The sequence below is a fragment of the Brachypodium distachyon genome, chromosome 5, assembly GCF_000005505.3.
Source record: "Brachypodium distachyon strain Bd21 chromosome 5, Brachypodium_distachyon_v3.0, whole genome shotgun sequence".
NCBI lineage: Eukaryota > Viridiplantae > Streptophyta > Magnoliopsida > Poales > Poaceae > Brachypodium > Brachypodium distachyon.
The window spans coordinates 6,073,174-6,196,966 of NC_016135.3; the positions used below are offsets into that span (position 1 = coordinate 6,073,174).

At 46.2% G+C, this 123,793-nt stretch overlaps 6 protein-coding genes and 1 non-coding gene across 11 annotated transcripts; 6 read left to right on the forward strand and 1 right to left on the reverse strand.

Annotated features, from left to right (window-relative positions):
• The first annotated feature begins 37,233 nt into the window (after nucleotides 1-37,233).
• LOC100843518 lies at nucleotides 37,234-39,588 on the forward strand. Of its 2 annotated transcripts, none has more exons than XM_024456423.1 (2): nucleotides 37,234-38,650; nucleotides 39,157-39,588. In XM_024456423.1, the coding sequence occupies exon 1, from the start codon at nucleotides 37,415-37,417 to the stop codon at nucleotides 38,639-38,641; it is 1,227 nt and encodes a 408-aa protein (XP_024312191.1). In that variant the 5' UTR covers nucleotides 37,234-37,414; the 3' UTR covers nucleotides 38,642-38,650; nucleotides 39,157-39,588. The 2 variants fall into 2 exon arrangements, with proteins under 2 accessions (XP_024312191.1, XP_003579347.2); XM_003579299.4 differs by having other exon boundaries at nucleotides 37,239-38,645.
• A 280-nt stretch (nucleotides 39,589-39,868) lies between these two features.
• On the reverse strand, nucleotides 39,869-41,877 carry LOC112269529. Its single transcript, XM_024456424.1, has 2 exons — nucleotides 41,635-41,877; nucleotides 39,869-41,539 (listed from the first exon to the last, which is right to left on the reverse strand). The coding sequence occupies exon 2, from the start codon at nucleotides 41,511-41,513 to the stop codon at nucleotides 40,668-40,670; it is 846 nt and encodes a 281-aa protein (XP_024312192.1). The 5' UTR covers nucleotides 41,514-41,539; nucleotides 41,635-41,877; the 3' UTR covers nucleotides 39,869-40,667.
• Nucleotides 41,878-53,653: 11,776 nt separating this feature from the next.
• On the forward strand, nucleotides 53,654-56,072 carry LOC100821663 (4-coumarate--CoA ligase-like 9). The gene is made up of 2 exons (XM_003579309.4): nucleotides 53,654-55,601; nucleotides 55,679-56,072. The coding sequence occupies exons 1-2, from the start codon at nucleotides 53,932-53,934 to the stop codon at nucleotides 55,905-55,907; spliced, it is 1,899 nt and encodes a 632-aa protein (XP_003579357.2). The 5' UTR covers nucleotides 53,654-53,931; the 3' UTR covers nucleotides 55,908-56,072.
• A 2,432-nt stretch (nucleotides 56,073-58,504) lies between these two features.
• MIR5185B (microRNA MIR5185b) lies at nucleotides 58,505-58,657 on the forward strand. Its single transcript, NR_126934.1, has one exon. It is a non-coding gene; the product is annotated as a microRNA MIR5185b (primary transcript).
• A 7,089-nt stretch (nucleotides 58,658-65,746) lies between these two features.
• On the forward strand, nucleotides 65,747-70,435 carry LOC100823831. Of its 2 annotated transcripts, none has more exons than XM_003579316.4 (3): nucleotides 65,747-67,258; nucleotides 67,712-67,983; nucleotides 70,208-70,435. In XM_003579316.4, exons 1-2 carry the CDS (start codon nucleotides 66,052-66,054, stop codon nucleotides 67,981-67,983), a joined length of 1,479 nt encoding a protein of 492 aa, XP_003579364.1. In that variant the 5' UTR covers nucleotides 65,747-66,051; the 3' UTR covers nucleotides 70,208-70,435. The 2 variants fall into 2 exon arrangements, with proteins under 2 accessions (XP_003579364.1, XP_010239738.1); XM_010241436.3 differs by having other exon boundaries at nucleotides 65,748-67,258; nucleotides 70,203-70,435.
• Nucleotides 70,436-72,915: 2,480 nt separating this feature from the next.
• Nucleotides 72,916-87,277, forward strand: LOC100838258 (protein MICRORCHIDIA 4). Of its 3 annotated transcripts, none has more exons than XM_010241437.3 (20): nucleotides 72,916-73,338; nucleotides 73,613-73,693; nucleotides 73,833-73,867; nucleotides 73,949-74,027; nucleotides 74,655-74,747; nucleotides 74,846-74,930; nucleotides 75,570-75,645; nucleotides 75,852-75,980; nucleotides 76,309-76,407; nucleotides 76,496-76,597; nucleotides 79,043-79,201; nucleotides 79,291-79,386; nucleotides 79,739-79,790; nucleotides 79,866-79,977; nucleotides 80,165-80,232; nucleotides 83,888-84,264; nucleotides 84,983-85,083; nucleotides 85,717-85,792; nucleotides 86,572-86,694; nucleotides 86,802-87,277. In XM_010241437.3, exons 1-20 carry the CDS (start codon nucleotides 72,957-72,959, stop codon nucleotides 86,868-86,870), a joined length of 2,394 nt encoding a protein of 797 aa, XP_010239739.1. In that variant the 5' UTR covers nucleotides 72,916-72,956; the 3' UTR covers nucleotides 86,871-87,277. The 3 variants fall into 3 exon arrangements, with proteins under 3 accessions (XP_010239739.1, XP_014751558.1, XP_003581092.1); XM_014896072.2 differs by having other exon boundaries at nucleotides 79,291-79,359; nucleotides 83,888-84,267; XM_003581044.4 differs by having other exon boundaries at nucleotides 72,917-73,338; nucleotides 83,888-84,267.
• A 5,356-nt stretch (nucleotides 87,278-92,633) lies between these two features.
• Nucleotides 92,634-95,903, forward strand: LOC100827733 (tRNA (adenine(58)-N(1))-methyltransferase catalytic subunit TRMT61A). Its single transcript, XM_003579325.4, has 3 exons — nucleotides 92,634-93,237; nucleotides 94,240-94,484; nucleotides 95,285-95,903. The coding sequence occupies exons 1-3, from the start codon at nucleotides 92,753-92,755 to the stop codon at nucleotides 95,539-95,541; spliced, it is 987 nt and encodes a 328-aa protein (XP_003579373.1). The 5' UTR covers nucleotides 92,634-92,752; the 3' UTR covers nucleotides 95,542-95,903.
• The last annotated feature ends 27,890 nt before the right edge of the window (nucleotides 95,904-123,793 follow it).

The window sequence follows — 123,793 nt, forward strand, 5'->3', positions numbered from 1 at the left end:
CAGCATTCATGCGATATTAATTAGTGTCTGATAGAAGGGAAGGATGGAGATCATGGAGGCAGCAACAATTCCTTTCACAGTGTTGGGCCTGATCCAATCAGTGGTTTGTCTGTCTATAGATCCCTCTCTTGATTGCTTGCACGCCTAAACGTAACAGTATAAACCGGGTCGTGTGCAAAAGTAGGCGTTTGTTTCCGTGTGGGTGGGTGACGGCAGCAGGGCGGACCCGGGTACGTACACTGGATCAGCAATGCAAGGGGTCACGACGGGAGACCATCCCTCCCTAGCTCGCAGCCCAAAAGCTGGTTGCCCTCAGAGAAAGTTGCATCCGCTTTTCTCTCCCTCTCTCTCCACGCCAAATGAGACTTCAACTCTCCCAAAAGCTGAAGAGGGCACTGACAGGACAACATGTGTAACAGAGGAACCCTGATTGGTCAGTAGAGAAAAAAAACAATGTGGTATTGGATACACAGTGCAGAAGGAAGAGTCTTCTGTCCCCCTTCGATACGGAAGGGTGCTCTCTCTCTCTAGCATGAACCAAGCGCTAGATCAGTATGATGTATCAGTACCTTATTTCCTTTGAATTTTCTCTTTAGAATGTGAACAAATTATCAAGGCATGCAAAGGAGCATCTGACATAGTACTCCGTACTGGTTCTCAAGGCAATTACAAGCCTGAGGGTGGATCAAGGACCAGCTTCGTCACCCCACCACTACCCTCCGTCCCTACTCGGGCCGTTCTTGGTGGTTCAATGTACCGATGTAGGAAGTACGACAAACCTTAGCCTTTATGTAGGCGCGGTCCGTTTAGTGTGGTTTGGTTTCTTCTCTGACGACCTGAACTCCCTTTTCAAGAGGCAAGCCATGGCTGTTGCCACATCTGGATTGAGTTGTGGCGGCCAGTGACAATGGGGATCAGGTGGAGGACGCTAGAACTTCGGGTCGAAAACCCAAATCAATGCGGTTTTGCCACTTAAGTTGGGCATCCTCCAAGTATATTTTCAATTTCGAAAATGGGAAGCCATTTTTATCACGAAATTTGGTGCCACAACATATGTAAAATGGCTCCAAATGCAATGAGATTGGCGCAACGCCTTTGCTTTAGACACCCTAGATTGTTATGTTATTATAAACAACACATCCAACGTTTTGATTTCTTGTGTTTAGGCATGAAAAAAAAATATGAATGAAGATTTAACTGAGTCGTTGAGTAACCCCGAATATGAAGGAATGTATAAATATTTTTAACCGATGATGGAAATGGTCAACAAAGTAAGTTGCATGCAATATAAATTTTAAGAAAAGCTTATAGTGTATTCTAGGAAATACGAGGGGCCGGTATCTAAGGTCATGGTTGGATTAGGTGTACTTTTGGCTAAAAAATACACCTAATCCAACGAGGACCTGAATGAAGTGAGTTGAAGGAGTGCCATCCAAAATTTGTAACACGGATCACAATGAAATGGATGGTAGAAATGGTCGGTGGACATCCAAATATGAGGGGAATAACCTTACCATTGAACTCTCCATCCGGATGGAACGGGCAATGAGGACACACAACACAAGCACCATTCCTGTTGAAAGCGTTGTACTTGGTTCTCTAGGATGAAAATCCTTGACCCGTCGTCCTTTTGGATGGATATAGCCACACACAAGCATTGCCCGCTTCGTGTAACTGGTACTTTCTTCGTCACAAAATAAATGATGTGGATTTGTACAACAATCTATACAAATTCAACTCAGTTATTTTGGGGTGGAGGAAGTATTATTGTCGTGGAAAATGGAGAGTTGGTCACGATGGATGTAGAAGCAGCAAGCATGCATGTGGATGAGCTAGCATTGAGGTAGTATATATCACAGCCTGATGCTGGCTACCGTTGCAACCATTTTTATGTAACCATCTCGTAAGTATAGATTTTTGGCATCGACAATTCAACATGTAGCGTTGACGCTCTGTGCATGCTCACACCCTTCGTCAGAGGCCGGGCTCTCAGCCCCAGGGTACGTACACTGCTAGTCTCATTTGAGTAATTGAGACTATGATGAACACTGACAAGGAGAGGGAGAGAGAGAAAAATAAAAAGGCAAGCAACGGTGATGAACTCGGCCAGGTCATGCATGGCAGTGATAAAAAAAAGCAAGGACGTGGGAGGAAAAAAAAACTCGATCGTCTCAGCTTACCATGCAATGCAACTGGCAGACTGATTTGTGTATCAATGGGGAAATTTTGCAGTGTCGGAATCAAACACACATTATTGCTTTCTCTACGATCGGTCAAAAAGGCCGTGGCCCCGTCATGATTCCACTGTGGCGCGTTTCCTGGACGAACCAACCCATCTGGAGCAAGATTATTAATAGTTTAGCCATCAGTTGGCTATAAGCTGGTGTCATGTTGTTAATAGTTTGTGCAATAGGTAGCATGTATAATAGTTGACTATAATATTATACTATTTTATCAATATATGGCACACACTGCATTCTCACATGGTTCTTAGGAGCATGTGCTGCAGCTGACTATTAGCTAATAGCCCACTCCTCTTCTCTCTCCTATTATCTCCCCTCCAACTAAACAAAAATAACATATTTAAATCCTTATAATCTGCTTGCATCCCTTATTATTCTTGCTCTTACGCAAGCGACCGAGCAGCTACTAATGTCACCGGGCCAACACACACGCAGACACGTCTCCAGTTTGGCTGTCTCGTCTCAACCATGGCGCGCGGTATATCTTTTTTTTGGCCTTTTCCATTGCTGCTCGTAATCAGTGGCAAAACTCACTCAAAGACATTTGTGTGCCCACTCAACGGCTTTCCTTTCGCTTAGTTCCTAAGCCGATGTCACAAGTAGAAAGGTCCCTAGGTTCGTTCGTTACAACTGCGAGAAACGGCCTTTTGGAGGGCACTTGCCCCCCGCCCCGCGCTCACTAGCTCACTTATCGCGTGCCGTTTTGGCAGCCCGAAGAGTGCCGGAACGTGTGGAAGTGTAGGTGTAGAAAGGTCTCTAGGCCAGTGGTAGTTTTGTGGAGTCATAGTTCGCGAGGCATGCGTCACTAGTACAAAACAGGCTATCAGTGTCGTGCAAAATTGGCTATCAGTGGCGTGCGGGCCGCACGCCACTGACTTCTGGCCACTGATAGCTGAGTTATGAGTGGCGGGTCAAATACACGCCACTGATAGGGATACCTATCAGTGTTGGGTCTCCCTGACCGACACTGATCGGCCCTACGGCCTGACAGAGATAGATTCCCGGCGAGCCGCACGACAGGCCCAGATAGTCTATCAGTGGCGGTTGCAGTTGAGTATTAGTGGCGGTCAGCGCCCGACATTGAAAAAAAATTGTTTAATTTATTTAATTCCCAGGTTAATATACACATCAATATACCAGAATTATACACAGAAATATACACAGAAATATACACAGAAATAGCGCAGTTCATTCCAGAGCATATATATATATATATATATAACCTTCATGTAGCACTACATTGTTAAGTTTTAGAGACAACAAATGCAAATCATCATATTACATGAACGGATTACAATGTTTAAGCAGGATATGACCGAACAACTGGTCCTGCGTAGAAATCGCCCGCGTCATCAATCACCTCCCTGTTGATTACCTTGTCCATGTTCCTTTGGATGTTGTAGACAAGCCAACCTGAATCGTGTATATCCCGCATCTCCTCATTCCATTTCTTGTGCAGCTCCTTCAACGACGTCCTCCATGCGGGCTTGAAGTTGGTGATCCAATTATCGATGTGGTGGGCGCAGTAGTAGCCACAGTACACGGTGCCTCGTGGCTGTTGCAGGCAGGGGAACCTATAATTGTGTTGGAGCCTAGGCCTGCCATAGGTAGGAAACCCGTCCTTTTTTGCTGAATCCCAAGCCGAATCGATCAGATTTCTGATGGGTCCCCAATGGCGCTGTGGTTCATCTTTGCCTTTCGGAGTGAATCGAAGTATGTGACCGTGTCCCACGGTACACAAATAATTATTACGACCCAATGTTCCCTGTTTTGAAAAGAAACAAATAGTTATAGAAGAGGATAACAATGTAGTAGATCAACAAATAGATATATGTTATTAAATAAACTTACTCCAAATGGTAGGTTAAAAGGATGAAGTCGCGGTCTCGGTATTTGAGCATTGCTTGCTGAAGGTACCTTTGCGACATATCTCTTGAAACATCTTTGTGCTCTCCATGACCGATCATTTGGTAGGAAAATGGTAATGGGTCTAGTACGTCCACATCGTGCTTCTTTATTCGCATGGCCTCCCTTATGTAGTACACACACCACAGCCTTAGCAAGCTGTCGTCAAGCTTCTGGCGGTTGAAAAGGTGAAACATATCCACGAAATCCAGTGCGAAGGTGAAGGAACCTTTCTGCATGCCCCCCTCTACTGGGTTAAAGAAGCCATAGTCCTCTGGCACTAGAACGTTTAGTTGCTGGGCATGTTGTGCAGAACCCCTCAATTGGCTCATATAAAACTCGTGAAGTTGTTGCATCTCTCGAGACAAGCCACGAAGGTTATTGGGCCCTACCATCGGTCGTCCATGATAGTAAATGAGATATTTGTCCCCCATTCTACTCACGAGATAGGACCCATCATCCAATCTGGACCCATATGGAGGCAAGCGGTCCAAGCTTGAAATATCAGACCTTGTTTCCCAATTCTCATCGACTTCTGGAACATGAAATGGATCCTTTCCCTTCTCCTCGGTGTCCTTTCTGCAGCCCTTTCCCCTACTCCCTCTCTTTGTGTTGCCTTGCCTGCTTTTGAAAACTTTCATCTCCTCATCTTTGTAGACCTGGGGGATCTTGCGGCCAAATGCTGACTCTGCAGCCCCCAACAGTGATTCCATCTGAGGTGGAGGGAGGCTTGGTTGCCTAGTGGGTAGGCGTGCTCTCTCATATGGCGGCGACACTTGGGTGTTTTTTGCGCCATCGACGTAAGCAGGGCACGAGTTTAATTCAGGGTCTTGGGAATCCGAGGGGTCAACAGGGGACGACATGCCTGGGGAGTAGCCAAGAGGCGATGAAGAAGGAGCTCACTTGTTTGAAAGAGCTGGAGACACACCTTTTCTCGCTGATGGAGATGGAGTAGGAGAAGGCATGCTCCGTGTCGCTACCAACCTCCTAGGCCATGCAATGAAGTTGCTCTCGCATGCGCCTAGAGTATCAACGTCTTCCTCTGGAGGATAAGGGACTATGTAGTGAACATGTTGCTCGACGACGGAGTTTACTTGCACCTTCACATGGTCATCAGGCATGACTATTCCATGCAAAAGCGCCGATGTTTGTCTGGGCATCAAGCCGTGTGCGGCCACCTCAACCGTGCCATCCTTGTCCACAAGAATCCGGCAAGGGATGCCATCCTGCGCGTAACAATGTAACATTGTGTGAAAGCATGTTGAGCAATGAAAGGAGTGAAGTAGGTAAGGCAAAGATGCTTACCGTGATGTTGTCGCTTGGACCCGGATTAGGTATTGGAACATCGGTAGTGGCAGACCCTGAAGCAACGCTACTGCTCCTCGGCGGACGTTGCAGACCCTGACTGCACCTGGGGAGACCTTGAAGCAACAGACCCTGAATGCCTTGCGCACCGGACTTTTGCAGCACCGCATTAACGTCCACGCCACTTTCGTGTAAGCCATTGAGTAGCACAGAGAGAGCTTTCGCTGCGCCAACTGCTCCGGCCTCCTCCGCCCTTTCGAGTATATCATCGTTGTCGCAACACTTCCTTTTTCGGCACTTGGAATCATCATTGCCAAAAAATTTCTTCCATGGTGCACCTTCTCCCTCCCCAAGTATACGGCATGTGCTTGGGCCTGTTTAAGCTATAGGTCAGAGTCGACTTCCACCTCTTGCTATGGACCGAGTCGTTGGAGCCATTTGACATCTCCTTCTCCTTCCTCTGCTCGTAACCAATAGCTCGGTCCTGTAATAGTAAGACAAAGGTAAAGTGAGTATTGACGGTGTTATAGGAAGCTACACTATAACATGAGCACTTGTAATCATTGCCTTACCCAAACTTCTTGGAGGTCCTCTTGCATATCCTCTTGCCCCGCCCACTGTTCCTTTCTCATATGCATTCGCATGAAATTTTCGGTGCGTTGATGCTTAAGCTTCCCTTTCAAAGGAGGCACTATGCCATCTTTGGCCATCTGGGCGTCCTCCTTGTCCCAAACCTTCTTCTTGTCCTCTTTCCCACGACTTCCGAGATGGTGGTTGTGCTTCTTGTTCTTGCGCATCTCAATATATTTCTCTTGCCTTGCAATGAAGTCGGGGTCCTTTGCTTCCTTCTTGAAAGATGCCCAATCTTTTGGGGTAATGGAAGGCCATTTTTCCTTAACCTTCTCAATGGGAACATTGAGCCAATGCTTTCTAGCAGTGGATTGCCAGGTACTTATGCCCTACGCATTACTTGTTTGGCGGCTTTATGAACTTCTTTGACATGCTCGGGCTGAACCTTGAACCTGGCCCAGACATCGTTGAAACAAAGTTCTTTTGTCGTCTTAGGAATGGTGGTCCACTTGTGAACTATACGGCAATTTCGCCAGACAATGGCCCCTAGGGTGTTGCTGAAGGTATCAGCTGCCTTTTCAGGACTCAAAGGCCGGCCTCTAGCAGAAATCCTAGTGATGACATAGACATCGTCCTTCAAAATGTGGCTCCCTCGCCTAGTAACCTTCTTTTCCTTACTAGACGAGGGAGTAGGTTCTACTTCTCCATCGGTGGGTTGCTCTTCGTCACTTGGGTTTGAAGAGCCGACACCACTAAGTGATGAGCCCGAAGAAGAATATCCACTTGAATATGTCTCGTTCGGACCTTCTTCCGGTTCCTGGCTATGATCTTGCGGAGGTGCTTCTTGGCTATGATCAACCATTGGGGTTGGTCTTCGACGGGTTTGTTTAGTCCTAGCCATTTTGAGTACCTGTACCTATAATATATGGAAAATTTGGGCATAACTTAGTTGGGAAAATGAAAAAAATCGGCATGACCTATGCTATAAAACTAGCAATTTAGACTACGGAAATTTGTACCTGCATTGGAAAGCCCCCACCCTCAGATTTAATTACCCCCTTGGCACAGTGCCGGACCCGCACGATGGATAGTGCCGTAAATGGAAAATTTGCAAACAATGAATCTTTTACTGGACATAATAGTGAGGAACTCAAAAGAAAAGCTAGCAATCACATGCTAACAATTGAACAAAATGGGCAGAGCACACAAATAGATTAGAAGTTGTAGTAGGCATTAGATAGGATAACATGGTATGAAGAGCACAATTTTACTCTTATTATAGACTCAACTAGTGACGGCAGTTCGTCCCCTTTGGACCATGTCAGTTATTCTTTTATTGCTTTGCCACTTACTGATTTAACACACATCATTGAGACACAAAAGCATTGATACACTACACGATCAGAATACTATGCATGTCGGGAATTCAATTTTCAGCACCTGAAACACTACACGATCTGGTACATGCAGAAATGTTCTGTGCCTAACTGATTCTACCATTTGCAAGCACACAAAATGTTCTGTTCAGAGAAGCTGATACCTTTAACAAGAAACCTGCTGCACTATCTAACAAGCACACAAAATGTTCTGTGCCTAACGATTCTACCATTTGCATGCACAAATGTTCTGTGGTTTATTTTCTGTTTGAATGACTGTGGAACTGTGGACCTAGTGTTAGATAAAGCCTAGTAAAAGAAAACCCTAGATTAAAGATAGCTAAGAACAAATCACAGTCCTTTTCTGCACAACAAATCACAGATCGTCCCAACAACAGAAAATCAATCAAGGCAGAACAAAATCAATCATGGCCAGTGATCAAAGCTAGCTAAGAAAGGATACAAACCTCGCAAGCCGGTGGGAAGAAGGCAAGCAATCGGGGACGGCGGTCGGAGACGGTCGGGGAAGACGCGCGGGGTCGGGGTCGGAGACGGCGGCGACGGTCGGGGACGGTCGGGGGAGACGAGCGGGGTCGGGGTCGGAGACGGCGGTCGGGGACGGTCAGGGAAGACGCGCGGGGTCGGGGTCGGGGACGGCGGTGGAGAAGGAAGACGGCGGCGGTCAGGGAACACGGGCGGCGTCGGGGACGGCAGGGCCTCGCCGCTTAGGGTTTCGTATGCGCCAGCTGCTGGTCTCGAATGAGACGCGCGGGCGACGAGTGGAAATTTCGGCTAAGTCCCGAGCCCTTTTATACTTGCAGCCTGTCAATGTCGGTTCCAACAGAAAATCTGCCACTGATAGTTTGTGCTATTAGTGTCGTGTATACCCAAAACACGCCACTACTAGCTATTCTGCATTTCCTTTTTAAATTGCTAATATATTCTCTATTAATCCAAAAAATTATTGAATTGTACTTTTGAGTGTGTTTAGTCATGTTTCTGTCCCAACCAAAAGATAAATCCCAAATTCAAAATATAAACACATAATTGTATGATTCTCTAAGCCATTTTGTAGTAATTTAAATTTATAAAATCCATTTGACATCAGAAATAGCTCAAATTTGGTATGAAAGCTCAATTTGTCCACTTTAACATACACAAAAAAAATTGGAACATGATAACAAAGTTAAGTACAAAATATGTTCAAATTAGGATCTCAGGTTAAAAGGTATACTGGATATTGACTCATAAGAGCTAAAGTTCGACGAATTATGTGCTTCATTTCATATTTTCACACCAATTTTTTTGTGTAGTTATATTACTGTAATAATTGTTTCCATGCCAATTTTCAGAATATTTTGATCAAAAATGAATTTTATAAATTAATTTTAACCCTCAAAATCATACAGATATATGTTTTTTTTTTAATTTTGTATTCATTTTTGGGTTGGGATAGAAACGTGCCTAAACTCACACAAAAGTACAGTCCATCAGTTTTTGGGTGAACAGAAAATTAAATATGAATTTAACAAAACAATCCCAGGGATCTATCAGTGGCGGGTTTACTTGATAGGTCACCAAAAATTTCCAAAATCCTAAGTCCTTAGATCAGCTATCAGTGGCGTGCGGAACTGTAAATCCGCCATTGATAGGTCACCAAATTTGCCTGCAATTCAGCTATCAGTGGCATGCTCTAGTGATTATCCTAGTGATTATCCGCCACTGATAGTGCTCTCACTTGCTGTTTATAATTGAATAAAGGCTAAACACAAACTTATAAACTGCATATTTGACACAGGACATATAACAAACATACAAAAATAGCTTAAAATTCAAATATGGTTCAAATTGAGTTGCTAACACATACATATATGCATGGTTTCCGACAAATACACACATATAGGACATAAAACATATAGAAATACAATTCTTTAATCATCTTTCCTACTCTTCTTCTTCACCCTCGTTCGGTACGTCAGTTTCTCACGGTGGTTTTCCTGACATATGCTCGTGTTGTTGCTTTCTCGTTACCGGTACTTTTCCTCGCCCGTTTCCTCGTCTCGATTGTGCGTTCTGCCTCTTCGTCATCTGCGGCCGTCGTAGGATCATGGAAACCGTCATAGTCCTCTTGCGAAGTAACTCCGTCGACTCCCACGATGCTTCTCTTCCCTCTCCTTACGACTACACGGCTTTTATTTGACGGATCTTCTATGAAAAATACTTGCTTGCATTGGTTCGCAAATACCCATGGTTCTTGGGTTGCTAGGATTGCTTCGACGTTAACTTGGTCACGAGGGATCTCAGGTGGTAGCATCATGGTTGTGAATCTATGGCCATCAGGTTTCACGTTCGTAGCCCATCTCACACGAAAAAGTGGGATCCTGGTGATGGAGTAGTCCAGGTCCCAGATCTCCTCAATCACTCCATAGAATGCTTTAGTCTTGGCTTGGCTATCAGTTGCAGTTTCGGAAACCAATACTACACCGCTATTTTGATATTGACTTTTACAATCCTGAGATTTTGTGTAGTACGTGTATCCGTTAATAGCGTAGGCTTGCCATGTGGCGACGTTATAAGCTGGTTCCCGCGACAACCTTAGCACCGTCTTTTCGTTTTCATCTACCGGCTCCCTCTCATAACAATACTCCTTTAGCCACTCAGCGAAATGTTTATTGTGCTCTCTATGGATCCAAATTTGTCCTCTGGTAGGGTTGTTGTTTTGAAGCTCTTGCATGTGCATTTCCTGGTAAGGCCGGACCGCATCAATGTGTTGAAGCACCACCAAATGTGCTCTGTTAAAGTCAGCTGCTCTCCTCTTTGAATGTACTTCGATATACTTCTGCCCAAAAAGTCCTTGGCCAGCTAGCTTGCCCTTGTGCCTTGATTCCGGCATGCCTATTGCTTTCTAATCCGCCAGCCAATCTGTGCAAAACTCGACGCACTCTTCTACCAGGTAGCCTTGGAGGATGCTACCTTCAAGACGCCCTTGGTTACGAACATAGCGCTTCAAAACTCCGTTGTATCGTTCGGGCCCATACATGTTGTGCAAAAAAGATGGTCCTAGGCACAATATCTCGTTGACGCTATGGACCATTAAACGGACAATGACATCGAAGAATGTCAGAGGGAAGTACTTCTCAAATTCACACAATATCTATACCATCATAGGTATCAGTAAGAGACAACGTTTCACGGTAATTGACTTTTGCGTGATCGTGTCAAAAAAGTCACAAAGCTTCATCACTGTCTCTCTTAACCCAGGCTCCATGGCACCACTGATTGCAACTGGGAGTAACTGCGTGATAATCACATGGCAGTCGTGAGACTTCATACCAACTAGCTTGTGACTCTTCATGTCAACGAGCCGCTTGATGTTGGAGGAGTAGTTCGAAGGGACTTTGATGCCTCGAAAGCACTCACAACTTCTATGCAGCTCGTCCTTGCTCAGATTGTACTAAGCAGGATTAAAACGTGTAGTCACCGTCACGAAACCATTTTTGTCTTCCGGTGACTCTTCTTCTTCTTCCCACAGTTCTTTCTGTATCTTCAAAATTTCGAAGTCTTTCCTTGTGTCGCATCAATGGCACCCAGGGTACCACCGCTGCATGACGTGTGGGCCACCTCGCTTGCCCCTCGAAAAGATCGCACCTAGGGCAGCTCCGCACAAGCTGCCCGGCAAGTCGTCAGCCCGATAGGGCTAGCCGGGCTGCGGGGGTTGCCTAGAAGGGCAGCAGGAAAAATCCCGCCTGGGCGCTTCCCGGGAAGTTTACTTGCCGGGGAGGGTGTTCCCGGGCGCAAGTGTCCGTTACAAGAGCAGGAGCGAGCGGGAGCAACAACGGCACCACGTGGCCGCTCGGCGGGCGTGCTGCGCGCAGGATTCGTCAGGACGAGGAGTGAAGCACATGCCAGCATTAAATGCTCCGACCAAAAGGGGATTCCCCATCCTTTCAGACTACAGTGACCCGGCTGGGGTAAATTTCAGGCGCCTAGACCCCTAAGTGCAGGGCTACCTAATCTGCATGCAAGCCAGCGCACCGAGGGGGAGCTACCCTAGCTCTCTGCTCGCCATTTGTCACCCATGCATCGTGGCACCTGTGGCATCCCCTTCGGTATAAAAGGAGGACCCCCGCCAACGGTCCAAGGGTTCGGTTCGTTTGGATTCACGCTAGCACAGGCCAAAAAGAAGCAAGTAGCACTTAGCCAAAAAAGGGAGAGCACCCGGGGACTCACCCTGGCAATTTGTAAACCTTTGCTCACCGGATAATAGAAAGAACGGAAGCAGGACGTAGGGTTTTACACCTCAGGATGGCCCGAACCTGGGTAAACGATCTCGCGTTCATTGTGCGCGCTTGACATTGGCCTCGCGGGCGATCGCCGGAGCGATCCCCGTCGCCCACTGCCGAACCTCAAAGGGGGTGCCCACGCATCCCCGGTGTCTGAGCCCCGTGCTACGACATCTGGCGCGCCAGGTAGGGGGCACGCGAGGAGAGCTCTCTGGTGGCCGCCGGCGCTGCCGTCTACGGCAGCATCAGCCTCGTCTACTCCAACAGCAGAGCCAGTCGCTATGCCTCCCAAGCAGGCTAGTGACTCTCGGATTGACCCGCGTGAAGCCCCAGCGGCATACACGCGATCGCACGACACGCAACCCGCGTCGCAGGCTCAGGAGAACCGTCTGAGGGGGCCAGCTGAATCCCGCGCCGGTGGCGGCCCCGCCACAGCGTTCCTGCCGCATCCCTCCAGAGGGCATCTCCAGGGCGAGGGTTGCCGCGGAGACGTTGTGGTGGCGCCGCCACCGGTGCTTGGCGCCCGCGGCGGCCCGCCACAGCGTTCCTACTGCATCCCTCAAGCAGGCGGGTCAAGGCGAGGGCTGCTGCGGCAGTGCTCTGGTGGTGCATGTTGTCCGTGCTTAGCGCCGAAGGGTGCACTGCCATAGCGTCCTCGCCGCACCCTTCCGACAGGCATTCCGAGCGTAAAAAACGAACAGCTAAGTACACGGTCTTGGACGCTGAACTCTCCGATGCTTAACGTTGGCTTGCTGGCATGGCTCGGGCCCTCCGTGTGGCTGGGGTGTTAGAAAGACGCTTGCGGGGCGAGTGCGCTCCTCGCGCGGCTTGCGGGTCCGTCCCGTGAGCGCATGCTTGGAGGTGGCTATCCTGCAAGCGGAGTGGCTCGACGCTGCCGCTTGACCCCAGGTCGGCACTGCGGGTCCGTCCCGGGTCCCTGGTCTGGTTAAGTGTGTGGCGCGCGAGTCCCCGGCAAGACAAGGCATAACACACGAAGGCCGGGAGATCCACCCCGCGAGTCAATCCATGAGAAACAAGCACTAAGCAGAACCAAAGAACGAAATTCTTAAAAGTAACAAGCGATTACATGAACTAATAAAACTTTAATTGTTTGAACGGTGCCAAGCGCGAGATTGGCAGGAATTAAAGACAAAAACACGAAGATAAAATGAGGACCGGCAGGGGGCTGCGGCGACTAGTTGCCGGCGTCTTCCGCTGGGGCTCTGGCTCCGGCTCGGGCTCCGGCTTCCTCTGCATCCGGTCTACTACCTTGTCGATGAACCTGCTCACGGCCTGGCAGTGGGTGGGGCCATCCTCGCTGTCGGACCAGGCGTCCCGCAGTGTTTCGAAGGGGAAGTCCGGGTGACGGCGGTGTACCTGGGGGAGGATCATCCCGACGATATCCCTGGCGCACGTGGCGATCTCCCGGTCGCAGAACTTGGAGATCCACACGTCGAGTGCCCCGAGCTTCCCCACCATGTCAGAGAAGAACGGTATCAGCATGCTAATGTCCGTGCCGTCTATCTGCGCGGCCCGCAGCTTGAATCGCGGCAGCAGGTCGCGCACCGCCTTGGCGATTTCTAGCAGCTTCAGGGTCTCCCTCCGGCGCTGCTCCACCAGCGTGGCATGGTTGCTGCGTGCCAGCGTTACGGCGTGCTTAGACTTGCGGAGGAGGTCCGCCTGCCGCGCGATCTCCTTAGCCTTGGCCACGTTGTCCTCACCTGCCTTGACGAGCTCCTCTCGGGCGGCGGCCACCTCGGATTCGAGCTGGCCGCTCCTCTCCTTGGCGGAGTTGAGCTCCTTCTCCCGCCGCACCGCCGCCGCTGCCGCGTCCTCCGCCGCCTTAGCTTGCTCCTCCACCTTGGTGCGCAGCCCCTGGAGTTGGGAGAGGTAGCTGCAGACCAGCTCGCTCTTCTCGTTGAGGCGAGCCTGGGCCATAGCGAGCACCTCCTCATGCTCCTTCCCGGCCTTCGCGTGCGCCTTGGCCAGCGAGTCTAGAGCCTGCCGGTGGAGCTCCGCCTCGGAAATGACCGGCGCTGCGGCTTTGTCCTTGGCCTGCCGGGCCAGGCGCACTTCCTCCCGCAGCCGGGAGAGCTCCTGCCGCTCCCTCTCAACGGCCTGCCGCACCTCGCCAAGCTAGCCCTTCGCGAGCTCGTGGCGCTCCCTCACCTGGTTGAAGGAGGTGACGAAGGCCAGCTGCCGCTCCTTGATCGTGTTAAGGAGTTGGTGCCCCTGGTCGTAGATGCTTGGGTCCCAGGTGATTGGGTCCCAAGTTGGCCCGGCGAGTATGCCGGAGTCCGGGCCGAAGACAGCAGCGGATGACGATGAGGCCCCCGCCGCCACTGTTTGGCCGGGGAGGGCGTCATCTGCTTGCGGCGGAGCCTCCTGTTGCTCCCCTGCCGCAGCCTCCTCCACGCCCGCGCCCATGGGTTGCGGGGATGGCGAAGTTGCCGTTTCCCCAGCAGGAGGCGCCTCCTGCGGGGTGACCGCGGGATCCGCGTCCCCGGCCTGCACGGCCCGGGACGCGCTGCCGAGCTTTGCCCCGGTAGCGACGGCGGGCGCCGCCACCGTCGCGTCCACCGTGGGGGAGCTGGGCGCAGCAGCCCCTTCCGGCTCCTCCCTCGTCCCTGCGTCCTTGGCGTCAAAGCCGAGGTCAACCACCACCACGCCCGCTCCCGTTGTGAGCACATTCGGGACTGCGACAAAGAATGGAGTTAGAATTCAGAAATAACTCCTCCTCTACGGGAATTGGGTCGACGGTGGGCGCAATGGCGGCGGCGCCGGCCCCCGCGCCGGTTGGGTCGGTGCTGGTGCCGGCCCGGATGCGCGTCCTCTTGCTCGGCGCGGCCGGTGGCGAGTCGGCTCTCCCCCTCTTGCCGGCTCCCGACGGGGTGCCGTCCTTCGGGGGGTTGAGCTTGAACTCGAAGCCCCGGAAGAGCCCCCGCTGTCACCGTGGAAGTCGCCGCGGGGGGGCCGTCGCTGCGGGCGCCCTTGATCTTTGCACGATCAGGGGCGCGTCATCTTCGTCGTCCTCCTCCTCTTCCGCGAGAAGGGCCGCTCGGACCCCGGCAACCTGTCCCGCTTCGTCGCCGAAGGACTCCAGGTCGGGCCAGCTGAGCTCCGATTCTCCCCCACTCTCCACGAGCGCCCGCTTCCCACGGGTTGCCGGCGGAGGGGGACGCGGGGCCCGGGCAGGGGAGTCGGACATCAGCCCCCACTCGTCGCAGGGCGGGTAGGCGCTGATGATCCTGTGCAGCCCCGGGACGCCGGCCTGGAGGGAAGGAGCCCCTGGCGGCAGCTCTGAGACGGGAGCGTCCTCCCCGGTGATCCCCTTCACCCACGCCTAGATGGCCTCCGGGGCCACGTCCTTGAGCTGGAAGAGGGTGGTGTCCCCGGGCCCCGTGTACATCCACGCGGGGCGGGAGCGCAACTGCAGCGGCGCTATGCGCCGGCCGATGTAGGTACGCGCCACGTCAAGGGCGGTGAGCCCTGCTAGCCGCAGGGCCTTGATCCACTCGACGATGGGGAGGAGTTCGGCGTCCTGGCTGTAGCGGTTCCGCCAGGTATCGTTGGGCGCCGGCAGCTGGGAGGGCGTGAAGATGAACTCCTTTGGCTCCTCCACGCGGACCCAGCACCAGTCTGCACGCCACTCCTTCTCGATTTTCTTCTCCGACCGGACGATGAACTCCGATTTCGTCCGGTCGCGGGCGCGGAAGACCACCCCCGACGACATTGCTCCCGCCTGCTCGACGCGCGGGTAGAAGTAGTGCCGGAATAATGCCACCGATGGCATTACCCCGACGAATCCCTCGCAGAGGAATTGGAAGACAGCGAGTTGAAAGAGGGAGGTGGGGTGGAGCTGCGCCACCCGGAGCTGGTACAGGGAGTACGGAGGCACCGACCCGGCAAGGATGAAGCGCGCGAACACCCGGAAGTTGTTTTCCTGGTGGTCGGTGCCAGCGGGGGAAATGAGGGTCTCCCCGTACTCATTGAAACGCGAGGCGACGGCGTGCCAGACCTTGTCCAGCGCCTCGCCGTTGTAGCCGGGCCGGAAGAAGGCACACGAGGCCCTCAGCTCCCTCCTCTTTTGGTCCTTAACCGTCTCGCTCCTGTCGGCTGCAGGCCTCTTGGAGCCTTTCCCTTTCTTGGGAGCGAGGGGCGCCATCAGAGATGTGGGCGAATGCTGGCCGGAGGTAGGGGTGCGAGGAAGATTGGAGACGGAGGGGAAAAGCTGGGGGGCTAAGTGTTTGCTCCCGAACGCAGCGGCGGGGTCTTATAGCGCCCCGGTGCTAAGCAACGGTCGCATCCGCACCCTACGGGTGCGCTGGGATAATTACGCCCTAAGAGGGGATAACGCAGGGCGTGGCCTTAACCACCCGTGTTTAATGGGGAGGTTAAGGCGGAAATCTCGCGCCCACTACTTTGCACGTAACGGCAGAGCACTTGAAGCAGCGCATTAGCAGGGCCCCGATGCGGCTCTGGACCCACGCGTCGGTTAAGGGCGTAGCCCGGCAACCGACCAAGGAAGGTTCTACCCGAGAACATGCGTTGCCGGCCCACGCCCGGGGGCTACTGTCGCACCAGTGGCACCCAGGGTACCACCGCTGCATGACGCGTGGGCCACCTCACTTGCTCCTCGGAAGGATCGCACCCAAGGCAGCTCCGCACAAGCTGTCCGGCAAGTCGCCAGCCCGGCAGGGCTAGCCGGGCTGCGGGGGTTGCCTAGAAGGGCAGCAGGAAAAATCCCGCCTGGGCGCTTCCTGGGAAGTTTACTTGCCGGGGAGAGTGTTCCCGGGCGCAGGTGTCCGTTACAAGAGCAGGAGCTAGCAGGATTCGTCAGGACGAGGAGTGAAGCACACGCCAGCATTAAATGCTCCGACCAAAAGAGGATTCTCTGTCCTTTTAGCCTACAGTGACCCGCCTGGGGTAAATTTCAGGCGCCTAGACCCCTAGTTGCAGTGCTACCTAATTTGCATGCAACAGCGCACCGAGGGGGAGCTATCCTAACTCTCTGCTCGTCATTTGTCACCCATGCATCGTGGCACCTGTGGCATCCCCTTCGGTATAAAAGGAGGACCCCCGCCAACGGTCCAAGGGTTCGGTCCGGTCGGATTCACGCTAGCACAAGCCAAAAACAGCAAGTAGCACTTAGCCAAAAAAGGGAGAGCACCTCGGGACTCTCCCCTGGCAATTTGTAAACCTTTGCTCACCGGATAATAGAAAACACGGAAGTAGGACGTAGGGTTTTACACCTCAAGGTGGCCCGAACCTGGGTAAACGATCTCGCGTTCATTGTGCGCGCTTGACATTGGCCTTGCGGGCGATCGCCGGAGCGATCCCCGTCACCCATTGCCGAACCTTAATGGGGGGGCCCACGCATCCCCGGTGTCTGAGCCCCGTGCTACGACACCTTGCCTTCGGTCCGTCTTTCGTCTTGTCAGGGATGTTCATCAGCAATCCCAACACGCTGTCACATACATTTTTCTCGACGTGTATCACATCAATGCTGTGTCGGCATCGCAAGTGTGGCCAGTATGGCAGGCCCCAGAATATAGACCTCCTCTTCCACACGGAGGTGTCCGGGCCGTCCTTATCTTTGACATTTTCTGCTTTCCCAGGCCTAACCTCCAGATCCTTGACAATATCGTATATTTCAAAGCCAGACTTTTCCCTAGGTTTACCCTTGTGCTCTTCCTTTCCGTTGAAGTTCTCCACATCAAGCCTCCACGGGTCTTTAGGGTGCAACCACCATCGGTGTCACTTGTACATAATTTTGCGTGACGTGGGCAGCATCTCCGATATTGTATTCTCCGCGCACTTTGTACACGCCTTGTACCCTTTTGTGCACTGGCATGATGTATTATCGTTTGCTGGGTAGTCATGCACACAAGTCAGCAACGCGGCTCTAAGGATGAAGTACTCCTCCCTGCGAGTGTCCCAAACCTTTCTACCTGTATTCTAAAGTTCAGCAAGCTCATCCTTCACTAGCTGAAGATAAACATTTAGGTCAGCTTCGGGTTGCTTTGGGCCTTGTATGAGCATACAAAGGTGGATGTACTTCTTCTTCATGATTAACCTTGGAGGAAGGTTGTACACAAATATGATCAATGGCCATGTGCTATGCGTGCTGCTCATGTTGCCGAATGGATTGATTCCGTCAGTGCTCAGCCCTAGCCTTAGGTTCCTCGGATCAGTGGCGAAATCTGAGAATTCCGCGTCCAAGGTCCTCCATTGAGCCGCATCGGCTGGGTGTTTGAGGATCACAGCTTCAGTATTGTCTGTACGGTACTCTCCATCTCGATCGTACATCTTCTCACGCGGATCGTGATAGACCAGTCTCACCGCATCCTTCAAGTTCTGAAACCAACGCTCAAACCGACTACCCATCGGAAGATACCGGACGATCTTCGGCGGCCGACCTTTCCTCACTTCTTCCTCATCGACTTCGTCGTGATTGACATCTTTCTTCTTGTATCATGAAGTACCACATATTGGGCATTTGTCCTTGTTTTTGTGCGGTCCCGTGTACACAATGCAGTCTAGTGGACATGCATGATATTTCACAACGTCTAATCCAAGCGGGCAGGTAATCTTCTTCGCCTTGTATGTGCTCTTAGGCATTTTGTTGCCCTCTAGAAAGACTGTAGCAAGGTAACTCAACATCTCCGTGAAGCCCTTGTTAGAAAGCCTAGATTTTGCCTTTATCCTAAGAAGTTCGAGTGTCACTTCTAGGACATTATTGTTGATGCCAGCATTGTCATACAATGGTGTGTTTGCATCCACGACTAGCTTCTGGAACTTCTTCTCATTTGTGGCATTGTCGGGGTCCTTCAGTTGATTCTGTAAGTGCACGTCATCTAGCATTTCCCCCATCCGACCACGCAGAGCTTCATCGACCGGTGTTTCTTCATCCATGGCGTCGTCACCACGATATTCTTCACCACTTTGGTCGAACTCTATGTGTTCTTCTTCAAAGCCACTATCCACTTCTCGCAACCTCCCCGTGAGAAGTCCAGCAAAAATAACCTTCTACGAATCCATTTGCCATTACGTGCATCTCAACATCCACTGGCAGGTGCATCACTGTGTTACGACATCTATCACATGGACAACACATCTTCACATTGCCCTTACTCTTCATAGCTACCGCGAAATCATAAAATGTGGCCCATTTTGCTACCCAAGAAGCCGATATTCTTTCCTCATACATTCAACCACGGAGAGACGAGCTACAAAAGCATAGAAGAAATTGAAGCAATCAATCGCAAATTACATCACCGGCCGGGAGGCATACAGTGGGCAGGGGGAGTTGGGGCGGGGGGGGGGGGGAATTAATGGGGATAAGGCAAATTAATGGGGATCGAGACCCTGTACCGCCACCGGCTGCTGCGGGAGAGAGCCAGAGGGGGGAGGAAGTAGATGGGGCTGAGAGAAGTGGGTGGGGGCCGGCCGGCCGGCGCCGCGCCTGCCACGCGCGCGCAGGGGAGAGAATGGGGGCCGGGGACTAGAGGAAGAAGAAGGGGAGGAAGGAGAAGAGGATGGCCGGGGAGAGGAAGGAGAAGAGGATGGGGCAGAGAGAAAGGCGGGGGCCCGCCGGCCGGCCGGCGGTGCCGCCTGGGGGGCCGCGAGAGTAAATCCAAGGGGAGAGAAGGGGGCCGGGCAGAGGAAGAAGAAGAGGAGGAAGGAGAAGAGGAGGGCCGGGGGAGGAAGAAGAAGGAGAGGAGGTTACCTGGTGGTGGCCGGCGCCATTCCGCGACAGAGCTCCGCCATCGAGGAGGAGGATGGCGGCCGCAGCTGGTCAAGAAGATGCACAGCGCGCGACCAGCAGCGGCCGCTAGGCCTATTTATATGGCCAACCTATCAGTGGCGGACAACTTAGAGAACCCGCCACGGATAATATCGAACCATCAGTGTCGTTTTCATCTTTGAAACACGCCACTGATAAACCACCTATCGGTGTCGGTTCAAATTGAATAACCGCCACTAATAACAACCGCCACTGATACCTGACTCTCAGTGGCAGTTTCCCTGCCGACCGCCACTAATGGCTGGCCCGTGGGACGAGACATGGACCATCGTCGGTCCATCAGTGGCGTGTACTTTTGCACCCGCCAATGATAGTTACCTATCAGTGTTGTGTGATGTGCACACGACATTGATGGGGTTCACGTATAGCCTGTTTTGTACTAGTGCGTCCTCATTTTCTTTTTCTTGATCGACTTTGTTCACCGGTTTTGCCAGGGTTTTAATAAGATGTGCTTGTGTACGTACATTAATCGATGCAAAAGACGGGGGTTATTCTCTTTTTGGAAAAAAAATTTGTAGGTGTACTTAGATCGAGACCAAAATCAACCATGCTATTTTTTTTTCTCATGCTCAAAATGTTAGTTCTTGTTTGGATAGCAGCCATCCAAATTTTGATAGGGTTGGCGCCAGGGGCAGAGCTACTTGTTGGCTCCTTTGGGCACATGCACCATGATAAAAATAAATAAATTCTATTGCTAATTATATCCTGCAATTAGCTAGTGCACCAAAATTTAATTGGAAGTGTGCACCAGGCCAAGCTGCCTAGACGCCCCAGGAAGTGTAGCTCCACCCCTAGTTGGCGTGGAATCAAACTAAAGACTTGTATTTTTTTTTTGTTAACTGCCATTTAATTAATCATAATTACTCTTCTGGCCTTATAATCCTTATTTTTACTTTAGCTCCTGACTATGAAGAAGAAGTCGCCAAGGGTGTCTCGGCATGCGTGCGATGCATCATGATAGATGCATCTATCCTGAGGGCCCAAAGTGAAAAATAAAAATTAGAGATAGCCAGAAGTGTAACTAAGATAAAGAAAGGGTCATTTGAAAAAGAACACATATTAGAGACGAGAAAATGAATCTGGCTCCGGCCTCTCTCACGCCCCCACAACTTGCACCATTCGATTTTCTCTTGTGCGCATCTTAGGCTGTCCAGCTGGCTGGGCTTCGTGCCAATTTGGCCGGCCGCTGCTCTGCTAGAAAAATTGATAATTGGGCTATGTACAGATTGTTCGCCTCCCTGATCCACCCCAACCGTCGTCGCACGACTGCTGTTTCTGTTGTGACGCTTCCATTTCGAATGATGCCTCCCTTGTTTGGCCCGACGCTCGTTTGTGGTGGATAGAAGCGTCGGAAGCTATCATCCGACACCCAGCGTCCGTTGGAGGTGGACAGGTGCGCCGGAAACCGCCGCTTTCAATGGCTACAGCTTCTCTTCTGCCATGCATCAGTATTTCTACTAATGGTGCAAGCCGCAGATGCCATGGGAGATCATATAATATTTGAAGATAATTATTATTTAAATTTGTGAGGGATAAAATTAAGTTACTTAGATTGGACACACGTTCTATTAGAGGTAGTCGTATAATAAGTTAATATGATCAACTTTGCCAAAAGTGATAAAGAAGTTATCGCAGACGTTCTACTCCTTCCGTTCCGTAAAAGAGTTCATATAATTTTCTCATTTATTTTCTAGTATATCTCATTTTTCTCATGAGTCCCGCACCAGGAAAATAACCGCTCACACTCGTTTGCTCTTAATCCAATATGATTAGTCAATACAAGTGACTGTTGTCTTGGTCGAAATGTACAAATTTATACGAGCTCTTTCAAAGAAGAGAGAGATTAGCTAGCTCCCACTGCATGCCTGACGCAGAATTGACGGCTGACTGCAAAAGCAAGCCATAACATCGAGGGCTCTCCCGGCCACATCCTGACTGTTCGGGTGAAGTGTCGGAAAGACCCTAATCCTGGCACCTTCCTCCAGATCCACACGAGAACACGAGCAATGTGTTTGAAAGAGAAACGTGGCAACCAAATTTGAGGAGGGAGGAAGAGCAAATTAGAACCGAGGTGGTGAAGATCGAGGAGGAGACCTACGTCACCATCAGCTGAATGATAAGGTTGGTGGCCGGCAATTTCACGATCAGCATGGTCCGTTGCCGTGGGACTTTTTCTCAGGTTAGCTTTTTTCCCCTGTCGTCCGTCCCATACTCGCTTTGTCGACCTACAGTAGCTGCTACGCACAGCACAGTAACACCAAATGGCTCCATCCGAAGCAACTCCTCATCAGGTGGAAACACTTTAGCCGGCCACACACCCTGTTACTGCTACAAGATAAGCAAGCGTGAAAGAAAAAGAGAAAAGATGCCGTTGTCCACCTAAGCTCAGTTTTTTCTGCCTTAGAAAATTACTCCGTTCCACAATTCTTGTCGTGGTTTTAGGACCACCGCAATGACAAGAATTATGAAACGGGAAAGTAATTGAATTGGAAAGCGGGGAGCGATCATCAGGTCAGAATCAGGTGCTCTTAGACGGCACACAGAACCAACCCTGAGCGTAGAGACAGCAGAAGGATTGAGGATCGGAAGAAGCCAAAGAAGCCCAAGGAAGCCGTGGATCGAAATGATGGGACGACAATGATGCCAAGGGCGGGTTCGTGCTGCCACGCGACGACCGAACAAACGGAATGTGCTACAGGAGCGGCATTTGTTCGCCTCTGATCAGCTCAGCAACAGTGGCTCACGAATACAACGAGGGGTCATATAATCTGGACAAAATATTTGGACTCCAGGACACGGCTAGTAAGTGAAAACAGTGACCCGCAGCGAAGATCGATCAGCTTCTTTCGACCGGCGAAAGACTGTAGCTCTCGGTGTCGGGAACCCGTCGTGCTCTGTAGCCGCTCTTTACCGAACAAGAAAGCGAAGAGCACAGTAATAGACAGGGACATCGATCTTCGATGCCCTTTAACGATCAATCGAGCAAAAAGGGGCAGGCTGTATGTAAAACATGAACCTTGGTTTTGTTACCGTTCTATTTCTGTACACGTACGTCACGTACATCTTTTTTGTTGACTGGATACACGTACACCTTTGCGCCACTGTTTCGATGAAAAGAAAGTAGCAGATGATATTTTTGCACACTAGCTAGCAACATTCAGAAGATGAATTACCCTGTCAAAAAAAGAAGATACCACAGATTCCTCCACAAGTCAATCAGTCCAGTAACCATCGATAGGCAAAGGTTTTCCATCTCAAGAAAAATGGCACCCTTGTGACACAATGAAAACCTCGTTTTAGGTATCAAATTGAGGTTCACATGTTGGATTGAATGAATGAAACAACAAAAAAGGACAGACTTTATGGGGACAACTGTCGCACAACGTACCTGCATTTGTACAAGAGACTGGGCGAACCAAGAAAGCAAGACATTGAGCAGGGCAAAGATCAGTGAGTTTCAGCTTGAGGGGCCTCCTCCAGCTTGTAGCACTAACACATGCATGCTCTGCAGTGTATGGAAATAGTGAACCTGTTAACATACAAATTCAATCGGTTAAGCAGCTGCCGAGTAAATTTCAAATACCCGAACGGCTCCTTACGACTTGGAAATAATTTTGGCCTTTTCCGGACGACAGCTATTCAACCAGTAGCATCGACAAGTAAAAGTGTGTCCAGCAGCATACTGCTAGTTCCTAGATGCAATCATGTTATGAACGCGACAAGTAAGGATGAAAAGAAATCACGGTACAAAAACACGCGGATTTACAAACAACGGGAGGAAAAAAACCACGGACGCAAGCCAACGAAATCTCACTATATGGGGAGTGTTTACAACGCCAGGGAGGTTCTACAGATACAACTCGTGAGAACTCTGTCCAAAACGGTGGATTACAAGGGGTATATATAGCAGGAGCATTAGAACAAAACAGATCCATAACGGGCACACCGTAAGTTCCGGTCGGAGGCCGGAAGTTCCGGTAATTTTTGAATATTCAGAAGTTCCGCAGGAAGTTCCGTATTTTCCCGAAAAGTAACAGAGAACAACCAGAGGTTCGGCCGGAAGTTGGGCCGAAACTTCCGGCCCTTAGGAATTTGGATCACAATCCAATAAATCATTCATTCATACATCCCCAATGTTCTAGAGAGACTACTCTGAAATACTTCCTCCGTCCCATATTAAGTGATTCAAATTTGGGCAAATATGAATGTATCTATACCTAAAACGCGTCTAGATACATGCAATATTTCTTCACTTAATATGTGACGGATGGAGTATTAAAGAACAGCTCTGCATTTTTGGAACCATTACGTCCGACAGAACATTCTTCTTCGCGATGCAATCACTGCGGAGATCATTTCGACAAAGCTGGTGGAGTCAGACCTCTATCACCTGCTGAGCGTCAATTCAAAAAACAGTAGCTAAATGTATGTGCGATGCTACTGAATCAAAAATATATATTACATGCATGCGTTCAAAAATATATTTATGTGCTCATATTTTTCAATATGTTGCTACATAAAAATTCTTTCAATATATTTATTTGGGAAAAAAATTATTTCAAAAATGTCAAACCAATACACTACATGTATATCACCTCGAATGTGTGGCCGTCAATTGGTTAGCTATCAAGTTAGAAGGTAGCTTGCGGTAAACGGACGAACACAAACTCGAATCTTTATAACTTTAAAGATAAAGATATGAAAGTTTTATCTCTCGGCATCGCAGCCATGGGGCGCTCTTTTGGCGGCAACGTACACCCCCTCTTTCTTTGGATCACCGTCTTTCTTTGGATCAAAGAGGGGATTTGGCATGCATGATTTGCATGTGGTGGGCTTGATGAGGTGGCATGATTGCATGTTAAGAAAAATCATGTAGTGGATGTCTCCTATTTATATATAGAAGATTGGAGGATGCCCGTGAGGCTGCCGTATGTGGTTGGGTTGTCCACAATAGAATCGACGGAGGCCGCCAGTTTCAAGGAGAGGTGTCACAGGTGTTGGCTGAGGAGCTCGTAACTGCATGCTTAAAAAAATCTCATCCCCATGGTTGGCCTCGACGAGGAACATCATATATAGCTGAGTCACATTGAACGGCGATGTCGAGAAAGTAGTGGAGATGCTCTGTGTCTCTATCTGGTGCATGGTACGAACTAAGACATCAGTATGTATTCTCTCCGTTACTAAATACTACAAGAAGCCCTAACTTTGTTCTAACTCAAACTTCTTAAATTTGATCAAGCCTATAGAAAAATCTATAAACATTTACGACGCTAAATTAGCTTTATTAAATCAACCATGATATATATTTTCATACTAAATATACTTGACATTCTAAATGTTGATATACTACTTTTCAATAGGCTTGATCAAAGTTTAAGAAGTTTGACTTATTTCTTTTTTTTTTCAAAGGTAAGACTTCTTGCATTTAGGACCTCTTAATTGGCTCCTCCCGGTTTCTCTCCCCTTCCAATGCCCAAAGGCCAAATCACGTGTTAAACTGACCGATCATTACGTTTTCAAATTTATTAATCCAACGACGAAGGTTATAATTGGGGGGAAGGGCTGGGGTAATGCAGTCAGTATGATCTGATGGCACATCTCCATGCTCTTGTTTTCTCTTCCTCCAGCGTCAGTCAGTTGTACTGGAGTTGTTAAAGTAGTAGCAGCACCGGTACTGCAGATCGTTGGAATGGGTGTATTCTGCCTTTTCTCAAGTGACTTTTGCAACTTGGGGTGTACATGTACTAAGTTGTACGCATTTTTGTGTAGCAGTTGTGAGATATATGATGCTGCGGGTGTTAAGCCCCATGAACTGGAGACAAAGGTCACTGTTCTTCTCCTTGGGGCCTACACTCAGGCGCCCCTTTCCCCTCCTCTTAGACTAATAATCCAGCACAATGCAATCAAGCTCGATCTTACTGTATTTGCTTCTCCTCCACGGTCAATACGGAGATGAATGGGAAAGTGATGCCAAATAGTATTGGATCCTCGCTGGATGCATGTATACGTTAGCTCAATGTGAAAGATGAGAATATAACACACTTTTTTTTCGGTGTCGTGTCTCCCGTTTTGTGTGGCTAATAGTCCAAATAGCTTCTAATCTTTTTTCACCTTGCGATGCCTCTCATATGTTTAGGTTATGGTTACGGTGGTTAATAAAATGTTGAAGGTACTTTTTATGGTTGAAGCTGCCGCTTTATGTTGGGCAATTTGGCTATGCAGAAATGATATTGCATTTAATAGAAAGTAGTTAACTTCTCCTTTGCACTTATATTCTTGCACTCTTTGGCTCCGTACTTGGTCTATCCTCCTCAAACCGGAGGATCGTCAGCTGGCTTTGATGACGTGCAACAAGTTGAAACAAGTGGCCAGAGACTTTTTTATCCACAATGGGTGGCAGTTTAACCTGTGGATTGATTCTGCATAGAGATTTTACTTTTCTTTCGATGTAATAATTTTTTTTGTCTCGTACTTGATTGGCTGTGTGCGTTTTCGGCGCAGAGGCCGGGGGTGTGATACTCTATGTGTATCGATCAATATGCCGTCGAGATCAATAGAAATGTTTTCATTTTCGAAAAGTAAAGTTCAGGCTGCAGTCCCTGACTCCCTGTCGCTGAAAGAGACCCACAGGGGGAGAAGACCAAACAAAGGGTTGAAACTTGCAGATCAAATTACCAAGGCCCTGTTTTTAGACGCTTTTAAGGATCATTGCTGTAAGAAAAGAACGGAAAAAAAAAGAAGAGAAAGCAAAGTCAATTCAAAGGCAAGAACATAAAAGAGATCCTTGCGTGATGATAAACACATGCGACTTCCCCCTAAATCGCAATCAAATGGAATAAGTTGGGATTTGGATGGGCCAGGCAATGTAAAGATGCACTAGCTCCTTTTGTTGTTTATGCAACTCGGAGGGACTTGTTGCCAACAAAGTGAGATGAGGAGATCGAATACGGTGAGATGGAGTGAAAATGGATGCCTGCAATGACTCAGTCGTCGCCGGTGTCTGGTGGCGTTGACGGCGGACGTGTCGGCGGTGGAGCCGAGGGTGTCGGAGCAGATGCCGACGACATAAGCTAGAGTACAATTAGGCTTATGAGCGCCACTACTGGTAGCTACGGAGTAGACTGGTGTAGTAGTTCCAATGACTACTTGTCGACGTAGCTAGCGTAGCCTGTTTTTATTTGGTGCGAGTTGACGACGTGGCAGTTGAGGCAGCAACTTGTCGACGTGACAATAGTGGAGATTGTTATCTACAGATTAGGCTACAGCTGACAGCAAATGTTCTTAGCTTGATCGATCTTAGCAAACCTAGCTAAATACTCCCTTTGATCCTAAATGTTATTAACTCAAATTTGTTCAAATATGAATGTATCTATTTTTTTAAAGTGTCTAAATACATGTAATGTTTCGACAACAATTTAGAATCGGAGGAAGTATGAATTAAGCGGAATCGTTTTAGATGGCATAAGATTTCATATTCGAGATTGGCTGTGTGCATCGATCGATGCAGAGGCCGAGGGTATTCCTCCTTTTTGAAAAAAAAGATGGTATAAGATTTATTACAGACAGTACACATATTATTAGTCTGGTTGATTGTCAAACTTAAAACCTCAAAATATGTGAGAGCAACATTCTTTAAATATGGAGGGAGTAATATATATCATTGAAACTTCCTCTGATTTTTGGCATCCCTGGCGTTCATTTTTGAATAAACTTGAGGGACATCACATATTATTGGTGCCCGCTCTACCACCCTTGCAGCCGTGAGACCGGGAGGTACTTTTTAGTAAGCGAGGAGGCAGATCGGAAGTTGAATGCCAAGGAATGGCATTCATGGCTTCGAGGTCAATAGGGGGATTAAGGAGTGCAAACGGGTAGTTAATGGGCAGAATGAGGTGTTGGAGTGGTGGGGATTACTTCCCAGCTTCCATTTGGAGGTAAACAATCTTTTTAAGAGGCAGTTTACCGGCGGCAATAGCCCCAGCGTGTTATGTGCCCGGGGTCGAGGCCCGGGGTCGAGCGAACAGAGACGAGGAAGAGGAGCGCGCGCTGCGATCGACTAGGCTTGTTTGTGGGCGCTCGGCCGGGGAATGGGCTAGGACGGTGTGGGTGGGCTGGGTTGGCTAGTTGATGGGCCAGGAGGGAGAGGGTGCGGCCGAGGAAAGAAAAGGGTAAAAAAAAAGAGAGGAAGATTTGGGCCCTGGTTAAGGCCCGGGAGCTTGACAAAGCTCCTGGGCCGAATGGTTTCACAGGCAGATTTTATGTATCCTGCTGGGAAATCATCAAGGAGGACGTGGTTGCGGTCTTTGAGGCCATGGCACGGCTTGACGCGGTGGGATGCGGGCCATCAAATCGGCTCTCATCGCCTTATTGCCAAAGAAGCCGGATGCGCTGGAGGTCCGTGATTTTCGGCCAGTCAGTCTCATCCATAGCGCCGCCAAGCTTTTTGCTAAGGTGCTGGCAATGAGGGTGGCGACGGCCCTGCCCCATCTGGTGGGGCCACATCAGAGCGCCTTTGTGAAAGGCCGTTGCCTCCATGATAACTTCAGGTTGGTCCAGAGCACGGCTCGGAAGCTCCATCGGTCCAAGATTGAGGCGGTCCTCCTCAAACTTGACATTACCAAGGCTTTTGACACGGTGGACTGGGCCTTCCTTCTCGAGACTTTGGAGAGGCGTGGATTTGGCCCAAGGTTTCGGGCGTGGATTTGTGGTCTCCTCTCCTCGGCTTCGACGCGGGTGCTCCTTAATGGCATTGCCGGCGAGTCCATCGTGCATAGGAGGGGGCTCTGACAAGGGGATCCTTTATCGCCCATGCTCTTTATCGTGGTTATGGACATCCTCCATTGCATGATAGAGAAGGCCACGGACGTGGGGCTTCTGTCGAGACTAGCGCCTCATGGTTTTGATCACCGCACGTCGTTCTTTGTGGATGATGTGGTCACCTTCCTTCGGCCCACTTGGAAGGATTTGGTGGGTTGCTCGGCAATCTTTGCCGACTTTGGGGCTGCTTCGGGCCTCTGCACCAACTTCGCTAAGAGTTTGAGGGTTCGTTGGCATCCCCAATCTTCAGCTCCTCAAATTGGCTTTGAGGGTTCGTTGGCGATGGATTGAGCGCACTGACAACACTAAGCCCTGGAAGGGGTTTATGTTGGAGACTCCGGGGTAGGTTGACGCCATTTTCGAGGCGGCCACCTCTTCTCGGGTAGGTGATGAGAGGCACACGCTCTTCTGGACTGACCATTGGCTGCATGGTATCCGCCTCAAGGATGCCTTCCCGGCGCTTGTGGCGTGTGATCGCCCCAAACACGTGAAGTCACGCACAGTGCGGGAGGCTCTTGATGGCGCTTGGTTGACCGACGTGGGGCCCAACTTGTGGGGGCCTGCTCTCCAGGAGTTCCTTACTCTTTGTGACTTGTCTCGTGGGATCCAGCTCGTGGATGGTGCGCCAGACTCTCTGATTTGGAATTGGTCGAGGGACGGATGCTACTCGGCCAAATCGGCTTACGTAAATCTCTTCGCCGGCCGTACTGGAGACCCACTGGCGGAGGTGGTGTGGGAGTCACGTGCCCCGGAAAGGTGTAGATTCTTTGCTTGGCTTGTGGCAAGGAACCGATGCTGGACGGCGGACCGGCTTGCGAGTCGTGGCCTACAGCACCCCCCCTCGCTGCCCCCTTTGTGTCCAAGAGATGGAGACCATCTCCCATTTGCTCTTGGGGTGCGTTACGGCGAGACAAGTGTGGACGAGCCTGCTTGCCGACTGGGGTCATGCTGACTGGGTTCCGGTGGCAGATTCGCGGCTTCGCGACTGGTGGTCCTCCCTTCCGCTGCCTCGTCGGGCCCGGAAAGACCTCCAGACGGCAATCATTTTGGTCTTTTGGACCATCTGGCGGCACCACAATGATGTGGTTTTGAATGGCGTGGTTCCTTCGATGGCGAGGATCCTTCAGTGCATTTGGGAGGAGCTTGGTCGCTGGAAGCATGCAGGTCTCATTAGGGGGAGGGTTGCTGCTGTGGTCCCCGTGGCGGTTGGTTGGATAGATAGCGAGTAATTGTTTTAATTTTTCTTTGCCACTTGTGGCGTTGTCTGACGATTTGGTGTTGTACTAGCCTTCTGGCTCCCCTTCTTCAAACGATGATGCATCCGCTGGGTTGCATTCTTGAAAAAAAAAAGAGAGGAAAAAAGGTCAAAGGCTAGGACGGCAACGTGGTAACCGTGGGGATTTGTCCGTTCTCCTAGCCTCTGGCCACTATTTTCACGACCCAAGGAAGGGAAAGAGTAAAATGCAATCACGGTCACTGAACTTGGTTTTAATTATCAATTTAGTCACTGTATTTTGAAAATCGAAAGTTATGGTCCGTGAACTTAACGAAATATTTCACATATGGTCACTGATACCGTATTTTGTATGCATGAGTTCGTAGCCTGTGCCAGCACAGCTCGTATTTTTGCATTTTTCCCCTTGAAAAATAATCCACAATGACCGAAGCACATTTTTTGCATTTTTCATAGTACTGGGGCACATTTTTGTAGTTTTTTCAGGGGCAAAAATGCAAATATCCAAACTGAGCACGGACCCATACGTACAAAATACGGTACCAGTGACCGTATATGAGACATTTCCTCAAGTTCATGGACTATAACTTTCTATTTCCAAACTTCATTGATTAAATTGAGAATCGAAAACAAATTCAGTGATCGCGAGTGTATTTTACTTGCAGGGAAACATCAGATTCTCATACACATCCCAAGAAGGCTTTAATAATAAATTGCATTCTTCTCGTGACAAAGCTATAGTGTAAGGTGTGGCGTCGTCGAGAATCAAGGTACTCAAAGTTCTTCCACTTTCGTGGCGGCATCTTACTGGACGATGTCATGGAGCCAGAGAGTTTTTCCGTTTGCATGTTAGGATTGTACGATCTTGGAAATTCTGTGTTCCGGTCCTCGTCGAACCTACGGATATGATGTGTTCTCATTAGTGTGTCCTAATGTTTATATTGTCATGTTTTTTTGTGACTTTTGAGTCTTTATTTCGTGTTTCAATAATGATTTTATGGTTCGAAGGCCTATAACTTCAATGGATCACCCAACCCAAATATGTTCAACGCCCACGATTTCACATCTTTTTTGACGAGCGACTCAAGGTTTTCTTAAACCTTCAAATGCAGTCAAGTTCGTGCATGTTCTCAAATAACTGTGTCTATGCTCCAGTCTGATTGCAATATTTTTACGAAGTCTTGGCGGTAATTCGTGTTGCGAAGATTGTACCAGAAAGAAGATATCTATCTTTGAAAGATTTCAATGTTGTTCTTAGTTATACGAGTTACTTTGTAGTTTTTTTATTTTTATCCAAAGCTAATGGATGTCGAGTGTGAATAAAATTACAGGTGATTCCGTACAAAGGAAAGGAGAAAAAAGGTGGTGGGCTTAGGAAATGTAGTTTCCACCCAAATGTAAATTTTATCAATGCCTTTTATTCCTCAAATGCCTCAAATAAGCTCGAAATAATTAAATTCTAATAAGTTTTTCTAAGGTGCAATAAATTCCCAAAGTTCTTTTGAGCACCGGACCAAGAATATTGAAATTATTAAAGATGTTTCTCAACCTTATAATTGGAAAAGTCATATTGTTTCCTTTCTTTGTCATTTAAATAGATGTTGAAAATCATTAAAAAATTAGAACAACGATCTGGTTTTATTTATTCAACGAATAAAGTACAACTGATCGAAAAAACTAAAACGACCATAAAGATCTCGGATAAACCAAAATTTACATAAAAAATCTCTGATGCCAACTTCTCTAACTGTGTCTTTTGCATCTTAATGTTTCTCCAAACCTCTGGTGATGAAACAGTAGAAGACCAAACCTGCATAAACTGGACTAACATTGTAGGTTTTACTGAGCTGCATGAGCCTCCCACCCTAGCGGGTAAGAACTTAAGATCGTTGAATGTGTGGTGGCTGGGGAAACACCCCTTACAAGACAGATTATCAAGCCATCAAATCATCATCGAGCAGATGATGAAGAGGACCAGAATCACGAAAGTATGAGCCGTGAGATTCACGAACTCCATGGAGTAGACCATGATAGCCACGTCAGCACAGGGATGGAGCCGGGAGACCAAAAATCCGCGAGTCGTCGCCTCCACGTCAGAACACCCTCGCCAAGGATACACAAAACCTTACAAGAAAGGTACTAAGACGATGGCTAGATGTTGATCGAAGACGACACCGGTGATTTTTCTCTTGGTGGTTAGGGTTTCAAGAACTCAATTGTTCAATCTTTCATATATTGTTGGAAAGCATTAATAATTGATTAAAAAATTCAAATGTTGCTTCGGAATGGTCATGAACATGATATGCTTAATTTGGGTTGTACGTTACAAACCTTTAATAAATCCTTAGAAAATAAAAAAGTATGATTTACTCCCTCGGTCCATCTTTTAGGGGCGCATAAGTTTTTTCACCAGTACCAAGGCATCCTGACGCGTTCTCCGCATGCATATGCATGACCAATCACAACAGCTAGCTACATGCAACCAGTTCCTCTTCCCATGTTCTGATTGGTTAGGCCGATTAATATTGTTGGCTGCTTATGACCATGCGCTAGGTATTCCTGGACTTGAGAGTACAAAATACACGTCTCAAAAGATGGGCGGAGGGAGTATTATGTTGTAAAAACTCAGAATAACAACATGAATAGCAAATGAGTCAAACTAAACTGATTTTTGCTGCTGCCCTGCAAACCGGATGGAACTGCCACCATGATGTAATTGCTTTCCTCGAATGCCGGAAAATGGACGTCGCTACGTGCCGTACGCGACTGTTGCTGAGTTCACCTTGAACCCCTGCTGCATTGCAGTAGGGAGTAACTCTGCGTGTTGTTGTCTGCGTGCAAAATGCAATCACTGTGGCTGAGTTCACGGACGCACGCATGCATGTATCCGCATAAGCAGCCGAGTCGTTTCATCGACGAGAGATCGATGACGTTATTTGGCTAGGTCTCTCTTCTTAAATTTGTCAAAAATTGGATGTATCTGATCATGTTTTAATCTAAAGATGCATTTAAATTTGAACAAACTTTGGGAGTATGTATACATGGATGCTTGTGTACAGCTGGCGGCGAGTCGGCGATCATGCTGTACTGGCCCCGCCAGCATAAATTTTTTGTTTTCTGGGAGAAGCATAAATGTTTTCTTGTGAATCGATGGAGTAATAAAATGTGTAATCTATACATGCGGTCCTTTCTGTGTTTTACCTCTCGGACGAAACATTACGGGGCACAGCGTTGTGGATCTTTTTACCTTTTGCATGCGCTCGTGGCTTCGTCAGTTCGTTGCATGATGATGATGCAGTTTTGGAGTGCCGATAATTAGGTAGGTCTTTTTGGATGGAGTGCGGCCGCGTTTTCCGCGCGCGGATGGAAAATAAATAAGTTACTACGTAGGTCTTCTTAAGATGAAACAGTCAACGTGAGCAGTACTCCAGAAAAAAAAAGTTTATCTTGTGCCACCCGTCGACGGATGGCAACAAACCTTGCAATATGATGGCAAGAGCAAGTGTTTGCAAGTTTCGCATGCAGCAAGCTGAAAATTTGATACGTACATACTTATGGAGCAAGTAATCCGGGTGCAAGTGTTTCGTAGAAAAATTACTACTTCCTCCGATCCATATTACTTGTCGAAATATTAGATGTTTTTTAAACATTAATATATTCATATTTAGACAAATTTGAGATAAATAATCGAAGGAAATACAAAAACATTTATAGGTGGTGGCCGGTGTAGCTCTGGGTGAATTCCAAGCTAGCCATGATTCAGATGTTGCCATGTTTGGCCGTTCACTCACACAAAGACGAACGGGTAGTACCTGAAAAGAGGGGCTGCACGGCTGCACCGCACGGAACGTCCATGCATGCCATCCCACCAGGTGCGGCTCCACCTCTAATGAAATCCCTGATCATTCATCGTGAAAAGCTGCAGGTACATGTTTCCATATCACTCTGCTCTCCTGTGTCCAATAGTGTTGCCCTGTTTACCCCCTGCTGGGCAAAGGCATCATCATGTGGCCTCCCGTCACTTATACTAAAAGGTAACCCACTTTCAGGTTCTCCCGCCACTCGCTGTTCATCGCTGCCGCATTAAGCTAGGTCCCGTCCTTCAGAAATTCAGAAATGCATGGCCCATATGTGCAGTTTTTGCATATTTACAACTTGCATGCATGGACCTCTGAAGCTGCAAGTGCAACCGCCGCGCCGCATGGAAAAGCATCAAATGGATCAAAATGATCACTCGTACTTACTGGAAACATATTGGAAAGGATCGTTATATGCTCAAGCTAGGTTACTACTTACCGTTGTATTCGTATCGAATTGATGATCTAATACAAGGGGTCAAGGCCTTATTGGACCTGGCGTGCAAAGGCAGCTATGTCTCGTACGGCTGTTGGGCTCGGACGGTGCACAACTTTCGCCCTCGATAAGCAAACCGTCGTGTCGGCCGCTCCTCCGCTCATGGGGTTGGCCTGCCCCGAACAATTAGCCTTTTTACGCTACATCAACCAGGTAAGGGATGGTAATCATACATGGCTTTCATCTATCTATCAGGAGCCATCGAATAAGAGACTACGAGTCCATGCATGAGTAGAGACGATGGTGGACTGGTGTGGAAGGGAGGGAAGGGAAGGTAAGAGGAAGAGACGGTGGTGGACTGGTGGGGAAGGGAGAAGATAGATTGATTTTGTACGTGCTACTCAATGCTGTGCGCAATGCATGCTTCGCCCGCGAGGTATTTTAAGATCTGTACGTGTATTTTTGCATCTGTGGGTAGTCAAATGTACGTGCCAAAAATAAAAAAAATAAAAAAGTTGTCAAAAATGGAAAAATAAAATAAAATCCCAAACGGCCCATTTTACCACCTGGGGTTTCCCCTTTTCCTTTACTTAAAACGGAAATACACAATTTCACAACAGACATTGAGGAGCAGAAAGTACTTCAAATTACACCTACGCCTGCACAGGAAAACCGCTGACCAACAAACTGCATTCAGGTTGTTGACTACGGGACAAAAACCTGCCCCTACAAAAAAACCTGCCAAGTCTTAAAACCAACATTATTACAACAAAAATGAAGAAGCAGAACAAGTCTAGAACAACATCCGCAACGCGCTCAGCAAAACATCAGACAGACGAACTGATAGCAAACAATCGTCTTCGAGTAGATCAGTCAGCATCAAGACAACGCACGCTCTAGGTTGACGCATCAGCAGGCGCCCCCTCCTTCATCTTGCGCATCAGGTCTTGTGCATTACAGACCAGATTCTTAGTACCTTCCTTCAGCAACTCCACGTCCACACCTTTCTGAAGCCCTGCCCAAGACATGAGATATGCACAAGCAGCAAAAACAATTTCAAAAGGTGATTTTAATTTGTAGTTCTCAAAAGTAACTCGGTTACGACACTTCCAGGTGGCCCAAACAACAGCTGCTAATCCCACCACAAAGAAACGATCACCCTATGGTAAAAAGGCATGCATCCAAGTAAAGAATTGCCAAAAAGAAGAAGGAACCAATGGTGTTCCAAACACAGAGCCCACCACCCTCCAAACAACTTTCTGCACAGAACAGGTGAAAAAGAGGTGTCTGGTATTTTCCAACAAACCATAAAAGGAGCATAAAGGAGAACCATGCCAATTTTTCCTCAACAAATAGACCCTAGTAAGAACGGCATCCTGGAATAACAGCCACAGGAAAATTTGAATCTTAAGGGGAATTTTGGATTGTCAAATCCACTTATTATGAGCACCATGATTATTTCGTTCAAGGCACTGGTATAAAGATTTAACAGAATATTTTCCAGATTTTTCCAAACTCCATCTTAAGGCAAGGAGACAAGCTTGTTAGTGATGTGAGCCCATTGGCCAGCCAAAAGAGGATTAAGCTGTCTACGAAAAGTTACCAAAGTAGGATCCTCCCTATACTTTTTGATAGTGATGTTAGGAGACTGACAAATACCATACAAATCAGGGAACTGGCTTGAAAGCGGCTCCCCAGTATCCCAACAATCCTCCCAAAGTCTCATTTGTCCCCCATCCCCAAGATCAATTTTCCTACCAGCAAGATAAAATTCTCTAATCTTTAATAAAGTTTTCCAACATGGTGAATCATTCTGCTTCATTTTAACTGTAGGAACAGAAGCATTACTAAAGTATTTTCTCCTTACAACAGATTGCCATAAACCAGAACCAGTTTCAAGCCTCCACCACCATTTACACAGGAGGCTCACATTTTGTCTCCTTAAATCCTTTGTACCAAGACCCCCATTCTCCTTGGATCTGCACACCCTCTTCCATTTCACCAGGTGATATTTCTTTTTTTCAGAATTTCCTTCCCAAAGAAATCTCCTTCTATGCTTATCTATCTTCTCAATAAAAGTTTTATTAAGCAGGTACATATACATGTGGTAAGAAGGTAGATTAGACAAGCAAGCATTTAGCAGAACCAGTTTTCCACCCATAGAGAGATTACAACCCTTCCAAGCTTTTTAGAAATTTAGCATCAAGAAACTCCCAGTCTTTATTTTTCAAAGGAGCAAAACTTACAGGAACACCTAGATATTTCATGGGCAACAGCCCCACTTGACAACCAAAAAGGTCAGCATAAAAGGCAGCGTCATCATTATCACCTCCAATCATATAAATCTCACTTTTTAGAAAGTTAATTTTTAATCCTGACATCATTTCAAAGACATATAATAGGATTTTCATATTAACAGCTTTTTCTTTGTGATGTTGCAAACAGATGACAGTGTCATCAGCATATTGTAAGATAGCCAATCCATGATCAATCAGATCATCAGCCAAACCAACAAAAAGACCATTCTCTTGACCTTTAAGCACCATTTTAGTTAAAACTTCAGCAGCCAATTTAAACAGCATAGGAGACAAGGGATCACCCAATCTAACTCCCTTAGCACTCTGAAAGTATGGACCAGTTTCATTATTCAATTTAACACTAACAGTTTCATTTCTAAGAGCTTTCTCAATCCACATACACCATTTAGGGTTAAAGCTTTTCATTTTGAGACAAAAAAGGAGGAAATCCCAGTTGACCTTGTCATAAGCTTTCTCAAAGTCAAGTTTTAAGAGCACTCTAACTTTTTTCTTAACATGAGTATGATGCATTTTTGGGCTGCCAGAATTCATCCGCCAGTTTTGTTTTGTGCGGACGTCCGCCGCTTAGCACCTCCCACTAGGATCGTTACAAGCAGTATTCTTTTAAGGGAAATCTGCACCTTTATTGATTACAAAATAAACTTACACATGTACACCAGCTAGCAAATTACTGTTAAAGTCCGGAGAATCCTCCAACCATACAATTTGCTGGATCCCACCGCAGGACGAGCTAAAGTAGAAGCCACAATATTGTTCTCTCTAGGCAAATGTTAGAAAAAATGACTTGCTAAAAACACTAGGCTAAGAAAAAAGAACATTATTCTTCATAAAGTGTCGCAGAGCTTTCTACTTTCTGCAATATTCTCAGAGGATTCTACACCTAGCTACGTAACAAAATTCATATTGCAGCATACCGCAAAGTTTCCTTCAAAACGGCAAAAAAAAAAAGTTTCCTTCAAAACCCCAGGGACGGACGACTAGGTTGATTTGTACCTGGCCTAGGGCTTGTCTACTCGCCAGGCCAGGCTTAGTTACATGCCGGGCCGCATTTCTTGGACCAGACGGCATGGACGACGCCAGCCCAGTCGGTAGCCCAGTTGCCGAAGACGCTCGTCGTCGCCTGTGAGGGGTGATGCATCGATTTTTTTGGAAGAAGCTCCGAGATTCCATTCCCAAATTTCCATTTCCCCTCCTCAAATCCGGAAGTGTCTCGTTCCCAGCCACCGCTCTAGATCGATCCGCCGCCGCAACCGCAAGGCACCGATGGGCTCCCTGCTGGCCCTCACCGACGACATCCTCGCAGAGATACTCATCCGCGTGCCGTCTCCGTCGGACCTTGCGCGCGCCTCCGCCGCGTACGCCTCCTTCCGCCGTGTCGTCTCGTCCCCGCGGTTCCTCCGCCGCTTCCACTTGCTCCACCACCCCCCGCCCCCTCTCGGCGTCTTCTTCCCGGACGGCCCCGCATTCTTCCCCGCCCTGCCGCCGAACCCCTCGGCCCCCGCCGCCCGCGCGCTCGCCGTCGCCGCCGACTTCTCCTTCGCCTTCCTCCCTCCCCCGGACCGCTCCTGGCTCGTCCGCGACTACCGCGACGGCCGGTTCCTCCTCGACCGCGCGCTCGCCGGCTCCACTTGCTTTACCGAGGTCGCCGTCTGCGATCCCCTCTTCCGGCGGTACCTCCTGCTCCCGCCCATCCCCGATGACCTCGCCGCCTCCGTGGAAAACCCCTACCTCCAGCGCGGCGGCGCCGATGGAGGTCCGCAATCGCGCAGCAACGAGATCTTCCTGGCTTCTCGCGGCAATGACGAACCCAGTGAGGAGCTGCTATTTGCCGTCATCTGGATGGCGTGCTGCCGTGGGAAGCTAGTCGCCTTCGTCTTCTGCTCTGAATCTCGGCAATGGCGTGCCCTTTCGCCTCCTGTACACCATGCTTTGAGCATGCGGAGAGTCATGGGTGTTCGTCTAGGACAACGCAACCATGCTCATGGGTGCTTCTACTGGATGATTACTCTCACACGTAGGTGGCTTGTGCTGGATAGCCGCAAAATGGAATTCTCCATTCTCGACATTTCACCTGTCCTGTTGGGCCGCACGATGATGTTCAGTAATCAGATTACCACTCTAGAGTCAGGAGAGGGCAGGACTACCGTTGTGGTCTCTGATCTTTTTCGGGAGGATAAAAGATGCGTCCTGTATTTTTATACGTTCATGTCTTTCAGTGACCGGTGGCAGCTGCAGAACAAAATCACCTTGCCCGAGGAATGGGGATATCGGTTTCGAGGCATAATAGGTGCATTTGAGGGGTGCTTATTTATAAAGCTAGACCATCCGAAGGAGAACTTGGGAGATGCAGTTGAGCAAAATGTCACATACTTTTGGTTCAATGTCAAGACTATGCAGGTGGTTAGGTTCACGGAGATAGATTCTGTTACTGTGAATGAGGCCTATCTTTACTCTGGGTTTCCCCCCTCACTGTCACTTCCTAGTGTTTGATGTGGTAAGGTTGTTCTTTGTGCTTTCTTTTTCCATTTTACAGTACTATTTTTGTTTGACAGCATGGTTATATTTTCTGGAGAATTTGAATTTTTCATCTTGTTGTTGTTAAATCCTTACAAATATAACTGCTGATAATTGCCCTAGATCCGGAATAAAATGATGAAGATTGTAGCTAATTCTGGGAAGCGAGCATGCTTCGAAGTTCTAATCATCAGTTGCAAATCTTAAACTGTGTTATTTTCTTTATCTTCTACAAAACTGCTAATATGGGTGTTACCAGAACAATGTTTCCACTGTTGATTAATGGACATTTCTCAGCTTCATAGTTTCATGCATGTAATTTGATTATAGTCAGCATTTGGTCTCGTTCTTGACTTGTATTGACCATTGAAGTTTATGTTAGTTACAAAATGCCTGTGGGCTTTCAAGTGCTTCACCATGACAAGGTTTACAGGTTCTATGTTTCAATGTTTTTATTAATTTTTTATTGATATATGCATAATGTACTGTAGATGGACGACTGACTTCTGGATCAGTTGCTTCCTTGGAGCAGGAGAAGGGTCAGCAGTATTAGCAAGTCAATCTTAAGTGCCTTTCTCAGTTACCAACTTTCCTGTGTTGGTACAACATTTATGTCAAAATTGCTGAAGCCTTGGAAGTTGGGCATGAGAGTGGATTTGGTAGACCATTTGCTATTTTAAATTTTAATGTTCTCATACCAGCAGTATTGACCTTGTGATGTGAGTGTGGTTGCAAGGGTTGCTCATGCGTTCTGAACCCAGTCAAGTGTTGATGCATGCAAATTTTAGCTCTATGTATTAGCTCCTAGTTGGAGGTTGGCTTCAACTACTGGATTTCCTGATGTTCTATGTTGTCTTTAGTGTTTTGTTAAATTGTGGGTACTGGCGTCATATATCTTAACAGATTGACCTTATATTATTCTAGTATGCAGATGCAGTAGTGTGATCTGTATGCATATACCTTCAGAGGTACTAGCAGTAGTAGCAATACATTCGGAAGTGTATTGTAATGGATATGCAGAGAATAGGGTTCACCGTCTACATCGTGTTAGGCCATTAATGGTATTCCATAATCAGTTCATCTCACGGGAGTTGGGGAAAACCGTCATCGGTGTTGTCACTATCTATATTCCAGCTGGAGAAAGCTTGTACAGTATAATTTTTGTACACATTCGTGCATAATTCTACCCAGTGGGATTGCACAATGTGAACACTTTGCCTCAGCAGTGAATTATGTTTGAAGACATCAGAAGGTGCATCTGCATCCCAGGAAATTCATCCATTTTGGAGAGCATCGAACATCTGGTTGAATATTTTTTTAAGTTTGTTACGACTATACAACCACAAATGTTTCCTCATCAATGTCACTGTCCAGTGTTATGGTAAGCTTCTCATTGTACTCCATGTTCGTGTCTGGATCTTGGGAACCAGAAGGGTGTGGATTGGATCTTAGGAAGCTGTTGTGCGTAGCTGGTGGACGAGGCTTGTAACCTCCCAAGTCCCAGGCTCCCAGCCCATTGCTGGAGAAGGGGATGAGATGGGGGTGCCTAGGCGCACAGAGTAAGAGGTGCGCTTGATCTATTGATCGACTAATGTTTGGGAGCTGGGAGGATTGGCTGAATCTCAAGTCTGAAAGAGGCTGGGTTCTAATGATCGTCCCATTAGGTGCCTTAAGAGCATGTCCGGTGCTTAAGAAAATTAACTGGTTTTTGTTAAGTACTGGTGCTAGGCAGATGCCAACTAGAGGATTTTATCACACTATATGTTGCACATTTGTATAATACTCACTCTGTTCCATAAAGGTTAGCGCGGCTTCGAACTTTCTAGTTCAAGACCGCGCCAACCTTTATGGAACGGAGTAATAATTTGCATAAACTTCCTGTTTAGGAAAACACTACTCTTGTATATTCTGTTTGTATGTTATGCATTCCTGCCATCCAATCATCCAGGCATCCAGCAGTGCATTGGAACGAAAATAGACCATTCACATACATGGAAATCGATCAGAGCTCATCCCAGAAGAATTTCCCGCAGAGACGCGAGGACATGAGGACAAGAGCCAGTGGCACGATGAGTACCAGCCCAACGCAGGCAACCAGCTCCACGAAGCTGAAAGTGGACCCGGCGATGTAGGCCACCAGCAGCGCCAACACGTCCATGCCAACGAGGGCCTCGAGCGCCTTCAGCTTGGCCAGCTTCCGCAGGTCATGGCTGGCCAGCAGCAGGACGATAGAGAGCGACAAGGCGAAGGCAGCGGTATTGCTGTAGTAGAAGGTTCTGTACCTCGTGGGGCTCACGTCGCGCAGAACAGGCATCATCCGGTCCACAAAGGAGGCTCCCAAATGCGGCGGCGGCGGTGCCACCGTGGCGGCAACGGCACCGGCGCTAGAGGATTCCGCGTGCAATCTTTGAAAACCACCTGGCGGGCTGAGACCGGAGGCGTAGGTGATGGAGGCGACGACGGTGGCCAGCACCATTAGCCAGCCGCGGAGCTCCCGGGCGGCGGACTCCCTCTTCACCTGCTGCTGGTGCTGGGTCGTCGGGGCGGCGCCGGCGTCCTTGAAGCTGGCGGTGGCCGGGACCAGCTGCAAAGGTGCCTGGACGCCCTGGAGACTGCCCGGCAACGAGTCATCGGACCTCATGAGCAGCATCGGCATACCATCTGCCAAGGAAGACGATGATGCCGTAGTAATCTGCACGAGTACTGGATACGAGCCGGCTGCCGGATCCTCCTCCATTGTTAGATCCGGCTTAGGATTGACAGTGATGATCTCTTCCTGAGGCTTCTGCGCCGGTGGATCACATCCTGCGGCTGCGGTGGCAGCGAGTGGCGGTGCAACGGCTGACATTGCCTGTAATACTAATACCCAGTTGCCTGCTGTGGAATTGAGTCGTTGTTATTTATAGGTGCAAGGAGCAGACTCAGGGAAGAAGAAGCAGCAGCAGGAAGGGGCCTTGAAAGAAACACACCTTCATCTCTGTTTGTTCCTTGGCACCATCAGCTGTCCCTCTGCAGAATGTTTCCAGCTGGCTGACGGGTTTATTGATTGATCATCGACTCCTCTGCTCTCTCGCTGCGGACTCCGGCCGGCTGGCCAGAGGAGAAAGTGAGCGGCAGCTTCTTTAGTCCCACGGCAGGGACAGCGAAAGGTTTGAAAAGGATGATGATTAGTTAGCCAATTAGTAAAATGGAGGCGGTAATTTCAAAGAAAAATACGCTGCGTATGGAGCCAGAAAATGGTGAGGAGCCAGGTGGCCCGCCCAGCTACGTACTCAAAAAGGACGCACACGACATTGGGAAAGGTTTCCGGATCAGCGAATTCGATCAAACAGGATTGTTGCCATTTTTCTTTTGAGACAGCTGGATGATTTCCATATTTGTTTTGTTTTGTTATGAACGTGAAAAAAAACAAAGAAGAAATCAAAACACAAGGACACATGGATTTAACGTGGAAAACCCTCTCAAACAACGAGAGGGAAAAACCACGGACGCTAGCCAGCGAAACTTCATTATATGTGAGTGTGTACAACGTCAGAGAGATTTCACGAACTCAACTCGTGCGAACTCTGCCCAAAACGGCGGCATACAAGGGGTATATTTAGCGGGAGCATTAGAACAACTCAGATCCGTAACGGTCACATCGGAAGTTCCTGTTGGAGGCCGGAAGTTCCGCATATTCCTGAATATCCGGAAGTTCCGCAGCAAGTTCCGCAATTTCCCGAAAAGTAACAGAGAGCACCCGGAGGTTCGGCTGGAAGTTGGGCCGGAAGTTCCGGCGCCTGGAATGGCTGTAAGTTCGGTCGGAACTTCTGGCCCCTAGGAATTTGGAACACAAATCAACAAACTCCACCTTGAGACAAATTCCTCGTTATAGCAAATTTCTCCTTGTAGCATGAACAACAACAACTCCTGTATCAACAAAGAAAAACATTTTCGGCGCCAACAGTCACTAGGGACTAAACAGTTATACCAACTAAGCTTGAGCATAGCTCAACCTTAGTAATAGGAACATGCTTTGTCATCATATCAGCAGGATTATCATGAGTGCTGATCTTGCATACCTTCAATTTACCTTGTGCAACAACGTCGCGAACAAAATGGTACTTGACATCAATGTGCTTGGTTCTCTCATGTAGCATCTGATCCTTGGTAAGGTAAATAACACTTTGGCTGTCACAAAACAGGTTAATGTAAGAAATATCTTGACAAAGCTCAGCATTATAAACCCTACAACCAAACAGATTCTTTGCAAGTTTCAGCAATAGCCATATATTTTGCTTCGGTTGTAGATTGAGTAACAACTGGTTGCAGTGTTGCCTTCCAACTCACAGCACATCCACCTACCGTGAACACATAACCTGTAAGGGATCTCCTCTTATCCAAGTCGGCAGCAAAATCTGAATCTACATAACCAGCGAGTCTCTCATCAGTCTTGCCAAACTTCAAGCAAGCATTGGATGTGCCATGGAGGTACCTGAAAATCCACTTAACAACTTTCTAATGTTCTTTACCGGGATGAGCCATGTAACGACTGACCAAACTCATAACATATGATAAATCAGGACGTGAACAAACCATGGCATACATCAAAAAACCAACATCACTAGAATAGGAAACTCGTGACATATACTCAACATCTTCATCCGAAGTAGGACATTGCAACGCTGACAACTTGAAATGAGACGCAAGAGGAGTACTAACACACTTTGCATCATGCATATTAAAACGGTGAAGTACTTTCTCAATGTAACTTTGCTGACTAAGAAATAGCAACCTAAATTTCTGTCCCTTTTAATTTCCATACCTAGGATTTTCTTAGCATCACCAAGATCCGTCATCTCAAATTCACTACTTAGTTGTGCCTTCAAAGTAGTGATTAAGTACTTTCTCAATGTAACTTTGCTGACTAAGAAATAGCAACCTAAATTTCTGTCCCTTTTAATTTCCATACCTAGGATTTTCTTAGCATCACCAAGATCCGTCATCTCAAATTCACTACTTAGTTGTGCCTTCAAAGTAGTGATTACTTTCATACTCTTGCCAGCAATTAACATATCATCAACATATAACAGCAAGTATATAGGTGATCCATCAACAAATTTAATTTAGAGACAACTATCATATTGAGATCTACTAAAGCCACGTGAGATCATAAATGAATCAAACCTTTTATACCATCGTCTAGGAGATTGCTTCAAACCATAAAGGGACTTCTTCAACTTACACACAAACTCCTCTTTACCAGGAACTATGAACCCTTCAGGTTGGTCCATGTATATTTCCTCCTCAAGCTCTCCATGCAAAAATGCAGTCTTCACATCTAACTGCTCAAGCTCAAGATCATGCATAGCAACAATACTAAAGAAAGTACGGATGGAACTATGCTTTACCACCGGAGAGAACACATCATTGTAATCAATACCTGGTATTTGACTGAAACCTTTTGTCACTAACCTTGCCTTAAACCTCATAGGCTCATTAGGAGACAAACCCTCATTTCTCTTGAAAATCCACTTGCAGCGAACGGCCTTCTTTTGTTTAGAAAATGGCACAACATCCCATGTGCCATTCTTCTCAAGAGATTGCATCTTCTCTTGCATGGCAGACAACCACTTCACACGGTCGTCAGAAACAACAGCTTCATTATATGTGGCCGGTTCACTATCATGTTCCACCTGTTCTGCACAACTCAAAGCATAATAAACAAGATCACACTCTTCAATTAAACGTGGGCGTGGACCTTTATTCCTCTTTGGGCGGTCAGCTGCAACAGACCGTGTGGGTTGCTGCAAAACAGGTGGTGAGGGTGGAACAATATCATCATTATTATCATCATTGTTCCCATCATCATTACCATTATCAACCTGAGCATCATCGTTGTCAAAAATTTCATCAACGTGCTCCACCTGCACTCTAAGTCTCTCCTCTTCAATGCGAGAGGCATCAGTGGACAAAATATCATGATAGATAACTTTTTCATTAAAGACAACATTCCTGCTCAGCAAAATATTTTAGTTTCAGGATTCCACAACCTGAAAGCTTTAACTCCAGAACCATAGCCAAGAAAAATGCACTTAACAGCTCTAGGCTCTAACTTTCCATTATCAACGTGAGCATAAGCAGTGCAACCGAAAACGCTCAACTGTGAATAATCAGCACGTTACCAGATCATACCTCAATGGGAGTTTTCTTGTCAAGTGGAATAGAAGGTGACCTGTTTATGAGGTAGCATGCGGTGGAAGCTGCCTCAGCCCAAAAACGCCTGCCCAAACCTACATTGGACAGCATGCAACGGGCCCTAGAGATGATGGTTCTGTTCATGCGCTCACCCACGCCATTTTGTTGTGGAGTACGGGCAACCATGTAGTGCCTAACCACACCATCATTGCTGTAAAACTCCTCAAACTCATCAGAAATAAATTCACCACCATTATCAGTACGCAAATTTTTTACCTTCCTTTAAGTTTGCTTTTCTACCATAGCTTTCCACTTCTTAAAAGCACCAAAAACATCAGACTTGTGTTTTAGAAAATAAGGCCAAAATTGTCTTGAGTAATCATCAATAATTGTAAGCATGTAATTAGCACCACCAATAGAAGTCTTACGGGAGGGTCCCCAAACATCAGCATGCACATAATCTAATATGCCTTTGGTGGTATGAATCTTTTGTGCTTACCATAAACGCAGTACTCACAAAACTCAAGCTTACTCAAGTTGCAGCCATTGATCAGCTCTCTCTTTACCAACTCCGCCGTCCCATGTTCACTCATATGCCGAAGATGCATATGCGACATATTTGTTTTTGCACAATCATCAGAATCATTAGGTGTAACAGCAGCAACAAAACCTGGCAAAGAGATACCTCTAAGAACATATAATTTGGCAGAATTCATATCACCTATCATGTGAATGAGAGAACCTCTAGATACCTTCAGAAGTCTACGCCCACCGGCGTACTTGTACCCGTCACAGTCCATGGTACTCAGCGAGATCAAATTTCTTGCCATGCTTGGTATGTGCTTCACCTCTTTCAACGTGCGTGTCATGCCATCATGGGTCTTGATCTGAACGGACCCAACGCCAACAATATGACAAGGATTGTCATTGTCCACACGCACAAAATCTCCAGTCTGCACAGACTCATAAGAACTAAACCAATCCTTGTTACAACAAATATGAAAAGAACATGTTGTATCAAGAATCCATTCATCATCCCGGGAAGCACAAGCAGCAAGAACAACGAGGCAATCACCCTCAGAGCTATCGGTAGAAACGACAGCGGCCTTACCAGTACCATCAGACTTATCTTTCGGTTTGTAGGTACCGTTCCTTTTTTCCTTGTTCTGCAGTTTATAACAATCTTCAATGACATGATTATTTTTCTTACAATACCTGCAGAACTTATCTTTTGCACGGGACTTTGAACGAGCTTTTCCGTCCCGGCTCTTATCTCGGTTGCCATAGTTGTTGTTCCTCTGCTCGGTCCTGCCACAAACCTGCAGAGCTTCTGCCTTTGACGACGACCCATCGGTCTGCACCATAGACTTCATCTTTTCTTTTTGTCTAAGTGCTTCTAAAACCTCATTAAGGGTTAGAGAGTCATGACTAGAAAGAATTGAATCGCGGAAATTTGTATAAGAACTAGGCAACGAGCATAAGAGTAAGATGGCTAAATCCTCATCATCATACTTAACCTCCAAAGCTTGCAAGTCAAAACTATATCTCGAAAAACAGTTATATGAGATATTACCGATCCACCTTCTTGCAGCTTATGGGTGAACAACTTCATCTTTACATGCATCTTACTGGTTAGATCTTTAGACATGCACATCGATTCTAGTTTCAGCCACAGGGCTGCTACGGATTTCTCCTCCAACACTTCTTGCAAAATATTATTGGATAGATGAAGTTGAATCAAAGACAAAGCCTTACGATCTTTGCGTTTCTCTTCGGCAGTCCACTCCTTTTCATTTTTCTTGCCGAAGGAATCAAGCGCTTCATCCAGATCTGAAATTTGGGTGAGAATCGCCCGCATCTTCACTTGCCACAACGAGAATCGTGTGGTGTAATCCAGCTGCGGCAGATCGAACTTCAAGGTAGACATGTCGCAAACCCTAGGCAGAACCTGGGGCTCTGATACCACTTGTTATGAACGCGACAAGCAAGAACGAAGAATGAAGAAGAAATCACAGCACAAGGACACACGGATTTAACGTGAAAAACCCTCTCAAACAACGAGAGGGAAAAACCACGGGCGCCAGCCAGCGAAACTTCACTATATGGGATGGTTTACAACGCCAGGGAGATTTCACGAACTCAACTCGTGCGAACTCTGCCCAAAACAGCGGCATACAAGAGGTATATATAGCAGGAGCATTAGGACAACTCAAATCCGTAACGGTCACACCGGAAGTTCCGGTTGGAGGCCGGAAGTTCCGCATATTCCTGAATATCCGGAAGTTCCGCAGCAAGTTCCGCAATTTCCTGAAAAGTAACAGAGAGCACCCGGAGGTTCGGCCGAAAGTTGGGCCAGAAGTTCCGGCGCCTGGAATGGCCGGAACTTCCGGCCCCTGGAAATTTGGAACACAAATCAATAATATTGGTGACAGATATATCCATGTCTGTAGACTTACTACACACTCTTATGTGGACCACGTTTCTGATTAAAAATCACATATATACGGTAGCATCACCGTACACGATTTGAATGCCCAAAACGTATTTTGTACTTTTATGTTAGAGTGAATTTCACTTTTTACTCCATTTTTGTGAGTTTGTGACTATGTTGGCCTCATTTCATATTTTGTGTTGAATTTTATTCTCTAGTTGCTACATTGTGCCACAATTTACTCACTTTAAGTTTTTTTTCTCAAAGATGATGGCACAGGCCCACATATTAAGCCTACATAGCAGATGATTGGATGCCCAAATCGAAAGCGTAAAGTTTTATGATGTTTTCTCTTCTACCCGGTCCACTCGAGCCACCCGACCAGCTTACCTGCCCCATCCAATTCCTAGTCCGCTGATCCACTAGCTCTGACTTGACCAAAACCGGACAAACTGCTTCTGTTTTGGCTGAGCCAGACCCAATGTGTTCCTGATTCCATTGGGTGCTTGGTCATGTCGGGCGGACACAAAATTGGATTTGGATTGGTAAGCGGGTCGGCTCAAGTTGTGAGTACTGGGAGTTAAGCCGGGTTGTTAAGCAAGTTGAGTGAATCGGGTAGAAGAGAAAAACGTCTCGGAACTTTACGCTTTTGATTTGGCATCTAGTCATCTGGCAAGTAGATATCATATGTATACCCACCCTGTAAGATTCGGGGAAATTTGTTTAATTGGATAAAATGTGGCACAATGTAACAACTAGGAAGTGAAATGTGGCAGAAAATATTATGGAATCAACACCGTCACAAATTTAGAAACGAATGGTAACGAGTATTTTGTTTCTTGGTGTTTTAGGTGGCTTTGATTGTCAGCTTTTTTTTCGATGTTCATACTTTGATTTGTTTGATGCATGTTAATCGCCACCCTATGTGCTAAGGTACCAATAAGATTGACATGTACCATTGGTATACGATGAGGTATCAAGTTTTGACAAATGTTTGTACTGTGATTTTTTCCTCTGGTACATGGTGTACTGCTATGAGTTGAAATACACAGTCTTGGTTTGATGAGGTACTTAAGAACTATTAATGTGCATGTCATGTTACATAATGTACCTGTCATGTACTTTGATCTACTCGTCATGATCTGCTTCGCATACTATAAATTGATAAGGTACTTGTCGTGTACCTAGATGTACTCACAAACGAACTGGTACTAAATATTGACTCTCACTTGTGTCATGCGTAAAATAAAAATGGTATGAAAAATAGGTGTCAGCACACATGCAGAAAGAAAAAAAAGTGTCAGCACTCACATGGCAAAAACATTCACATGCAAAGGGTCTGTCTATTGAGCAGACGCCTGATTTTAAGGAAAAAACCAGTTGCCTGATTTTGAGGTTGGAATCAGGCGCCTGATTTACTTTTTTGTTTCAGTCGTCTGGTTCTTTGACCAAAACCAGTCAAATCGGGTAGTTGGGCAAAACAATCAAAAAAGTAGTGTTGGCGCCTGATTTTGTACCAAAAACCAGTCAATCAAAACCCTCTTTCCTATATAACCAAAAGAACAGACAACAATGCAAACTGAAGATACATGTAACGTAACGTTGCCTGTTGTGTTCTGTGCATAGAAAAATCAGCAAAAACAGAACAACCCCCGCTTTGGTAATTCAAGAACAAACCCAGTAAGAACATCGTCGCACAATGCAAAAACGTGCACACAGGGGCTTCATTTCTGCAATAGTAAGTTTCAGACAGGCAGAGCATGAACCATGTGTACAGAAAAAAAAAACAAGTAGCAAAAACAAACCATTTGAGGTTAGGGTTTACAGGAGCAATGACATGCATCCTAAGTGCTTTTATAGTACACTTAAGAGTAGACAAAAAAACTTGCATTGTTCTATACTACTAATTTCATTCAGATATCCTTGACACACGCTACTTGCCGACCAGTTTACTTGAAGATTAGCACAGATACCACTTGGTTTTTCTTTAGAGAAACTTTGTGAACAAATTCTTTCCACCCAACTGAGCCTGACGTAGCCAACCGACCATCAGCATCAACACGATATGGGATTAAACACTCAACATATGTGATGAGGACATCCCTAGTTCTTTATCATCAACTCCAATTGATGATGCTGCTGCACAAGATAAGCCCAATGAAGTTAAACTTGAGCCAATAACAAGAGCACGTGCGAAACTACTTGAACAACAGGTGAACTCACTCTTAATTGAATCTGATGTTTTAATTGATGAGAGCTTTATACTACCTAAGTCTATGCATTTATGTATGATCAGATTTGAAGATGTTTCAAGCCTTGCACGTGGAGGAGGAGAGTTGCAGCAAGATCCATTCCCGTTGATTTCCAATATCAAGAAGAACGCGAGGGAGGAGAGGGAGGCCGGCGCACCACATGAAGAGGAGGAAATCAACCAGCAATAGAAGTTGTCATGGCTGATGCTAGGACAAGTCCTACGACACGTCAAACATATCTAAGGCATCAGCGCACGTCGAGGAACATGTGACACACATAGGGCTCTTGTTATTGGCCCAAATCTAACTTCATTGGGCTTGTCTTGTGCAGCAACATCATCAATTGGAGTTGATGATAAAGAACAAAAGATGTCCTCATCAATTGCTCTACGTCAGAATTCACAACCACGGTTTCAGCATCAAAAGGTTCATTTGGCAAATCGTGTGCCGCTTCAATGTCATCAGGATCTTCAATCTTTTCAGTGGCTTCAGAATCAACAGCAGCGTCAGTAGCAACTGCTTTATAATTTTCATTGCAGTTTTGAGCAGAACCAGAAAATGGAGCCAGGTTCCCGTTAAAAACAGGAGACAACTCTTCCCCACTTGAAATAGAGCGTTTAAGTTTGTAACTAGCATCTCTAATACACTCAAGCACAGATATGCAAAACTGCCCAGATGCATTCATGACGTCACGTCCAAGAGTAATTCAGATCTTTAAAAAAGATTGCATATATCTTGTACCACCTAGGAGAAAAAGAAAACTATACATCAGTTGTTGACGCAACAAAATGAGCTACTACATGAACTAAGAATGAAACAGGGTCATTACTTTATCATGTAGTGAATCGCGAAACAATCTCTCCAATGAACACTTGAAATCAGGCAGATATGATCTGGCAGAACTGTATTTTGAAACAGAAGCATAACAAGTCCTAGATAAATCTCTAACCTAGCAAAAAAGAAAACATTTATTAGCATTACCAGTTAGGGGAGATGGAAAAATTAACAGAAGTGATTGATGAAAAGAGGAAAAGGAACTAACATTGCGTAGGCCATACTCATATGAATTCCTTTGGTCAAGGCGGGCAAACTCTTTGATTAAATCATGTTTCCAAACTTAAGTCCTAGGAAAAGAATTGTCAAGTTTGACTTTGCCAAAATCAGCATGATCCAGGTACTTGACCTGGAAACCAGAAAATAACAACAAAAGGGACAAGTAAAAAGGCAGCTCATAAATGCTCCAAAACGAACACAAGATATAGGGTGCAAGAGGGGACATACTGCAGCGACGTATGTACAGCCTCCCAAAGTGAGATTTGACCTTGAAGACAATGCTTTTGATTTAGCTTTATCCCTTTGATATTTTCTAACACTCTCGATAAACCACTTATGGCCAAACAATGCCCAGTTATAATTCCTCACATCACTAGGAACCAGCAAAGACCCCAAGTACTTGACGCTGGGGTATGTACTTGAATTAGGACACAAAAAACTAGAAAGAAACACAACCATGAAGCATATGAAATATTTATCATTTGCAAGATCATTTGTGAGGAGCATTTTTCCAAACTTTTTGATAGTAGGCAGCTCATAAAATCCCATCAGTGAGAGAAAATTCTCCTTCGCACCCTCAAGATCAACTTTCACATCCAACCCAGTATTTTCTAAACCAATGACTTCAGAAAATGTCTGTGCACCAAGATTAATGACACCACTCTCGAGAATAATGTCACAGCTCTCTGGCTGGAAGTGATCAGCTATCCACTGAGCAAAATAATAAGGGGCACCAGATGAATTGAGATGGAAGACAAAAGGGAACCCGTAATCACATATAATCCGTTTCTTGTCGGGTGGAATACTATTGATAATGTGGGACAACCATGCCAGATTCCCCCTGTTGGTAGCCTTCTTATGATGCAGCTGATCAGCCTGATAGGTCTTTTGCCTCTATCAAATAAACAACGCATAATTCAAATTCAAAAAAATAAGGGGCACGACCAACAACTAAAGGAACAAACTAATGAAGCGTATCAAATGGAAAAAGGCACAAAAAGGAGAAGGGCATGCTAACTTTCGAGTGGTGACATTCAGCATCGCGACGTTTTCGCTTTTTGTGAAAGCATGATTTGAGCTGCATCGGGGGGGGGGGGGGGGGGACCATAACGGGTATGATATGAACAATCTTGAAGTTTTACTAAAACCTGAACAAAAAGTCATTCAAAATTATCGAAGTTTCATACCAGTGTGCTTATATTGTCAATGATCAAATCGGTATCCGTTTCATCGCTAGATGAATATCCAACCTAAAGAAACAAAATCAAAAATAAGCACAAATTAAATGAAAAAAAAACATTAACACCACGTGCGCAGGATCACTCACTGCATCAGACCCAGCTGGGCCACCTGCGTTTGCAGCTCCACGCCGATTAGCAGGGGCAAAATCAGAGAACTCAGAGATAGAATCTCTGAGCTCAATCCGTCATCATCAGAGCCAGTGTCAATGTCAGACATCGTGCCACATGCAAAAAAATAAAATCGAGAATAAACCAGTGCGCATATAAAGCATGTAAGATGTCAGCAATCAAAAAACCCATGAAAAAATGCACAAATCATCTTGGTTTAGTTGCGATTTCAGACATAGAACATGTGGGGTTTATTGCTATAGAACAATAAAAATGCTGGAAAATGCAATTTGATGTAACTTGGTACAGTCAAGTTTAAAACACAATCATTACTCATAAAATTGCAGTACCCTCTCGAATGACAGTACAAATCATGTGCAAAACCGTGGCGCTTGGACCAGAAAAAAAGACAAAATGAAATGAACATTCATTCGATTCGATCCAAATCGTCAAAATGAACTTCCCACATCAATAACAAGACATAATTGAAGTTCTATACTAAAACACAACATAACCTAGCCCCTTCCATGTACGATAGGGGAAGGGCAGAACACTAGATATCAAAAAAGCAAATACGCAGCATGAGAGCTTGTTGCATCACACTACTGATCTGGACACAACAACAGATCCCCATAACACATACAGTTAACAGTTAAGGGTACCCCAACAACGCAGCAGCACGATTTTCAGTCCTAAAAAATCAAAATTGAACCACATGGGGGCTACCACAAATTTGAAGCAGCACGATTTGCAGTCCTTCAAGTACAGGAATGCATATCCCAACCAAAAATCAACCACCACCTGCACATAGATCCGCGCCGCGTCGCAGAATCATCCACGCAGCATGCATCCTAAACGGCCGCAAAACAATAACCACCCAAAACGACGCCGAGCAACATCGCAGTGCGTTCGAATTCGACTACAAAAGCACGCCGTGCGCACGCGGGATGCTGTCGGCAGCACATGACGCGCAAAACACACCTCGCAGCCCACAAGGAAGCGCACAGGCAGAGGGGTGCGGAGAGAGGGAAGTGGAGCTCACCGGACCCAGCCCAAAAAAAGCCTCGCCGGAAAAACGCAGATCCAAAAACTCGCCGTCGACTAGATCATATCAAACAGCAATCCCCCCAGCTCCTACCCCCAACACAAAAAACGCAGGCCGTAAGCTCGACCAACAGCACAGGCGCATGAAAACTTGGAGAGAGAAGGGGGTTGAGGAAGGTGGAGCTCACCAGGCGGCGGTGGGGCAGTCGAAAACGCAAGCCGGCGACGGGAAGGACGCGAATCCCCCCTCCGCCCGTCTCTCCTTCTCGCCTGATTTCTCGATGCTTCTGCGAGGAAGCCGACAACGTGGCGCGGATTTCAAGAACGAGCCAAAAGCGGTGCGTGGTCGGGTGAAACAACAAGACTAAACAAAATCGGAAGCGGTCGAACGAAACAACCAGCCCGTCTCAGAAGCACACATCTCAAAGCAAAAATCAACAGCACAGCACGTCGCCTGATTTCCAAAATAAAACCAGGCGCCTGGTGTATAGCAAATCCGAAATATTATTACTCGAACTATTGTGCTTCTTGCGATTAGGTCTTTGAATAACAAATTGATGACGGGTAAGAAATAATGAAATTCACTTTATGTTGTAAAGCTCTCTCCCACTCCCTCTCATTCTCTCGATCCATCGCCTCCGATCCCCAATATGTTCGCCCATCACCCCGTCCATCCACCTCCCTCCCTCTCTCCCTCTAACGCACACCTCCACATGCGTGGCTGCAAGAATCAGATTGTAGTCTTGTATACAATCTGTGTTCTGATTTTCCATGTCGGAATTGTTCCGTTCATTTCCACCCCCACTATAGGAGAGTAGGAAGCCAGCCAAACAGAGTATGTAACTCAGACAAAGAGTGTTGACAACTGAATCCCAGCATATACATTCAGCATCACGTTGTTAATGAAGTAGCTTATGCACATAAACACACACACTCTTTGTCCGGCAACGGCAAAAGGCCATGACCCAACCGAACCTTACCTACACCCCACTTGTCTTGGCAACACACAAGAACTGTGTCACCATTACCAGCATGTCATCCTCGTCTTGGTCTCGTCACTCCTCGGCGAAGCCCCTGCTGGTCTCTACAAATGCAAGCAGAGCCGCAGCCTTCCCGCTCACCACCACTAACACCGTCCTGCTGGAAGCCTCCAACAACAACCAGCAGCAGCAGATCATCAGCATGGGTGACGCGGCCATCGCCGTGATGGATCCAGAAGAGGACTCGGAAGTAGAGGAGCACATCTTCCGGAGCCGGTTCCCGCCGGTGTCCGTTCCGGACGGCGTCACGGTTCCCGACTTCGTGATGTCCGGCGCCGAGGCGTACGCCGACAAAGTGGCCCTGGTTGAAGCCGCCCCCGGCGGGCGCTCCTACACCTACGGCGAGATGTCCCGCGACATCGCGCGCTTCGCCAGGGCGCTGCGGTCTGTGGGCATCCGCAAGGGCCACGTCATCGTGGTCGTGCTGCCGAACCTGGCCGTGTACCCCGTGGTGTCCCTGGGCGTGATGGCCGCCGGGGCCGTGTTCTCCGGCGTGAACCCGCGCGCTCTGGCCGCCGAGATCCGGAAGCAGGTGGAGGACTCGGAGGCCAAGCTGGTGGTCGCCAACGAGGTGGCCTACGACAAAGTCAAAGACGTGGGCGTGCCAGTCATCGGCATTACGAGCAACAACAACATGCCCGGCGCGATCAGCTGGGACGAGCTCCTGGCCGCGGCGGACCGCACGGGCGCGCCGGTGGTACCGCTGGACCCGGTTCTGCAGTCCGACCTGTGCGCGCTGCCTTACTCCTCCGGCACCACGGGTGTCTCCAAGGGCGTGATGCTGAGCCACGGCAACCTGGTCTCCAACCTCTGCTCCTCCATGTTCGCCGTCGGGCCCGAGCTGCGTGGCCAGGTGGTAACCCTGGGCCTCATGCCATTCTTCCACATCTACGGCATCACCGGCATCTGCTGCGCCACGCTGCGGCACAAGGGCACCGTGGTCGTCATGGACCGCTTCGACCTGCGCACTTTCCTCGGCGCTCTGGTCACGCATCGGGTCATGTTCGCGCCCGTGGTTCCCCCCGTAATGCTGGCCATGGTCAAGAACCCCATCGCCGAAGAGTTCGATCTCTCAGGGCTGGCTCTCAAGTCAGTCATGACAGCCGCGGCTCCGCTAGCGCCGGATCTCCTGGAGGCGTTCCAGAAGAAGTTCCCTGGGGTTCAGGTGGAAGAAGCCTACGGGCTCACGGAGCACAGCTGCGTCACGCTCACGCACGCCGGGGATGACCCGGAGAAGGGCCACATCGCCAAGAAGAACTCGGTCGGGTTCATCCTGCCCAACCTGGAGGTGAAGTTCGTGGATCCTGACACTGGCCGCTCGTTGCCCAAGAACACGCCGGGGGAGCTCTGCGTCCGGAGCCAGTGCGTCATGCAGGGGTACTACAAGAAGAAGGCGGAGACGGAGCGCACCATCGACTCCAAAGGCTGGCTGCACACCGGAGACGTCGGCTACATCGACGACGACGGCGATGTCTTCATCGTCGACAGGATCAAGGAACTCATCAAGTACAAGGGCTTCCAGGTCGCTCCGGCGGAGCTCGAGGCCATTCTCCTGTCCCATCCTTCCGTCGAAGATGCAGCCGTCTTCGGGTAAGACATTATGTGGCATTGGCTGGCCATTTGTAAAGTGTAAACAACGTGTTAACTGAAATTTTCATTTGTTGCAGACTGCCGGACGAGGAGGCAGGAGAGGTCCCGGTGTCTTGCGTGGTGCGGCGGAGCGGCGCGGCGGAGAGCGAGGCGGACATCATGGGGTACGTGGCGTCGCGCGTGGCGTCGTACAAGAGGCTCCGGATGCTGCACCTTGTCGACGCCATTCCCAAATCGGTCTCCGGCAAGATCCTGCGGAGGCAACTCAGGGACGAGTTCATCAAGATGATCAAACTGGCGGCTTAATAATTAATGATTGTGATTGGAATCGCCACTGCTTACATCCTAGCCTGCATTTAGAAGAACAAGAAGGCATGATGTTACTTTCAATTTTTCATATGAACATGGTTGGAAAACGTATAGTATTTCATTGTTGCAAACTTTTCGAGCATCAACGAAACGAATTTATTTGGACCTGGAAACTCCTTTTTAAAACACCCCGTAAAACCCATAGACACGTGCAGATCAGACACTATCACCTCACCGCATCTACACACCTACCGAAAGATTTGTGGCCTGGAGGATGTTGGCTACCATCAAAAGAATATTCATAATTGATTGTGATGGCAAGACATAACACTCTCTACTAACCACCCAAAACAACTTTCCATAAAGCCTTATATCCCAGACATTCTCAGTTTCTCATTCCAGTATTGTAGCATATCCGGCAGACAGCTCATGTTGAACCAATTCTATTTGTAGAATCCTACTGCACTTGTTAGCAAATTTTGTAATCCTAACCGCTGATATCGCTCGCTCTCTCCAATTTTGTAAAACCAGTGCCGGCTATTCTGATGAACTGTGATAATCAAACGGTTATTACTAAAGTAAACAGTTCAAAGGATAACGCGAAGTCATCAAAACACGTGAGGAGACGTGCAGTCTGTCAGGAAATTGAAAAACTCCGGAGTGATAACTGTTACATATATTCAAACAGAAAAAAACTTGGCAGATCTCTTTACCAAGGTACTATCACGTAATGTGATAGAGAGTGCATCGAGGGAGATGGGGTTGAGACCCATGAATGTTGTGCCATAGTGGTAACCCAACCTATGTGATCGGACATCCAGGGAAGTAGGATCTGGGAAGAACGAAGCTATCGGTATAACATAGGAGAGTTCGAGTTCGAGTTCAAGCCGTGCAGGGTCGGTGCGGTGCGGGGCCGGGCCTCTTATCTTTTTTTCAAGCGCGCGAGGTATTTTTGGAATCTGTTACGGACGCGTGCAGATTTTGTGGAGTCGGTTCAGGTTTCCTAAACCGAACCGACCTATACCTGCGTGACTATATATACAGCCGCCCGTCTCTCCGATCGGTACATAACACAATCGCGCTAGGGTTTCGTTTGTCTCTTGCTTTTGCGCCGTCGTCGTAGTCTACTCCACTCGAGCGCCGGCGTGCACCAGCAATCAGGAGAGCAGGTCTCCGGAACCTTTCGCCTTTGCGATCCTGTACGGGAGAGGGCGAATAAGGTTTTTGGGAAGCGCTCCGCGCGACTGCTCGCTTCCCTGCAACCACGGGTCGTCTGCCTTCTCGATCCGGCGGGTGCGCGACACGCCGCCGTCTTCTTCGTCAACAACTTCGTCGAGCGAACGTAACAGCAACGGCTTCCTCTCCGATCTGTGAGTTCATATTGCTGTCCGTTGGGATGTTTAATACTTCTAATATTTTCGAGATGCATCTGCCAGTTGCTATTGTCGTCATGATCTATATTCTGGAATTATTCATTGAATTGTTATTCTCGAAATTGCTTAATTTTCCAACAATGTCACCTACCGAAAGATTTGTGGCCTGGAGGATGTTGGCTACCATCAAAAGAATATTCATAATTGATTGTGATGGCAAGACGTAACACTCTCTACTAACCACCCCAAAACAACTTTCCCATGTAAAGCCTTATATCCGACACATTCTCAGTTTCTCGTTCCAGTATTGTAGCATATCCGGCAGACAGCTCATGTTGAACCAATTCTATTTGTAAAATCCTACATCGCTCGCTCTCTCCCTCCTCCTGCGCATCCTTTGCACTTTTTATATGTGTTGTATGGTGGTTACTCATGAGTGAATTTCATACCGTACAGGGAAGGTATTGTATTTCATATGGTTACTCATTAGTATTTAATGATGTTATTTTCATATGAACATGGTTGGAAAACGTATACTCCCTCGGTCCGGAAATAATCCTATACGAATCCAAGTCACTTATTTTCAGACGGAGAGAGTAGTATTTCATTGTCGTAAACTTTTCGAACAACAACTAAAACTTTGGACCTAGAAACTCCTTTTTTAACCACTACCCCATAAAACTCATAGACATTTGCATGCTCAGACACTATCACCTCACGCATCTAACTCATATATCACCTACCGAAAGATTTGTGGCGTGGAGGATGTTGGCTACCATCAAAAGAATATTCTCAATTGATTGTGATGGCAAGACGTAACACTCTCTACTAACCGCCCCCAAACAACTTTCCCCTTGGAAGCATTGTATCAGGCACATTCTCAATTTCTTTCTTTTTTTAGGGGGACACATTCTCAATTTCTCATTCCAGTAGTGTAGCTTATCCGGCACACACCACATGTTGAACCAATTTTATTTGTAGAATCCTATTGTATCTGCATGAACCAATCCCTCCTGCAGTTCTTTTGGCACCTTTTAATACGCATTGTACGACGGTTACTCATTCGTGCTCTGATAGAACTTCATACCGCGCAGGAGAGGTCTCATGTTCTTGCATGGGAGATGCCCGTATTGATCTTTACAAGTATCTCACAAGGTTTTTTTTTTTTGGAACACGAGGGTACCACAGACTAGGTCGGTGCATTCCTGTATGCGAACCAACTTAGGGTTGTGTACTCACGCGAAAGTCCCGCTTCTAGTTCATTTTTCAAATCTTCTATTCAAAATTTTGCTCATAATTTGAATAAGAGGTTTGAGAATTGAACTAGAAGCGGGACTTTTGCGGGATCCCGTTTGCACCCTTACTCACCAGCCCACTAGGCCTAGTTACACGGCACAAACCGTATATCTATACGGCAAAATAATTACTCCCTCCGATCCTAAATTGTTGTCGAAATATTACATGTATCTAAACGCTTTTTAAGAATAGATACATCCATATTTGGACAAATTTGAGTCAAGAATTTAGAATCAGAGGGAGTATTTACCAACATTAATTATCGCATGCAATTGAGATATGTAACCACTCAGTTAATTAGGGCCGCCAACCACTACTCCATAACTGGATAGTCATAAATGTTGTTTTTACTTGTTTGTCATTAAGCATGCTGCGTGAATGGACAATAAAGATGAGATTTGCCCTCTCTATATACGGGAGATATCATGAGCCCCTCGAATGGTCAGATCTATAAATGCTAAGGTCAAAGAGTCAACATAAGGATTTCGAGACACGTGATCGACAAAGTGTGGTCGAGTTTGAGCTTGACCAATATGGTGAGACAAAGATAGTGGATGTATGTAACAATGAGTTGGTCCATTTGATACATTCTTTATGCGCATTTGAGAGTTGACATGTCTTTTTCTAAGGGCCGCGCTAAGTACTTGAATCATGTCTAAATGTACACACACATATAGGCTCGCACACTTAACTGGCCGAATTAGACTGGAGATTGAGTCCGATATGGTCATGTAAAAGGCAAAGATCTTATAGCTCGTTTGGCATCCATCCATTCATTTAGTTTGGCAGAAATGAAATGAAAATCCAATTTTTGATAGGATTTCATTTGGTTGAATTTCAATTCCAGGTTCAAAACTCATGTTTGTTTATCACATGGATTTGTAGAGTGAGAGACAATTCTAAACAAATGATGACTTTTATAGAGGAATTGGAGTTAGTTATAGTGTGATTCCATGAAATTCTAGATACAATTCCAGTGGCAAATTCCGTGCCAACCAAACAAGTTGGTTTCTGAAATTCAAAATGAATTCCGGAATTCTAGGCCCAAATGATGGATGCCAAACGAGATGTTAGGGTTAGGCCAATTCCCAAAGCCTATTCATCACCTCTCCGGCTCTTCTGCACTTCTACGCCCGAAGTCACTATTCCAACCTATGACACGGGACGAAATCCCAACCCAATGGTGGATCCATTACGAGAACATATGATCTCCTCCCCAAGACGCCAACAAGAATCTCGATGCATCTGGTTCAATCTCTCTTGGATCCGTGCACCGGGTCGCTTCTCATTTCTTTCATGACACTTGCCCGATAGCCAAGACCATCATCGTTGTGTTTTTTCTTGGGTAAATGATTGTTATCACCCGAAAGATCCAACGTATTCGGTCCACCGTCTCCTGCGCACGACACCCCTGGCGTTTTTGTTGCGAAAAAAATTGCAGCCGTGGTGTGGGTCCCACCAATGTTTCCTTCTTTATCCTTTCTCTCCTCCCGTTCAACCTAATCTCCTCCCGATAGAGACTCGTGGGCTTATGATTTCCCCCTCCCGTAACTACTCCTTTAAATCCAGCCACCATAGCCTCCCTATGAAATCATAGGTGATGTGTAACATTGGCAAGTATCTTAGGTGAAACATTGATGTGGATACTTTGGATAATATGGATACTTATATGATGACTTGTATCTTGTTTGGACTTAGTGCTTTGCTAGTGATGTGTTGATCCATTAGTTTCTTATGTGAAAACATGGCGTGAGTTGTGTGAAACTTACCCTGAGTCAAGTCGTGGACTTGTGCTCATACTGGTTATTTGTGTGTTCGCTTTCAGGTGTTGCCGGAGCTAGAGGAACATGGTCGATGACGGGATCGAGGGACGAAGCTTGGGAGAAGCTGAGGTCGAGGGATCAATGTCATGCGGGACGTTCGTGCAAGGGAACAATGAAAGTGAAAACTACGATGATCCGGGAGGGCACCGGTTTGTCGTATGTTGTTTATACTGGAGATGTACGGTATTGGAGATATTCGACACGTGATGGTCGAGTTTTGAAGACATCACAAGAAGAGTTGATGACATGGAGTGGCATCGACATGAAGACATGTAGGTCCAGCCGTGGCTGCATGAGAGCTGTTTAAAGATTAAACAGTAGCGTTATTAAGATGGCGTCCTATGGAAAAGTGGTCCACATGAATGTTGTGCGCGTCGTCGAGACGAACAACTTTTCTTTTGGACTCATCTCAATCCGAGGTCGTATGCGGGCCCCATAGGCAGAATACCGACCGGTGCAGAGGAGTTGGTGTTGGATTCGGACTCGGTTTAGGGTCGCGAATTTTCCCTTATAAATAGAGGGCGTCCTAGATAGGATTTCAGCAAGGACGTGAGGGAACTCAGAGCTTTAAATCTAGATCAATTCTTGGAAAGTTCTTGGATGCATGGTTGTATCTTTTGTAATCGATCAACATCGTTGCAATAAAGAGATTCGTTGGCGGTGTCAGCTCTGTTCTTTTCGGATCTTCGTGGATTCTTCGTGCTAGATCTTTCTAACACTTTGCTGCAGGTTTATCACGAGTTCATAATACTTTGCTGCAGGTTTACCACGAGATCAAGGAAGATCGCGATTACTTCATCTTTCTTGTTATTCCTCGAAATCGATTATAGATTAATTCTCGTAACTTTCTGTCAGCTGTTACTGATTTGATCATATCTTTTGATTGGTAAGTCCAATTGAGATTGTTCTTATTGAGTTGGTTAGATAATTTCAATACCTTTTTTTTTTGCATACTCATACGTATTTTTTGGTTCGTCCAATCAAAAGTTACGGCTGTTTTACTATCACGGACAGAAATGTGATTTATGGTTTGAACTTTTGGGAAAAGTTTTAATTTGCTTCCGCGCAATCATTCACCCCCCCTCTGATTGCCTATCTCGATCTCACACTCCCGCTTGCAAGAGCAAGGACAGGTTGTTATCGGCACAGAGAGCGAGGGCCGCTGGTGCTGCGAGTGACGGCCGCTGGTATTGCGAGGCGGTGCTCCAAGGATGCTAGCCCGTTGTGATGTTCCTGGCTCCCGATGGCGGTGCTGCGAGCGGCAGTCGGCGTTGCCGTGACGGGCCGCTGGAGGTGCTGTGAGTGGCGGCCGGCGTTGCTGCGACGGCCACCAGTGCTGCAAGGAGGTGCTGGTGCTGTGAGGATGATAGCCTGTTGTGTTGTTCCTGGCTCCCACGGCGGTGATGCGAGCGGCAGCAGGCAAGGCGGCGACACGCAGCCGGCCTTGCTGCGACGGGCCGTTGGAGGTGCTATGGGCGGCGGCCAGCGATGCTACGACGGGCCGCTGGAGGTGGTGCCACGGGCAGCTGGAGGCTCTGCGACCAACAGCCAGGGGCGCTGCGACAACACTGCTGGATGCGAAGGCGCCATCGCTGTTTCTGCCATGGCGATGCTACGACAACGGTCGGCGGTTCTACAACGAAGAGATTTTTGAGAGAGATGAGAACTTGCGTCGACTCACAGAGTCGTGTTTAGTTGAAGCGACCGCCCCCGTATACGAATTCGATCTTTGTGCTTTAGTGCTAGTCCCTGGATCGACTCACTAGCACACACAGTTTCAAGATGTCATATCATAGAACAAAGGTCTCAATATTACAATGCATCATCCAGAATTTAAAAGTACTTACAAACTCGCATAACCCCATAGGTTAGCTGAAAATAAAACAATTGTTTGGCAGCGAAAAACAGAAGATAAAAGGGCTACATCAACACCACGGTAAGAGCGTGTTGGTATATAGGCCCGTAACCCAAAACAAGCAGTACGTACTCTTGCTCTTCATCGGAGCTTCCTGCATCATTAAACGATGCAGCCACTAGGGTCAATACATTGAATGTATTGGCAAGATCACTAGGAGTTATATCAGAACCTATCAAGTATATGCATAATGTGGCAAAGTGGGGTTCAAGGCTATTTGCACAAAAGCTTAATTGTTTTGTCCTATCTTTTAATCAAATAAATTTTATTACTATTGGACATGGGGTAGACACACCCATGCTCCTATTAAACTAAGGACATTGAGTAGACACAACAATGCTCCTAAACCCAAGTTCAAACCATTCATTTTATTTAGAAATTAGAATTGAGACTTTCCTTACAGCTCCACATCTAGTTGCTCATAATTGTCCATAACCGGGGACACGGCTAAGTACTTAGTTTTGACGCTCTCAAGAGTTGGTACACATTCCCCACAAGAAACCGACGGGTTAATCCCTTGCTGTCCTCAAGGTAGAGTAGCAACAGCATCGATTACGAGATTTTACGAGGTAATTCCCTAAACCACGAGAGAATCACACTCCCACTACACATTCTATCTCAGTACAGTTTCTCGGGTCTAGGTTCATACAACTTACTCTTGTCTCGCCAGAGCCCATATAGCATCGTGGTTGTACTGGAAGCTACTAAATAGGAAATTAGTCCAGTCTCGGTTATCCCAGGTGGCATTCCACATATGCGACGCAGGCGCTCCCATAGACATGGAGAGACGACTCATAGAAATGGATCCATAGAAATGGACCTGACGTCGCATAACCTCAAAATCCTCGAAGCAGCCCACCCAGGATGGTTCATTGAATTAATTGTTTTGCCTTACTCTAATAAAACATTTCATATCTCCAAAGGCATAACAATATCATAATGTAGTAATTTCCCCCACGATACTACCATAGCCTAGTATTCCACTACAATCGATGGCAATTTGGTAGCAAGGTAATGGCAAGGGTAAACTATACTACCTGGGATTTATAACTAGCATAGAGGTACGAGTAATATTCTTAATGCATCTAATAAAACAACTAGTGCATAGTAAAATATTTAGGAGATGATCAAAGTGAACTTGCCTTGTCCAAGGTTGTGATAGTTCTCGCACTCTTCGCAACAACAAACTTCACAATCCACACAATCTAAAATAAAAAAAAGCACACACACAATAAACATGCCATTCAATACAAAAACATGCTACGATGCATATGCCATGATGATGCACACTTAGGTTGCTTCTAAAAGTAACTTGTTTAGTTTCTGTTTTGAAAGGCTTGTCAAAAGATTTGGACAGATTAATGAAATAATAAGGAGGTAATTACTATGCATGAAACAAAGATGAGCTTTAAATAAAGGCTTATTTGATTTTTGTAAAGCTTGGAGCAAGATTGAAATTTGTGTGGCAAAAATATTTACAAAAAAAATTCCCCTCTGGTCCTAATGGACAGAGAGTATACTCAAAATATTTTTCAACAAGCTAACAAGTTCAAAACCAGTTTGAAATAATTCAAAAGAATATTAAACCCTAATTAAGCATTCTGCAATTTGCTTCTGTTAAAGTTGTTCAAATTCAAAATTTAACTTATGCCAAAAGATTCTACAAGTTGTGAGGATTCCAGAAAGGTGCGGATCATAATTTTTGGCCAAATGGTTTAAAAGATATGAAGGTCTGAAGTTCGGCTTTTCTGCAAAGTTCACATTTAATTCGGCCGAGAAATATGTTTTAATTTAAAAAGGGTGACACGTGGCATTATCCTATAGGCCGGTACCGTTTCGGTAAGGCTTTTAATCTCAGCCGCTGGATCTCACTTAACATAACATGGGCGGCCGAGATTTAATCATACCGGTTCGAATAAAATGCTCTAATCTCAGCCGTCGAGCGAGATCCGACGGTCGGGGGGGTTCAGGCTCACCTCCGGCCGGCGGTTAGGGTTCCGGCGAGAAATCCGGCGAGTCGGGGGGGTCGGCGGCAGGGACGATGCGGCTTCGCAAGGCGGTCACGATGGCGGCGACGGCTTCCTCCGGGGACGCTCAGGGCGACGCCTAGGACGGAGACAGTGGCCGACGGCGGCGGAGGGCTTCGGGCAGTGGTGTTCCGGGAGCTGCAGTGTGAGAGAAAGAAGAACGCGCGCGTCACGGGGTGCGCAAGGAAGCAAGGAAGAAAGGGCAACAGAAAGATGGGGCTATTGTTCACCGGTTAACTGGCGGTGACGAAAAAAGGCGGCGGCGGCCATGAAATTCCAGCGAGGAATCCGGCAGCCTGGCGGCGTGATTTTGGTCGTGCGAGAGGGGGAAACGGCTGCGGGCGACACGAGCTTTATAGCGACGCACACGGTGCGGAGAAAGGGGGTTCGTGGGCGAGGCGGACGCGGGGTGGCCGTCGTGGGCGAGGTGGACTGTTGCGCGCGGGGAATTCGGCCGGTGGTTGAAGACGGCCTTGACAGGAGGGCCCCACCTGTCAGCGGCTGGAGGCGGTTCGGCGCGCGGGACTGGGCCGGTTCGGTTGGCTCAGCCGGTTAACAGGCCGGCCCGGCCAACATTTGGCCGAGCCGGCCACGGTTTTTCTTTTTTTTTTCCTCTTTTCCTTTTCTTTTTCTATTTTCTGTTTTTGAACACCAAAATTGATTCAAAACTCGAAATCACTCCAAATAAATTGCAAATTTTTTGTAAAATCATATTTTCATATGATCTAAGTTTTGGGACAAGAATTCTCTCAAAATAAAATATTTAAAAATACCTTTGCTTATAGATTAGCCTTTAAGGCCTTTTAAACTATCAAAATAATTTGTTTTTCAAAACAAATTCAAAAGCCAAATTATGGGGTATCTTTATATAAGCATTAAATCTCTTTTTATGCCAAAACCCTCGTGGGTCAAAATGCAATTATTCGAAAGCAAGAACAAAGACACTTTTGTAAAATGGTTTTCTGGGTTAACTTTGGGGTTTTAAATGTGATTAGATGCAAGGGTGGCATGATGCTTATGAAATGCAATGCATATGGAGAGTTTTGAAAATTTGGGGTGTTACATTAGTTTGGACGCGAGGGTGGGGACCGAATTCAACAGTTTCGCTGCAGACCGGATGGATCGATCTAACGGTGGAGCACATGCATCGGACGGCTTTTTTTGCCAGGAAGCTTCTGAATATGATTGTGAGGCTTGCTATGAAAATGCTTTGGATCTAAGATTTGGGCTGTCCTCTCAAAACAAAAAGATTTGGGTTGTCTGTCCTCGATTCCATTACCGTGGGTTTACTTCAGGTCAGAAACGCCCACGCCCACGATGAATAGACCTTGGGATCACTGTCTGCGTGCGTGTGTGAATAGGCTGCCAAAAATGGCCCGCCGTGCTGTGAACGCCCAACTGAACAGCCACCCTGGAAAACAGACCTTGCGGGTTACGTCCCGGGAAACCAACAAATTACCCCACCACCGCGAGAACGCTTCCCACATCGTCACGGCCAATCCCACCGAATCCCACAACCATTTCGCCGCCGCCGAGCAACCGCCCGCGCGCGAAAGCCACCTTCGAGAAGAAGCGAAAGGAACCAAATCCCGGCACGACTCCTCCGCCTTTACCCCGTGACCAACCCTCCGGCCATCACCGCCCGGAATCTCGGTCGAATTGGAAGGGGATCGTGCCAGATTTGGCGGTGAATTGTGTTATGCGGTGATGGCGCGCTGCCCTGGCGCCGCGGCGGCGCACGCGCGCTGGACGGCGCGGTCTCTGGCCGGCGCATTCCTCGACCTCGCCATTGTCTACGCCTTCCTCTGCGCCGCGGCCGCCGCCTCCTTGGCTTCCCGCCTCCTCGCGCTGTGCGGCATCGCGCTCCCCTGCACCTGCTCCCGCCCCCACCTTCCCTGCATCCTCGGCTTCCTCTTCCGCTACCCCTCCAGCGTCCTCGAATCCCTCCTCCTCTCCATCCGCTCTCGCTTCCCCTTCGTCGTCAACTCCGACGCCGACCAGCGGGAAGAGAAGGAGCAAGGGGGAAAGGCAGTCGATGGGGAAGAGGAAGACGCGGACCTGAGGCGGCTGGTGGACGAGGGTAGGGATGCGCGCTCGGCGCTGCAGCAGGAGCTGGAGAAGGAACGCAGCGCCGCGGCATCGGCCGCCGAGGAGGCCATGGCGATGATCCTGCGCCTGCAGAAGGAGAAATCTACTCTGGAGATCGAGGCGCGGCAGCAGCGGCGCACCTCCGACGAGCGATGCGCCTTTTACGAGGACGAGGTGGAGGAGCTCAGGGACATCTTGCTCATGCGGGAGCGCGAGGCCCGGTCGCTGCAGAAGGAGGTCGACTCCTACCGGCGGTTGCTTGGTCTCACCGGGGATGATGAGGATGAGGAGGAGGAAGAGATGGTGACGCCACACACTTTCTTTCTAGAGGGCGATCCAAGCTCTTCCAAGTCGGTTGATAAGAATGTGGGGAGTGATGGAATGGTTCGACTGTGCAATGATCCTCTGTTCAGTTTCAAGAGGCAGTTTGTCCGTGAAGGATTGGTGCCACCCATCCGTGTGGGTCATGTTAAGGATGGGAACGGGGACAGTTTGTCTTTTCAGGCTGCCGAGCAAGTTCCTGCGGTTGGACCGAATTCAGGGGTGGATAGCTGTGAAGATGATGGCGCTGAGACGGTGGTAATTCTCCCCCTATCTGCCCGGAGTTTGGATTTCCCTTTATCTGCTCGAAGTTTGGATCAAGTCGGTGATGTTGAAGTTGATGCTGCAGCTGGTATGAAAGCTTTCGAACAGCGGACTGCCGATCAATTTCAGGAGGTTGACTGTGGACATGTAGACAAGATTAGCCATGATTTTGTGGCAAGTGAGAATGATGCAAATATCTTCGATGTGCATGTTGTTGATGATATTTGCTTCTCTACTGAAGGTACTTGCATATGGAAAAATTGAACTTAATTCATGATTGTTATATTAGCTAGTATATGGCATGCAGAAGTTAGAACTTAATTCATTCAAGTTATTCTTCATGCGCCTGCAGCTTAGGATGTACGGAGTACACAATATGTTGTATAATTTTTTATAAGTAGCTGTTATTTTTATTTTCCGTATCATATGTACCTCACAAGGTGCTACAACTTTTTGTAGCTTTTAAAACTGATACATGCATGCGTACCTGCATCCTCTTAAATTTTGTTAGTCATAGTTTGAAAATTTCTCAATATCTTGCTAATGAGCATTTTCTTCATGTGTATTTTGGTTGTATTTGATGATTCACCAGTGTGATATGTTTACTCATAGTTGGCACCTTTTAAGAAACTATATGTTTACATAATCTATTGAAAGTTGAAACTTATGCTGAAAATGAGTTGTTCATACACAGTTAAAGGCCTGATTGGCCGAAGCTTCTCAGATGCAACAATGCAAGCAGACAAGTTGCAGAATCGAGCTGCCACAGATGATCTCCTGGGTAAAAGTTTGAATGCCATTAAAGGTGCACAAGACAAGATAAGACTTGCAGCATGTGAAAGGAGGCAATCATTACAGTTGCAACTCTTAGAGGATATAGCGGACCAACTTCAAGAAATCAAAGATGCTGCAGATGCAGGGCGACACTTGCAGTGTACTTCTCCTAAAAATTTAAAGAAAAATTAGGTAAGTAACCAATGGAGTTTAGTTTTGATTGTTTTCTTCGGGTACATCATTTCTCATGGTGCTGCATATAGCTTAATATCTTTAACCTGCAATAATCCAATATTAATGCTGTCTCCCTAGGAAAAAGTTGCACTAACTCTCTTACTCACCTTTTCAATATATGACTGGCGTATTTCATCAGTCAGACTCTGTACTTAATAGATGATGCTAGGGCATGAGTTTTGGGCCTTTTTTCTCTTACCTTGTTCATTTATTTTCAAAAGACGCTAGTAAAGTACTCCCTCCGTCCCATATTAAGTGACTTTCTATTACATATATCTAGACGCTTTTTAGACATAGATATATCCATATTTGGGAAAATTTGAGTCACTTAATATGAGACGGAGGGAGTAACAAATTTTTTCTTTTGTTTGAAACGGCTGCTTTGCATTTTCTTGATTGTAGCACATTTTAGATAATAATGTACAAATGTGTTTGCACAAGTGCTGGTACGTATTATCAGATAGTTATAGAGAATATTTCAGAGCTAGATTATGATACCTCCTGGCAGAGCAGTGAAATGGCTCCCAGCAAATATCTAAATCTACATGTTTGGTGTTTTTGTGTGCCTGTATATTTTCATGACAACATTAACATTTTTGCACCCTGGAAAAAGCAAATTCAGTGCTTTAAAGAGCACATTTTTGAAACACTGAACTTGTTTTTTACATAGGGTGGAAATCATCTCTTTTTTCCATGACATTTGAAGACACAAATAGTTGGACACAGATATGTGTAAAAAATCCAAATTTTTTGACACTTGGTAAAATTGTTTTGTTTTCACCCGAGAGCATGTGCTCCCAGGTGCACTTCGAATTACCCACCTGACTCGTTCTTAATAAGATGTGCCCCTAGGTGCAACTTTGAATTGCCCGCCTGACTAGTTCCTAATACTGTGCGACTCTTCAGACCTGTCACAGTTTTAGGGACCCTATTTGAACAACTTGAGTGTATTGCCTGCAAATCACACAATGGACAACACCTTTCCAGCTAACTAGGATAATGAATAAATATATCATGCAGTTAAATTTTTTTATGAACCCCGTCAGAGGGCTGGGTGTTCATGCAGTTCCATGAAGAAGAATATACTGTAGTAATATACCATGTATGTGTCCGTGAACTACGGATGCTGAAGTTTGTCTCAGAAATCTTCGTAAGGTTCTGATGTCATTCTCTCTAGTTTATTTTTCTAGCACATGAATAGGTCAATTCATGGGCAACCCAGATTCTTGGGCCCTGTCCTGTGAATTGCAGAGCATCGTTCCAAAATTATGGCAACTAACCAATCAGAAGCCATATCTGATGAAATTTAGTACTACCTCTATTCCATAATTCTTGTCTCAAATTTGCCCAAAAATGGATGTATCTATTCCTAAAAAGCGTCTAGATACATGTAATATTTCGACAAGAATTATGAAACGGAGGGAGTAACAAATTTTGTACTCCTTCCGTTTCATAAAGATTGGCGCGGCTTTGGACTACAGGTAGTTCAAAACCGTGCCAGTCTTTATGGAATGGAGGGAGTAGGATGCAAGGGGCACGCAGCAATATCCCATATCTCATTATTACTGTGAATGTTAATTTGTGGCCGTTTATACGTCAGCACTGGCATCCTGAAGATTTTGCATCTCTGGGCTTCAAAAGCAAACGGCCCCAAACAGTTACCACCCCATAGATCGTTTAGTATACTGTATCTATTGTGTACACGTTCAAAATCTAATGAGCTGGACATATAATAAACTTTCTATTGAACATCATCCTCATTCTTTTTCAATCAAACATTGAGTTCTTCAGTATGAAACAATCTGGAAGTGTTAATACATTCAGGCCTGGTGCATAAGAAAACTTGTCCCCCATCAATACAGCACATTTCATTCAACCAAAGCTACTGCTATTGGCAATGGTTGGACGAGAATTGCATGTTATGTTACTTGCACAACTGGTGGCAATCAAAAGCTTCTAGTTATGTAATAATAGTCTGTTGAAATTTTTCCGGTGATTGACAACTTAGTAGCCAATCATAGATATGACTCTATTTAGTCATAAATGTTTTGTTTTGCCATTATAACAAGTTATTAACCCATATTGTGTTGAACCACTGGGGTAATTTTCTTTTCCCTCTCACCAGAAACTTTAATTTATGCCATATAAGAGTACTTAACCCGTGCATTTTCTTGCAGAACAGGCACACTATGTGGTACGGCAAGACCGTTCATGTTGTGAATATTTGATTTCGTTTGTAGTCACTTAGTTTTAATGTTTGGCTGTTCTTTTAACTAAATATGTGGGTTCCTAGCGATGTAAGTGTACATATAAGTTTATTTGTTGTATGTAATCTTCTGGCTGTTTTTCACGGATTCTATGCTTCTTGTGCAGATTATTATTTATCTATGATACTTAAAACTATGGGGTATGCCAACCTATGGTACCGTCATTTCGAATATATATACATATAATAACCTTTCGAAGACCAAATAAGGAAGATAGACAAACTATATTCTTATGCAATTAATTACATAATTTATTGAGTAAATACCACTAATCTTAGAAAAAGGAAGCATAATTAATTTGAGAAAACTTGGTTGAGTTACATAATTAATTATATCATTTATTTAAAGGCTTTCATCAAGGTCCTTTGTAGTCAATGTCCTTAGATCTGTCCTTGACGATTCTCTATGTATTTGGTGCTAAGATTAAAGAATATTGTAAGGCCACGTGTATTCGACAAAGTTGACACGACAATGTCTTTTGAATATGTTGTGTCACCTCATGAAGCGTGACCTAGTCTCCTACCTTAGGATATGTGTCGAGTGGATTGTTAGCCTCGAGTTCGGAGTGAATGGGTCTTTCCAAGATACGAGGCAGGAAGTCTTTCATGGCCCTCTCAGGTTCGGACCGAATGGGTCTTTTCGAACAACAAGGTGAGATACACTTGGGATTGTAATCCAATCCCTCGACCTTGAGTCCAGACCGAAAGGGTCTTTTCGGAACTTGAACTAGAGTTCCTTGGAGCTCTAGGCATCTTGACATAGCCATCGTCAGAAGGTGACGCAAGGGGCATGTGACCTCCATCCTGGAGGTGCTCTTTCATTGTTTTCAGTTCCCTTGGCAAAAACAGAGTGGGGATCGTCCCTTGGATTCATTGGACTTCTTTTCGGACGTGTCGAGCTCCGGTTGGTTGGGCGCCTACGTCTCGGACGGCCATAGTTGGCTACAAATGTTGTCGTCGAGGGAACGCCGGAATTACGGGTGTCGATGTACTAAGGTGTAAACGTTAGTTGGGTGTTTAAACTGCCTTTATTAGAGAAGTTCGTCGTACACTTGCGAGAAAGACGTGCCTATGCTTTTTTAGATAGGTCCGGCCACTTCGTTGAGCGTGGCCTAGTCTCATGTTAGGAGTAGCGGCAGAGGTCGTGGCTTGACTAGTTGCTCGAGTAGTACACAAACTTCTCGAACCAACCTCAAAACTCCCAGACAGTTTTACAACCCCATGGCGGGTATTTGTAGGGCTAGGGGCCGTGACAAACTACCCTTAGGGAAAGGTAAATGCCTTCGGGGTCCCATTGATGCTAACGCATGGGTCGCTCCGGCTAATTCCCGCGAAGGAGACTGCCTGGGCACTGCGGGCTCGGGAAGCCACTTCCCCGCAACCATCGGGCTAGCTGCCTCCGCAAGTTGCTCAATCCGGCAACCCACCTGCATCCCGGCAAGCCTTGTTGCGGGGGGTTCTGTCCCCCGCAACCTACCTCGAGCATGACGGGACTGAGGCAGGTGACCGAGTTAAGGACAGCGCCTTTAATTCCCTTGTAGGGCTAGAGCGGCGAGTCGAATAACCTCCTCGCCCTGGAAGGCTAGAGCGGTGACCCTAGTCTTCTTTTTACACCCTGTCAACAGTAACAAGAGCTTTGCATGTTGTACATCGTGGCTCCGATCGGGCCACCTCATTTGTTCGCTCAACACGTACTTGGCTAGCGTGGCACTTGTAGACCAAGGCCACTTGTAGAAGGGTTCGGCTTTTAGATAGTCAGATAGACAAGTAGGAAGCCCGGGAACACTCCCGGCAACCTGTAATCCGATCAAAGTGCTAACAATTCAAGCACAAGGCAGGACGTAGGGTCTTATGCTTCCGAACGGCCAAAACCTGGGTAAAATCCTCGTATCTCACGTTTCATGTATTCCATCGACGCCGGCGTTCGCGGGAGCGATCCCCACTGCCCACCACCGAACCAAAAAGGGGGTGATCGCATCCCCGCTGTCTGAGTTTCGGGAAAACGGATCATCAACAAGTGCATGACTCAGGAGATAAAAGATTTTAATATTTTCAAATGGCAAAATCACGTTTATTTAGATAGACCGACAAACGGATGCTAACACTACCGTGGGCATGGTCACCAAGTAGTCGCGTCCAAGAGTAAAACAAATATCGACCGTCAAAATTTTGGTACTTACTCCGTCCAACAAAAGATGTCTCAATTTTGACTAAATTTGAATGCATCTATAAGGATGTCTTAACTTTGACTAAATTTGAATGCATTTATATACTAAGTCATGTCTAAATACATTCAAATTTTGACAAAGTTAAAACATTTTTTGTTGGACGGAGTGAGTAAGATAAATGGTGGTGTGTTAAGTGCAAACCTTGATCAATGCAAACTTACAAACTAAGCCACCTGGTACATCTGATGTACGGTGCAAATTCAAAGATGAGAATCATAATACTCACTTAAACAACTTTTTCACATAACCTCCTGTACTTTCCTCAATTGTGTTATTTTTTGTTCGCACCTTTCATCTGTACCGCACATCGGCATGTTTTAGAATGAAAGTTTGGGAGTTTACATCAAATAATGATTTTCAGCTAATATATGGTCCATATAATTTTGGACAAACCAAAGATACCCTAATTTACGGACTGCCCACTCCCTCCACCATCGATGTCGCTCACGACCCCACTTGTGGTGAAGGCCGAAGCGGCGGAGGAGCGCCCCACGGCGCGGCCGTCGGTGGTAGCCGGAGGCGGCAGCAGCGGAGTGTGCGCACCTTCGGATTTGATAGAACTCAGCAGTAGCGACTCCGATACCGACGGCGAGGGCGGCGGCGGCGGCAGCGCGAAGAGAGCGCGCGGGGCGGCAGGTGACAGCGCTGCGGGAAAGCGGGCTAGGGTTTCTGCGGCAGCGGCAGCGGATGTACCCCCTGGTTTCCTTGATCCGCTTCCCACCTCGTCGCAGCTGCCGTCGAGAAGCGCGACGAAGCAGTTTTGGAAGGCCGGGGACTACGACGGGAAGCCGCTCGGGAATCGGGAGCCGCAGCCGTCTGGTATTATCTGACCTTGCAATCTCCTAGAACCACTTTCTAAAGAAAGATACGGAGTAGCAGTCAAGGACCTGTTAAATTATCATATTTGTTATTATTATCTTAGGAATTACTCCGTAAATGTTTCAATTAGGGAGTGAGCTTTGTCAAATGTTAGGAAAGGAATGCCTGGGATTCTTCTCTTCACTGATTAAAATGCGTGTTCTTTTGGTAGTCTCTATTCGTATTTTTTTTAATTTGTATGTATATTGCTTTCTGTGTTCTCTCCCGATTTCAGTTTCTTCTGGATTGGAACATGTCCGGGTACATCCTAAATTTTTGCACTCAAATGCGACAAGCCACAAGTGGGCTCTAGGGGGTATGGTCTTCATCTTCATTTCACCTTTTTCTGATCTTGTTTGTTCATCTGAACGCTGATGCAGACACCAATCAGCAATGCATCATTTGTTCACATCACTCTCTAATCTTGACCATCTTAATTTTGCTAATCCATACAGCTTTGGCTGAGCTTCTGGACAACTCGCTTGATGAAGTAAGCTCGAGAAAAATATAAATGGTTTTAGCTTGTAGAATCAAATCCTTCTATGTTTACTAAGTGGCTGTTTCTTTTAAGGTTATAAATGGAGCTACTGTTGTGAACATTGACATGTTGGAGAATAGGAAAGATAAAACAAGAATGCTCCTTGTTCAAGGTATGTAATTTCTCTGCTCTTTCCTTAGTTTGGGAACATAGACTTTCCTAAACATGATCGTCTCAAATTGCTACATATGCTGTTACCTCGGTTCTTGTTATCTGAGTAGAGAAGGACAATAATATCTTTACCTACATGATCACTCATGCTGACCTGAACATGGACTTATATGATGAATTAACACCATTTGAGGAAATTGTACTACTGTTACTGTCCTAACCATTATTGTTGTCTCACGTTAGTACATAAGCTTACTTCACTCTGACAGATCTCTGGACTTATTTTATTTACATGGCATGTTATTTGGAGTATCAGTCTACAATATTCTAGGATAGAATACCCTTGTAACATATGTTTAGATACATGACATTCTGTGCTATTTGACCCTTATCAATTTGATTTGATGCATAAACCAAATTTAGTATACATAAAGTTATTACAAAAGAAAAATCTGTAAGACAACGTTACATGTTTGTATGCCTCTTATTAGTATAACTCAGTTAAATGATATTTCATAGTTGCAATAGCTTTGTAACGTAGCATGTTTACAATAGAACTATGAATGGAACCACGATGGCAGAATTTCACGTACTTATATTAGTATTCTCTTGTTAAATCATTGCCTAGATAATGGTGGTGGAATGGACCCAGATAAAATGCGGCAGTGCATGTCCTTGGGTTATTCAGCCAAGAGCCAAGTCGCCAGTACAATTGGACAATGTAAGTGAATTAGAAAATATTCAAATACTTCCAGTTGAAATTATGTTTTAGTATGTGGGTCAAACTATGATGCATTCAACTTCTGTCCTGTCCTGCAGATGGAAATGGCTTCAAGACAAGTACAATGCGACTTGGTGCTGATGTTCTCGTTTTCTCTCGTAGTCACGGAAAAGAAGGCAAAAGGTTGTGCTCTACTTTATCTTGACCAACAAAGTAACAACTATCATTCTAGAAGATGGCTATTACCATGAGTACTGTATACCATTTCCAAACCACCAAAACATTTTTGGAGAGGTAGCCAAAAAAAAAAAGTTAAGCGATCCATATTAAAGAATCAAATCTACTTAGCCTAGATGCCAGATCAAAATTGATATCTCTTGTGGTAATGCATAGGGACGGTCTTATGAATTTAAAATGTATCTACAATGCAAGTCTTATGTCTTGTACCATTTACCATTTCCTCATCTCTCGAAGTGTTTACCATATTGACTGCTTCTGTAATTTATATGCTAATATATTATAATAACAATCAGTAGTCAAAATTGTGCCATGGAAATGCTGAGAATTCCAAACAACATTTGGATTACAGGATGGAGTAGTTTATAGTTGCAACAATACATAGTATATCACAGTGGCATGACATAGCTTGTGTTTTAGCGATCATTATTATGTGATGTACTATGTGATCTTTGCAAAAAAAATCTTTTCTGTTACACAGTTCATGATTTGTATGAAGACTTGTAGTTTTGTATATCTACATATTTTGTCTTATTTTCCTCTCAAAAAGTGAGACCTTACCTTTTATTTCTGGTTGACATGAAGGCCTACACAAAGCATTGGCATGCTATCATATACCTTTCTGAGAAGCACTGGTAAAGAGGATATTGTCGTTCCAATGGTAGGGTTCTTTCCTTGACAAAGTTTTTCTTCTTTAATTTTAAACATGTCATGTACTTTTTGACTATCACTTTACTGAATGCTTATTTTCGATAGAACTAAGTTATGTTTATTCATTGCAGTTGAAGATTAATTTGCTGGACATCTATCACGTCATGTGCTAATATCTTCATCTTAAATTTGTCGATGTTTGTGGAAACTTTGCAGATTGATTATGAAAAAGATGATCAAAAGTGGATAAGAAAGCTGCGGACTACATTGACTGATTGGAATACAAGCCTGCGGACTATCATTTCGTGGTCTCCTTATACGAGTGAAGCAGAACTTCTTGAACAGGTACAATACAAGTAATGCTGCATCACAACTTTACTTTCACGGAGTGACAGATGCCATACTTTTCATGATTTATGTTGCAAAACCCAAAATCATCAAATAACAGGCAGACTAAAATAAAAAGTGTTGATATGCGTGCTGACAAGCCAAACATGATAAAACTTCGTAAGTGTGACGTGGAGTTGTATATATCCTTTATTTTCCTTAAAAAAATCGAGACCATTATTCTTCTAACTTCAAAATGAAGAATTTTTTGGCACACCATATTTTGTTTCAAGGATAGTTAGATTATCCTATACGTGTTCCAAATTGATGTACACTATGCTTGCAGTTTAGTTCTATAAAGGAACAGGGGACTCGAGTTATCATTTACAATCTTTGGGAAGATGACCAAGGAGATTTGGAGCTTGATTTTGATACAGATGTAAATGTAAGTTCAAACACCTAACAGTGTCACAATATTAGTTATGCCTAGTTAATCAGCTAACTAAGGTTTCTAATGATGTTTGGGATGACAGGATATTCAAATCAGAGGTGGTAATCGTGATGAGAAAAGTATACAGATGGCTAAGCAGTTTCCAAACTCCAAGCATTTCCTCACATACAGGCATTCGTTGAGGGTAAGTTCACATTGATGTGTTGAATTGATACTTATGGTTGATATGTATTCTTATAATGTTAGTTGAACCCTCAGAACTTTGTTGTTAGAACATCACAGCGTCTCCTCTACTGAGGTGCATTCTATGTAGATTTCATTAACAGCTTGTTTGCCAACCCTCCTTCCATTTCATTTCGAATTCTAATTTTTTATATGATTTCATTTGGTTGAATTTGAATTCCGGGTTCAAAAATCATGTTTGTCTACCACATGGATTTGCAGAGTGAGAGACAATTCTAGACAAATGATGGCTTTTAGAGAGGAATTGAGGTTAGTTGTAGTGTGATTCCATGGAATTGCAAATTGAATTCATTTTGCCAATTCCGTGCCAACCAAACAAGTTAGTTTTTAGAATTCAAAATGAATTCCACAATTCTAACCCCAAATGATGGGGGCCGAACGAGCTCTAATGTGCAAATTTGTTCCATAGCTCATCCCTTGGTTTTGGCAGGGAGCTATACCTTGATTGTTTATTTTTGAATAAACAAAACTATACCTCGATAGTTTATTTCGTCTTACTCTGTAACATTTGTGAGCTAGTACAGATAATCTGTTAAGTCCATACATTGTCTGTCAAATTTATGCATCAGCTATCTGTCCTGTGGATCACATATTCACATCCTTGGGAATTAGAAGCGAAAGCAATGAAACAAGCTGTTATGCGAGGCCAGACCTACCACTGACCGCAGTCTCTGGAAGGTGGCAGCAGCAGCATTGGCAACTAGTCTCCAGCTGGCAGCAACATATTTTAATGGGTTATCTTTTGTTTATTTTGGATTCGATAAGTTTGTTTCCACTATTAGGTATTGTGTTCCTTATCCCTAAGTCTGATTAGCAATTTCCTTAGGGCATCTTCAAGGGTGAACCCCCATTTGTCCTCCCCATTTGTCCATTTTGGGGGTCTTTGGACAAATGGGGGTGAACAAAATATCAAGTTGTCCAATGGTAACCCCCATTTATCTCTTCACGAGTCTTTGACATGTGGGCCAAGAAGACAAGTGGACAAGGTTTGGAGAAGTTTTGCACGAATGGGGACTCCCCATACTCTCCCCAAATTTGGGGAAGAAATGGGGGGTGTGGATCACTTTTGGACAAATGGGGGTTCCCATTGGATTGTGTATTTTGTTCATGGACCCCCATATGGACAGATTTGGACAAATGAGGAGGATTTGAGGGGTTCCCTTGGAGATGCCCTTATCCTCTAAATTTCCTTTGGTAGGTGTTCTGCTATCTTAAGTGTTTTTTCTTTCTCCCTGTCCAGTGTCCACCTGACCACCAAAAATAAGTTGAATAGAAATAGTTAACTCTTAATAGTAGCTGATCCATTCAGTTTCATCTAGATTACTTTCAAAATTGCACAAGCCTCCTGAGTGTTCATTTGCATGACTAGAGTACCTAATGCATAGTTACCTGATTCGTAATTTGTCTGATTCACGATTTGGATAATCTGTTCGCAATTCGCTCCCTCATACGAATCGGACTCGTCAAGGGGTATACATCTCCATATAGGAGTTTTGGTTCTCGAACACTTTGTTTCTGATTCGAAACACGCAAGCATGTATACTTATAGCAACAGTCAGAAAACTGTGGTAGAAGATTTTAAACGTGGCTGATACTAATAGGCTGCAAGTTCCAAAAAAATTATTTGCCAATAAATATAGCTATTCCACTAAAATATGCTGCAGCAGAAAATCCCTTAACTCTCTCTTGAGAACTCATCTCTCTCTCCCTCTCTCTCTCTCTCTCTCAAGCTCGATCTTGGAAGAACCCATTGTTCAGAGCTGAAGCGCATCCTTGCCCCCCTGCAGAACACGGATGAGGAGAGGATCGTGCTCCTCCGTCTGTGTGAGGAGCTGCCCCGGTCTCCATGTCCTCACCATTGTGTTCGTCCGCCTTTGTTGCAGGCCGAATATTAGATGTCAGCTGCTGCTGCACATCTGTTAACCAACCACAAAAGAGAGGAGGCTATCCTTGGCCTTGCGTGACCGCGATGCACAGGATTCTGTGTCTTTGTCGCTGTCGCCGTTTTCAGCGGAAGCAGATTAAGCGCCACTGCATTCGATTTTTGGTGCTAGCCCCTGCCTTCAATTTTGTTTCTTTTGCCTGCGACAAATGGGACCCTGAATCCTGACTGATTGGAGCGATTCGAACCCTGGCGTGAGTTGATCAATCGGTATCGGGGTTTGAGGCCCATTGTACCGAATCTGGTAACTATGAGTCATGACCTAATGCATGTTAAATTTCTTGTTTGCAGTATAGATCTAGTTTCCTGTGTGGTGTTCTCTTGTAATTAGAACATGTATTTGTGTTCTGCATTATTATTATGAGGTTTCTAATTTTTTTTCCTAGTATGGACTCATGCTACTAGATGTTTACTTGGTATGAATTGTGTTATCTTCCTCTGCAGAGTTATGCATCTATTTTGTATCTTCGAGTTCCAGATGCTTTCCAAATGATTTTACGTGGAAAAGAGATCGAGCACCATAATATTGTGACTGACATGATGCTGAAGAAAGAGGTCACATACAGGCCGGTTGCAACTAATGGAGTTCCAAAGGATTCAAATGTATAATACTATAACCTGTTGGCCTTTCCTGAATCCTTATGACGTATTAGTAACTCATTACTGATTAATGTTGATTTTCTGCATCCCAGATGGTAGCTGATGTGACAATTGGCTTCGTAAAAGATGCAAAACATCATGTTGACGTTCAAGGCTTTAATGTATATCACAAGAACCGCCTGATCAAGGTTTCTTTCCGTGTGTTGCAACATATTTTTTGGTTGTGATCATATAAGCCCATGCCTTTTTCTAATCTAGTTATTATGAATATTGCATTCTCAGACTTCTAATATGTTTTTGCACATATTGCTCGTTGGCTCTGGTAGGTCATGCTTAGTTATCATTATTTCTTAAAAGCGTCTAATTAGCACATGGTGTTTCTATTAGTCTGTTCACTTCCGATATACAAGTTAATTGGTTTCAGTCAATGGTGTTGTCCTTTAGGAACCACAGGTCAAAGTATTTTTGCTACGACATTGAATTGTATGTTTGTAGATGGTTTTATTATTATCACATAACATTTTTATTTGTTTCTTCTAGCCTTTCTGGAGAGTGTGGACTGCCGCTGGAAGTGGTGGGCGTGGTGTCATAGGTAGTAACTGTGCTGTTTTGGTACCTTAGGTTTTTGATAGTATGCGACTCAAGAAATAATAAATATAATCTGCAGGTGTGCTTGAAGCCAACTTCATAGAGCCAGCTCATGACAAGCAGGACTTTGAGCGCACAACTCTTCTATCAAGACTTGAAGCGCGATTAGTTCAAATGCAGAAGGATTACTGGTTCGTTTTATTATGATTTGTCTTGATTCATTTTGGTTACATGGCTTACCAATATGTTTACAGAAGCAGTTTCATTGCTATTTTCTTGTTTTATCAATTATAATTAGCAGTATGATTCTTATTTTTGCCTCCCTCTCTCTCTCTCTCTCTCTCTCTCTCTCTCTCTCCCCCACACACACACACATAGGTCAGGAAATGCTCATCGGATCGGATATGTTGGGGCACGCTCTTTCAGAAGCTCTGAGACAGGAGGAGGTAAATGAATGAAATGAGTTTCATGATCAGTTTTCATCTTTAAGGATTCTAAGCATTTCTAATATATATTAACTTCTGTTAGCTATTTTGTAACTTCTTATGTTAAATCATAACATAATAACGGCAAGTGTTACTCCCTCTGGCCGGAATTACTTGTCACTGATTTAGTACAACTTTGTACTAAATCTGCGACAAGTAATATGGGTTGGAGGGAGTATATAGCTTGTATGATTACTAGATTTGTTTTGAAATTGCATTTAGATGTGTTTATAAATTTAACGAGAAAATGTAATGGTTAAAGGTGTATTCGAGACCGACTTTCGATGTCTGGAATGATTGAACTATGAAGAAGGAATGGAGGCAGTACATCGTAACAATACCAAACTTAGTACTCCCTTCGTTCCATAATATAAGGCACGCATGCATTTCAAGATTTTGCTTTGACCACCAATTAGACCAACAAAATGTGAATTATGTATTATAAAAATTATACCGTCGGAAACTTCTTTCAGATATGAATCTAATGGTATAATTTTTATAACACATATAATTCACATTTTGTTAGTCTAATTGATGGTCAAAGTTGGACCTCGAAATGCGTGGGCGCCTTATATTATGAAACAGAGGGAGTAGTTACCAGGAAAAATAAACCCGAGACTAAGTGTAATTATATATAACTCATATGTCGAGAGTTTAGCTTCTCAAAGAGCTGCATGTTACATACTGTTTTTTGGATCTAAATATCTTGGTTATATGAAAAGATCATCTATATAAATGATGTTGATCAAGCAAATTTCACAAGGTTCAATCCAGTTATGGAAATTATATGTGTTTTTCTGTTAGGCTTCTGTTATTCTCTCCCAGGTAATTTTTTGTGGAATTTTTATTTATAATTGAAACAAAATTTGCGAAAGAACAGGAGCTTGTACTGCAGTGTCTATCCATGTCTGCACTGGTATACCCTAGATAGCACTTCACTTAATAACGTAATTGTATTGGCTATTCTGGTGATGGTGCGATAACTTTTTATGACTCCTGACGAGACAAATGGACTGCGTTAGATGCTTTGCACAATTCGCCAATCGTGAGTGGCAACATTCTTTAGTGTCAAGATCGGGAAAAAAAAGTGTTTTGAAGGGAACTGGATGAGCCTGAGCTTTCCCTGGATCTGATAAAAAAAGAGTCAAACTTATACTGCTGAACTCTACGTGGTGTTGCATGTCCAACGGTTCAAGTGGTTTACAAACTTATACCAACAGTTTAGTTCCCAGAAAAATATGACGACCATTAAGTACGCTACAGGGTACATGCAAAGAATAATACAAACTGTGGTTATATATGCCTCTTTAGTTGTGTGTCTCAAAGTGGTTGCTGTTGTCCTGAGCATCCAGGGCTGGACACCGCATTGCAAAATTTACTTATCATGTACTCCCTCCGTCCCATATTAAGTGACTCAAATTTGCCTAAATGTGGATGTATCTATACCCAAAAAGCGTCTACATACATGTAATATTTCGTCACTTAATATGAGACGGAGGGAGTAAATTGTTTAATTTTGCTTACATTTGTTGGTATTCATTCTATTTTGGTTACAGAAAATAAAGTATCCTATCCATGTTTGGGTGCATTAGTCTTTTTCTCTTAGAATTGGAATAGACAATTACTTGTAAATTTAGTTGCAGCTATTTTTGTAACTACTCTAGAACCCAGACTGCTGTAGGAGCTATTTTGTTTGCTAGTTTTTTCACATTTTATTTCATTTTAGTCTGGTCGTAAAATCAACGAGTGTCTTCTGTTGCTGGCATGTGGGCCTAGACCCACCTGTCTGATCTCAAGTAGCTTCGTTTGGACGGGTAGCCATTTTCTTTGAAATCGAGTTTATAGAATAGGCTGGAGGCTAAAGTTGGACATCCAAAAGAGTACCTTTTCCTGTAGAGATATACGTATATAACAGCATGGACAGTGTGGAGTCCTCTAACCAGAGCTAGGAAATGCCACATAAAAGAGTCACCTCCTTGAATCCGGATCCTTCTCCCTTGTACCTCCTCCTCTTGTCTGTGGTACTAGCATTAGGAGTGCCATGTTGGCCTTGGTCATGGGTAAAGGGAGCACCTTTAGTTCCCATTGCCAGTTAAACCTTTATATACATACATTTTTTTTTTCTGCTTACTGCCCTCATAGATGAGAAGCCTCCAGCACCAGTACTAGGGGTCTGTGGCCATCTGTATAGATGATGACAACATCAAGAAATTGGCTGCTTCGAATCAGGTTCAGGAAGGTCGAGAATTTAAGCAACGTTTTATCTGGATCAATCTGACAAGGATATCGTGAACCCAATAGAACAGAACCTCTCACCCAGTAAAGTATTATATTCCCAAGCATAATTTACAAATAGAGGTGTAAAACCATATTCCTAAGGAGCTCTTGTTATTGTTTGGTTATCTGTCACTTCAAAGTCGAAAATATACCCAAGCCATTTGGGGTTAACTTGCAGCTGCTAGAGTTCGAAAAGGCACTATAATTAATAATGAGTCTTTTCTCTGAATAATTAATCTTTGTCTGATTTTTCGACGAAGTGTCTCTTTTTTTCTTCTATAATGAACACAATCAAATTGGATGATACAGTGATTACCTCCCTAACAATATGGTTGCGCAGAACATCATGAGCATCTGTATTTTGAAATTTGGATGCAAATTGCATATGCGAAACTAATATTCTTATCCCCCTGTCCAACATATGTGACTAAGTAAATCTTGTTTTGTTCAACATGACATGATGTTCCACTATCAAGAGGACTAGTATATAACTTTTCCTATTATATCATTGTCCTCATAAATATTCGATTATTCCATGGCTTGCCAACCCATACTAATTACCGTCGCACAATTATTCACATATACAAATAGATTCCCTAAAGAAAAGGCAAAAATAGAGTAACTACTCACTCTGTTTGAAAATAGATGATGTTTTAGTATTCTTGTTTTGTTCAACATTACATGATATTCTACATTATCAAGAGGACTAGCATATAACTTTTCTTATTATATTGTTGTCCTCATAAATATTCAAATATTCCATAGCTTGCCAAACCATACCAAGTACAATTGCACAATTGTTCATACAATCAGTTAATTCTCTAAGTGATACCATGTTGGCTGCTTTCTCTTGTGCATTTGCATGCATTTTATGCCAGCCAAGAAATTGCATCATAACATGGCTCCTTCCGAAAATTAGAAGGAACATTTTTAGAGTGGTCATTTTACATGATTTTCTCAAATCTTATGTGAACAGCAAAAACATCACAAAGAAGGAACATAGGGAGTACTTTATGGAATTGTACCATAGTTGCTCATGTTAGATAGAATAGTAGTATGTTCTTCTAATAATGGCATGCATGGTGCAATCCATCAAATGTTACTTCAACTTATGTCAATAGGTATGAATGTTGTTAAATGGATGGCTTAATAAAGAAAAGATTGTCAAAGTTACATCTTTTGAGATTGTGCAAGTGTCCAAACTGTCATATATTCCTGAACACAGGGAGTAAATTATAGAATTGGCTGCATTTTTTTCATGATGGAATGGAGTTGCTGTGCCATAACTTAAATTGTAATTAACCATTTTTTTACAAACCTTGCCTTTTTGTTTGGACAGAGAACTCTCCTGAAGTCTCCCCAGGTGTGCAGCTGTCACCCCACCATTCTTCGAAAGATTATGCAAAACCAAAACAGCGCCATGCTGGTAAATCGTATTCTGGCACGAGTAAAAAGAGTGGGAGAGCAAGCACACTGTTTAGTATTCAGCAGGCTGAGAAATCTGCAAGAACTAAGCGGTCCGAGAGATCAATACTTCATGGTCTATCAGACACAAGTGATGACAGTGATTCTGAGTTCATGCACACGCCGTCTCTGGGTTCAAGATCTCATACCCTTAATGGAAATAGAAAATATTTCCACAATGGGAGTACTAGTTTGGCAACACCTCCGACCAATGGATCAATAGAAAAAGAGAGCAGAACCAAATCCCAGATGGTGGTAATATTTATTCTTATGCCGACGTTTCAATATAGTGTTACTTGTTGTTTTGTTGGATTGATATTTAGTTATATAAATTCTGCAGATGAAAACTCGGCCATGTCATCATCGCTAGAGTAGTAGAGTGACACCTATCCCATCTACACCAGAAACCCTTTTGTTCCTGCATGTTGATGTACACAGCTTTGCATAGCGTGTTTGTATTCCATACACACATTGTACTGCCTATCATCTTTTTAGCTTTCTACATTCTCTCACTTTTTTTAGCATTTATGTTTGCCTGATTTGTGGGGGGAATGTTACTTTTTGGAGTCTATAAAATGAATTGAAGAGTGAAGTGTCATGAGCTGACAATCTGGGACGGTCCATAATCTTTCGTTCTGCATACTGTTGCGGTTGACCTTTTAATAGCGCTGTAGTTAGTTGTATTTTTGTGGTACAAGCTGGAAGGGACACTCAGAACAAATGATAGCTGCCCTCATAGTAAACACATCAAACTTCAGCTAGAGTCATTTCAGATGACAAACTGAAACGATGGTTTGTAGATTGGCCTTCAAGTGCACAACTGGGTAACCTGCATGCTACAATATTTTTGTACTTTTCTATAAATTATCATAAGTACTCCATACGCTTCTATATTTTGCATGTGGATATTGTTGAAGCAGTTACTCCCTAATGGAGGATTTTTATTATCCTTATTATGTTTGCTTCCCAGGAACCAAATGCAAGAAGTAATGGTGATGAACACACAACCATCGATGATTATGGAACTATTATCAAGCAACTGAGGGATGAAAACTCATCATTAAAGGAAAAGTAAGTATCAGCACAGTTCAGCTATTATTTATGTTAGCATTAGCCCATTAGGCAAGCCAATAGTGCAACGCCAATAATGCAGCTGCATACCAAAATCGAAATCAGAAACTTAGAGCTGATAATGGATCTGCGTATTTACTTTTACTGATATCTCATAATTATGACTTAGAAGAGCACCGTCTATTTATAAGGAAGGTCAGAGTAATGAGGTAGAAATTTAATCTTGTGAGACATATAGATAATTTAAAGGAAGCAACAAGTAGTAAGTTCAAGTCCATATGATACAAGATTTGATGGTCCGTCCTAGTCCCAGATTGGATCTTGAAGGTGTAGAATAATATGACAGTCCTTGAGGACCAACTAGACCCCAAGCGAGTATGGATGTGCATGGCCTGTCCTGTTAGGTGTGGATCTTGGTGAAATTTGCCCCTCTTAGACATGCTAGTAATGACCCAAACTTTGCATAAGCTAAACTAAGTTCTCCACACATTGACAATCCAAGGCCGTTTGAACATGGTTTGGTGATTCTTGTGGTTTCTACAAGTATCAGTATCTTTGCTTTTACTATAACACTACATCTTATCTCGAGTGTACAGTAACATGCCTAATTTATTGGTTGTGCTTTTCTCTTAGGTTATTGAGCATGGAAGAATCAAGATTACAGGAGCTGGTTATCGAACAGGACAAGAGCAAGTCTTTGACTGAGAGGGTATGTACTTATGCCTTCTCACCTGGAGTTTGTAGTGATTTGAACTTGTTTTGTTACTTATGAACTCATGTTGCTGTCTCGGTTTTTGAATTGGAAGGTACATCTTTATGCTGTTATGTTGTAGCAGTAAAATGAATTCTTTTCTCCAAACTAAATACGAACTATTTGAGCCATCAGTGCAAACAATACAATCATTTTATGTTTGAAGTGCTAGTGGGACAAGAGGTTTGTGTGGCAACATTTAGCATCATTCCAGCCAGTGTTGTCGTTAGAGTGCTACTTGCTTATTAGTAGGTTCAGATGCTTCTCGGTTCCGTTTTAGTTTGATAAAAACCTCTACTGTTTGTTAGTTGTTTCTTTTCAAGGAGTGCCTATCTACTGTAGCATATTGCATCATACTATCTACAACCATAACAATATCAACTACTAACTACGTTTCTAAACATAAAAAGTTCTAGTTTTGTCCCAAGTCAAGCTTCTTAAAGTTTGACCAAATTTATAAAAAAAATATACAAACATCTAGAATATCACATGAGGATACTATGAAAATATGCGATGGGTTTAATAAAACTAATTTAGAGTCTTAGATGTTGGTAGATTTTTCTATAAACTTGGACAAAGTTTAAATTTGTTGACTTGGGACAAATTTAGGACTTCTTACATTTAGGAATGGAGGGAGTAATTACCAGGTTTTGTGAACAATCTCAATCCACTGCATGACGACGAGGTTATGCTTGATGATTGTATGAATTATCTCAATCTGCATGTTCATTTTCCAGGTGGAGGATTTGCAGAGACAACTTGAAACTGCAAACAAGGAGCAAGAAGCGTTGATCGACATCTTCTCAGAAGAAAGATCTCGGCGAGACGAAGAAGAGGAAAACCTAAGGGAGAAGCTGAAGGTGAGTGAAAGAGGCAGATCACCCCCCCTGCCATACCAAATATCAGTATCACATGATGATCTCGTTTCTCTCTTAGCATGCAATTCAACCTGGCCTTTCTTTTGTAGGAAGCATCTTCCACCATACAGGAGTTGCTGGAGAAATTGAACGCTGCCAAGCAAGGTCGAAAGGTGTGAGAGAATTAGGAACTAGAGCGACTGTTTCATGTTTTCACGCCCTTGGACTGTTGCCATTGCAACTCTGTAGCTTGTGTTAGCGGCCACTGGCCATCGGTTCTTTGATTAGAGTAGAGGGGTAAGTTGCATCATTGTCGTTGCAGTCTCCCAGATAAGCTGCGAGCAATCTGTGTACATAGCCACGAGATCCAATAAAGACGACAGCGGCTCTTTCTGCTTGGAGCACGTGATGACAATCCGTTTTCACCGTAGCTTACTCTTGCTGAGATCTAAAAAATATATCACATGCCGATATGTTTTGACGAAACTTTCTTGGCAAAAATTACCAGGAGGTTATGATCACTTATTTGCCGGATTACATTATGTAAATGTGGTTCCCATGTTAAATTATCAGTTGGTTACCAGTAGTCACTTGTTTACCAGGTTATATCACGTGGTTACAAGTTTACAGATCTCTAAGCTTGCATAGCGTTGCAATGTATAAATGCAAATTTCTTGGTAATAATGTATCGATTATTAATGTGGTAACCGTTGACAACTAACATGGTAATCATGGTAATTTTATCTGGTAACTGGTAGTGTCAAAAAAGAGAGTAAAATACACCACTATTTCATGAACTCGTAAAAAATGAACACTTTAGTTCACGAACTCGAAAAACACACACTTAAACCCCTAGACTAGAACTAGTGTGTCACTTTGGTCAAAAAACGGTTCGGTGAGGACTAATTAAACACGCCACGTGGTCACGATGTCGGCTTCTCGGCGATCCCTTCACCTGTGTCCTCTCGTCAAAATTGAGTGTTGTGGACTTGATAGCAATCTTAGGCGAGGCGACGGCGGCAACGGCGTGGTTCTCAAGGCCCAGGATCCCCGTCTGGGCAGGGCCGCCTTGCTCCTCGCGGGCGGCTCGGCGATTTTGCAAAAAAAAAAGATCCTTAGAAAATCGATTAGCAGCCTGCGGTCCTGGCCGAAGCTGACATGGCGGCCACGTGGCATGTTCAAACCTCGTCGAACCGTTTTTAGACTAAAATGACATAGTAGTCCCAGTTTAAGGTTTAAGTGTGCGTTTTCCGAATTCGTGGACTAAAGTGTTCATTTTTGCCGAGTTCATGGACGAGTGGTGTATTTTACTCGTCGAAAAATTATTGTCAAAACATACTAAAATGTGGTCTTGTTTTGAAGCCCCCATCGAGATGAACTCAACCGTAAAAATAGATCTTTAATCGAAAGATGACGGTGGACACGTGCCTAGTTAGATAAGCCGTTCAATCAAATATGTTAGGCATGATCAATTGCCATCCTGGTTTTCAAGTCGTCGTCTAATCGCCGTTATGGCGTTCAGGCGCACGGGACAGGACGATTGGGAGGGCGCCCATGATTTTTCAGTTAGGCGGGCGCCCAGGAAAAAAAAGTGACGCCCTAACCGTTAGGTGAAAGGGCATTTTCTCTCATAAATGGTTTTGACAGTGATGAAAACATGTGTGTTATCTAATCATGTGCTAAGCATTTCAGATTTTATAAGAAACTTGGCGCAAGACGATGAGTGGACCCTCAAGATGGGAAGAAGTGTAGCGGTGTTATCGACTTTTTCGTTTTGATTTGAGTCGTAGGACATCCGTACTATTAAGAGTGAATACACAGGGAAGGTAATGGGTGAATTACTTTCATGTACACAAACACATATTTTGCACCCACCAAAAAACCTACCCAAAAAGTGAGAGAAGAAACCAAACTTTAAAGATTAGTTTCTGGGCTGACAGCTTTCCAGGTGGCGGAAGTTCCAGTGGAACTTCCGGCCCAACCTCCAATCGCTATATGTTACCCCTCGGCGAATTTGCGGATCTTCCGGTGAGCCGGAAGTTCCGGCATGTGACTGCACATATAAATACATCTACGTCCCCAACGGGTCTTTTGCCCGAGCTTTAGCCAAGAACAATCTTTCTCTTTCCCAGGAACACAAAAGCTTAAATCTCGAAGATCTCCCTTCCTAGTGCTTCCCCACTCTTGATTCTTTGAGGATTGAAGAAGAAGATCTTGATCTAGAGTTTCACAAGCCACAACGTTGATTTCCCTTGTTTGCTTTGTGGATTTCATTTCTCTTGGGTCGTTGGGAACATTAGATGGAAGCGGTTGCATTGTGCTCCTCCCTTGGTGTTGTTGAGCTCGAGGATTGGATTGGGAGCCTCCAATTGAGTTGTGGAGAGAGCCCTGGTCAAGTTTGTCAGGGTCCGGACTTCGCCCTCAAGAAAGCCATTAGTGGAGCTCATTTCACCATTGTGGTGTTGTCAGAGGAGAATAGAGTTAGCCTTTGTGGCGCTTATACCTTTGTGGTAGAGCACTTCTCCGAACGGAGACGGACACCTATCCCAAAAGGTAGAACTTCAGTCAAGTCTTGGTCTCCCGTGTGATATCAATTTCACCCCTTTACATTCTTGAAAGTTATATTGTTATCTTGTTGCTTCGGCTATCGTTTCGGTTATTGCACTTCATACTAGGGTTGCACTCACTTTAGAAAATTTAGTAGCCCTAGGATTAAGTACTTTCTATCTCAAGAAAAAAAAAGTCAAAATTTGTTTGTCGCCGATTCAGCCCCCCTAGTCGACTATACCGATCTTTCAAGGAGAGACTCCACCACTCAATCCACCCCTCGATTACGATTTGCGGACAAGCAGCCTAATTCGCAGAACGGGAAACGAGTAACATTGTTTCACCCCTCACAACCGCCGGACAAGATGAGCAAGCAGACAGGTCGCCAACGGCTACCGCGTGGGGGCAGCGATAGGAATTGCTCGTGAAAGCGATGGAGGCGGTGCGCAGACGCGGGGACAGTGCAAGCAGGGGCGGATCTAGGGCCGGCGCTACTGACGCTGTAGCACCGGCCTAGCTAGGATGTTTAGAAGTAGAAGCCATTGGCCTAAAGATTTTCTTCAAAAAAAAAGAGTAGAAGCCATTGACTCTCTGACTTATAAGTATGTAAATCTGCAAGTATAGCACCGTTAGGCCTATCTTAGCACCCTCCTCCTCCGTTTTTTGGCTCCGTCGCTGAGTGCAAGCCGGCCACCGAGACGGCGGACAAGATATTCACTCTCTCGTGTTCTCGCGATCTCGTTCCCCGTGGCTGACGCGGACTGTGCTCGCCTCCTCGTCTCGTCGCCCGCCTCCGCCCGCCACCAGTCGTGCCCACCTCCGTGCGCAGCCGCGCGCCCCCCGAGCCGTGCCTGCTGCCTCACCGACGCCGTGCATCTTGCCCGCCATCTCGCTGGTCGCCTTGCACTGTCCCCGCGTCTGCGCACCGCCTCCATCGCTCTCGATGCATGGCACAAGTAGCCAGCGCAGCAGCAGCTAGCAAGAGCATGCATGGCACAGCAGCTAGCACAGAGCAACGAGAACACGAGAGAGCGTGCGCGCGTCATAATTTCCGTTTAAAGAATAGTGATGATATCGAATGGTAGCCATCATGGCGTGCTACATTTCAGCTTTCAAAAGAGAAATACTCATCGTACAACTGTAATTGTTGTTTTTTTAGCAAGTTTTTTTTTAAGAAGAGAAAATATATTAGAAGGAAAAGGAAATTACAAGGCTCCAGCAGATAATGGAGCGGCAACCAGCAACACACAGAAGCTTACAACCATACAAACACAAAGCTAGAGCTACGGCTAAGATTCAGTGAAGACTACGGCAAAAACCACATGTTTGTTCGGAGGAGAAACCTGATTCAAAATAGCTGACCAAATCTTCGCTGGCCTCCGAGATGGTGTTAGCCAGTTGATGCCCCGTCGGTGGCTCTCGATGGACGGTCTTTCTGACTTGTGCACATGAGGTTGGAAATTGACTGTAGATTTTGAATACGCTTTACTGAGCTCAATCGCAAGATCGCAGGTTTGCCACAACTGGAGCTCGGCAACGAGGGCTCTGTCATTTGCCTTTGGCGAGCAGCCCGAGCAAAACCAGCACGACTCAGCAGAAGTCAGTAGCTCCACAGCCAAAAGATAAGTGTAAGCAAAAGCTGTAGATGTTGCGGTTGGTCCAAACCTTGAACAGCATCACTAGAATCTTGCAAACCGGAGCCAAATCGGAGGAGATTGAGGAGCTTCCTTGAACTGTTACCACATCCGCCACCACGTCGGCTTGGCAGACAGAAAGAAAATTCCGATTCCCCAAAGTCTGGACTCCCAACAATGCCAGATCGAAGAACATGGACACTCCAAACAGGCAGCCGTAGCGATTGCTCAGAAACACCACACCACGACCATTGCGCTGCACGCCAGTAGGACTGCGACCCACCATGCGGCGACCAGCCGACCGGCATGAACAGTCTTTGGCGGCCCAGATCCACAAGATTTGGAGCAACACGATTATTTAGATCCGAATGGAGGAGTGTAGCATCCAAGGCTTCCCCAGCGACCCGTTTGACGGGAGAAGCTGAATCCAGGCGCCACCTCACAGATCTCCGTTGAGGGCTCCATCTCGACGAAGAACGGACACACGGCATAGCGCCAGGGGCCTCTAAGGCAACGTAACTATAGCTACTGGCAGTATATACTGGAAGGGGAAAACCCTCAAACCCTTCCCCTCTTCTCCGGCCAGCAAGTCAAGGGGGAGGAGCGGCGGCAACTTGCTGAGGGACGAGAGCAGGGCCTTCAAGATCAGAATGAGAGGAAAAATCGTTTTTTCTAGCAAGTAGAACCTTCTATTACTTATCAAACTACAGATACATCGTCGACTAGCAAACGAAAGATTACATTGGGAGGATCTTCCAACCAAACACTTTTTAGTTGGATGCTATTCAAGATAGACATTTCCTTCCATTGAGCAATACTCAAACGAGATATTTGCGAAGTCACGATCTAATGTAGCACATTCATCAAGAATAGCTGCCGCCGGTTTGTACAAGCTGCAGGTTATCCGAATTTACCACCAGTTTGTGGAATCCAAGCTATGTGCTGCCAATTGTAAGCCACAAAGTAGACCATAGGCTCAAGATGAAATTACTTACGAGACGCTCAAGCAGATATGATTGGCTGCAGTGATGAAAAAGCCTCGGGAATGACGAATAACAACCCCTATCATCTTGGACATGGCTGATTCATTGCAGGAGGCTTAACTCAGCCTGCCACCAATACAGGATTTTCCAAAGTTCGCTACAAGAGCTAAGATCGAGGCGGCCGCTCGCCTAGGGAGATTGAGGCCCCTTTCTTTTCGGCTTTCAGGAGTGGCTTCTCCCGAAAGGTGTTCTCCCCCAGCTTCCTGGAGAAGCCGTATGTGAAATTTTGCTAGGTTTTCAAATTATATGGGCTAAACTAACTTCGAAGCTTAGCAAAAAGTTCAGGACGGCTTCTCCGAGAAGCTGGGAAGAATCTCTTCGTGGAACCCAAAAAGAAAGGGGCATGAACCTTCTCACTTTCAATTGTCTCCTTTCCCACCACAAGTACCAGGCGCCAACCGCAACAAGAGATCAGAGCGAAGGTTTGAAAATCTTGTGATATATGATATCATCTAGTGAGATTGATCCTGCTATGCCCATATCACATGCTTCAAGATGAATTGTTCCGTCCTAAACATCGGCATAACTCCTCTGTCACGCTTAAAAGCATGTCTGACATTCTGACTGTAAATACACCGGGCATCGAGGATTGACTTTGACATGCTGTGAAGTAGACTAAAATTGAACCCAAAACTTATCTGAAATCAAGCCAGAATTCGAAATAGCTACGAATCCAAACATCTTTCCTGGACCGGCAAATCTATTTGTAGTTGGGGGAATTGGGACCGGGAGGCAAATTCAATCCCAGGGTTTACACAGAGCCACAGAGGTACCGCAACGATAAACCCGCACCAGGCCGCCGCCGCCGCCGCCGCTTGCCCCCCGCCCTCCGTCGCAATGATGGTCCCGCTCGATCCCGCTAACAAGCCCACCTCGCAGCGCCGAATCGCTGAGGGCGACACTGTCGTGGTGTACGAGCGCCACGACGTGATGCGCGCCGTCACCGTCGCCGGCGGCGGCGTGCTGCAGAACCGGTTCGGCGTCTTCCGCCATGCCGACTGGATCGGCCGCCAGTTTGGGTCCAAGGTCTTCAGCAGCGCCGGCGTTGGGGGCAAGGATGGCCGCAAGGCCGGCGGCGGGTTCGTCTACCTCCTCGCGCCCACCCCGGAGCTCTGGACGCTCGTGCTCAGCCACCGGACCCAGATCCTCTACATCGCCGACATCAGCCTCGTGGTGGCCTACCTCGAGCTCATCCCCGGGTGCGTCGTGCTCGAGTCCGGGACGGGCAGCGGTTCGCTGACCACGTCGCTTGCCCGCGCCGTCGCGCCGCAGGGGCGCGTGTACACGTTCGATTACCACGACCAGAGGGCGTCCTCGGCAAGGTAAACAAGAAGCTTGGCACTGATTATATTGACAGAGGTGATGATTTCACAAATCAAAACTCGGGACGTTTGTGATGCCGGATGGGATTTACAGTGTTCTGTGAAAAATTAAGAACCTGCAAGTGCTGCATAACTTTTGGAATTTAATCTGCATCACGGAGGATAGTACAAATGCACATGAAAGATGACATTTATGTTCTTCCCTGATGGGAGTTCTCTGATCGTTTTAAGCAGTATGGATAAATATTCAGATACGTGCAAGCTTAGATACACAGTCAACCTACCAAAATGTTGTGATATGGTATTGCATAGAATAGCTTGGCCTATGAATGGGATATGGAATATTTATAAAAGCACATGTCTTTGTTGCCTCAAGCAGAAGGTCTATCTTTGTAACATGTGTAGCATCTTACTGTACTTGTTCTCAGTTTGCTTTTGCTAAACGGTGATGTGGTGCACGCAATTTATATAATTTTATTTTCTGCAGTGAGCCAGTGAGAAAGTGGTGCAAATATAGGAAAAACCGAAAAAGATATTTAGCTAGCTAAACAGAAAAATAGGTAAAGGTTTTTTTTAGTTAAATAAGATTATCATAGTCCAGTACAACGGCAAACAAAGCCTTGTGGTGAGCTCTTGATGCTGGCATTCTTATTATGTGCCAAATAATGGCAGTTAGAAGGCGCGGAGATACGATTTAAGTATCACTCTTTTTTGGTAACGGCACACTTGCAACTCACAGTATGTAACTATACTCACGGAATTTCATAAAACAAAGCAGAATCTTTAGGAAGAGCAGAAATGCCCCCTTTTAGCAGTTTAACTACTTCCATCTTTGCTGTGACAGATATTTGTGGTGACTCAATAGTTGCAATAAGTCTGAATATTTATAGAATAATATACAAGATTTAAATGGAAAGTGATTGGTCAATATTTTTGTCAGTCATGTTGTTAAAAGGATATATGCTCTTTTGCTGTTGTGATTTGAGTTTCTCTGGTAAATAGGGAGGATTTTGAGAAGAATGGGCTAAGCAGCCTGATTGCAGTTGCTGTTCGGGACATACAAGGAGAAGGGTTCCCAGATGAACACTGTGGAGCTGCTGATGCTGTGTTCTTGGACTTGCCCCAGCCTTGGCTGGCAATACCATCTGCTGGGACAATGCTAAGACAAGATGGTGTTCTATGCTCTTTTTCACCTTGTATTGAGCAAGTACAGCGTTCTTGCGAAGCTATGAGACCATTTTTCACAGGTTCGTACATGCTCAAATTTGTTGCTCATTTAGAATTTCACATACTCTTGGACTCACACAGTCTGCCTTCAACGAATATACTTGTAATTACCACAGCAACTTTCCTTGCTGTGGCAGTTGGAAAATGACGGGTATTGGGGCTGGTTCATTTCCAATGGTCCATCAGAAACTATCTTTTCTCAAAAGATTTGCTGAATTCACTTCATTGGTTCATACGAGTTTTGCAAAATAGAGATATTAAAAACAAACAGAATTGTAAGCTTTTGTGCATTTGAACACGTAGCAGATACTCAGTGTGTTAAAAAAACATGCTGTAATCATGTAAAGTTGTAAAGTTTTAGTTTCTTGATGTCTCTATCAAAATCTGAAAGTGTAGAAAACTTCTTTCTAAAATTAATTACCTAAGCAGATTCGTTGACTCTAGCATCATCTAATTCTAATTTCTTCTACTTTCATGTAGTCTTTGTTCTCTCCATAGGCACAAACTGGCAGCTCCCTATCTTCTCCAATCTCCAGTGCCATTGTTGTCACCTCATTCGCACTTTGTTTCCTGTATTGACATTCCTTAATTTCCGACACAGGAAATTTTATGATAGAATTCCATTTCATTTTTTTAAAAGATAAATAAGCCAGAGTTGATAAAACCAAACTTGTAGATCATGTTTTGTGCTGTTAGTGGCAAAATAAGCAACTATAGAACTTGCTTCGATGTATGAAATCACAATGATCTCTTCATAGGTAAAACTAGTTAAGTATTCCTGAGCCAAAAATTTATTTCATACTGTTGTTCTCTTGTGCAGATATTAGAACTTTTGAAATTCTTCTTCGCACATATGATGTAAACGAAGGTGCTTTGAAGAGTGCAACGGCCAACGAAGAGGCTAATGTGGGTCGGCTTTGTAAGAAAAAAAGAAAAGTTCGGCCAGCTGGAGAAGTCTTGGACAGTACACAGAGTTCGTGTGTTATGGTCAAGCCTTGCAACACTGCTAGAGGACACACTGGCTATTTGACATTTGCAAGGAGAAGTGTGCACGGGAGCCAAACTGAGGCCACTTGAAGGTCTGTAGAGATTACAAATGGAGTTCTGCTCCACTGGAAGGTCAGTAGAGATCTACACAATGAGCCATGAGATGGTCGTGACTACCGGGAACTGTATATGCTCTCTACATGAGGTTGTTGACGGGACTGAATGTGGCTTGCGCGCTGCCAAACTGCAAATGCTGCACCCTGCATAAGGTCATGGTGTATTCGATTGTTGTAATTGTGTTATTATTATCATACTAATCATTTATCTCCATTTAGTATTTGACTACATCTGTAATCAATGTTTTGGTTACCTTGATTTGTTCAGGTGCCTTGAGCTAGACAACTGTTCTTACCATGTTTTAATGATTATTAAGGGCCTGATCTGGTGGTAAATGTCCACGCGTCCACCATCGCACATTGTCTGCATCACCTCCATGCAATTGCTGTTGACAATAATCCCTAGAACACCCCAATTGGCCGGAGTCCATCTCTATAGCCTCAGCCGTGGAAGTATCGCTGACATTCTCAATCCCAAAGCATGCACCAGCAAGGACGGTTCCGTGGGATCGGGACGAGCTCAGCCATTGCCTTAATCACCATGTGGGAAATCTAGGTCGAGCGGAACCGAAGGATATTCAGGGAAAAGGCCTCCATCACGATGGCCACGTTCAAAGGATTTCTCATTCAACTCTGGCACTTGACTGATCTCCAATTTGCGAGAGGAGGCTCTGTTCTGTCCCGGCCTTTGTGTGTCTTCGCCCTTGTTTTTTCTTGTATCTTACTCCCTTTCAATGAAACTCAGCAACCCCGCCCGTTGACTGTTGTTCGTTCAAAAAAATAGGATGGTTCCATGGCCCGGTTACCACTATTTCTCCATCTGCAAAGAAGCTTGCATTTCAGGATCGCAATGGATAGTTAAAATGTGTATACCCATGAATATCAGGCACATTGATAGCGGATATAGATCGTGTTTTCGATCCATGAATATCCACACATAGATACTCGTCAACTCGTGGAGCGGTCACGGATATCATATTTGATTCATAAATATTCATGGATAACCGGTATTCATTAAAATAAATAAATTAATGACATGTGGATCCACTACTCGATAGATGTATCTTCCGTTATTGCAATAAAGTACTCCCTCCGTCCCGAAATAAGTGACATGTATTTGTATTATTATTTTGAGCAGGAATATCTTATTTTTAGATTATTATTATTTTTGTTGAACACAAAATAATATATATGTCTAGTAATCCAATTAGCTTTCGCACAGTTATGCATATGATTTTTTCGTGTAAACTCCGCCACACCTTAAAATTTATCCTACGTCCAGTCACTTATTGAACGGATGGAGTATATTGCATGGATATGGATAATCCATGGATACCCGAATACTCGTTGGATATAGATGTGGATATTGTTTTGCATCCACGGATATTTTCGTGTATGGATAGTTGGTCTGACGATGGATATGGATATGGATATGGATTTGGTCGACCCGTCCAGACTTGCATTGATCTATTTGGACTCCTCCATATTCAGTCCAGCAGCCAATGGAATTAATATTTCGGAACCTCCAAAGTCTTCCAGAACCTTATACTCCCTCTGTCCAACAAAAGATGTCTCAACTTTGTCAAAAGTTGAATGTATCTAGAAATGACTTAGTGTATAGATGCATTCAAATTTAGTCAAACTTGATACATCCTTTGTTGGACGGAGGAATAGGAAAAATAATTAATGAGATGGAGCGCTCTGGCGACTGGGGCGCCCCTACTGGCGATGCCACGGCCCCGCCCCCGGGCGGCGAGGCGACTGCTGCGCCGTCTGCAGGGGCCCCTGGGGACGGGTCCCCTTCGCCGCCGGCCGCTGAGGAGTTTCCCCCGCCATCGGAATCCTCCTTGGGTGGTCGATTCTGGGCTCTGGCGGAGTCGGATGTTGAGGATTCGGAAGAGGAGTGGGATAGGGATTCCCCTCCATGCAGTCCGTTCACGTCTCGCCCTCGTCTCTCGGTGGTGACGCTAGGCGCATTCATCGACAAGGCCAGGGAGCGCGGTGGCTCGTCGAGTGCTGGTCGCCGGCGTGACAGGGGGAGGCACGCTGCGTTTGCGCCGGGGGGCAAAGGTTCCCGCTTCGGCAGGCCCTTGGGAGCTCTCCTTCCTTATAGCGGCGGGCGCTCTCGGCTGGCGTTGGTCTCCTCGCCTTCGTCAGGGCCGCTGCTGGCTCCGACGGGTCGGCCCGTCCCCGGTGCAGGCGGGCGCCGCGGCGGGGGCGGTGGTGGTGGCGCCTGCCTCGGACCGGGGGGATCGGGTCCTAGGGTTTCCAGATCACTTGTTGGTGGGCCAACTCCTGGTGGACCTCCGGCCCACATCTCCGTTGGGCCTAGCCCAGGTACGTAGTGCGCACGACCCAGGAGGGCTTGTTGCTTCTCTGCGCTCCCAGCCTTTTGGGCCTTCTTCTCCTGTTTCTGGGCCTCGGCCCCGCTCGGTGAGTGGGCCGCCTGTGGCCGAACCGGGGATTGAGGCCGGTTTGGAATCCTTAGCGTCGTCCTGACATTCGAGCCTATTTAAGTGGCGCTGGGTTCCTAAGGGGGCTCCGACTTCTTTTCTAGGGTTTCCTCCTTCCGCGGCAGATCTGAGGAGACACGGTCTGGGTGCGAAAGCGACGATGGGTTTGGGCTACTTCAACAAAGGCAACAACAAGCGCAGCTTCGAGGAGATGGACAACGATGCTCTTCGTCGGGAGGATGAGCTCCGATGCTGTCTCGAGCGTCAGAAGGACGACTGCATCAAGCGGGACCGTGAGCGTGAGCGGTGGGGCTCGCCGCCATCGGGGTGGAAGGAGCAAGAGCGCCGCAACACGGATGCCGCCGCTAGGGAGCGGGCGCATCGCACTCCTTAGGCTCAGAAGGGTCGGTACCATCCAGGGGGTGGTAGCCGGGCTTCGCCGGTGCTCAACCACCAGCCCAAACAGAAGCAGCCGCCGCCGCGTCCTCCATCTGCGACCAAGGCTGACTCCTCTAGGGAGGCGTCTGCGGCGACCTGTTTTAACCACGGAAAGACTGGCCACTTCCAAGCCTCGTGCCCCTTCCCTGCAAGCTGCATCTTGTGCAAGAAAGATGGGCACGCCGCTGCGTTGTGCCCTACCAAAGGTAAGAAAGCCGAGTTGTCGCTGCTGGGTTTTGGGATTCCCGGGCACGACTTCTATCACCTTGAGCTCACTACGTCAGGGGATGATGAGAAAGCTTCTAACTCTGCGCTGGTGTCCGTGATCTCCTCCCAGCTCTTGGAAGATGAACTCAAGAATTTGTTTGAAGAGGAGTGGGATTGGCACGTTAAGCAACTTTCGGACCTTGAGTTCGCTGTGGTGTTCCCCTCCAAAGAGAGTCTTCGTTTTGCCTGCAAGTCCGGAAGGCTGGTGCTCCCACTGAACCAGGTCTCGGTTTCTATCAAGGAAGAAGAAGTGGACGCTGAAGCTAGCTCGGTTCTTTCTGAGGTTTGGCCCAAGCTCTCGGGCATTCCCCGGAAGATCCGTGATCCTGAGATTCTCGTTGTGGCGTTCCAGATGCAAGGCCATTGAGGTGGATGGGTCCTCTCTCACTCGCAAAGGCCCGGTGCGGATGAAGTTCCAATGCCGTAATCCTAACAAGATCCGTGGGTCCATGGAGATCTTCATTCACAAGATTGGCTACAAGATTAAGGTGGTACCTGAGATGCCTATGGGTGCCTCCAAGCCACCCCCGGTGCCACCTTCTGAAGATAGTCATGGGGATGACTCGGCGGATCCTACCATTGACGAGGAAGAATGGGAGCGCCTGGGCAAACATGACAAGGAGCGAAAGGACACGGCTGCCAGCCAGAAGTCGCCGCTGCCTCTAGACAAATCGGGCTCGTCCGGCCAGCGCACGCTTGGCACCTGCAGTGCGCCTGCCCAGCTCCATTCGGTAGTCATCGACCAGTACAGCTCCAACCTGCGGGGTGCGGGCGACATCTTCCCGGCGCTCCAGCTGCTTCAAGCCCCTCCTCTGCCGGCGAGCGCCCTGGTGCCCGGCGCGGCGCCACCGCTCTCTACGGCTTCGATGGAGATCTCCGATGATGACCAGCGGCCGATCCCCTCCACTGACGGCTCTCCTTTCGAGTTGCTCTCGCTTTCTCCTCTGGCTCGGGAGAAAGGGGGGCCGGGGCAGCGTGACTGGGACTTTGCTGACATCGCGACGCTCTCCAGCGACCATCAGTCGCCTCCGACGGTTGTGGAGGTCCCGGAGGTGCCCCCGACTCTGCCCCGCGACTTGCGGGAAGAGCTCCCTCGTTCAGCCCCGGTCCGCAGAGCTAAGCGCTCCATGGCCACGCCGGTGGTGGCGACACGCAAGAGTGCCCGCAACGCTTCTGCCGCGGCGATCCCGGTGCTCCAACATGCGACGCTGATGCAAGCGGAGAAAAACTTGGAGGTCCCTGGTAAGTTCCAGTTGCTGAGTAAATTCTCTGATGATCATTTGCTTAAGGTTGCTTCGGATAGTTGTGTTGTCTTTGATTCTTCCGTGGGTCCACCTTCAGTGCATTCGTCTGCTATCCGTGCAAAGGAGCTGGCTCAGGCTGCCTTTGCAGAGGCTGCGGCCTGTGCTGCTGCCAAACCAGAGACGCCGCCGGAGCCACCGGCTCCTACCTCTTCTTTTCCTTCCAAGCCGGCGCCCCCAAAGCTGAAGGCCGGAAGATCTAAGAAGTTGGCTGCTCGCACGCTTGCTCTCCGCAAGGGGCAGGGGGTTCGGCTTCGTGCTAAATGAGGGCCTTGTTCTGGAACATTAGGGGGTTCGGCTGCGTGGGGCGCCGAACTCAACTGAGAGATTATGTGAGGAAGGAGAATATAGATATCATTGGGCTTCAAGAAACGATTAAGCAAGATTTTTCTGACGCGGAACTTCGCTCGTAGGAGGTGGGTGGCTGCTTCCTTTGGGCCTAGATTCTGGCTACTGGACACTCAGGTGGTTGCCTCTTGGGCGTCAAAGATGACGTTTTTGAACTTGGGCAAGTCGACAGGGGTCGTTTTTGCCTCTCTGCACAGCTGCTGCACTGTCAATCGAACCGCAAATGGGCAATTGTGGTCGTCTATGGGCCGGCGGATCACAGCCTGACTTTGGAGTTTTTGGAGGAACTCCAAGCGGTGGTGCTTGCGTGCCCGCTCCCGATGGTTATTGGTGTGGACTTTAATCTTATCTGGTTTGTGCAGGACAAGAACAATGCTAATATCAATTGGCCTAGGATTAACGCTTTCAACGATTGCATTGCCAGTTTGGCGCTTAGAGAGCTACCGCGGTCCAGTGCTAGGTTCACCTGGACCAACAAACAATTGAACCCGGTGCGCGCGGTGTTGGATCAGGTGTTTATCTCGTCGGAGTGGGAAGTTTGGTTCCCCCTTTGCTCCCTTATGGCAGAGACGCGAATTGGTTCTGATCATACGCCGCTCTTGCTTGACTCCGGGGAGTCTTCCAGGCCTAGAGCGAGTCAGTTTTTCTTCGAAACTTTCTGACTGCAGCTCCCCAACTTCTGTGAGCTCGTGCGCGCTAGATGGCTTCGGCCCCTCGCGACTTCCGAGTGTCGGGACTCGATTGATCGTTGGCAGGCTGTTAGCAGAAGCGGACGCCAATATTTCAGAGGTTGGGCTCTGAATTAGCACCATAATTTCAATGATCGCAAGGAGGCGATCATTGCTCAGATCAAGCCCCTCGACCTGGTTGCTGACCAATCGGGCCTTGATGACGAGGGATGGGCCCTGCGCTATGCCTTCGAAGAGCAGCTAATGGTGGTTTTTCGGCTGGAGGAGGACTATTGGCGGCAACGTGGGCGTGCCAACTGGGTGGCAAAGGGTGATGCTAACACGGCATACTTCCATGCTATTGCCAATGGTAGGCGGCGCAAGTGTGCTATTGTCTGTCTAGTTACGGACAATGGCCCAATTGTGGATCCCCTCACTCTACAAGCCCATATTTATGAGTTCTATATTAACTTTCTAGGTAAGGTGGAACAGAAAATGGCTTCCTGCATCTAAATACTTGGCCGGATTGCAGAAGGGCCTCTGCGGAGGACAATTGGCATCTGATGCGCACCTTCTTGATGGAGATCGAATTGGTGCTTGCCGATACTAAGTGAGACACTGTGCCGGGGCGTGATGGATATCATGTGGTTTTTTTAAGACTTTTTGGCCCTTGGTCAACCAGCTGCTCTTGGATATCTTGAACGATTTTGTGCTTGGTAGAGTTGATATTTCGCGTTTGAATTTTGGTATCCTCTCGCTGATCCCGAAGGTCAAGGGCGCTGACTCCATCAAACAGTTTCGCCCGATTGCTCTTATAAATGTCATTTTCAAATTTGTGGCTAAGGCCTTTGCTACCAGGCTTTCCTCGGTGGCCCATAAGATCATCCATCCGAACCAGACCGCCTTTATCCGTGGCCGTAACATCCTGGACGGGGCCCTGTCACTCCATGAAATCGTGCACGAGCTCAAAGTTTCGAAAGCACAAGGGGTGCTTCTCAAAACTAGACTTCGAAAAGGCCTATGACCAGGTGAACTGGGAGTTCCTCCAGGAGGTTCTCTTGCGTAAAGGGTTCGATCCGGGCTGGATCCACAAAATCATGCAGCTGGTCTCGGGCAGCCAGACTGCTATTTGCATTAATGGGGAGGTTGGCCCCTTTTTTCGTAACGCCAGGGGGGGTGCGCCAAGGGGACCCTATCTCGCCTCTCCTCTTCAACTTTGTGGCAGACGCGTTGGCGGCCATCCTGGATGCGGCCTGCTCTGCGGGGCACATTGACGGTGTGATTTCAAATCTAATTCCAAGGGGTAGTACCCATCTGCAGTAAGCAGATGACACCATGATTCTTATCAAACCTGATCCTACGCAGCTGGCCAATCTCAAGTTCTTACTGCTGTGTTTTGAAGCTATGTCTGGTACGAAAATCAATTTCGACAAATGTGAGGTGTTGGTTATGGGAACCTCGCCTGTGGAGGCAGTGGAGATCGCGCATGCCTTGAATTGCAAGCTTGGTAGCTTCCCGTTCTCCTACCTAGGTCTGCCCATCAGCGATAAGACAATCTCGATTGCGGACTGGAAACCCCTGTCCTCGAAGGTGGCTAATAGAGTGGAACCGTGGAAAGGAAAATTTCTTTCCTCTGGGGGCAGGCTGGTCCTGACCAACGCATGCCTCTCTAGTCTTCCTGTTTACTCGATGGGTTTGTTCTTATTGCCCGATGGGGTCCATGCGGCCATGGACTCTGCTTGTAGCCGCTTTTTCTGGGATGGTGCTGACGGCAAAAGAAAATACCATATGGTCAGGGGGGGCTTGGTGTTTCCAATTCCCGTCTGTTAAATCTTGCTCTTATGACCAAATGGGTTTGGAAGATCTTCCGGGGGGACGACCCGGGTCTCTGGCTCAAGATTGTGCATGCCAAGTACCTCCATTCAGGCTCCTAGTGGGCCCCGTCCAAGGGGGGCTCTCAATTTTGGCGGGCCATTCAAAAAACTAAGCACCTCTTGGAGCTTGGGGCCGCCTTCGTGGTTGGCGATGGCTCCCGGGTCCGTTTTTGGCTTGACCAGTGGTTGGGCGCCGCTGCGTTGAGGAAACAAAGGGAACATCTTTCTTTGTAAGCTCGTTCAGCGGCGCAGCAATGGATCCGAAATCTTTGACAAAGCGCCTATAGAATCCCGCGAGTCCAAGAAAACTCCGCACTTGTGTGACCGTTTTTGGTGGAGACCAACTCGAAATGGCCTCGATCTTGGCGGGATCAACTTCAATGCCCTGCGCTGTCACAACAAAGCCAAGAATAGCAACTCGATCGGTGAAGAAGGTGCACTTCTCGAGATTACCAAACAAACGTGCATCGCATAAAGCATTAAAAACAGCACGCAAATGATCCAAATGTTCCTCTAACAATGTGCTATAAATAAGAATATCATCAAAGTATACCACCACAAAACGCCCAATAAAAGCATGTAAAACTTCATTCATTAATCACATGAATGTGCTGGGAGCATTAGTTAAACCAAAAGGCATTACTAACCGCTCATATAAACCGAACTTTGTTTTAAATGTTGTTTTCCATTCATCTCCTAACTTCATACGAATCTGGTGGTAACCACTACGCAAATCAACTTTAGAGAATATGGTTGAGCCACTCAATTCATCTAGCATATCATCTAATCGTGGTATAGGATGACGGTAACGAATGGTAATATTATTGATAGCACGACAATCAGTACACATGCGTGATGAACCATCTTTCTTTGGAACCAAAATAATAGGTACAACACAAGGGCTAAGAGACTCACGAATGTGACCTTTGTCGAGTAGTGCTTGAATTTGGCGTTGAATCTCTTTGGTTTCCTCCGAGTTGGTACGATATGGCGCACGGTTGGGCAACGATGCTCCAGGAATTAAGTCAATTTGATGCTCGATTCCGCGAATAGGTGGCAGTCCTGGAGGTACGTCTTGTGGAAAAACATCCACAAACTCCTGCAAAATGTTAGCAACAGCAGGTGCCAAAGAGGGAGGCATTTCCTCGAATGAAAACAGGACCTCTGTGCAAACAATAGCATAACATGTGGTAGTACTCACATCAATTTCAGAAATATCAGATTTGCTAGAAAGCAAGCAAGTACTCTTCAAACGAATTTCATTAGCATGTTTAGGTGCAGATTTGGAAGTACTTTTAGAAGGCATAAGTTCCTTAGCAACCATCTGATTTTCACTCAACTTTTTCTCCTCATTATGTGCTCTACTAGCTCTAGCAAGATCATCTTTTAAAATACTTTCAGGAGACATAGGGAGTAGCACAATTGGCTTATCATTATGAACAAGAGAGTATTGGTTTGTGCTACCATGGTGTACAGAATTTGTGTCAAATTGGCATAGTCTACCAAGTAAAAGAGCACATGCTTGCATAGGTACAACATCACACTCAACATAATCAGCATATGCAGCAATAGTAAAATGCACACGAGCAGTACGTGTTACCTTAACTTTGCCGCTGTTGTTAAACCATTGAATGTGGTACGGACGAGGGTGGGGTCGTGTCGTGAGAGAAAGCTTCTCCACCATCTCCATACTCGCCAAATTGTTACAGCTCCCACCATCAATAATAATGCGAACACATCGATCTTTTACCACACCCTTGGTATGGAACAAATTATGGCGCTGATTTGGTTCGGCCTTCGTCACTTGTGCACTCAAAACTCGCTGTGCAATTAAGCTAGGGTATTTCTCAGCATCTTCGGCAGCCATAAAGTGGGAATCGTGCTCCTTGTTTGCTGCAGCGCATTGCTCCTCATGTGCAAGAAGAGCTAAAGTGTCCTCATCATAATCACTTGCAGAATCATAACCACCGTCCTCAAGAGCGATCATCACACGAGCGGAGGGGCAGTCACGCGCAAAGTGGGCAAGCCCGCTGCATTTGCGGCATTGAATCTGGCTGGTTTTACCCGTAGATGCCATGGATGAAGAAGAACTTGGTGCGGGTCCAGCGGGAGCGCGCTTGGCGGCAACAGGAGGCGATGTAGTAGTTGTACCTCGCGTGGGTGTGGTCGTGGAAGTGGATGGTGCAGCAACCCGTGACGACGAAGGCGATGTTCTCCAAGAAGTAGAACGCCCTGCAGAAAAGTTAGTTTGGGTCGCCTCTCTCTGATCCTGCACTTCACATTCAGCATTGCAAGCAAGGTGGAACAAATGGGTTATAGTATGGTATGACTTATATCAAAGAATGGTCTGAATCTCCTTATTTAACCTGCCGAAAAATCATGCAAGTAAAGCTTTATTATTTTCCACTATGTCACAACGCATCATACCAGTTTGTAATTCTTGATAGTACTCTTCTACAGAATTTTTGCCCTGATCTAAACGTGTTAATTTGTTGAGCAAAGTACGCTGATATGACGGTGGCACAAAACAAGTTCGCATGGCCCGTTTCAAAGCATCCCAAATAGTGACTGGATTAGCATAATTAACACGACAATATTCAGTCCACCAGATGGAAGCAAAACTAGTGAACTCACAATTAGCAGCACTAACACGTCTATCCTCTGGATAATTTAAGCATGTAAAACGTTGCTGTACTTCTAATTCCCATGAAAGGTATGACTCAGGATTATATCTACCATCAAACATGGGTATATTCAATTTTAATTTCGCAACATGGTCATCATCACGTACCGGCGGCACATGCGGGCGTGCGTGGCGAATGTAGGGGCGTGGACGACCACGCGGCTATTGTAGAACTTCCCCCTTGTCCTCTCGCTCGCCCTCGGACTCGTCGTCCCCGTAAGACTCCTCATGTTGCTCCTCACAAGCAGCAATAGCCGAGGTTTGACCTTGGTGAACGGGAACACGCTGTGCCCGCCCAGCGAATGCGTGGAGAGGGGGGGATTCTGAGTCGCGGTTGGTTGTGGCAAGCGTGACATCAACTCCCGGAATTTGGCATCGAGCTTGTTGGTGAAAGATGTTTCGAGGCCCTCGAGGTGTTCCATCGTATTATTAAAGCGTTTGTCGACGTCATGCATGTGATCGTCCAAAAGCTTGGTGAAGTTCGCCTGTACTTCGGCGCTTGTCGGTTCTGAAGTCTCCTCCCCACCTGTCATGATTAGTATTAATAAAGCACAGCAATATGGGTGTATATGCTTCGGCAAGTGGTGGACAATGCGTAATCTGTCAAGCAAACCAAGATTCTTACCCGTTCTTACCCTGCAGCAGGTGGTGACTAGCAACTATTGTGATTAAACCTCAGGAATAAAGCGATTGCCAGGCGGTGTCAACGCACAGTGTAGGAGTATGTGGAGCTCTGGGTGGCTGTATCCTAATATCTGAAGCAACAATTCAAAACAGTAATGCCACAAGTTGAATAATAGCTCAACGACGGTACCGTGCTGGCCCTAGGCTATACCGTGCTAGAGACGCGAGCCTAGAACACCTGGGAGTCATGCCGCGACACCAAAAGCAACAGGTACAGTGCTGGGAAACGGACAGATATATACGAAAACTCACTATGATGGAATGTGTCTCAAAACGAGAAGCTAGGTCTAAAACCTAGATAGCCTCGAAAAAATTTGTGGCCAAAAACTGAAACTACAAAAAGCTGCTTTGGAACGCGTGCAGACGTCTCAAAATTTCCGCTATGATGGCGGATAGCTAAAAACGATCCCAGAAGTATAAAAATAGTGTATGCTAATTTTTTTTCGGAGAGGGTTCCAGACTTTTTTTTTTTACTCCCCTCCTCTTTCCTTGTGTCCGAAACTTTCCGGACTTATATCAACTTACAGATCAGATCAGGATCTCTTCCTATGGGAAGCAAACTCTAAAAAGGAAAACAAAATAAACCTGATTTGATACGGTATGTGAAATCGACAACGATACGGATATGGATATGGTGGCGGAATTGGTGGTGGCAGAAGATGGTAAGTGGAACCTAAATTGATACGGTTATGGATATGTGGTGGCGGAATTGGTGGTGGCGGAAGATGGTAAGTGGAACCGAAATTGATACGGTTAGGGATATGTGGTGGCGTGGAAGATTGGCGACTGAGGCGAGGCGGCGTGACGGGTATGAACAGAACTCGAAACTCTAAAGGTCTAGACTCTAAAACCAGCACTCGACACGACGATGCAGACTAAAATTCAATAATGCACGTACTGAAAGAAAAGATGCAAAGGCTCGAAATTGTTTGTAGGACAAGATCTAACCCTAACTTTTTTTTGGCTTTTTCGTGGACTGTAGGAATAAATCAGATGCAACTAATCTAGGAAAACAGTAAGATCTCACCGAGAAACCTGAAATCTGATACCACTTGATAGGGGTAAAGGTGCCCGATCTTTCGATGAGAAGATAGCTATCGATTTTTGGGTGGATGTCGACGTTGACGAACCGGCTACAAACGTGTGAGATGTTGCGCCTTAGTGATCGCTACACCAACTTCCGAAGTTATTGACCACGCCGGAGCTAGATCAACCTGATCACGAAGGATCAATCCCTGCATGCAACCGAAGAACAAGCAAAAATTATAGATGCAATAAAGATATTGCGATTAAAGGTGAAGCTTTATTGATGGGATTCTGCAAGCGCGTAGTACAGAAGGTTGATTTGACACTTGTGCCTATGGCGAAGAGTAGCAAATAGCTAAATCTTAAACTAAACAAAATCCAAGTCTAAACGAAGACCTAACGGGGGTATATATGGAGGACTAGAGGGGTACGCGGCCAGCCTTGGGAAAGAAGGCCGAAACCCACTCTAGGTTGGTTTCCTTCACCTATAACGGACTCTAAAAGTTCAGCCCATGTATGTGGATGAAAATTACATGGGCCTAGTCCAAACTTAAAAGGTGACGCATCACCATATAATTATGTGGACGAAAATATGAAGGGAAAAGCTCTATATTTCACCCACGTCTTCATCTCTCATTATGGTGGCTTCAACGTTCTGAAATCTCCCGTTGCGGCGCCATCTTCAATCCTCACACGCTTGCTACCTTCATCTCCATGCGTGATCATGCTCCAATGCTTGTCCCTCTCATCCATGCTAGGTCCATCATTCCTAAGTGTGACAAACACATCTGATTTAGGCAGCATCATATTCTCATGTATGTGAAGAATCGTTCCAAGAAACGAAAATACCTGATAATTAAGTTGGCGTGCACGAGCTCTTGTGATAGGTCCTTATAATGTGATTGTAGGTGTTGCGGGTGTATCAACATGTGGGATGTCCTCATCAGTGTGGTTTCCCCGTCTGTTTGCTATTGCTGCTGACCCAGATATTGCGGTTGATGAAGGCTTGCACAATCCTGCCCTGCTGTTCTGCAGGTCCCTAGGGCCGCTGGATACCCCGGAGTGCGTTGCTCTCGAGCAGGAGCTTGCGGGCGTCTCCTTGACTGACCAGCCGGATAGCTTCCGTTGGACGCTCGAGACCTCGGGAGAGTTCTCCATGTCGTCCTTATACGATAAGCTGATGTCCGGCCCCTCGGTTTGCTTTCTCAAAGAGATTTGGAAGATTAGCGTGCCGCTCAAGATTAAGGTTTTCCTCTGGCAGCTCTGCCGCGGTCGGCTCCCGTCTAACGCTAACATCCACCGGAGGCATAGGCCGTCGGATGGTCCGTGTCTGCGGGGTCCCTGAAACTGCGGACCATATTTTCTTTGAGTGCTCTCTTGCCAGCTGATGTGGGCTTGTGTTCGGGAGATTCTGTCTTGTGATTGGGATCCCACTAATTTTGCTGGTTTTCTTGCTAGAATTCAAGGCTTTTCGGGTATTTCTCGGAAAACGGTGTGGATGTCTTTTGTTGCAGAGTGTTGGGCTATTTGGACGATACATAACAAATACACTATTGAAAAGAAGTTCCCGTCTCATCCTACTAACTGTATTTTCAAAACGACCTTCTTTCTGCAGCTTTGGTCCCCAAGGCGCCCCACAAGATCTCCCAAGCGCTCCTCTCTGCTGCGGTGGAGTTTAGGCGTCTCTACGCCAACTTGAAGCCCCCCAGTGCTCATTAGTTCTACCTTTTGCCGGGTTGTGGCTGTTTTTGTTGTGCTTTCATTTGCTGCTCCTCCATTGTAAACTGGTATCCACAGTAAGACTCCTATTTGGCCGGTTGGCTTTATCTATAAAGCCGGGCACTGGTGTGCCTTCGTTCTAAAAAAAACCCAGAGGTATAGAATATTTCTATAAGCTTTCGATAAGGACGCTCCCGTGACTCCCACAACAATTCTGGTATGCTACTCAATTCCACAAACAAGTTTTAGTTCATCTACGAGCCTTCGCACATTAAGCATGTGCCCCTGCAAGTTAGGTAATATGTGACCATGAGACCCAGAACACCTTACATTCAATAATTAATAGCGGGGTCAGACCACCCATATTAATTCCCACGTACACATGAAGACTTACCGAGCGAACCTTTGTCATCACATATATATTTATCCGTTTGCTTCACGATACTTTACAAAACCCACGGCAAGACTAATCAAGTTATTCTCGTTACCAGTTTTGTACTGTTTACTTGTATCCGCATTTCGGTATCTCCGTGATCATATCACAATTGTCTGGCCAGACAATATTGGATACCTTGATATCGAGTGGGCTCAGAGTGTATCTCTCCATGGAAAAGGAGCAAATCACAGTCTTGAACTATCGAGCCTTTTTACACATTTCTGAAATACCAAAGACAGACAAGGGCGGACCGAGAGCAAAAATGATAGGGTGTCCATGTTTGAATCATGTATATTTTTCTGTAAATTTAGGGGTTTCACACAAGGTATCTAAAATATAACAAAGGAAACAATACGTACCCTGGTTCCTTTGCACCTGGGGTAGCATAACGTGGGTACGCCCCTGCCGAAAGCTACCTTTATTGTCCCTAGTTACGTTGAGACTTTTGGCAATCCCAAATACCCATTTGGTATGGAGATTCTCTACATACATCCTCATGGTCTTAAGGATTTATATTAGCATTGACATATTACACAACATAGAAACACCATTGTTCCATCAACAATGTGTTCTCATCATTACTAGGATACAGATTCTCGGGACAAGGAAAGCAGGATTATCAGTAATTTCTGAGTTAGTCATTGAGGAAAATGGGGTTCTGAGTAGTCATGGAGAAGTGACTAAGGACATATTTAGGTGTTTATGTTTCCACACATGCATATATGTTTTCTTCTGAATATCACATTCAGGAACCATAGCAATTATAGCACACAGACACAAACATTAATTATGAACTCGGAAATAAATAATACATTTATTATTGCCTCTAGGGTATAATTCCAACAACGAAAACAAATATCGCTGGTATCAAACAATGACACTTCTCATCAGAGAATTGTTGTTTATCTTGTTGTCTACATCTACCATTCCTTGCAACTTTGATATATGATAATCCACCATGATAGCTTCCTCACGGTACAACATCTACTCAGGGTCGTCTTAAAAATCGCCATTGACGGAGGAGGTATATGAAGCGGAGCCCCTAAGCCACAGCATGACTAATTCACCTCCTTCGCTGCACTACAGCTTACATTGGAAGGTTGGAAATTTTGACAATATATCATGAGGTAGCTAGGGAAACTGCCGTACATGTTTTTATACAGGTTGTTACACCACCTGACACATCTACGTTCAAGATGCATCAAGATGCATGAGGGGTGTGAATAGAACGTGAGTGGATTGGGGCCATGGAAACCCTATATCGGGCCCAAGCTTCCTCTGACGCTCCCTTGTATGTGTAGCGCACGTTAGAGGTGTTGTATCCAGTCATGGTGAATCTTTCAGGCCCATGCTACCAAAGTACCAATGACGCTTATTGTATAGGACACATCAAAAATGACATGGGAATCTATATTGGTTCACGGGTGCAGGTAAAAAAACGAATTGTGTTCTAATTTAGATCAAGCCGAGGAGACACTTCAAGCCATGGCGACACCTCGAGAAGATGCTAGTAAGCCTCTTTAATTTATCTGGTCCATTGTCTCCCCTTCCAGTTCATTCACATACCTCGCCACGTCAATAAAAGTTGCCGGATCGGATGAGGTGCAAGCCAGGGAACTCCACCATGGTTCGCATGTCATCACCACGTATGCCTGCCTCAACGGGTGGGAGATTCAACCGCCACCACCGACAGCTCCAGATCTGACCACTTCTTCTCTGCCTTTGGCTCCGGCCACTGCTGCTCCCCGTGGCCTCCATTTTCTCCACCACCGCCATCTCAAGAAGACGAAGTCATCATAATCTCCTCAAACTCCAAAAGTTCCATTCGGACCTCTGAGCTCCACCACCTCTCTTGTCTTCTTTAGAAGAAACGGTGGGGAGTCGGCTCCGTCTATCAAGTTTCCTAGTGCGCACCCGTGATGAGGATCCTTACATGGAAAGGATGACAAAACAATGCTGCGAGGTGTTCGAAAGGTATGTCTGAAGTCTCTGGCGGGACGTCCCTTGATTGCCTCAAGCGCCTTCTTCTTCCCCAATCACCACCTTCTTCTCCTTCTTTGCACTCTATTTCTGTATCGCCATGGAAAACCTTCTACCCCTCCGCGATGTTGCGGATATTACTTGTTTTCAATTTATGTTTGATCTTGTATGCAATGCAGTGAAATTTGTACGCAATGCAATGAAATGTGTTCCATGTTGTTGGAATGAAATGAAATTTATATCGGTGCAATGTTTCTTCGTGATTTACATTGCTGCTATTTAACATTGTCATTACTCTTGTAGGAACAAAACATATGTCAGCAGCGAGAATTGTTTTAGCCCTCTGCACTTCACCATGCATTGACGCTTCTTGGGGAAGAAAGCGTCTAGAGACTAACCTACAACAGACATCCGGCCATCCTAGAAAATGACACCACTAATGCTTCCTATGGATGACCCGTCAGAGAGTGGAGTCACCTCTGACGGGTAGAGACGCGTTAGTGGTCGATCATAATATAACTATTGAAAGATTGTTGCTGACGATTCCATTCTAGGTCAAAGAAGAGGGTTTAAGAGGTTTCGATGTACAACTGTTTTGTAGTGGTGGTTCCTCCCAGCATGCCAAACAAATCATGTACGAGTATTCTACCGTATCAAGGTAGCAATATTTCATCCCTCGACAACGATGACCACACAACTTAGGTAATCCGACTCGACTCAAGTTTCCATGTAAACCCATATTTTGGGATATATCACCAAGCTTGATCATAACTATATGGTGAGGGCTATTTTATTATATTTAACCCTACAAGAGTGTACAATTCTACCATCACGACATAGCTGACCCGTGATCCCCATATGGCAAACAGATTACACACTCCATCAGTGTGTGGACCAACCATTTATGAGAAGACGCTTTGCTAAGGCCATACCGGCCCCTAAGAGAGTCATACATCATCCAGACCCTTTCGTACTTGGCTAGTACTTGAATCAAAAGGTCGTTGCATCAAAAAAGAACCACACTGGCAGCTAATCACAATTCACCCACGGTTCTCATGTCGAGAATCGTGCACAGTCTCAATGTCCAAAGCAAATCCAAAACCAATTAATACGGAAACACCACTAAAAGCACACCATGGCTTCGATGCAAAGACAAGTCAAGGTACTCAGTCAAGCTATATATGCTTTAACGCATTAGAGGTTGTACGCTCCTGGCTTGGACCAATGTCGTGTGAATTTAATTACTCTTTCAATCTAAGAGGATAAAGATCCAAATATGGATACCTGCTCAAGTCCAATTCATTTTAGTTGGCAAGTTTAGTCACCCATTTGACACGACTATCACCCTGATGAGCCATTCCCGCATGACTAAACAAACAAGGTACTAGCTCAATGCCCAACGATGGATACTAATTACTACTCCCTCCGATCCATAATAAGGGTCGCTGATTTAGTACAACTTTATAGTAAATCAACGACACTTATTATGGATGAGAGAAAGTACTTAAGTAGCTAATGCCAAACCCAACTTATAGTTGATTGCAAGTGAAGTCATCAACATACTGCACCAAAGCTAATGTAGTACTCCGAACAAGCAGAGTAATTATCACTAGAATCGTGCCTCGTCGATGGTAACCACATGTTCTCCATGACATACCTTCGGTGGTGACAGAGTCACTGCTGACCGGCCTGCTTGCTAGTGCAGCACTGGTGGTGCCTCGGTCGCCACTGGGTCCTCCGAGAGTGGCGTACGTGCCGGGTCACCGCAAATGGATCTCAGACATGGCTCGTCAGTGGTGCTCGAGCCTATATATCAGCACTGACGGGTCCTATGAGTGACCCGTCAGAGTTTAAGCTGCATCAGGTCTGTGACACCGGTAGGTGGAACATACAGTCATCTCCGGCGGATCACTTATAGAGACCCGTTAGTGATGACTTGTATGGCTAAGCGGCTTGTGAACATTCTGTAATGACTTTTTTCGGTGACGGGCCGAGTGTGCTAGACCCACCACTGATGTGGTTTCAAGGATAACGTGTTTTGTAGAGTGCGTGAATGTTTACAAAAGGATCGATAGCAATACACACATTACTACAAAACACATCATAAGTGACGAGTCATCAGTGACGGGCCTTTCCCGACCTCCATTGATGACCCTCATCAGTAACAGGCCTTTTCCGCCCACCGCTGATGACCCCTCATCAGTGCCGGCGCACAAAACCCATCACTGATGAACCCTCATCAGTGGCGGGCAGGAAAGGCTAATGGTCCAATGCGAAAACTTGCAAAATTCACCAAAACACATATCAGTGGCAGGCATTACATCTGTGCCCGCCACTGATGTCCTCTGAAGATCTTTGAAGATTGAAAAAATCATAACTAATTCATAAAAAATCAGAAAAATGTGATTTTTTTTGCTAAATTCTTTTTTTTTCTTGCTTAACATAGTGGAACAATACTATCACATGGTAACATTCGATAAATGACCTATGTAGTACAATCTTGTCATTTTCCCATAGTTGAACTTTAGTTTTTAGGGTTTTTTACTTCTGTGCCCTCGGTTTCTTAGTTCTACTTAGTTTTTCCCAGGCCTTAGAACACTGCTCACTTCTACCCTCCTCCTTTGCACAAATGCTCGCTTTTGCCATCACGGAGCACCTCCTCACGGTCAACTCGGTCAAGCCGTTAGCTACTGACGGGTGGGACCGAGTATAAGCCTGACGGGTGGGACCAATTCGTGTTGCAGACTGTGCGCTGGGCCGGGCTTCGGCGAGCTTGACTCTGGCCACCGCGACGACGGCCGCTACGGCGTGGGGATCGGTGCGAGCACGAGGACAAGGACCAGGACGGGGACATGGACGCAAGGATGCACCGCTAGGATGCTCTCGGTTGGCGCGACGGACGCTACGATGCGCCGCTGTCGCACGCTCACGCCACGGACACAGCACAACACAGCCATCGAAGAAAGAACCTAGTTCATATATTCCAACAAGGGCTTACATTAACGACATTAATTTTGAAAAAAAAACGCTAATCGATCGCTCACTCCTCGGCTTCGTCTTCAGATTCCTCCACAGGTGGCGCAGGCCCCTCGACAGCCACCTCCACAGGCGCCTCCGCCTCCTCCATGTACGGGAGGCCGTGCATCTCGCCGGCGTGGGGGAACGTGGTCCTAGTGTTGGTGTACACGTTGTACAGCGTGAATGCGATGAACTCGCATCAACACCAGTACACGCGGCCAAGGAGGTAATCGGCATCATGGCTGTTGGTGAGGTGCACCAGTAGAGCGGTTTTGACGCCGTGCTCGCGGAGCCTCTCCAGGCGGTACATTGGAGGGTCACCGGCCTCCAGGTGACTAAAGTCGGTGTTGAGGAAGTTCCTGGCCAGCGCCATCGAGCTCCGGGTGCGCAACATCGCCCACACCTGTGAGCGTCCGCTCCACACGCATGCCAGGTGGGAACAACGCCTCGTCAGTGAGGGGTGGCGGGTTGAAGGTGAGGCCTTCGAACGCCATTGCTTGTCGTCAGTGGCGGCGTTGGGTGGCGGGTTGAAGAAGTGGCGTGGAGAGCTGTGTAGAAGAAGGAGAAGAATGGAGAGCTGTGTAGAAGAAGCAGAGCCATGGGGCCGGGTTAAATAGCAATGGTGACAGGGGAAGGGGAGAGGTTTTCCGGCGATCGGTGGGCTTTGAATGCGGTCGCCGGCGCAGTTTGAAATGCATGGGAAACTGGCGTACGTGGGAAGTTGGAGGGAATTGGCGTCAATAGCAGGCGTGCGCGGCGGCGCGGCCCAGTGAGAGCGATCCCAGCACATTTCCCACTCACTCTCAATAACTGTGAGATCATCTCGTCGGTTTCCTCTCCCCACTAGTCTCTCGGTCCCGTCGACTTCCTCTCCCCACTACTACTTATGTGCGTGCCCAGTAAACCAATTCTCTCGTCTCCTTTGATCTCATCTACATTCTTCCTCTCGCTCTCTCTCGAGCTCTACCGCTTCTCTCCACCCTGGGCAAGGACAAGGAGCTAGTAGACAGTACCGAGAGCTCGGCCGGCAGCGGCCATGGACGTGACATGGCTGGGCCACCACTCCGCCGTCTGCCACCTGCTGACGTGCGCCGGCGGCATTGTCCCACGCATTTAGCATGGACGCTGTCGGAGCACGGAACTCCGGCACCGGGGATGCAGGGCACCCCCTTTTTGGTTCGGTGGAGGGCGAGGCGATTGCTCCGGCGATCGCCGACGTGACAAAAGACACAAAGTGTCGACGCATGAGTTTACCTAGGTTCGGGCCACACGAAGGTGTAACACCCTACGTCTTGCTTGGAGTTGTATTCATGAGAATGTGTTTGTTCTTACAGATTGCCCCGGGGAGTTCTCGGGGGAGTTACTTGTTCTCCTAAGAGATTTTGCTATGAACAGGAGCAATGCTCCCTGCTACTACTAACTGGGGTCGAAACCGAGCTGGAGCCCTTTGACCGGTGGCATTGGTCCTCTTTTTATAAACAAGGGGATACCACAGGTGCCGATGCATGCAGTGCGACACGTTTCCTATACGCGTGTCATCGTCACAGGAATTACTCTACTGTTGGTCCACGCGGGGCGCCATGCAGCGCCCAGGCCACTATACATGGTAGATAAAAATAGATTGTAGGGTAGACGCTCTAGTCTTGCTGAGCAAGGCTAGCCCTGCCGATGTGACTCCTGTCGGTGCATTAAATGCACTGCGTCCGCTGTTTCGTCCCGTCTTCACTGTTCTGCGGGCCCCACATGAAGGGGCGCGTAGAGATAAACAAAAAACTTTTCCTACGCGAACTCCCAAGATCTAGCCGAGGTAGAAGGCCACGAGGATTACCACTAGACGCGCAGTTGCGGATTATTGATGCGGCGCCTTGATGCAGTGCAGTCCCTCGATCCGATCCAGCCGATCCAATCCCGCGATCGTCGAAGTGCTGAACGTACAGCACCTCTGCCGGTATCCACACGTGCGAGGAGGAGCTCCGGCGGCGGACTGCTAGATCCGGTGCGACGGTTGAACTGAATCGGGCTAGGGTTCTCAACGCATGAGAGTGGAAAAAACCGTGCCCTTTAGGCATCCCACGCCCCTGCTTATATATCGAGTGGAAGTGGGCTCCAAGCCTTGTGGCCCATCCACCCTGCGAGTCCAACTCGCATTGTCAGCCCAATTCCAGTTCGGGTCCAACCCGACCAAATACTTGCTCCCGCTCTTAAGTGTGTGACCCCACAGGCTCATGGCGACTTGGACACGATTGGAGTCCGACTCACAATCGATCAATCGGTAGCGGCTCCTAGCAGAACGTGCCGACTCCCAAGTACCATCGAGTCATGACGACGTACCTTCCAATGTGACATACGTCTTAGTCCCTTTTTGCCTCACGATATACCTTGTCGAACTATAGGCGATTAATCGTCATCCCTTTAATAGTTCAACTCTCTTCTCGATCTGTGATATACGATTCATCCGACTAACTCTTAGTCGATCAACCCGGTTAACAATTAACCAAGTCGCGCATGGCCATGCTTCCCGAATCATATCACTCGAGAGGGCCCAGAGAATATCTCTCCAGTCGGAGGGGCAAAATCCCATCTTGGTTATCCACATCACACAGCTTGATTCTCAGTCAACCCGAACTCTGCCTTTATAACTGCCCTGTTACGGAACAACGTTTGACAGAACCTAAGTTGGTGATCCACAACTCGGATTGTGCGATAACCTCAGGTCTAAGGATTACATTGATTGAGACATGCAAATGACGACCTACTCGTTGCATCTCAATATGGGTCAGTCCGACTCGCTAAACTCTTTAGCCGAGTCCGTGTAAGCTGGAATGACATCACCATGCCCATGACAAGTGGAACCGAGTCATCAGCCAACTTTCACATTAGTCTAGGTTATGTGTCCAGCACAACCTCAATGACTAAGGACAATTTAGTATGAACAACATGAATACATAGTTCCACAATCAAATCACATATTCAATGATACATATCAGATGTTCAAACAAGGACAACTCAATAATATTTATGAATACATTGGGAATTACATCATACATGATTGCCTCTAGGGCATATTCCCAACAGTCTCCCACTTGCACTAGAGTCAATCATCTTGACATCATATGTCTAGACATCTAATGCCCATACCTCTCATGTGCGCCTCATGCTTAGGCTGTGGTAGCGCCTTTGTCAACGGATCTGCAATGTTTGCATCCGTGTGTACCTTGCATAACTTGATATCACCTTGTTCGACGAACTGGCGAATGAGGTGGTAACGCATGAGTATATGTTTGTTCTTCTGGTGTTGTCTAGGTTCCTTGGCTTGTGCGATAGCACCATTGTTGTCACAATATACGTCCAATGAATTGGACGCGCCCTGAACCACACCAAGATCAATCAGGAGATTCCTGATCCAAACGGCTTCCTTTGCTGCCTCCGAGGCAGCAATATACTCAGCCTCTGTTGTAGACGCAGACACAGTATCTTGCTTGGAACTCTTCCAGCTCACAGCCCCTCCGTTCATCACGAACACATATCCAGATTGCGAACGAGAATCATCTGAGTCGGTGAGATAACTCGCATCCGTGTAACCCTTTACACTGAGTTCATCCTCACCTCCATAAACTAGGAACATGTCCTTAGTCCTTCTCAAGTACTTAAGGATGTTTTTAACTGCTACCCAGTGGCTTTCGCCAGGGTCAGCCTGGTATCTGCTTGTTGCACTTAGAGCATAGGAAACATCAGGCCTAGTACAAATCATGGCATACATGATGGATCCGACTGCCGAAGCATACGGGATCGCACTCATCCGATTTCGCTCATCAGTTGTCGAAGGATACTGAGTCTTGCTAAGCTTTACACCATGGGACATCGGTAAGAATCCCTTCTTAGACGATTCCATGTTGAATTTCTTCAACACTTTGTCCAAATATGTACTTTGACTCAATCCAATGAGCCGCCTAGATCTATCTCTATAGATCCTGATTCCCAGTATGTAAGTTGCCTCACCCAAATCTTTCATTGCGAAACTCCTTTCCAATGATTCTTTGGTTTCTTGCAACATCAAGACATCATTTCCCATCAATAATATGTCGTCCACATATAAGATTAGAAAATTTACTTTGCTCCCACTAAACTTCTTGTACAAACAAGAATCATGATCGCTCTTGATGAAGCCAAAAGATTTGACTACCTCATCAAAGCGAATGTTCCAACTCCGAGATGCTTGCTTCAGTCCATAAATGGATTTCTGAAGTTTGCATACCTTGTCAGCGTTAGCCGGATCGACAAAACCTTCGGGCTGTATCATATACACGTCCTCAGTTAAATTTCCATTGAGGAAAGCCGTCTTGACATCCATCTGCCATATCTCATAGTCGAAATAGGCTGCTATAGCTAACATGATCCGAACCGACTTAAGCATCGCTACGGGCGAGAAGGTCTCGTCGTAGTCAACTCCTTGAACCTGTCGGAACCCCTTCGCGACAAGCCGTGCTTTATAGACAGAAACATTTCCATCCATGTCAGTTTTCTTCTTAAAGACCCATTTGCTCTCGACGGGTCTTGCACCGTCTGGCAGATCAACCAAGGTCCAAACTTGATTTTCATCCATGGACTTTAACTCAGATCTCATGGCTCCAAGCCATGACTCAGAATCAGATCCCACCATCGCTTCCGAATAAGTTGTCGGCTCATCACTGTCTAACAGTAATACTTCACGAGCACTTTGCAATCTAGCAGATCTCCGTGGTTCTGGTGCTTTTACCGGCATAGATACCACGACCGGCTCAGCCTCTAAGACTGTAGCTGACTCGCCTCTAGCAGGTTCCTCCCGAATTTCTTCGAGTTGCACTGTGCTCCCACTGACTCCCCGACTGAGAAACTCTTTCTCAAGGAAGACACCGTTCCGAGCGACAAACACTTTGCCCTCTTCTCGGTTGTAGAAGTAGTACCCTAAGGTTTCCCTTGGATACCCCACGAAAATACACTTATCCGACTTGGCCGTGAGCTTGTCCGACTGAAGTCGCTTGACGAATGCTTCACAGCCCCAAATCTTAAGAAAAGACAAACTCGGCCTTTTGCCAGTCCACATCTCATGCGGTGTCTTCTCTACCGATTTCGATGGTACTCTGTTTAGTGTGAACGCTGCAGTTTCTAGACAATATCCCCAAAATGACAAAGGTAGATCTGTTCGACTCATCATTGATCGTACCATGTCCAACAAGGTCCGATTCCGCCGTTCTGATACACCGTTCCTCTGCGGCGTACCCGGTGGAGTAAGCTGAGGAACTATTCCACAACTCTTTAGATGGTCATCAAACTCATGGCTCATGTACTCGCCTCCACGGTCCGACCGTAGAAACTTTATTTTCTTGCCGAGTTGATTTTGTACCTCACTCTGGAATTCCTTGAATTTCTCAAAGGCTTCCGACTTGTGTTTCATTAAATAGACATATCCATATCTACTCAAATCATCAGTGAAGGTAATGAAGTACTCATAACCACCTCTGGCTGTCGTGCTCATTGGGCCACATACATCACTATGTATTAGATCCAACAAGTCAGACGCCCTTTCACAACTCCTTGCAAAAGGCGTCTTGGTCATTTTGCCGAGTAGGCATGACTCGCATGTCTCGAACGACTCCAAGTCGAACGAAGTTAAAAGTCCATCATCATGGAGCTTCTTCATGCGCTTCCAACTTATATGACCAAGCCGACAGTGCCAAAAGTAAGTCATATTCAGATCATTTGGTTTTAACCTTTTCACATTTATGTTATAGACTGATTCACTATCAAGATTCAAAATAAATAACCCGTCCAGGACGGGTGCAAAGCCGTGAAACATATCTTTCAAATATAAAGAACAACCATTATTCTTAATATTCGACTCATAACCTTGTCTCATTAAACATGAGGCAGAAATAATGTTTCGACTAAGCACTGGAACATAATAACAATTATTCAGCTCCATTAAGAATCCTGAAGGTAAATGAAGTTGCATCGTGCCGACTTCCAACGCAGCGACTCTCGCTTTGTTGCCGACTCGAATATCAACCTCGCCTCTTGCCACGCTCCTAGTTCTTACCAGCCCCTGCAACGAGTTGCAGATGTGAATTACTGATCCGGTATCATATACCCATGAACTGTTAGGTGCATCAGCAAGATAAATGTCTATAACATTACAAACAAGCGTACCTGAGTTAGAAGTCCCACTTCCACTCTTGGCTTTGTCAGCCAAAAACTTGCTGCAGTTCCTCTTCCAGTGCCCATCCGTCTTGCAATAGAAGCAAGTGGATCCAGCTGTAGGAGATGGCTTAGTCCCTGAGGCAGCGCTCGGGACAGAGTCCTGAGTTTTGCCTCCTGACTTAGCCTTCTTCTTCTTAGTCCAAGAACCCTTCTTGAACTTAGCCTTATTCTGCACCATCAACACTTGACTGGTGCCTTTCTTGAGGTCAGCCTCTGCTGTCTTGAGCATCCCATGTAGTTCAGTGAGCTTCTTATCCATACCATGCATGTGATAGTTCGAGATGAACGGAGCATATGCACTAGGAAGAGAGTTCAGAACTATATCTGTAGCGAACTCATCGCTTATGGGAAAACCCAGCCTATCCAAAGACTGCACGTAACCAGTCATCTTGATCACGTGCGGACTCAGTGGATCGCCGTCTTTGAGCTTACAGCCAAGCAAAGCTTGAGAGACTTGATACCTCTCGGTCTTTGCCTGAGCCTGGAACATACTTTTGAGGCTTTCGATCATATCGTAGGCCTCAACATTCTCGAACTGCTGCTGCAAGTCCGGTTCCATGTGTGCAAGCATAAGACAGCTAATTTCCGTAGACTCATCTCTAGCCTTACGGTGGGCATTCATGACAGCGACTGTCGCATCTTCATCAGGCTCATCTGGGAGTGGAGTGTCTAGAACATGGTCCTTCTTTTCTTGCTTGAGGACTATCCTCAGATTACGATACCAGTTGGTGAAATTAGTTCCATTAAGTTTATCTTTCTCTAGGATCGACCTCAACGCAAAAGTGGACAAATGAGGAAGGTTGCTAGGTGCCATTGATCTACAACAGAAAATATGCAAAACACTTAAGACATGTATTCATAAAAGAGCAGGAATATTAAACGCTTTAATACTTATGCTCCCACTAGAACCAACATCTCTCCGATGGTTACTAAGTGATTCAGGATCCTAAATAAGCAAAACGACTAGTGAGCTTTAGCATCACCGCTAGCCGCCAAGTGATCTGGGTAGGCAACACCTTGCCAATCGCATCTCATACGACTCCTGTTAGTCGGGTGGCATCACATGCCTCGGCTCCCGACCTACCTCGCCCCGAGCCCCACAACCGTTGTGATGGACTCGTCTAGCTTACCAAGTGCTTCCGCTGTAAGAGTCCGACTCAAACCCACCTAGTTGGAAAGAATTGGTAGCACCTCAATTTCATGAGCCCACTACCAAGAATGTCCAACTTGTGATGGTGCAGCACTTGGCGGGGCGACCGACTAGACCTTCTTTGAGAGATTTAAACTACCAACTATCTAATAGAGGTAAAACTGAGACATAACAATAACACAAATAAAGCAATTATAATGTGAAATGGTATGGCTCTCTTCATGGTGATCTCCATCTCCACAAAGCTTGTAAGTAGACTCGTGCCAATTCTTGTCACGTGCCGCCTTACTCCATGTCGCCGACTTGTACATCGGATTGCATGTCCTCCAGGTTCTCCAAGTAGCTACACTAGCTAGTGAACGGAAATTACATGGAAAATTCGACACGCAGGTCGTTATACAATAAATGACAGCACCTAGGCTCCAGCCGGCTGACAAAAAAAACGTGACACGCAGATCACGTATGGATTACACACATCACATGCACATAAGCCATACCATTCACAACATCCTGCAAAACAAGTTATGCATAGAAACGATATCTATCGGCATTGTGAATCTCGCAACGACATCTAAGGCGCTACGACAGGGCGAAGCCGGCGGTCCCGTTAGTGATGACTTGTATGGCTAAGCGGTAGGTGGAACATACAGTCATCTCCGGCGGATCACTTATAGAGACCCGTTAGTGATGACTTGTATGGCTAAGCGGCTTGTGAACATTCTGTAATGACTTTTTTCGGTGACGGGCCGAGTGTGCTAGACCCACCACTGATGTGGTTTCAAGGATAACGTGTTTTGTAGAGTGCGTGAATGTTTACAAAAGGATCGATAGCAATACACACATTACTACAAAACACATCATAAGTGACGAGTCATCAGTGACGGGCCTTTCCCGACCTCCATTGATGACCCTCATCAGTAACAGGCCTTTTCCGCCCACCGCTGATGACCCCTCATCAGTGCCGGCGCACAAAACCCATCACTGATGAACCCTCATCAGTGGCGGGCAGGAAAGGCTAATGGTCCAATGCGAAAACTTGCAAAATTCACCAAAACACATATCAGTGGCAGGCATTACATCTGTGCCCGCCACTGATGTCCTCTGAAGATCTTTGAAGATTGAAAAAATCATAACTAATTCATAAAAAATCAGAAAAATGTGATTTTTTTTGCTAAATTCTTTTTTTTTCTTGCTTAACATAGTGGAACAATACTATCACATGGTAACATTCGATAAATGACCTATGTAGTACAATCTTGTCATTTTCCCATAGTTGAACTTTAGTTTTTAGGGTTTTTTACTTCTGTGCCCTCGGTTTCTTAGTTCTACTTAGTTTTTCCCAGGCCTTAGAACACTGCTCACTTCTACCCTCCTCCTTTGCACAAATGCTCGCTTTTGCCATCACGGAGCACCTCCTCACGGTCAACTCGGTCAAGCCGTTAGCTACTGACGGGTGGGACCGAGTATAAGCCTGACGGGTGGGACCAATTCGTGTTGCAGACTGTGCGCTGGGCCGGGCTTCGGCGAGCTTGACTCTGGCCACCGCGACGACGGCCGCTACGGCGTGGGGATCGGTGCGAGCACGAGGACAAGGACCAGGACGGGGACATGGACGCAAGGATGCACCGCTAGGATGCTCTCGGTTGGCGCGACGGACGCTACGATGCGCCGCTGTCGCACGCTCACGCCACGGACACAGCACAACACAGCCATCGAAGAAAGAACCTAGTTCATATATTCCAACAAGGGCTTACATTAACGACATTAATTTTGAAAAAAAAAACGCTAATCGATCGCTCACTCCTCGGCTTCGTCTTCAGATTCCTCCACAGGTGGCGCAGGCCCCTCGACAGCCACCTCCACAGGCGCCTCCGCCTCCTCCATGTACGGGAGGCCGTGCATCTCGCCGGCGTGGGGGAACGTGGTCCTAGTGTTGGTGTACAC

What these genes read in the sequence shown, in the direction of transcription:
- LOC100843518 (XM_024456423.1), top strand. Translation starts at nt 37,415, where the DNA reads ATGGGCTCCCTGCTGGCCCTCACCGACGACATCCTCGCAGAGATACTC.
- LOC112269529 (XM_024456424.1), bottom strand. Translation starts at nt 41,513, where the DNA reads ATGTCAGCCGTTGCACCGCCACTCGCTGCCACCGCAGCCGCAGGATGT.
- LOC100821663 (XM_003579309.4), top strand. Translation starts at nt 53,932, where the DNA reads ATGACCCAACCGAACCTTACCTACACCCCACTTGTCTTGGCAACACAC. An exon ending in GAAGATGCAGCCGTCTTCGG is followed by an intron (nt 55,602 to 55,678) that starts GTAAGACATTAT and finishes CATTTGTTGCAG; the next exon opens with ACTGCCGGACGAGGAGGCAG.
- LOC100823831 (XM_003579316.4), top strand. Translation starts at nt 66,052, where the DNA reads ATGGCGCGCTGCCCTGGCGCCGCGGCGGCGCACGCGCGCTGGACGGCG. An exon ending in TATTTGCTTCTCTACTGAAG is followed by an intron (nt 67,259 to 67,711) that starts GTACTTGCATAT and finishes GTTCATACACAG; the next exon opens with TTAAAGGCCTGATTGGCCGA.
- LOC100838258 (XM_003581044.4), top strand. Translation starts at nt 72,957, where the DNA reads ATGTCGCTCACGACCCCACTTGTGGTGAAGGCCGAAGCGGCGGAGGAG. An exon ending in CGCCAGTACAATTGGACAAT is followed by an intron (nt 74,748 to 74,845) that starts GTAAGTGAATTA and finishes CCTGTCCTGCAG; the next exon opens with ATGGAAATGGCTTCAAGACA. An exon ending in TGGTGGGCGTGGTGTCATAG is followed by an intron (nt 79,791 to 79,865) that starts GTAGTAACTGTG and finishes TATAATCTGCAG; the next exon opens with GTGTGCTTGAAGCCAACTTC.
- LOC100827733 (XM_003579325.4), top strand. Translation starts at nt 92,753, where the DNA reads ATGATGGTCCCGCTCGATCCCGCTAACAAGCCCACCTCGCAGCGCCGA. An exon ending in CAGAGGGCGTCCTCGGCAAG is followed by an intron (nt 93,238 to 94,239) that starts GTAAACAAGAAG and finishes TCTGGTAAATAG; the next exon opens with GGAGGATTTTGAGAAGAATG. An exon ending in TATGAGACCATTTTTCACAG is followed by an intron (nt 94,485 to 95,284) that starts GTTCGTACATGC and finishes TCTCTTGTGCAG; the next exon opens with ATATTAGAACTTTTGAAATT.